Source organism: Myotis myotis, unplaced genomic scaffold, assembly GCF_014108235.1.
Source record: "Myotis myotis isolate mMyoMyo1 unplaced genomic scaffold, mMyoMyo1.p scaffold_m19_p_12, whole genome shotgun sequence".
In the NCBI taxonomy this organism is placed as follows: domain Eukaryota; kingdom Metazoa; phylum Chordata; class Mammalia; order Chiroptera; family Vespertilionidae; genus Myotis; species Myotis myotis.
Genome location: NW_023416316.1, coordinates 16,193,920 through 16,338,098, shown reverse-complemented (window position 1 = coordinate 16,338,098; position 144,179 = coordinate 16,193,920). Strand labels below are relative to the sequence as shown.

Genomic DNA, 144,179 nt, shown 5'->3' with positions numbered 1-144,179 from the left:
AATTCTGAAATGGAGGCAGAGATGAGTGATGGGTGAAGCTAGGACCCTCCCAGGGACAGGAGGAGCTGGTGCCTTTGCATTGTCATTTGCCAGCTGCTTGAGAGGGATCGTGCCCACCTTGCTTCTCACGCCTGCTTGCTCTTTGTACCTGAGTGTCACTGACCTGATCCCCCACCCCATTTTCCTTTAGTTTTAAGGCTACCTCGAGCCTAGCCCACTCTTCTTTCCTTCTTAACCCCACCATCTTCTCTAATCAGCCCTGAACCTATAATGCAGCGGTTCTCAACCTGTGGGTCGCGACCCCTTTGGCGGTAGAACGACCCTTTCACAGGGGGCGCCTAAGACCATCCTGCATATCAGATATTTACATTACGATTCATAACAGTAGCAACATTACAGTTATGAAGTAGCAACGAAAATAATTTTATGGTTGGGTCACAACATGAGGAACTGTATTAAAGGGCCAGAAGGTTGAGAACCACTGCTATAATGCCTTGTCTCTTCTTATTGACCAAGTTCTGGACAAAGCATTTTGGAAATACGGAGTGTCAGGCACTCAAACAAATGGCATACAGGCACAAAGCTCACCCCGGCATGCCGAGTGTTCCCAGCATCAAAGACAGAGGTAATGTGCTTGGCCACGCTTCCGGCATCTTCTCTAGTTCTTTTCCGTCAGAAATGGAGTGTGATGTCCAGCCTGAAGAAGCCAATACTACAGTTCCTGTGGGAAAGGCTGAGTTTTTACTTTCCACAACTCTGAAAGATAAAGCACATCGGGACATGTGAAACCTCTTGCCTTCGAGGAGGATGGGGATGCTGTGTGGCTCTATACAATGAGCACGGAGGTTGATAGTCCACGAATGAATACTCCACCACATGTCTCCAGCTTAATTCTTAGCCATTGGTCTCTCCTTCTTCTGGACAAAATATAGGGGCCATCAGACATGGATGCTCTCAATTGGCCTAGCATCTGTCCCTGTCCTAACCCACTTCTCTTCTATCTAAGCAAGAGGTGTCCATCCTCTGTCTCGCGGTGCCCTGGACACCAGCTGCTTATGTTCTTCAGGGGTCACCCTCCATTTCTGAGCCCTTCCTCTCTCCTGAATCTGTAACACTTTCCTCCCTACTGTCCGTTGCCCTCAGCGTAAAAGCATGCTCACAACTCTGCTATTTTACAATCCCATTTTCTCCCTACCTCCTTCCTCTGTCTTCTTTGCTTCCCATTCACTTGATAACCCAATGCAACACCCCCACTATGCCACTAAGGTCACAACAACCCCCTGATAGCAAAATCCAGTGTACACTCTTCATTCATTATGTGATTAGACCGTTTTACTGTATTCACACTGTGCCACCTCAAACTCTTCCCCATTGGTTTCCAGGGTGTCGTCAGGCTTTTTACCTCTCTCTCTAAACCGCTCCTTTTTTAATCTGATTTGTTGATTCCCTTTCTTCCATCATCTCCCACTCTTACCATTCTTTATTGTCCCTCTCCCAAGATTATAAAGTTATATAACATACATTTATTTTTAGAAAATTCAAAACATATAAAAGTATCAGTTCTAAGCCCATGAAACAAAGATAACTTGTAATATTTTGGTGTATTTTATGGCAATCTTGATATATTTTTGAATGTGCATATATTATGTGTGTTTACATAAGTGAAGTAATTTTATGTGTTTTGTAATCTAATTTTCTCTTTCAACATTATATTAGTCTATATAACTTATACTTTTTCTCATGTTAGTCAGAATCCTTCAAAAACTGTAATGAATTTAATTATTTCCCCATTATTAGACATTTAGACTATTTCCAGTATTTTTCCTAATGTAAATTACATTTCAATTTCTATCCATAAATAAGAATTTGTTATTTCCTTAGACAGTATTTCTCTAGATGGAATTACTAGGGTAAAGAGTATTAAAACATTAACTGTTGCTGGATATTGCCAAATTCCTTTTGAGAAGGTTATGCCAACTTTTGCTTTTACACTTAATGTATGAGAGTATTATAACAACATTTCCATTACTGGGTATTATGTAAAAAAAAAGAAAAGACTTTGGCAACTCAGCAAACACAAGTACATGTTCACTCCTTTGATTGTTAGCGAGAAATGAGTAAGACCTACACGAAGAAAACTGTTAATAAGCCATAACACAAAAATAGATAAATGAAGAGATATAACTTGTACTTGGAGAGAAATATTATAAATATAGCAGTTCTCACTAAATAAATCTATAGTTACTGAATTCCCAATAAAAATCCAAATAAAATTTTAATAAATGGTATAACTGGCTAGTCATTTGGACATAAAGCAAACACTTCAGTCCTTATTCCAAAATAAAATAATTCAAAGATTTAAATGTAAAAAATTAAAGTATAACATACTAGAAGATAAATCTTTTAGCCATTTGGTGAGAAGAATGCCTTTATCATCATGCAATAAAACCAAGAAGCCATAATTACAAATATTAATAATGGTATCTCATAAAATGTTTAAACTATGATTGGATATAGAAGATAGATAAAGAAAAACAAAGACCCAACTACTTGCAAAAGTAATATTCCTAACAGATGAGATGAAAAGACCTAAAGGGCAAGGACATAAACAGATAATTCACAGAAGAAATCGATCATTAATTTACAAAAAGGATGTCAACATCACTAAGAATGAAAGAAATGCAAATTAAATTGGGCATGAAATATCAACATATTCTTCTCAAATTGCCACGATTGATGGTAAGCAATAGGCATATAGTTATGTAGGACACAGGGTGATTAATATGATATTGGTAGGAGTGGATACTCATACAATCATTTGGAAGAGCAATTTATCATCATCTCTTCAAATTAAAAATGCGTACCTCCTTTGACCTAGAACTTATACTTCTGGAAATTTAATGTAAAACAATATTCATCAAAGTGGGCAAAGAATACACAGACACACATATACCTATTCCTTGCAGAACTATTTGTATTTGGGAATGGTTGTCAGTAGTGGATTAGTTCATTGGCAGATAACAATGGCATAAATTACAGCCATTAAAAGATAGGTAGTATATTTATATACTACCAACAAAGGACATCCATAACATATTGAGAAAGGCAATTTGCTGAAGGGCATTTAATCCCATTTTTAAAGAGTATAGATATTAGAATGTGTACTGAAAAAATTTGGAAATAATAATACATTCACAACAGTCCTCTCTGAGGATGATGGGGGAACTGTCAGTTTCCAAGATACAAATTTTTTGTTTTATTTGAATTTCTACAAAATAATTATGAACTGGACAAATACAATTTTTTTTAGTAATTAAAAGTAAGTATAGGAAAGTGAAGTTGAAATGATGACAATTTCACAGCCTTTCTTCCTTTCCCATTAGTCAGGAAAAGAACAATTCCCATGTTGCTTTGAAGATCAAACAATGAGTGAACTACTGGTACACAGTTGAAGAAATTGTGAGAGCAATGGACAGAGACAGGGCCTAGCAGAAGGTAAAGGGGAGACATATTTTCCAAACACTGGGATAAATGGAAATATCTACCTGGCCACCTGCTGCCCCATCATCGTATCACCCTCCTTCAATCGTTTGGCCGCCAATCTGGAAAAAAATAATCCATGCTTAATACATAAGAGCATCTGGGAAAAACTGTCTCGAGCTTAAGGCAAATGGAAAACCACTGGGGAAATGTGCGCAGAAACCTGGACTTGCAATTGGTGCCTAAAGGGGGATGGACAGACGTGTGGGACTGAACCTTTAACCTGTGGGATCTGACACTATCTTCCAGTACGTAGTGTCGGAATCAAGTCGAATTGCAAGCACGCAGCTGGTGTCTTAGCTTTGCACCTCTATCAATCAACTAGGAGAAAAATTATGTAAAGGAAAAATGACTATATGGATTACCTAGGCAAAAAATTACAGAGGAGTGTGTGACCTATGAAGGCTTCTATTCTCTTCCCTCCCAGAGAATTGACTGAGTACTCAGTTTGAGTCAGCTGCAGATTACCCAAATTACAAGAATATAGGGAAATAGAAGGCAAGAAAATCCAATTTTAGTCTTAGCATCTTCCTCTACTCAAATTGTTTGCCAGTAGTGAAATGGACAAATTGGAGATTGGTTTATTTATTTTTTTTAATTTTTCTGGAAGCAATTCTGGTGAGCAATGAGAGGCAAACTGTGGACACTAAGATAGGAGGTAACTGTAAAATGAAGAGGCCAGGGTAATTCCTCACCAGGCTTCTCTGGCCTTTGCCTGCCACAAATCCCATCACTCTTACTGCGCTGGGAGAATCAGGGGGAAATGACTATTTTGAATCAGTTGGCTATTTTACAAGATGAGCTACTTTAACAGAGAGACTAACATACAATATAAGGATTTTTAAGAGGAAAATAATACCTCATGTAAGGATCCACAGTGAGGAACAAAGCTTCCAGCAGGACCTCTACAAAAGAAAGCATCCCATGGGCAATTAGAACTAAAGGCTTGACGCCTTTGTTGTCTCTGACATTCTAAATAAACACAGATCGTATTTCAGCTTCAGGGCTGCCCTCTCTTAAGTACTTCCTATTGAAGAGCCAAGAAGGACTCACATTTGGCCCAGCCTATTGTTGTTGTTGTTGATGATGAGGATGGTGGTGGTCATCATCACCATCATTATGATATTTGCACAGCACTCCATGCTTTTCATGTATTATTTCATAGGATATTCTCAACAATTATTGTTTCTACTTTATTTAAGTTTAGGTTCAGTAACTTGCCCAGGGCCATATTTGTAACCACTATGTTGCAGTACTCACCTAGGGTTTCATTACCAGTTCCAGTTAGTATTAAAGAACTAGTGGCCCGGTGCACGAAATTTGTGCGGGGGGGGGGGGGGGGAGTGTGTTCCTCAGCCCACCCTCTCGCAATCTGGGACTGCTGGCTCCTAACCACTCACCTGCCTGCCTGCTTGATTGCCTCTAACCACTCTGCCTGCCAGCCTGCTCGCCCCCAACTGCCCTCCCTGCCGGCCTGATTGCCCCTGATTGCCCCTAACTGCCTCTGCCTTGGCCCCACCACCATGGCTTTGTCCGGAAGGTCTCCCAGTCTAATTAGCATATTACCCTTTTATTCATATAGATATGCATGTTGTGCCCAGCCAACATGGCTAGGTGGTTGAGCGTCCACCTATGAACTAGGAGGTCACGGTTCAATTCCCGGTCAGGGCACATGCCTGGGTTGCACTCTCAATCCCCAATGTAGGGCATGCAGGAGGCAGCCAATCATTGATTCTTTCTCATCACTGATGTTTCTATTTCTCTCTCACTCTCCCTTCCTTTCTGAAATCAATAAAAAAATAAACAACAACAATATACTAGTATATATGAATATGTATGTTGCTAGCCTGACTCTTAGGTACACATTCTCTGGAATTTTGAAGCTGAGTCCTGGCTATCCCGATTTATATGGGACAGACAACTTTGTCATACTATTTGATTGCATGCCCTTTTCACATAGCTTACCTACCTGTAAACACCGATTAAGACCCTCCTTAAAGTCTGCTCTACAAAGCTCATTTCCAAACATGTTATGAAGTGTGTTGCCATTTCTCTCCCATAGATACCCTTAGGTTTGACTTGACCATTCAGTTCCCCCAAGTGGACAGGACGCTCCTCAATGAAGGATGAGGAGTTTCACCTCCTTGTCTCCTCACAGGGATAGTCTGAGCTCTGCACACAGACTGTCCACCCCACTGTCATCATAGGGTTCACCAGGCCAGAGAGGAAATCCTCCCATCGATCAAAGTCATGAAGAATAATGCACCCAAGCTGAAGTGTCAATTACCAAGAAAGATGAGGGATCCTCCAACATGACATCGATGAAGGCTTCACACAGAGGACTTTGAAAAAGTCTCTGTGGCCGACTGAGAATGGCTGAGAATACCTCCCATCTCTGTGTGAGGGCCTCTCTGCCAATCCGCTCATCAGAAGTCTGTTCCCTCTCCTTGACCTGGGCTTGGCTGTGACTTGCTTTGACAACTTTATTAGCAAACATGACACAAGTAGAGGTTTGAAAAGTACTTGCAGCTTGCTGATTCTTGCTGCTCTAGACTCAGGAGACCACCGTGGAAATAAAGAGCTCAAACTAGCTTGCTAGGAAGGCCACACAGAGGAGAACTGAAGCCACAGAATTGTGTGCTAATAAATGACTGTTGTATGAAGTTACTAAGTTTTGGGGTATTTTGTTATGCAGCAAAGTTTGATTGATACAGTCTCTTTCCATTCAAATCATATGATATGACTTACCTCCATTTTTTAAGGGTGGGAGTTCTACTGTCTTCATCTCAAAGTTACTATTTGTAGGGTTGCCTTCAAAGTGCTTCTTCAGGGTCCAGCTCTTAGCTCGAACCATCCTGAAACTCCTAGAACATAGTAGTCAAATGTCACAAAGTGACTGGATTATTATAGCTCACTAGTCATTGCACTGGGGCCAGTAGGGGGTGTGCAGGAGGCAGCTGATCAATGTCTCTCTCTCATTGATGTTTCTAGCTCTCTATCTCTCTCCCTTCCTCTCTGTAAAAAATCAATAAAAATGTTTTTTTTAAAAAATGTATTTTTTGATGATCTGAGGTATAATTTTGATCCATTCACACTGGATGGCGTTTGTCATTTAAAAAAAAATTGATTTCAGAGAGCAAGGGAGAGGGAGAGGGAGAGAGAGAGAGAGAGAAAGGCCAATAATGAGAGACAATCATTAATCGGCTGCTTCCTGTACACCCCCACTGGGCACAGCTTTGACCTGGAATCCAACCAGGACCTCCTGGTTCATAGGTCCAAGCTCAACCACTGGACCACACTGGCCTGGCTGTTGTCATTTTTAAAATTGACAGTCTAAGGGAAAAGAGGTGAGTGCCCCTGACTCAATAGTCAGGTATTGCATTTTTTTAAAAAATTCCTGCGGCACACCCGTTGAAAATCTCAGAGATGGAGCAACACGTTCTCAGACAGTCTCAGCAACACTTAAACAGCACCGGGCGGCGCTGCTGCTCCGCCCCATTTGCAGGCGCGAGTTTTCTTGGGCAAACCGAACGGGAAATCAAGGATTTGTTGGGATTTAAATTTGCTCCCACCCAAAACCGAGAGGTCGTTTTCACCGGTCGGACTTGCACGGCATAACGTGGGAACCACGCCTTCCCCCTCTGACTCAGCCGCTAACCGCCCGCAGCCCCCAGCACTGGTCGGGGACACAAGTGGCCTGGAGGGGACACATGGCAAGAGCAGCGGTCGGACCCGCCCCATCCGCAGCCCTGCTGTGCCTGCTGGTTTCTTTTCCCCAGGCGGCAGCAGCTGAGAATTCTGAATTCGCCGCCGTCCAGGAGCCCCTCCCTTGCAAAGGGCCTGGCCGCAGAGGCGCGGAGCAGTTCAGCGAGCATCCCACCGACCCGACCCGGGGGGCCAGGGGAGCGCCTGGCCCACCCGCCCCAGGTTCCCACCTCCTGCCCCGCTCAGACCCGTGCCCGGGAATGGAACTCCGACCCCTGCCTTTCCTCTCCTTCCACACCCGTCCCAGTTTCGCAGCCCCGGAGCAGGCAGCTACGCGGTGCAGCCGACACTCTCTCCAGCCAACACCCCTTTCCGCCCTCTCCAAGAACTTGCAGGGCACAGAGGCGTCGGAACAGCTCGCATCGCTTCCTCCGCGCGCAAGGCCGGAGGTTATTCAGCCAAAGGAGGGGGAGAGCCACGCGCAAACGCTCCGCCCAGGGTGTCTAGAAACTCAGCAGGAGGAAAAAAGGGGGGGGGGGGAGGTGGAAAAAGCGCGGCCGGAGACCGCGCGGGTGGTGGTGGGGTCTTTACTTACTAGAGTCCGCACGTTCCACTACCCGGAGACAGCGATTGTGACTGCGCAATAGAGCACTCCCGCCTGGATTTAAAAGCATTCCAGGGAGGGCGGGGCTTCCCCAGGGCGGGGCGATCGTGAGAGGGTGTGTGTGTGTGTGTGTGTGTGTGTGTGTGTGTGTGTGTGTGTGTAAACGCCTCCCATCGTGAGAGGGTGTGTGTGTGTGTGTGTGTGTGTGTGTGTGTGTAAACGCCTCCCATTGGAGCCCTGCCCGGATCGTGCTGTACCCGCACCAGTGTCCTAACTGGGGACGTGGCAGAATGATGCGGCAGAAAGTCGGAAGAGCCGTGGCCTCGGGCAAGGAGGTGAGAAGACGGGGTCCCGAGGGCCCACAGTCCGGGTCTGGACCAGTGCTGGCCTGGTCCCCAGGCTCCTCCTCACCCCTGCAGCTTATCTAGCATCCACGCTTCCACCCCCGTGGGCGCCCGCGTCCAGGTGCCCTGCCCGCCAGTCCCGGTTTGCCTGATGAACACTTGCTGACCTTTGATGAGCCAATTCAAGGGCCCCCTCCTCTGTGTGTCCTTTGTAGACGCTTTCAGGTGGCAATGAGCACTCCTGCCACTGAGGGCCCCACCGCACCCAGCCCGTGACAGGACCTCTCTCAGACTCCAGATGCGTTCTAAGGGGGAGAGGGGGGTACCCAAAGGGAAGCCCCCGATTTTTCTATTTTTTGATAGTGAACATTAAATATCTTTTTAATGAATAAAATGTGTTAATAAATATAAAATGCTTAGTCTAGTACAGGCCAGTGGTAACCCTCAATGAACGCTAGCGCCTAGTAACAATCTTTTGACCTCCCCACTGACCCTAAGTCAATGCCAGGCCAGCCACACCAAGCCTCATTCAATTTCACTGACCCAATCCTTATCAGCCATGTCATGCAAATGAAACAATGGAGAAGATAAACCTTCAGAGAACTTTCCAACTTCCCCTTAATTTCCTCCATTTCCCTCTCTGTAAGGAAACCAATGTTACCAGGGCAGTGTTGCTGAGACCTAGAGCTTAGATCTGACATTCACATTTGAACCCTTGCACCTACCTGTATCATTTAGGATATTTTTTTTCTTGCAAGTTACACAACACTCACACTGGGTTAAAAAATAAGGCAGATTTCTCGGCTTATGTGACAGGAAAGCCCAGAGGTAAGATGCGCTTCAGGGTTGGTCTCAATCATGAGCTGGCATATTCCATCCTGATTCACTGCTTTCCAGGCATCAGCATAATCTTAAGGCTTGCTGTCCTTGAAAGGCGCGCCGCCCGCCTCTCCGGGCGGTGCGGGAGGAGGAGCCTGGCCGCTGGGCTCTGGGATCCCTCCGCGCCCGTAGGGCCGGGCCTCCCCGGAGCGGGTCCAAGTGTGGACCGGCTGCGTGGCCGGCAGCGACCGACCACGGGGGAGGTCGTGGGAGCGGAAGGCCTCACCGCCTGGCTCTTTCCTCCCTTCCCCGTGGTCGGCTCCCCGCTTGCCCGCGCTGGGGCCGGGGGTCCATCCGGCCCTCGGGGGTCCATCCGGCCCTCGGGGGTCCATCCGGCCCTCGGGGCCCCATGAGGCACGGCCCAGCCGTGCTGCTGGCGGCCTCGGGCATCGGCTCCCCGGCCCACGGCGGGAGCCCGGCGCGGGCTGCCACCTGCCCGCTGCCCCCTGGGCCGGGCCCACGCGGGCCGCGTGGACCCCCGGCCCCAGTGCGGCAGCGGCGGCGGCGGCGGAGTGGGGCGTGTGCCCTAGCTCGGGGAGGCCGCAGTGCTGCAGTGTGCTGGCCTCGTGGGCCGGGCCTGCTCCGAGCGGATGCTGCTCTTTCGGAGCTGGGCCGCTCCGCCGGCCGCACCCGTGTGCTGGGCCTGTGCCGCCCAGACGCGCCGCTGCGGGGGTCCCGGTCCGCCCGCAGGCCGGCTGCAGGTGCTGGGCGGGAGGGCCATCCTGCCTTGCGGCGTGTTCGAGCGGCAGGCGGGAGCCTGGCGAGGACTGCGCCCTCCATCTTGCCTTGGGTACAGAGCCATGTGCTTCTTCCCGGAAGATGCCGCTGCTAGCCACGCCCAGGATTTCTCTGGACTAACCAATAATAATCAAGGGAAGTGCACCCCCCTATAAAACCCCCTTTCCCATCAGGCCTCCCTCTCTTGGCCACTGGACTTTCCGTTGTGTCGGTGGGTCTGGTGAACGGGGAGCGCAAGCCGGCTTGCATTGGGGGACTCTTTGCTTTTGTATGGGGCTGACTGGCTCCCTGGGGGTCTTGGGAACCTTGAAATCTGGGCACAACATCCTCATGGAGACTGAATGGCTGCAACCACTCTACTAACCTAAGAGAGAAAAATACCCATGTCCCCAAGTTCCTAGCAAAAGTCCCCTACCTCTCATTTATTGGATTGTTTCTAAACCAATCTCTTGCCAATTAACGATGGAAAAACTTAGGTCTTGGTTACCTAACCAATCATGTGTCATTGGGAATAGGATTCCTTTTTTTCTCTTTGCCAGGCTTTCAATGAACAAGGCACTAAGTGAAAGATTCAGAACTCAAGAAAGAAAAAAACAACAACAAACAAACAAACAAAAGAACAACCAAAACTTCTGTTTTCTAAGATAAGGTTAAGTTATAATCAAATGCTAGCTATACAGTATTGTCAGTTTAGGAGGAAAGGTTTGTTGTCTTCCAAAGCTTTCAACAAAGTTGTTGAAAGAAATATGGGTGCCTCTGAAAGAGTGTATATTGGATTGCCAGGGCTGCCATAACAAAGCACCATAGGTTCAGTGGCTTAAACAATTTATTTCCTCATGTTATAGAGGCTGGTCGTCCAAGATCAAAGTGTTGGCAGGTTTGGTTTCCACTAAGCCCTTGCTTCTTGGCTTGCTGATGGCCTCCCTCTTTCTGTGTCTTCACATGTCCTTTTCTCTGCCCGGGCACATCCCTGATGCCCTTCTCCTCTAAGCATATGTCCACAATACACGCTATGCAAGAATATTTACAAAGAAACGAAACTACACATCAACCATGTCACAATAGTTGCCAACAGTAGGAGGAGGAAAAGAGTAGGGAAGGGGGCATTCTATTTTTTCAAAGCACACAAGAGAAAGAGAGAGAGGGGGGGGGGGTGGAATAAATTCAGTAGACCGTGGTGACAGTGCACCATAAACTCTGGTGATCTCAACTCTCTGGTCCTGTGGAACAAAATCAAATATTAGCTGTGAAGAAACCATAACACCCTGCCCCCACCTTCTTTAAGCAGGGTAGACAAAGAGAGATTTTGCCACATCCAGGTCCATGGATACAGGACAAACTACTTCCCTCTTTTTTATCTGAAAGTCCAAGTGGTGACATCCAATTGCAACATGTCCTTTCCCATTTGGGGCACGGAGAGCTTATGGTTTCCTCTATTCTCTAATAGAAATACTGCAAAGTAAAAAAGGGTGTATATGGTTAATGGCAGAGAACCAGATATAAAGACTTTGAAAAGGGTCTCATGCTTAGTATATCCGGTGGCAGACCAAGCTGGTTCCCTGTCCAATATGCATTCGCCCCTTTGTCTTTCCTACACATATCCCCCCATTTTGTTCAGGGTAGCAGTATGCTCAGTTAAAGAACTCTGCTTTCCAGGCGCCTATGTAGTTGGGGTTTTGACACAGTTCTGATCAATAAGACATATCCAGAAATGTAGTGGGTATGCTATTGTAACAAACTTAACAGATATGCATCTCTTGTCCTTTGTCCTTCCTGCCTGGAATGTGGAGGTGCTTCTTGGTGATGGGACAAACATTTTGTGACCATGGAGAAGAAAGCCACTCACTACAGGTGGTGGTAGTGGCAGAGAATAGGAATCTGGTTTCTTTTTTAAAAAATGTGTTATTATCTATTTTAGAGAGAGAGAGAGGATGGAAGAGAGAAAGAGAAAGAGAGAGAGAGAGAAAGAGAGAAAGATAGATAGATAGAGAGAGAGAGAGAGAGAGAGAGAGAGAGATAGATCCATTGGAGAGCAGCGTCAATTGGTTGCCTTCCCTATGTACACTGAACAGAGGATCAAACCCACAATGTGGACATGTGCCTGAACCGTGCCCAGCACCGCCAGGGGTGAACCTGAGGAGAGGCAGTGAAGACACTCAAGATAATACAGTTGGGGCTAGGTAGGATCACTGTGCCTGGATGAGGAAACAGTGACACAGCCTGTAAGGTGAAGCTTTGTTTTATAGTCAGAGCACACAAAGCAAAGTAAGGGGAGTGGTCAACATGTTTACAATATTCTTGTGAGTTTCAAATCTATTTTGTTACTCAAGCCTTGTTCTGGCAGCACTTGCTGCACCTCCCGCAGCCCATTAGCTACCTAGGAACAAGGGAGGACTACAAGGTCAAGCTTAATTGTGCTGGGAGGGCTCTGCCCTCCAAGCTGGGACTTGTATGTGGCTCTGCCACAGGTTAGTCTGAGTCTTGAACCTATAGCCGCTCCCTACATGTGCCCTGACCAGGAGTCAAACCGGTGACCTTTTGGTGCATAGGACAACGCTCAACCAATTGATCCACACCTGCCAGGGTGGGGATCTGATTTCTTGAGCCCTAGATTTCCTACTTTGGGCTCCTTGTTACATGGGGGGAAAAAAGTGCTTTATAAGCCATTGTAGTTTTGGATTCTGGAACCATTGAAAACAGCTCTGACCTGCTGAGGATGGAATAGGCTAATCCTATGCAACAACCTGGTGAGAATTTATCAAGTCCAACTGTCTTTTAGATGAAGGAACTATTATGGCAATTGTCAAGATGCTTTTCCACCCCAGCCCTTAGCCTGTGGGATGAGACTTTCCAAAACTCACCTGGCACATATGGAGTGGATTTTAGGTAAACTTCTACAGTTAATCATAATAATCCATGGAAGTACATATTATCTTCCTCAGAGCCTGGGGAAATTGAAGTAGTAAGAGGTAAACAAACAAACAATTACCTCTTTAATTTACCAATCACATAGCTAGTCAATAGCAGGGTTGAGATTTGAATCTGAGTTAACATGCTCTAAAGCCCTGTACTTTTCATGTTTCCATTGTACCTTCCAATACAAGTGAGATGGATTCCTCTTCTGGTAAGAACAAATTTAAGAAAGGTCATTCTTATGGGATATTTGTAAACTATTATTGGTAATGTTATTTTTGACATACAAATATGCTGAATGTCTTGGAATGTCATTTTCTCATCCTGACTTCTCTCAGTCTCTCCTCCCCCCACCTCCTAACCACTTGGATGTAATTCTGAGTCAGGGCTTCTTTCCACCACCTGATGGCTGGAACTGGGACTGGAGCAGAGAAAATACAGTATGAACCTGAAACATCTTTTTGTACCAGTAGGTAAGAAAGTTTGTAAAATATGATGGGGATGAAAAAAAAAGATGGGGGAGTGTCAAAAGGACTTAGAAACCATTTAAAAGGAGCTTCCATTGGCCAAATCTACGACAATTTGAATATCAAAATGAATAATCAAATTAACATATTAGCATCCATATAGTTAACAACAGCAATTCATATATTGATGGGAGCTCCCGGCCCAGATAAGCAATAAAACCAGCCATGGCTGACCTCAAGACCAGTTGCATGAAATAATGATTCCTTGCCCTGGTGCCCACCAGTCAGTCAGTGGAGACCACAACCCTGAAAGGACACACCTGGAAAGCTACTGAATATTCTATTGAGATCTTCCCCAGGACCTCCCCTAAGATCTCTGCCCTTAAAATCCTTAGGACCAAGGACCCAGTGTATTAGAGCAGGAGTTGAAAAACTGTATATGGCCCTCTGGTCCAATCCAGCCTATTGTCTAATTTTCTATAGCCTGAAAGCTAAGCATGGTATTTATATTTTTTAAAAGATTATGATGAAAAATACCTAACATCAAATTTACCATTTAACCATTTTAAAGTGTATAGTTCAAGTATTAACTATTATCACATTATTGTGTAACCGACCTCTAAAACTTTCTCATCCTGCAAAAACAAAACTCTATGCTCCGTGAACAATAACTCCCCATTCTCTTCTCTCAAGCCCTGGCAACCACAAGATTACTACTATTTCTGTGAGTTTGACTACTTTAGATGCCTATATAATGGAATCTTATAGTATCTATCTTTTTTGGTGGCTAGTTTATTTCCTTTAGCATGTTCTCCAGTTCCATCCATTGTGTAGTATGTGACAGCATTTCTTCCTTTCTTTCTTTCTTTCTTTCTTCTTTTAAGGCTGAATAATGTTCCATTCAACTGACTAGAAAATACAAATTATAGATTATTCCTATTGCATTGAATACTATAGATCACCTTTCAATGGGTGTCTGGTTCATAGGACAACTTGTGTTCATAGAGTAGGTATAAGAAAGGAATGAAAGGAGAGAAACTAAGATGGCGGCATAGATAAACACCGGGAAATTGCTGCTTCCCACAACAATTGAAAAACACGTCAAAAACACAAAACAGACATCATCCAGAACTACAGGAAGGATGGCTGAGTGTAAATTCTACAACTAGAAGGAAAGAAAAGCACAATGAGAGCCAGAGGAGCTGCAGAAGTAAAGTGCAGAGGTAGGGGGCTCCCGTGCGCGGAAAAGGGCTGGCACCTGAGGATGCGGCTGTCTTTTTGAATCTGGAGGGAGTCACAAGCTCCCGACGGCTCTGAACTCTGGTTCCGGGAAGTCTCTGGGGACCCAGGACTCATACGGGGAGAAACTGGACTGTTTGGCAGCAGGCGAACTTCAGGGCGGCTTTCCCTCAGAGGTGCTTGCAGCCGTTACCGGGACACTGAGACTCCGGACTCCTTAGGGCAGGGCTGAGGCTCCGCTATAGCTGCTTGCTCCGCCCTTTGATTCCTTGAGCCCCCGCCCCACCCAGGCTGCGGCAGAGGCTTTTGCATATGAATGCCCCGGCCCTTTGTAACCTGTAAATACCTAACTGCAGCCTGGCCAGACAGACCCAGAACTTCCAAGAGAAGGCCCAAGGCCCCACAGCGGCTTGCATTGCTTCACAGCTGAGCCTCATCAGGGCCAAAAAAAAAGAAGGGGAGGCTTGCATTGCTTCACAGCTGAGCCTCATCAGGGCCAAAAAAAAGAAGGGGAATCTGCAGTTCTCTTCATAGTTCCTGCTGTGTAACCTCAGGCAGAGGCTAAATTAGCACCTCCTTAGATCCAAGAGCCACTGTACCCAGTGGTCAGAGGGGGACCATCCAGATCACAACTCCTCAGATCCATAAGGGACACACTCAGGGTGCAGTCTCAGTGAGCACCAAAGCCCCACTGAAGCAAGTCTTGCCCCAGAAGGGTGTCTCCAGCACAGAAGTTCTCCCACTGCAGACACAGCTGATTCTCACTGCCAGTTGGCCTGGAGGTCAATTCCTCCCAGTGATCCTACAACAACCAAGGCATAGCTACCTCAGGTAACTGGGGAGGCTGAGCCACTGGGCCCTACAGGACACCTAGCACACAAAGCCACTCTATCAACACAGGGAAGCAGCCAAAATGCGGAGACAAAGAAACAGGTCACAAATGGCAGAAATGGAGGAAAGCAAACGACTGGATATAGAGTTCAAGGCCACGTTTATAAGGTTTTCCAAGAATTTTATGGAAACCGCAGAAAAATTTAATGAGTCCCTCAATAAGTATAGTGAGACCCTGGAGGACATGAAAAAGGACCAACTAGAAATTAAGCATACACTGACTGAAATAAAGAATAATTTACAGAGATCCAACAGCAGACAAGAGGATCCCAAGAATCAAGTCAAAGATTTGAAATACAAAGAAACAAAAAATACCCAACCGAAAAAGAAAAAAGAAAAGAGATTCCAAAAATATGAAGATAGTGTAAGGAGCCTCTGGGACAACTTCAAGCGTACCAACATCGGAATTATAGGGGTACCAGAAGAAGAGAGAGGGCAAGATATTGAAAACCTATTTGAAGAAATAATGACAGAAAACTTCCCCTACCTGGTGAAAGAAATAGACTTACAAGTCCAGGAAGCGCAGAGAACCGCAAACAAAAGGAATCCAAAGAGGACCACACCAAGACACATCATAATTAAAATGCCAAGAGCAAAAGACAAAGAGAGAATCTTAAAAGCAGCAAGAGAAAGACAGTCAGTTACCTACAAGGGAGTACCCATACGACTGTCAGCTGATTTCTCAACAGAAACCATGCAGGCCAGAAGAGAGTGGCAAGAAATATTCAAAGTGATGAATAGCATGAACCTGCAACCAAGATTACTTTATCCAGCAAAGCTATCATTCAGAATAGAAGGTCAGAGAAAGAGCTTCACGGATAAGAAAAAGCTAAAGGAGTTCATCACCACCAAACCAGCATTATATGAAATGCTGAAAGGTATTCTTTAAGAAGAGGAAGAAGAAAAAGGAACTCTTACCATTTGCCACAGCATGGATGGAACTGGAGAGCGGATAAATACATGATCTCACTCATTTGTGGAATATAATGAACAACATAAACTGATGAACAAGGACTGATCCAGAGAAGGAGAGGCATTGATTGGACTGTCGGGCTTTGGAGGGAGGGTAGGGGAGGGTGGGGGTAAGGGGGAAAGATCAACCAAAGGACTTACATGCAGGCATATAGGCCTAACCAATGGACCCAGACAACGGGGGGGGGGGGGGGGGTGAGGGCATGAGCGGGGTGGGGGGTAGAGGGTAAGGTGGGGACAAGGTCACATATGTAATATCTTAATCAATAAAAAATATATTAAAAAAAGAAAGAAAGGAATGAAGGAAGGAAGGAGGGAAAGAAGGAAGAGAGAGAGGGAGAGAAGGTGTCAAAGAGAAGACAAAAAAATAAAAGAAATTATCCCAAATTTTGGAAGGTAAGGAGGCAGTATTCAGAGACATTTTAATCAGCCCTAGCTTCTCCTTATTACAGAAAGAAATCTGTCCCAAAGCTTCTTTAGTTTATTTTAAATCTAAAGAATTTTGGGTGAAGGCAATTCTTTTTAGAATGCTCTTGTTACGTAGGTTGAAGCTACTAGGGATATAAAATTTATACATTGTTCAGTAACAGTTTGCTTTGTTCTTGTTATAACATTAAAAATAATAAAGTGCTGTGTTTTTGTGACTAGGCATTTTCTAAAATGAAGGTAAATTTAAATTGGAGCCTGCCGATCTAGTCAAGTTCAGGGAAAGTCTCTCTGAATCAGCTTGTGACTTGGCAACTTTCTATTAAAGATATTTACTTAGGGAGTGACTCAGTAATTCATTAATTACAGATTGTCTTTGATTTGTTTTAACTTGTGAGTAATAAAAATCATGTTTACTTTTCTTATTAACGACTGTGCACAAAGACTAACAGGTATCTTTACCAAGGGTGGGGAGACCAGAAGAACTGGATTTGAATGCTGGCCTGGCCTCTTACTTGCTTTGTACCTTGGGATGACTTGCATCTTTTTAGGGGGTAATAGCTTCATCTGTATCACAGAACAGTCCATACATGTCCATGTACCTGACAGAGTCATAACACAATGGACATGAAAACACTTTCCAACCTCAAAGGGCTACACAGCGCACTCTGTGATAGGAATAAGCAATCAAAAACGCCGATTTTCAAGGAGAGACAGGATCCGCTGACCTATTTGAATTTCTGCACTTTCCCTCTAGATTACTCCCCAGCCTGCTCTTCACCAACCCGGCCCCCTGGTGCGTCTGGTGATGATTCTCCCTGTAGGTTACTTGGGGTTGGTGGTGTCCCTCTAACAAAAGCCACAGCTCCTTCAGGCTGCCCATGGGCACGCCTCCCTCCCTGCACCCCTTCTGGCCCAAGCTGGGTGGGGGTGGGGAATCTACTCAGTCCTTTACCCTTGTTTGTCATTCCATGTTCAATGTGGGCACAGAACAGATGACAAGAGGATGGTATCCAGAAGTTGGCCCCATGGCAAGTCCCAGACACAGAGGAATGGTTGTGCTGTGAGAATGGTCACCAGTAAGCATATTAGAGTCTTGCTCCTCCAAGTGTGTCCCTGGACCAGCAGCAACAGCAGCTATGAGCTTGTTAGGAACGGAAATGCTGAGCCTCCGGTCCCCCTTCAGAGCTACTGGCTCAGAAACTCCATTTTAAACAAGATCCCCAGGTGAGTCAGATGCACTTTCTACAGTTTGAGACATATTGTGTTCAAGTTTTCTAGGTGCGGAGCCCAGAAAAATACTAGTCCTGCTTTCTTTTATTAAAAAATATATATATTTTTTAAAAAAATGTATTTTTATTGATTTCAGAGAGGAGAGAGAGAGAGATGATGAGAAAGAATCATTGATTGGCTGCCTCCTACACACCCCACACTGGGGATGGAGTCTGCAGCCTGGGCATGTGCCCTGACCAAGAATTGAACTGATTTCCTGGTTCATAGGTTGATATTCAAGCACTGAGCCACGCTGGCCAGTCTAGTTCTGCTTTCTTAACGGTCATCTGGGTATTAAGGTGCACATGTGTATATACGTGTGTACTAGTACGTGTGTGTGATCTAAATGACCTGTGGCCCCTAGGACTCTCCTCTTCACTCATCACTGTGGGCCACACTCCACCATCTCAGGAAACGTCTCCCAGCTCCTGCTGGGCATGCTAGATCCATGTCATTTGTTCTGGAGGCTCTGCTTGCTATCTCGTGATCTTGTACCAGGTTAGCACCTCCCTGATGCTTGTCTGCTCCACACAATTCTTCTACCTTTGCATCTCACTTCCACACCACCCTGGGGCAATCTCCTCCCACCAGTGTCCTACAAAACTCTGTTTGTTTGGGAGTCAAGTTTAAAGGCGAGCGCCATGTCCCACTGCCAGAGTACTACATGCCCAGCTAGGAGCTTTTGGCCAGGAAAAGTGAGTTGGCAAAAAAGTGATGCATAGTCATTGGTCTTTCTGGAAGGCCTGGGAGGAGAAACCTCTCTGGGTTGGGTTCCAATAGCAGACACAGGGGGTTCTGCCTAGACCAGTGGTTCTCAACCTTCTGGCCCTTTAAATACAGTTCCTCATGTTGTGACCCAAACATAAATTTATTTTTGTTGCTACTTCATAACTGTAATGTTGCTACTGTTATGAATTGTAAGGTAAATATCTGATGTGCAGGATGGTCTTAGGCGACCCCTGTGAAAGGGTCGTTCAAGCGCCAAAGGGGTCGCGACCCACAGGTTGAGAACCGAGGGCCTGGACACTTCTGGCATGCTTATTCTGGGTGTGGCTGCAGCACAATGCTGGTGTTTAGCAGTGCCCTCACCGCAGGCCTTGGGCTTTGTGAAAGGAATTAGGAATGAGGAGCTGGTAGAGCATAAAGGTCAATTTTAATAATTGCTGGGTCTTTTATTTATGTGCTCTTCTCTCCCTGGTTTTGACTTTCTGGCCTTGTATTGCAGTGATAGTAGTGGGTATGAATTTTAGCCCAACTTAGTCCAAAGTGCTTCACTATTATTACTCCCTGGCAAATGCCTCCAGCTTCCTTGTTTTGGTCTTTTTCCATCAATTACCTTGGCATCCTCCCAACGCTAAATAAAACCAACTGTTGCCTTCTTCATGCCTTCCCAGGAGCATTACTGGAGGAAAAAACCACACAACCAGACTGACTGGTTGTATTTTATCACAAGTGATCATAGAGGCACACTCAGTGCTGCCAGCAACCCCATAAATTCTCCAATATACTCGCTTTCTCATACAATGTCATAACAATTTTATACTTTCACTTCCATTTTCAAACCTCAGCCCTCGAGAGATGATCTTACCTTATTGAGAAATAGAAGCCACTAGACCAGACAGCTTGTCTTTTCATGGTCAGAGTTACTAACTTATCTGCATCTGCACCCATTTTCTCTTTCCTTTCTGGGATGATGGAGGAAGTGTCTTTCCTCCCACTAAAGGTTAATGTACTTGAGTCGCAGCTCTTCTAACCTTCTTAGGCTACGTGGGTTATTTCCTTTCTTCTGCATAATCAACCTCTTCTGTAACAACTAGAATGCTTTCCACTGCAAATAAGAAGACAAAAATCACGTGTAGACTATAGGCTCCCAAATTTATTTTTTTCTTATTTATTTTTTAAAATATATTTTTACTGATTTCAGAGAGGAAGGGAGAGGGAGAGAGAGACAGAGACATCAGTGATGAGAGAGAATCATTGGTCAGCTGCCTCCTGCACGCCCCATACTGGGGATCGAGCCCCCAACCGGGGCATGTGCCCTGACAGGGAATCGAACTATGACCTCCTGGTTCATAGGTCGACGATCAGCCACTGAGCACGTCGCCAAGGCCTGGGCTCCCAAATTTATATCTCTTTCCCATGCTCTGGAGCAAGACACCTGAGTGGGTATTGTGCCAATTCGTGTGTCCTTAAGCATCCCATGTGAAACCTTACCGTACGGAATATTTCTGAAATGGCTGTTTATCTAAACTTCACAGGTTATTTAGATGAAACGTAAGTAGGAGTCGGCCTGCACATTGGAGATCTTTCTTTGCAAGTGTCTTTCCCTCCTTTAAAAACAGTGCCAAACGCCAATGTTTAAATTGTATGTTTGGCTCAAAATTCTTTTAACCACCATCCTGTGATGAATCATGCTCCCCCCCTCCCCCCTTTTTACCTATGAAGCCAATCATGAAGACAATCAGATAGATTTAGTTTCCCTACTTAGATTCTTGGCTTTTAAAAGTGCTTCATTCATGAATTGGGAGGAAAAGCTAAGAAAAAAGGAAACCATTCTAATTGTGGAATTTAGTCATTGTAACAGACAGTGCAGGAATGGGTAGCACCCTCTGGTGGACAAATTTGGAATTGGCATAGTATTTTGGGGAGTTTTCTCCAGGATCCCTCGACAAGATTTTATGGGTCTCTCTGGTGGTCAGCAAGAAAGCACTTGGCTTCTGTCTCCCTGATGACCTACTGGGCCCAGGATATAAAGCCACTTGGAGTGGGCTGTGATTTTTCTGCTTGCCCTAAAGAAGAAGCCAGAGGAGAGGGAGAATTGTGAAGTGGGTTTCTCCGCAGAGGTAACGGAGTGGGCTGAACAGTAAAGAGTGAGTGAACGTGAAAACAATGGGAACTAATAGAGTCAGACCCTGTTCTCTAAGCGGATACTGATAGAAGAGATAAGGGAGAAACAGATATTAACTTTAAAAAAAAGTAGGCATATGTCAACAAAGTAGAAGAGAGGTTCTGTTCATACAAGTCTGACAACATTTAAAACTCAAATTGGCAATGAAATTTGTAGTATTCCAACTACATAAACCACCTCACTAGCAGACCTCTGGGCTAGCAGATATGACAAAAGGAAGTTTTGAGCAATGCTGGTTTTGAGTTAGCTCCCTCCAGTTTTATAATATTATTCAGTTTTTGAAAAAAAAAAGATCTTGTCGTACTAATTCCTTGCTTTTTAAATATAAAGAATTTTAAAATACTGTAATATCCCAAAGTCACATGGAATAGTTGCTTTTCAATATCTGATTTATGGATATGTAGGTGTAACTGTTGCTTACTTAATACAAATTAACTTTTAGGCCAAGTAAGTCAATAAAAGTATGAACAAAGTATACTGAATTTGAATGGAAAGACCTTTTAAAAGTCTTGTATCCAGAAATTATAACAAGAGTTCTTCTCTCATTTCAGGTAAATGGATACTACAGATACATCTACAGTAGTCTATGACTTTTGATCAAACTAATCAGTAGTTCTCCAGCATAGTAATACAAATGCCAGCTATCTAGGAATTATGAATTATGACAATCCTACTGCTATAGTTGGACAGTGTAGGTCCATTAGGTTAAAATGTATAGTTAGAACAGTTTCTTATCTTCACTGGGTATGTAGACAAAGCCAATCAACTCTAAATTATCTTACCCAGATTGTTCATCTGACAGATTAGTTAACTTATTCATTAGTCAGAAAGTATTTATTAAATGCTAATTGTGTACGAGGCATTATGGGAACATAAAGAATTAGAGGGCATGGCCTTAAATTTTTTTAAAAAAGACTTTTTAAAGAGCAGTTTTAAGTTCACAGCAAAATTGAGGGGAAAGTACAGAGGTTTCTCATATGCCTCTTGCTCCCACACACGCATAACCCCACCCATTATGAACATCCCCCACCAACTGTACTTTTGTTACAATTGATGAACCTACTAACTCACTGAAGTCATTTGGCTAAAGGTCAACTGTAAAGAAATCACTGTTTACTATGCTTATTATTGCTCCTTATGTATACCGTCTGAAGAAATTCAAAGTACAAATAGGTAAGAAATGGAACATGGAGGTTACACCAATCTTGTACTTTGGACTAAAACAAATAGGCAAAGGCCAGAGTTTAGGTAATAAGAATTATTTTGGGGGGCTTAAGATATTATTCCCAAAAGAAAATCTTAGACCTATGAAACATCCGTTTGCTGCTACTTTTGCTCTGAGGAGAGAGTGGGGTTGTCACAGGAGCATGAAGCCCACGGCTGAGGTGAGGAAGCTGTCCTCTGCTGAGAGCGAACAGCTGCCACCAACGCGGTGACAATGCCACTGACTAGAGCTGTGTGAGTCTCCTAGGGCTGCCCTAACAAACGGCCGCAAACCAGACGACTTCATACAACAGGCATGTATTCTCTCACAGTTCTGGGGGCTGAAGTCTGAAATGAAGGTGTGGGCAGGGTTGGTTCCTTCTGGGGCCTCCGAGACAGACTTAGTTCCATGCCTCCCTCCTAACTCCTGGTGGTGCCTGGCAGTCCTCGGTATTCCCTGGCTTGTGGGAACAGAACCCCGATGTTTGCCTCTGTCTTCAGAGGGCTGTCTTCTCTGGGTGTGCATCTCTGTTTTCTTTCTTTTTAAAAATATGTTTTTCTTGATTTCAGAGGGGAAGGGAGAGGGAGAGAGAGAGAGAGAGAGAGAAACATCAATGGCGAGAGAGAATCATCAATCGGCTGCCTCCTGCACGTCCCCTACTGGGGATTGAGCCTACACCTGGGCATGTGCCCTGACCCAGAATCAAACTGTGACCTTCTGGCTCATGGGTCAAAGCTCAACCATTGAACCACACCAGCCAGCCTGCATCTCTGTTTTCTTATAATGAGCCACTGGACTAGGACCCACCCTTCTTTAGTGTGACTTCATTTTTTTAAAAAAATATGTTTTTGTTGATTTTTCACAGAGAGGAAGGGAGAGGGAGAGAGAGTTAGAAACATCAATGAGAGAGAAACATCGATCAGCTGCCTCCTGCACGCCCCCTACTGCGGATGTGCCCGCAACGAAGGTACATGCCCTAGGCCAGAATCGAACCTGGGACCTTTCAGTCCGCAGGCGGAAGCTCTATCCACTGAGCCAAACCGGTTAGGGCAGTGTGACTTCATTTTAATTAATTACATCTGCAAAGACCCTATTTCCAAATAAGGTCACATTGGCAGGTACTGAGGTTAGGGCTTGAACATATCTTTTGGGGGAGCCATAATTTAACCCACAACCGGAGCCCTCATCAGTGTGTTGGCAAAGACACTGACACTGAACAGGGAACGCTGCACATTGATCAATTTACTTGGAGTTAAATACAGCGTTTTCCTTTTCCTGCCTGGCAATGCGCCTCAAGCACCCTCTGTTGGCAGAGTTTAGCATCTAGCCAGGCAATGGGGAAACGCAGTCTGCCGAGCAGAGAAGGAGTGTGGGTTTACAGCTCAGGGGCAATAAATGCATAACAGCCACAGGCCCAAGTTTTGCCTACTTTGAGGTGAGCCTTCCCTATGGTAGTTTGATCTTGATTACGAAGCTCAGCTGTGGGACTGTGACTTGGGACGATTCCAAATAGAGGAGACACTGAGGTTGAGTCCCAAAAGATATAGGAGGTAGGAGGGTGTCACAGAGATGAAACATCTTGAGCAGGGGGACCAGAATGAGCAAAAGCAGATCCTAGATCAGCCATGGGCAAACTACGGCCCGCGGGCCGGATCCGGCCCGTTTGAAATGAATAAAACTAAAAAAAAAAAAAAAAGACCCTACCCTTTTATGTAATGATGTTTACTTTGAATTTATATTAGTTCACACAAACACTCCATCCATGCTTTTGTTCCGGCCCTCCGGTCCAGTTTAAGAACCCATTGTGGTCCTCAAGTCAAAAAGTTTGCCCACCCTGTCCTAGATTGTCACAGAAGCCTGGAATCCATGCGACGGTATTTGAGAATGAAGTTGGGTAAGAGCAACATGACCACATTTGTAATGTAGACAATTTCCTTTCTCTCAAAGCAGCGTGGGGACATCTTCCCTTGGGAAGGAGAGCCCTGAACAGGTGGCAAGCAGCTTCTATGGGGAGCTTGCATGGAGGAAATGGACCGGGAAACCTGCATAACTCAAGAGCCCCCATGGGAGGCAAGGTTCAATGACAATAATCAAATATTTCATACACAACATTGACAGGGTCCAATGGGGCGATGGCTGGCATCTCAAACACAACATGTCTCAAGAGAGTGCATGATCCTACACCATAAATCTACTGTCCTTCCATGTTCCTTATTTCAGGGGTGGCGTCCGGTTGCCCAATCCAGAAACCTGGGCATTATCATGCCTCATTCTCCTTCACTCCTCCAGAACCACTGATTAAATACCACCCATTTTGCTTCATAAATCGGTCAGCTTTTCTCTGTTCTTTCTCCATTCTCAGTGCTCTGTTGAGACAGGCCTGTAGCATCTCTCACTTGGATTCTTATAACTGTCCCAATTCATTCTTATAAATGTCCCCACTCATTTTCTCAGAGTAATTATTCTGAAAAGCACATCAGAAGGTGCCGCTTTACTACTTGAAAATTCCACGCTGGCTTTCCATTGCTCTTAGGATCACATGCTCTGCTTTTGCTCACTCTGGTCCCTCTGCCCAACATGGAATAAAATGGCCCCTCTGGCCTTTTCCAGTTTCATCCCCTCTATTCCTCACCTCCACCTACTCTTACATGGGCTGCTTTTATTTCTTGGAAAGCTTCTTTTTACTTGCCTATGTCTCATTATTTTTCTTCTTGGTACTTATGTTGCAACTTCCTTATCCCAAAACCCCTCCCTCACTCTCACCCTTCAATTCATCCTCTATTTGTCCTTCAAAGTCAGTGTAGATGTGAATTCCTCCTGGAACTGACCTTCATGACTGACCCTGACTATAATAATTTCAGGTTAGGTGATTCTCCTATGTGTTTCCATTAATTCTATATCTCTCGCATGTATATTTGATATATAGTGTATGGTATATGCGATATAATCGTATATCTTTACCTTGTTTCATTTCCTTTTTTAAAAAAATGTTTTTATTGATTTTCAGAGAGATGAAGGGAGAGGGAGGGATAGAGTGATAGAAGCATCAGTGATGGGAGAGAATCATTGATGGGCTGTCTCCTGCATGCCCCCTACTGGGGATCAAGCCTGCAACTCCGGCATGTGCCCAACAGGAATCCGACTGTGATCTTCTGGTTCATGGGTCGATCGATGCTCAGCCACTGAACCACACCGGCCAGGCTTGTTTCATTTTCTTTTCTTTCTGTTCTTTTTGTTAATCTTCACTCGAAGATATTTTTCCATTGATTTTTAGAGAGAGTGGAAGAGAGAGGGAAAGACAGAGAGAAACATTGATATGAGAGAAACACATTGATTGGTTGCCTCCTGCACAAACCCTGACCAGGGCCTGGGCCAGAAAGGAGCCTGCAATCAAGGTACCTGCTCTTGACTGGAATCAAACCCATGACCCTTTGGTCCACAGGCTGACGCTCTATCCACTGAGCCAAACTGGCTAGGGCTTGTTTCATTTTTGTAAAAGAACGTATTAATTACATATTAAAGTTTATTTGCTTATTACCTATCATCCTTCAGTAGAATATATACTCCTCCAGGTCAAGAACCTTGCCTACCTTGCTCACCACTATGTCCCCAGTGCCTACAACAGTGCCTAGTTCATAGTAGAGACTCAATAAATATTAACTGAGGGAATGAGAGAAACAATTTTTTTTGAGGCAAAGATCTTCATGTTACTGTATAAGCTCATGTAATATCTGGGACACAAATATTTGGGTAACCCAAAATTCAAATTTAACTGAGTGACCTGTATGTTTTCTGGCAACCATACCCTCAGAACACACTTGGCAATATCTGGAGACATTTTTTAATTGTCGCGCCTGGTGATGGTGTGTGTGTGTGTATGTGTGTGTAAAGGACAGGGATGCTGCTAAACATCTTAACAATGCAAAGGACAGTCCCTACAAGGCTAGGAATTCTCCGGTCCAAGGTGTCAATAGTGTGGAAGTTGAGAAACCCCCAATAGATAGTCATGAGTGAACGTACGGGTCCCTAGCAGGCAGGCAGCACCTAGAATCTCTAAATGCATCTTCCTTTCGGAATGGCAGCATGCGGTTAGTGAGAGGAAGGCGTCCCGGGTGCAGACCAGGCTTTAAGACCCTGTGCACACATCCTGATGCTGACAACCAGAGGGCAAGAGAGCCCGACTACCCAGTGCAGCAGGTGAAATCGTGCTGCGGAACAGATCGCGTGTGAAGGGCCTTGTGGATGGGGCAGCGCTCTGCGCACACTGGTTAGTGCTCTTTTAAATCCGACCAACACCAACCCTCTGGCCACTGAGGGGAGGAAGGCGTGCGGGGATAAAAACGGAAGCTGCGGTCCGGCTCAGGCGTCCTTCCCTAGCAACGGTCGCCAAGAGCGTGGCGGCGGCGGCGGCGGCGCCCAGTGCGCCTGCGCGGAGGCGGCTCCTGCTGACTTGGAGCTGGACGCGGCGGCGTGCGGGAGCGCGGCTGGGGCGGCGGAGCGGCGGCCGAGGCCGGCATGGCGGCGCCGCTCACTGCACGCCGGGGAGCCGGGGACGCGGGCGGCCGCCGGGTGCTGCTGCTGCCGCCCCTGCTGCTGGCGCTGCTGCTGGCGCGGCCGGCGGGGGCCCTGGTGGAGGGGCTGTACTGCGGCACGTGGGACTGCTACGAGGTGCTGGGCGTGAGCCGCGCCGCCAGCAAGGCGGAGATCGCGCGGGCCTACCGCCAGCTGGCGCGGCGCTACCACCCCGATCGCTACCGGCCCGAGCCCGGCGACCCGGGCCCCGGGCGCACGCCGCAGAGCGCGGAGGAGGCCTTCCTGCTGGTGGCGACCGCCTACGAAACGCTCAAGGTGAGGCCTTGGGTCACGGGCGGGCTGCGGGGACCCTCGGGGGGAGGCGCGCGGCGCCCCGGCCTCTGGCCGGACGCCTCTACGACCGGTCGGATGCTCGCGCCTTCCCCACGTGGCCTTGGGGGAGAAGAGCCCCACGGCCCGTGGACAAAGCCAGGAAACCCCGCTGGCCTCAGGGGCCCAGCCAGCCCGCTCCTTTCCGTGACAGCCCCCGTCATGCCAGGGGTAACATATGTTGGGCATCTAACGACTTGGTGAAAGCGATTTACTAACGTGCGGCTCCCACTCGGGAGGCAGAGTGAGTCTCGGCACCGGGACCTGTGACGGAAACGCAGGAGGAGGCCGTCCACCTTGGATGATGGTGTGATAGCGCCCGTGTGGGGATGGTCCTCGTTGTGACACTTAGTTTGGGTTTAAGGGTCGAGAGAACACCTGCAAAGAGCCATGAACAGCCAGCCCGAAGACCAGATGTTTTCCTCTGGTCTCTGAAGCCCAGTGTGACCTTGGGTAGTGACTTCATATGCTGAGTAGCTGCTGCTTCATATTAAAATTAAGGCCAGGATACCTCCCTGCAGGGCTTTTATGAGGCTAAATAAGTGTGAGAAACCCCCTACCTGGGGCCTGGAAATAGGTGCTTAATGACTTGGGATTCAAGACTCTGAGAGTGTCCGGTAGGAAATATTCTGTATGTGCGCATTGGACAAGGTTTCACGGAGTCCCCTGGGGAGCGGGAGAAGGAGCCTGAGCCTGTTTTCTTCTGCTGCAAAAATCAAGCCATATAAGAAATCACAGGATATAAATCCTACTTGATGGAGGTGTTTCTGTCTCAGAGGCCCTATCGTGCTAATGTAACTGCAGTTGCTGCTGTATGGTGTTTCTTTTTATTTTTGAGGCCAGTTTTTCATGTTGCTATGTAGTCTGCTCTTACTACTTTGAGTGGGTATACAATAATTTAACCATGGAATACTTTTCCAGATTAGCTTTCCAGAGCTGAAAATACTGAGTCACGGAGTTAAAGGCTCTGCATTCATGCGTCCCAGAGCAGTTTGGATAGTATGGAGTCATAAAATTAGCATGCCTAGCCCCCTGCCGGTTTAGCTCAGTGGTTGAACATATTCCCCCCCCCCCCCCCCCCATGAACCAGGAGGTCACAGTTCAATTCCTGGTCAGGGCACATGCCAGGGTTTTAGGCTTAATCCCCAGTAGGGGGCATGCAGGAGGCAGCCAATCAATGATTCTCTCTTATCATTGGTGTTTCTGTCCGTCCCTCCCTCCCTCCCTCCCTCCCTCTGAAATCAATAAAAATGTGTTTAAAAATAAATAAAATAAAATGAGCATGCCTAGTTCACCTCATTTTCGCTGCGTTGTTGGGATTATAATTTTTATTGGCAGTTAACTGAGGAATGGGGTGGGGGGAGTGTGCTGGGAGAGTACTGAGGCCAGAGGGTTTAACTGCCTATCATTTAGGATAAAGAGTGATTGAGGGAAGACTTCAGAAAATGGGAAAGCACTTCTCCATCCGGGGCAGCCAGCCTCTGAAGCCCCAGTCTGAGTTTTTCTTCTGTGAGGAAAGCGAGTGGTCCAAACCAGCCTTCAGAAAGCCTGCTGCTGGCCCTCCCAGGCCCTGGGGGCGTATCAGGAGGCACTGGCAGATGGAGAACTTCCAGAAGAGAGGGCAGCAGAAACCCTAGCAACTGTTCCTTCTGCTGTGGTTGGAGATGGGTATGTTTGGCCTGAGAATGGTAAACATGTTAGTGAAACATGTGCCAAGGAAGAGAGACAGTAGAGACATTCTTGCCGGGAGGAACCTCAAGATCTAAATACTCCCGACATTTTACGAAGAGACAGATTTAGAGGCTGATCTGGCGGATCAGTAATAGTTGCCTCTAAAGGTTTCTGCCCCTAAAGTTTAGCATCGGTTTGTCAGCTTATAAAAAGTGCATTAAAATGGCTTGTCCACTTGCGAACAAGGAACTTTTGGGCAGTTAAAAACGAGTATGTCTGGAGAAAGTAACACTCTTATTCTTGATTCCCACCAGTGGTTTGTGGTAGCTACTAAGCCTCCAAACAGGAAAACGAAATTGCAGTTGCACCGATGGAGGAGGGAGTGCGGGAGCGTCCTATGGTATTACTGCAAGAGAATAGGAATTATCTGGAGAGTAAAGGGATGTCTAAGGATAGTTGGATCCTTGAAAATCAGACTTAGCCAAGCTCTGTGAAGAGTCCCTTTTAAATTTATAGAAATAGACATGGATTCCATTTTCATTGGAACGGCTCAGGAAACTTACAAAAACTTGTTGCAGATGCCTTCTCCTGGAATAAGGAAAAGACTTTGACTTGCTTTGTGTCGAAGAAGTTATTAAAAACACACAGGGTGGTCTGATTTTATTTCTGTCATCCTGGAAAGCTGTGAGAATGTTGCCAGGGAGTAACATTTCTGAGTAACGCAGAGATCCGATGAACTGGGGCCATTCAGTTTAGATCGCCCCCGCCTTCCAAGTTAGCTCTTGAGGCAAAGGGGGTGTAACTGTTTTTGCATGGATTATGTCTGCGGGCTGGAAAGCTTGTGAAGGATAAGGGGTCCACATGGCCTCTGTTACTAAGAGGAGGTCAGATGGAAAGAAGAGTGGGAGAAGTGCGTGAGTTCCAGTGGCTCTGGAATGAAGACGAAATGCAGAAGCCCATCAAGAATTCCACATCTCATCTGGAGCAGCCACTGCAGACTTGGGCCACATTTCATTTGTTTGCTATTTTTGTTATACTCTCTCTCTTTCTCCATGAAGAACAACAGTACAACCCTGTGAGAGGTGTACTTATCTACGGAGCCAGCCAAAAAGGAGGGAGGGGGTTGGGAAGACTGTGCCCTTCACCACCGTGTTCAGTAGTTGCTCACATATGTTTGGAGGAAAAGGTTGATTTTATATTTGCTTTGTAGAATGCACAGGTAAATTTCATCTCGAACAGTATAACTAACAGAAGTTGTTTCTCTCTGAAATCTGAAATAATTTAGTTGTAAATTTCTTGGAGCTATGAGCCTTTTTTCTCCCCCTAAATTTTTTTCATAGCCTTAATTTCTCTTATTATTGGTGTGTTCGAGTTTCTTTTATTATTTTTATTTTTCAATTACAGTTTATATTCAATACTAGAGGCCTGGTGCACAAAAATTGGTGCACTGAGGGGGGGGAAGGGGGGCCCCTCAGCCCGGCCTGTGCCCTCTCACAGTACGGGACCCCTCAGGGGATGACCACCTGCTGGCTTAGGCCCGCTCCCCAGGGGATTTGGCCTAAGATGGCAATCAGACATCCCTCTGGCAGCCCAGCAGCCCTCGGGGGATGTCCACTTGCCAGCGGGGAGCAGGCCTAAACTGCAGTCGGACATCCTTAGCACTGCTGAGGAGGCAGGAGAGGCTCCCACCACCACTGCTGTACTGACAGCCATCAGCTTGGCTTGTGGCTGAGCAGAGTTCCTCCCATGTGGGAGTTCACTGACCACCAGAGGGCAGCTCCTGCATTGAGCGTCTGCCCCCTGGTGGTCAGTGTGTGTCATAGTGACCAGTCATTCCCAGTCCTTCTGTTGTTAGGGTCAGTTTGCATATTACCCTTTTACTATATAGGATAGAGGCCTGGTGCAAGAGCGGGGGCTGGCTGGTTTGCCCTGAAGGGTGTCCCGGATCAGGGTGGGGGTCCCGCTTGGGTGCCTGGCCAGCCTGGATGAGGGGATGATGGCTGTTTGCAGCTGGTCACACCTCCTTCAGGGTGGGGGTCCCCACTGGAGTGCCTGGCCAGTCTGGGTGATGGGCTGAGGGCCGTTTTCAGGCTGGCGGGTGACTGAAGCTCCCAACCTCTCCTTTTTTTCTTTCTTTCTTTTTTTTATTCTGGGATTTATTTACCTTCTATGGCTGTCACTGGAACTGAGAGCCGGTTTAGCTCTGAGGCTCGGCTCCAGCTCTGAGACCTCAGCTGCTGAAAGCAGGTATCTGGGTTTGTTTGGCTTCTATAATTGAAACACTGTTGCAGCTCCAGCTCTGAGGCCTGGCTGGCTGAAAGCAGGTTTCTGGGGTTTGGTTAGCTTCTATAATTGCAACATTGTTTCTTAGAGTGCAGCTCAGAGGCTGGCAGCGGCAGGCGGGGAACCTTGGCTTCCTCCATCACTGGAGCAAGCAAGCATCCTATTCCCTTCAGCTTCCTGGCTGCCAGCCGCCATCTTGGTTGGCAGTTAATTTGCATATCACCCTTATTAGCCAATGGGAAGTGTGTCGGAGGTATGGTTAATTACCATGTTTGTCTATTATTAGATAGGATTATTCTGTATTAGTTTCAGGTATACAGCATAGTGGTTAGACTTTTAGAGTCTCTTAGTATTTTTAACATATATGATATAAGAAGCTATATTATATACTCATAACCTAAAGTGATGTTCCATCAAAACTTCTAAAGTCAAGGATCTCTGAATGTGCGTAATACTTCACCAGATGGGAATATATGTGTGTAAGATTTAGTGGATTTATGATGCTAAGGTTGTCTGGATCAAATAAATGCCTCTTTGAGATTTTTTTTTTAGACTGTGGTTGTTAAAAAATAAATACACTAATGTTATTTAAATACATTTGGTAAGACAAGGAGATAGTATCACAATTAGTCATTGTTATTGTTTTTTTCCTGAAGCATCAAGTTTATTACAAGATTTGGCAGAACCAAATACTTTAATAAAATCACCCCAAAATGGGAGAAAACAATAGCAGGGCCAGGGAGAAGGGCCCCAGGAGAAAACAGTCCATTCTCTGAAGTCTCATTCAAGTGGAGGCCAAGGGGTGGACCCACAGTGAGGACAGCCTCTCCTTTTGACCCCCAGAGGGCTCCAGACCATCCTCAAAGCAGAGCAAGAATTTTGGATAAAATGCTTCTGAAGGCCGTGTAGGTGCCGGATACCTTCCTGATACGAACCCTCTCACTCACAGGTTTCTGCACACACAGCATGTATTTATTTCTAGCACCTCTCTGACCCGCGGCTGTTTGCATCCAGCCTCTGGCTGACCTCCCTGAAGCTCAGCATCTTGAAGTTCAGCATTTAAAATGCAGGGAGTGTAGCTTGACTTCCCTCAGAGTCTTTGACTGTGGCCCTGCCTTGGCCATCCACAATTTAAAAAATTATATTGGCTTGACTCGTCCTTTAGACATGCTGCTTGTTAATGGATGGCTTGCAGTACATGAGTCTTAATAGGAAACTGAAGACCCTCCTAGTCACCCCTGCTGGCCCTGACTGGCCAGAGGAAGAACTGGGGTCCACCATCAGGCTGCTCAGCATGGAAGGAGTTTTTGTTGTTGCTGCTGTGGGTGGAAGGGGATCCCCTAGGCCACGCTGGAGGGCTGGGCTGGGCTGGGCTGGGCAGGTGAATGACAGGCTCTTTGGTCTTCTCTCTGATGGAAGAACCTCTCAGGCTAGGGAAGGACTGCAACTGTTGGGTGAAGGGAGCACCAGGTCTTACCCTGATAGTGTGGCCCTTCACCTTGTATTCCGTGGAACTTATTAAGATCAGGTACGTGTTGTACTTTCTGTTTCTGATTCCTGGATCTTGTCCCACTCAAATCCCAGATTCTTCATTATCTCTGTTACTTGGGGGTCCATGTGGCCCCAGGGTGGCTCACTGTTAGGTCAGAGTTCCTCCTCCTGGCCCATATTGACCCATGGGTCCTTCAATATATATTCCAGGGTTCTTCTTTTGCTGGGGTTGAGGGTCATTATTTTTAAAAAATGTTTTGACATTCTATAGACACAAGTGTGGTACATGGAAGTGCTCACTCTATACCTGCTGCTTCAGTTCCAAAAAGTCCTCCCCCACAACTGTTAGAGTCCTGTACAGAACTACCCCCAGGCTCCATACATCAACAAGAGGGCTTCCCTGCTCCATCCATTCCTGTGTTCCTCCCCCAGCTCATCACGTTTGCCATCTTCATAGCACTGACCACAGTGGGGCTGGTTCTTGTTTACTGTCTGTCCTGCCCGTGAAGGAGGGGCATGACTAGTGTCTCCTGTATCTAGCACAGTGAGTAGCAACAAAATACGTGTTTCATAAATGTTTGTTGACTGGATTAATAGAAGAGTTTGGGGGAACAAAAGAAGATATGGCCAACTATTTAATCAAAGTGATTCTTAAAAACATCTCAGAAAAAGTCATGTTCTGTCCTCACTCTGCTTTTAGTGCAGATAAGATAGGAAAGAGGGGGGCTGAAGTCTGCATTTCCCGATATGTGGGCGCTTGGTGAAGCGGAGGGAAGGCCAACAGGTAGGAGCCTTGCTGTAAAGAGTAAAGAAGATTTGTCCCTCCAGTGGCACTTGCCGAAGGATGCTATGAATTTGGATCTGCAAGGAGGCTGCAAGGCATTTTTACACTTTGAATATCCATCAGCAGATGAAAGAGGACTTCTCAGGCGACCTTGAGTAGGCCATTTAGGTAAATTTCTGTTACTTAAGTGAACCATCTCTGTGGAGAGAAGTGATGATGAGACTTGTTAATTTACATTTGTAAAAACACTTTGAAATCTCTGGATGAAAGAATTGCAGTAAAGGTACAAATTGTGAGGTAATATGTTTGGTCAAATTCTACCTTATTATGAAGGACACTTAAGGGGAGTCTCTGGCACATTATTTTTAAGAAAGCTCCCTACTCTCATGTATAAGTTATTATTTGAGTAATTATTTTCCTTTAACATTTCTCTTCTAAAATCTCAGCTTTGTGTAAAGGGAATCTTTAGAGGGATTTGCCTGTGTGGTTTTCCCTCTACAACACTTTAGTTTGTTAACTTTTACCTTACGTCAGTGGTACTCATGACAGTCTCTTGTTGAGCTGATTGGGACCCAACTGGAATCATTTAATCAATTCTAGACAGATATTCACAAGTTACAGGTCGAGATTAAAATAAGTTCAGAAATGAGAGAAGAGAATTTCAAAGAAAGCTGCCAGTCTATGAGTTCATTAAATCCATTTATAAAAAAAATAGTATTAATAGTTACTTAAGAAATAATACCAGTGGAATAGAACATTTTCTTGGCATAATGATCTCTTCCAGCAAGGTATATACAGACCGAAAGATGAAACATTTATCGTAAACCTGCCAAGGCAAAAGCCAAGCTCTGGATAACTTTAATTTGAGGTCTCTAGAGTCTGGGGTGTTCAGTCAGGTGAATGAGGTTCAGGTTTGGTGTCCTTTGAAAATGATTCCTGTATCCTTTTACCCGCGACTCAGGCATTAGTTAACAGTACCTGGTCTGGTCCACTGGAGGGCGCCCGTGTGGGGATGCCTTTTTGATGGACCGTGTTCCATGTTGTACGCCAGGGTGTTTGGTGTCATCTCCCTGCGGAAGGATTGCTCTCTGAGCTTGCATTAATTTCAAGGACCCTTGTAAGGTCTTTGCAGTAAGTTAAAATAAGGCAGGTTCCCACACTCCTGATCTAGCTTCACAGGATGAGCCTTCCAGTAACAGTTTTAAAAGGGGACAATCAATATATACCAAAAGGAATTGACCTTAAGCAATACCAAGGGAAAGGCTTTAAGCCAAGGCAGATGAAAAGTACTCTGACACAGAACTGGTATTTGGGTTTCTCTCTCTGTTACCAGTAACTTAAATAAATCCATTCCAACCTTAGTTTGGCCACACATAAGATTTTCTTTTTCAAGATTCCTTTTCTACGAACCTTCTGCAACACACACACACTTTCTGCAACTTTTATAAACTTCTATCTTTTGTTCTATCTTTTTTAAAATTTTAGAACAATCATTTACTTTAGGACACAATTACTTTTATTCTCATCAATAAAAATGTATTTCCATTCCTCTTACCTTCTTTTACCAAGCGCACATCTTACTCTCTATATGAATCCTTTTCAATCACCATAACATCCTAATGGGCTTTGTCACAAATGACTCTTCATCTGAGGCATCTTGTGCCCTTCTCGCCTTGTAAAATGACACATTAAGGCTCCAAATTTATTTCCCGGGTTTCCCATCTGGCCTGTTAGTTACAAAGCTAAAGAGCAGACAACTACATTTCCTTAATTAAACCACTATCCTTAGTTTTATTTACTAAAGATTAATCTTTGACCATGTGCACTTTGAAAGCAGTTGCATTAGTTTCTGTTATTTCTCCAATTTCTATGAGTTCTCATTTATTTTAAGCCTATTAAATAAGGCCCTTTTGCAATCTAAATTAGAATTTGGTAGTCCCATCTAGCGATAGAAATATACCATATCTATAACAGACATACATAAACACACAGCACAGTACAAAACCCAAAAGAAAAATTATGGATTCAAATATGTTTCTGGGCAGATGGACCGAGTTGAGGTTTTGCTTATGTGGTCAAAGTTTTTGCATGCAGTAAGAATTCCTTTAAAGCTGTTTGTTGTTGTTTAAATCGAAGAATGCATTGCATTGTCTCTGAGAGCGTTGAGATTCTCTCCTTTAAAATTTCTCCTTAAGGTGGGCTTATCAACAAACACAAACAAGAGAAATAAAAGCAGGTGTCCACAATAAAGTCGAAAAGCTCCAAAAGTAAAGAGAATGGCCTCCAAAGTCCTGAATCTTAAAAGGTGCAGATTTTTGGGGGGGGGGGGGGGGCGGGGAGATTGAAAAAATGGCTCCCCGGGTACAGTCTAGGCATCAGATGTCTGCTGCCCACCTGGAGTCAAAGGTGGGAGGGGGACTAGGTGAAGGGTAGGCAGCTGGTAGGTAGCGGGGAGGAGCTGGAAAGTGAGGGATCACCTGAGGTTTTATTAGTAAACCTGGCTTTCATGTCACAAGCACAAGGGTCAGAGGAAAAGTTTTCCCGTTTTGCCAGCACTGGTTTCTTTTTTAATTTATCAAGGCGATTACCCAATTTAGAATATTGTTTTCTTAAGGGAGGTGATAGTAGCCTCTTGACTTTATTTAGAGTTCTCAAGGTACCAGTTTCCAAAAAAAGCATCCCATGGTTTCTGGGAGGGACAGTCCTTTCCCTGTTCTATTGAGCACACAAATAAACAAGCCTTGGCGTTGCAGAAGAGCCCGTCTTGCCAACAGAGCTTCCGATCATCTTTGTGATCTTTGTCCAGGGGCCTAGCCACTTGCAATTCTCCGGGCCATAATTTTGGTCCATGTAATCAGCCAGAGCCCCAAGCGGTGGCTGATTGGCATGTGAAGCTTAGAGCTTGGGTTACCCATTCTGCACTCCTTTTGGGCGGTGCCCCCCTGAGTGCCTGTCAATGTGAGCGCCCTCCCAGAACTTATGGATGGATGAGGCCTAGTCCTAACCTGGAGGGTAGCCTCCCTGGGTACCAGCCTCCAAGAAGCAAAGCCTTCCCTGGAGAATACTCTCCTTGGTGCCCAACAAGACGGAGGGATACCCCTCCCAGGCACCAAACCCGAATGGTGTAGAGGGGCCCTCTAGGTCCAAACGGGCGAACCAGGGTCCCCCACCTAAATCGAATAGTCTCTGAGACCTCATCCGCAGGAGTGGGAGATCTCGGATCTGAGAGGACCTACCCGAGGCCCCCAGGCACCGCAGGAAAGCTAACGCGGGCATAAGGGGCTCGTGGTTTCTGAACGGAGACAGGACATCGCGTCAACTGCAGGTCGCTGGTGTCAGTTCAACACCAACAAGATCCTCCAAATTGGGGTGATGAAGAAGGAAAGTTGTAGTGTAAACAGCTCAGTTGTGACACAGCATGGCTGGTAGGTGGCCCCGGGCCCAGCCACTTCTCCAGCTAGACAGCTCTGCTTAGCTCCACTTCTCAGAGTTTCAGAGTTTCAGCTCCAGCAGGGGACACAGTGTGCAGTCTTTTTTTTAAAAAAAAAATATTTTTATTGATTTCAGAGAGGCAGGGAGAGAGACAGAAACATCAATGATGAGAGAGTATCATTGATCGGCTGCCTCCTGCATGCCTCCTGCTCGGATCAAGCCCACAATCCGAGCATCTGCCCTTGACCGGAATCAAACCCGGGACCTTCCAGTCCACAGTCCAGTGCTCTAGCCACTGAGCCAAACCAGCTAGGGCAACAGTGTACAGTCTTCAGTGGAAAGGGAGAGTGGTTCTTAGTCATTGTTATTTTAGCAACAAAGATTCTATCATTGTTATTTTAGCAACCAAGATTCCATCTGTGCATAGAGACTGAGAAAACACCAAGAGAAGGATGGGTAATGGTGGGAGGCAAAGGCACTGCTCAGTGCTTTCAGCAAGTCATCCTAGTTCATGTTCTCAAATAACTTAAAATCTCAGCTTTATATCCTACGAGTGAGTGAAAGCATGTGGTTCTGAACTTTGTCTGACTTGAAACCTATATAACCTTATTAACCATTGTCACTCCAATAAATTTAATTTAAAAAAATAACTTAAAATTCCAGATTTCAGCAGGATTTCAAACCGTTAGGATCTCACCCACTGCTTTATATTTGCTTCATAATGAGTGAAGACAATGACATGGTATTTAGTGTATTTGACTACTGGGGATTCAGGGAATCATGGACTTGGGAAGTTCAGTAAACGGACTGTCACTCACTGTGTCAACACTGGGTCTTTTTGTGTGGATATAGCACTTATCACACTGCACCGTAAATACTGAAGCCCTTCAGCCCTCGCCACTCAGCCACGCTCCTCAGCTTGTCTGTGTGTGTATCCGCGGCACCTAGCACAGTGTCTGGCACATCAGGTAATGAAAGTCGGTTAAGTAAAAACTCGTAGCTGGAGATTCAGATAAAAGTGGATTTCTGGAGTTTTTTGACATTAATATGTGAAGTCTACTTTGGCATTTTACCCCAAATTAGTTGTTGTTTTAAAGAGTGGTACAGATAAAGTTGATTGGTTGGGTATGAATGAGAAATCCCTGCATGAGAGAAAAGTTGCACTTCTATTTTTTTCAGGAGAAATTGTGTTCTGAAGGTTTCTACGTCAGAACATTAATCCATTTTTGAATATAAATAAGAATTGTATAAAATAAGAAGGATGGCATAAAAAAAAGCAGATAAAGGAATCGGTGGGAAGGATGCACTTAAAAAAAACTATGATTGGTAGAAAAAGCGAAAATAGCAGAATGTGACTGCATTTTGCGAGACCACACGAGCAGAACATGGGAAAGGTCTTGGAAGTGTCGCAGGAAGGCCCTGCGGTCAGTTAGGGGCGTGGGGAGAGCCCTCTGCTGCCCGAGCTCCTCTTGGCAGCGAGTCACGGAGCCCTTTAGCTCCTTTTCACCAGTCTGATGGCTGCGGCAGGGCTTTAGCACTTAGGGAGAATTTGGCAAAAAGGGGGATTCTGAACGCCCTGCCCTTTTATGTCACTGTGTATTGTTCTCCCAGAGTTTATTTTCTTACCCCTTTCTGTAACCAGTACTGACGGGTGCTGGGGGAGGACACCGTCACAGCGAAAAGGGCACAGTTCCTGCGGTCAAGCTTTTATTATAACAAGGAGACAGATACTTAGTGTTTGGGTATTTAAGTTACATAGTAAAAATGTGTGTAGATTCTATCGCAGCAGCTGAGGGAATTGGGGGGGCGGAGAAGGGTGTGCTCTTTGATCTGGATCTAGAACAGTCACCAAGGTTGACGACGAAGGGACATGCCAGACATGCCAGACATGCCGGTAGAGGGAAAACTGGATCAACAGCAACCTGCAGTCGGAGTGTGAGGCCTGCTCCAGGAGATGTAGTTTGGTGCGGTGTTACAGTAGTGACGGTTTTCTCCACCAAGGATCACTTTTATTATTTGGTTCCCAGGGACTCTTTTTTTTTGGGGGGGGGGGGAGGAACTGCACATATTAGTATTACTATTTTTCTTTCCCAGCATCAATCCAGATTTTAATCAGTTATCCTTAATAATTTAGTATTCATAAAAATAATAGAAATTATGTAAATGTCTATATCAGTTGTGATGCTGATGAACAGCTGGAGAGCAGACAGTCTCTATTTCATACGCCAACTCTGTCTGGTCACGACTCCCTGGAACACTTGTGAATGTTCTGAGGCCTTGTCTGGATTCAGTGGGAAAGATGATAAGTTTCATAGTGATTTCTCCCACGGGCCCAGAGGGTATGGTACCTTATGTGCCACATTTGCTACTTCTGCTGTGAACCCGTAAGTGTTGTTTATTTTTACCGACCCCTTAATTTCAGCTGTTCCATACCCTATTTATGGCCAAGGTTGATTACACACCAGATGTATTTAATTCTAGTGCTGTGCCCATCTGACACATGGTGTTATCAACAACCAAGCAGATTAACACAAAAACTAGAGATGATGTAATTGTAGCCAGAAACTGAGCACTTGACATTTTAATTGAGCTTGTGCAGATTTATCATGGGTAAGTGGAGCATTCTGAGATAGTCACAGCACAAAGATCTTCTTGCATCTTCTCATGGACTTTAGGGGATGTACTGCCTGTCGGTAAGAAGCCTGTCTGGGGCATTGTAGGGAGAATGTTTCGGAGCCTGGAACACAGTCTGGGATCATGTGGTGAACAACCCTTTAGCTGTGTTCAGGGATTTGAAGTTCATGTATTGAATAGTTGCCAGAGGCTTCAAAGTGGAGAAGTCACACCAGTCTGATGTTTGATTCAGAAAGGAAATTCTGGGCACAGTTTTGAGAATGGGGAAGGCCGGAAAGCACTGGTGACCGAACTGATTATTTCCGTCTTCTTCTGGAATCTCATCATTCCTCTTTGGGAACCTAAGACTCTCTTCGCAAATGCAGAAATTCGAATAGGTCAGCGGATCCTGTCTCTCCTTGAAAATCTGTGGTCACAGCTTCCTTCTTTTTCCACTGTTGACTGTCTTTCCTCATCTTCCTTTCATTCAAGCTGTCGGAGACGGACATGTACATCAGCACACGTACTGAAACTGGTCCTAGGTGAACAATGCGCTCAGCCTCAGATCTGAGGGCTCTGCGTTCTTCTTCCTGGAACTTTGTGTGGCATTTGATGCTCTTGACCGTGCAGTTAAGATATTCTCCCTTGGCTCCCTTGATGCAGTACTCTCATGCTTCTCCTACCTGTCTAGCCATTTCTCTTGGGTCTTTAGAGTCCTCTTTTCCTCTGCCTACACTTTAAACATTGCTTTTCCTTCAAGTTTTATCCTTTTGGTACTTTCTTTTCTAAGCTTTGCCTAATGAAACTTAACTAAATCCTTGACAGCTCTAAAGTCTCTGTGTTCTCTAAGGTCATATTTTCAGTTGTCTCTCATCTGTAGAACAGGTGCCCCAAATTAAACATGTCTGAAATCAGTCTTGTTAATCTTGGTTAAAGCAGAAATTTAAAAATACAATGTAATTATGACTCAGACCAATACAAAATGAACATGCACCAGATTTTATTTAACTCATTAATGAGGGAACGAGTAAGATATTAAAATTGGTTCAAAAGTGAAAAAAATGCCACACATTTATAGTCTGTAGACCAGGGCTGCTGACCCGCCTATAAAACTGGCCATTGTGACAAGGCAATGGTCAGTTGCATTACACCAGACACAGTTTGTCTTTCTGTGAGCAAGAAGTATTTGCATGACTTCCAGTTTTCTGCAAGTTAGTTCTGTCTCTACAAAGTTAAAATAGGCTTTTCACAGACAAAGGTGTACCTCTCCTTCAGGACTAGATAACCCCTGGAGACCCCAAGAATTGGCAAGATGTCCCATAATTAATTTTCTCCCCACTTCAAAATTTTCCAGTTTCCCCTCGAATCTTCTCCAGATTTGCTGTCTTCATCCTCTGTTCTTTATCTTAAGAGTAACATGGTCCACACAGTAACTATAATTAAAAACTTCATTGTCATGCTCCACATGATTAATTTAATCACTAAGTCCTATTCATTCTACTTCTTAGTCTCTAAAACCTGTTTTTCCCTCATCCCATTCTTTACAGTACTATCAGTTATCTTTCAAAAATACACACTTCTTTCTTCTCAATGCCATTGGTCTCATACTTGAAAGCATTTTATTTTTGACTAGCACAGTCAGTAACAGCCTAACGCCTTAGCATGGCATCTCCGATCCTCTCCCGTTCCTACCCACACTTACCTTCCTGGCACATTGGCTACTCCCTTCTTTCTCAATTTCCCCAGTGCTACAGCTTCACTAAATCTGCTATATTCTTTGATTCTTCTGTACCTAACACTTGCTGTTCTCTGTACCTGGAACAGGTTTTACCACACTTTCCTTGCTTTTCAAAATCAGCACTCATTCTGCCTCTTCTGTGATTCCCATTACCAGTGGTCTCGGGCAGGGTCAGTCCTTGATTCCTTTGCACATCAAATTGTGCTTTTCTTGCTCACTAGAGGCTTCTCGGTGGGAGAGTTCCTGAGCCCTGGGCCTTATCTTACTGGTTTATTTACCCTCTTTTGAGTTCAACACAGGGCTTAATGCCTTGCATAATAATTTGCTGAATTGAAAATAAAGTTTTTAAAAGCTCAGTTAGCCAAGTTGATGATGGTACTACACTATTAATTGAAACACAGAGGTATAGATTTAGGTTTGGAGCGTGTTGAAGTTGGACATTTTTGTTACATTTAGGAAATGTCCAGGAGATACTTGAAAGTAGGTGGACACAGGAAGGACAGGTGTGAGTGGATTATATATATGTGATGCTATGAATCATGGGAGTTGTTGAGATCACATGTAGACTGAGAAGAGAAGACACAGTGGCTAGTGGGCAGGGAACAAGAAGAAAAATGAGACTGATAGTAGTTAATTTTCATCATCTTTAGTAGGATGTAATGGCCTGGAAAAAAAAAATTTAGGGTAACAGATTTTTTTTTTTTAAATCATTTGTGTGTATTTCTTTGAAAAAAGAATTAATACATATTTTTAAGGCCAAACAAAATATTACTATGTTTTCATACATTATTGATTCCTGGCCTTTACTATCCTAAAATGGTTTTTACTATCTGTGTAATGGAAACTTTTTAATGTAAAACTGGCTGCAATATCAAATTATTGCAATTTATGTTTCTTAAGATTAAACAATTATTTCTCTCAAGGGCAAGAAATAATATATTTTTGCCTCTGGGGCGGGGGGACTGATCTTTTCCTAAGAGAGGGAAGGATGCAGTACTTTCTTTGCTTGTGGGTTTCCTTTTGTTCACTTTTGATCTAGATATTGGTGGTTATGTTCCAGTCCTCCTGCATATGCCCAAGAGGATTGGGAGTGGCGTGGACACCAGCAGCAGCTTTTTTCCTGTAGAGATTAGAAACCAGGAGCTTGTTGCCCAGCTTGCAAAGGCTCAGGACAGAGAGGAGGAAGAAACAAGTATAAAGGTTTTGGTTTTGGAAAGAAGTTGGAATCTTCCTGACCCTGGGACCTTAAGATCCACAAAATTGCTGAAAGAAAAAGTGCTACTTGTTGAAAGGTAAGATATTCAACTGTTTTAAGGTTTAAGCTATTTAAGCCACAGTAGCATACTCTCATAAGCTATGACATCAAGCAGTCATGTCTGCTCAACTGAAGTTTTTTTGTGACATAATCACGCATCCAGCCTTCCTGGTGAGATGGAGACCTGTGTGACTGGGAGATGTGTATAGTGAGTTATAAGGAGTTACAAAATGTCACTCCTTTTTAAAATGATAGTTCCTGAGTGCCAGGCATTGTGCTAAGTCTTGGATATACAGAGATCACTGAGTCACCCTACCGATCTTCTAGAAGTTCTTACTCCAGGAAAAGAAAAAAACTGGTGATTACAGTGTGATAAGTGCTATAATAAGTAGGTGATGTGTGTGATAAGGTGGTCTAACTCTGTCTGAAGCAGTAACATTTGTGTCCTAAAGGATTAATAGGAGCTCATGAGGTTGGAAAAAAGGGATGGGCATTTGAGTTCGAATTCTGTGTTCAAAGACAGGTCTGAGAGAGCATGCTGGATTGGAAAAACACACTAAATTCCAGGAATTACTATCTTGACTGTTTGCTGTGGACAGAAGAGGGGAGAGTGATGAGGTGTTGCTTGGTAAGATAGGGCCAGGTATGGAGGCCTTATTGGTTGCCAAGGAAATTTTAACTTATCTGATTAGCCCTGGAGATATTTTTTTTTAAATGTGGGAGTATCTTAGTTCCAAAATACATAGGAGAAAAAAATATAAATATATGGTGTTAAAATAAGTATGTACCTGTAGCTCTCTAACTGTGTTCTAGTCTCTGTCTTTTCTTTTTTGCTAATATTCCTGGTATCCTTGTGTGCTTACTAGGTTGATTCTAAACTGGGTTACTAACGAGTAGGATTTTGACTTAGACCGTTGAGAGCTCCTAACTCTCCAATTTGTGCCAACCTTGAACACCTGCTAAAGTACATTATGCCTCAGCCTAAAATCACTTTCTTCGTTCTGAGGGAAAGCTATAAACTGAGTCAAGATTCTGGCCGGTTAAATGCTATAACAAGGAGGTGGCCAACCTTCTTGTCTCTAATCATGACCAAAAGTGGGTCATAAATTTATGGTGACTCCAGGGAAAAGAAAACCATCTAAGAGAAGTCAGACTTGGCCCTGAATGAAGCCTTTGCAGGAATGAGGTGGTTTGAGGGCTTGTTCGTGGGCTCTGAGTAGACTCTATAGGTTGCAGTGGAGAGACCAGACACGAGGTCTAGGTTTTGGAGTTGCTGGTTGGAGAGCATTGAGTGACGACCCTGTTAGAGAAGCTCAGGACTTGATGATGTCACAAATCCAGGGACCAGTGGTAAGATGGTGACCCTCCGGGAAGGTGTGGGTGACATGCTTGAGGGAGGCTGCATTCTGTGGAATGTGACCTTCACTAAGACAAGAGAACAAAGAAGAAAGGATAACTATTGGATGTATGACATTCACATAGTGGGTTTCAGCCACACAGAGACCAGAAGTACAGCCAGGCTGGGGAAGGGCCCATGTAGATAGTGATGCTGGAGGCTTTAGGAATCTGATCTCAGTGTGGCAGTCAATTGCAAAATTACCTCTCATCTGGTCGGAGAAGAATTACGTGTGAAGAAATACATTTTTAAAGGACATCTGCCAAGATTGGGAAGCTGAGTTAAAAGCCACGGATTTCAGGCCAAACGCAGAGCATTTCTATAACATTAGCCCCAAAAGCAAAAAAAAAAAAAAAAAAAAAGTGGCAATTGCCACAAGAAAATCTTTTTTTTTTTTTTTTTATAGAAATGAACATGTAAGGAGTGAATTTGAAAATAAGAACAGCCCCTCTTATATCACACACGGTTCTCATCTTGGTCCTCTGTAGTGTCATGGGGACTTTCAGTATAGCTATATCTAACCATACTAGGTACTTAGTTTATCTAATTTCAAATTCTAGTCAGAAGTTGAAAATACTTTGAATGTAATGAAAGAGATTTGTCACTGAAATTATGCTCATTCAACTTCAGAAATCTTAGTAGAAAATATGCAATGACTTCAATGGCTACAGTGAAGGTTTTTGTCATTAGCAAACTTCTTATTTGAAATCTATGAAACTACATTTGGAGGACTCAGGAGACCCTGAACAGACCCCAGGACCTCTGTTTGGTAGCAGAGCACCAGGTGTAGATTTTGAAATGTCTTTGCCTAAGAATCTGTAACTTTATGGATGTTGAATAATTCATCTAAAAAAGAAATCCTCTAGGTGAAAAAGATCTTTGTTTTCATAATGGTTTCTGTGTACTCACTTATAAAGAATTTGTTGTGCTTTTAGTTTTTAACATTTTTTTAGACACAAGACAAAATAGGTTTTTCCTGTGTGGTAAAAGCAATTCATAACCTAGTTTAGTAGCTCTTCAACCAATGTAGCTCAATAAGAGATTGGCATTTATCCCTGTTGGAAATTGATTAAAATTATGCAAGGTTTTAAGAAATGTTTTATTTGTGAACATTTGTAAACAGAGCAGCATTTCAGAGTGTTAATTATTTTCAACATGTTTATATGTTACCTTATTTATGAACTGGGCCGTGACAAGGTTTGTAATAGTAAAGTACTGTGTATTTGTAACATGATTTTATATAATGTGTTATTTGATATTCAAAACAACACTGTAAGAGCAGTATTATCCCTATTAAAAAAAAAAAAAAAGAGGCTGAAAATGTCACCCAGTCACAAAGCTAGACTTGGACCACCATTCTGCATAGATGTTTCTTTGAAATGAGCATAATTCAGTTTTATAGGCACAGACTGGCTTCGTCTGCTTTTTGTTCTTTTAATCATTGCTTTCAACAGAAAGCCTTCTACCTAAGGCTGGAAAATGATTGTGAATATTTACAATAGAAACAAACATTTTTTCCTATCAACAGTTATTGAGAGCAGGTGTCAACATGCTCTTATGTTATAAGAACACAAAGACATCCTTAGTAGCACAACACTGGCTAAAAAGGCATCATTAATTGTTGTTAAAGTGTTTTTATTTTTCTAGGAGGACTAACAGTACTCAAGAATTTAGGGAGATATTTTTTATTATACTTCATAGTTAACATTAAAGTTCTGGAAACACATTAATGTGCCTTTGAAGAGGGATGGGAAATTTTTAATAAATATATTTTTATTATTGATTTCAGAGAGGAAGGGAGAGAGAGAGAGAGATAGAAACATCAATGATGAGAGAGAATTATTGATCGGCTGCCTCCTGCATGACCCCTACTGGGGATCAAGCCTGCAACCCAGGGATGTGCCCCGACCGGGAATCGAACCGTGACCTCCTGGTTCATAGGTAGATGCTCAACCACTGAGCCATGGAAATTTTTTGATTTTGACAGTGCTTTTACTCAGATTAACCTTACATAATTAAAAAACTCTAGATTTGACTTAAAAGATTATAAACTGAGGCCATTTTAGGAAATGTCTGTGAAATTGGACATCTTGTTATTTTACAGGATGAAGAAACACGAAAAGATTACGACTACATGCTGGATCACCCAGAGGAATACTACAGCCATTACTATCACTACTACCGCAGGCGCCTAGCCCCCAGAGTGGACGTCAGAATTGTGATTCTGGTCAGTGTGTGTGCCATCTCGGTGTTTCAGGTGTGTATTGGTGGATAGGTGTGTCTCTACGTATGTGCTAGCAGTGGTTCTCAACCTTCCTAATGCCACGACCCTTTAATACAGTTCCTCATGTTGTGGTGACCCCAACCATAAAATTATTTTCGTTGCTACTTCATAACTGTAATGTTGCTACTGTTATGAATCGTAATGTAAATATCTGATATGCAGGATGTATTTAGGCGACCCCTGTGAAAGGGTCATTCGACTTCCAAAGGGGTCGCGACCCACAGGTTGAGAACCGCTGTAGAGTGTACACTGCCTGGGGCTAGTCATTAGAACTGAACTAGAGCCATGGCCCACGTGGCTCAGTTGGTTGGGCATCATCCCATGCACTGAGAGGTGGCCAGTTCGATTCCCTGTCAGGGCATATTTCCGGGTTGCGGGCTTGATCCCCAGTAGGGGATGTGCAGGAGGCAGCCAGTTGATGTTTCCCTCCCTTCCCCTCAACCACTGAGCCATGCCGGTCAGGCTATATGCTGAGTTCTTAAAACAAGTTCCTTACCAGTTAGTTTTGCCACTTAACGCTTATTTCAGTAAGTAGACTGTACTCTTGAGAGAGAACTAGAGTGAGATTTCTTAATAGTGATGTAGGGAAGAGCCAGCTAGTAAAGATGTGAATTCGCAGGTGTGTGATTCCATTGATCCATCTAACCTCTCATCTTGGGTATCTCCTGTCTGATTTAATGGCTTTTTGGCTCAGCTCAGGGCTTACCTGACTTACCCAGCCTTGTATATAGAGGCATTATTCAGTTGTATCTTTTACTTGCAGTGTAAGGTTATTGAGGTCCCTGTTTTTAATGAGAATGGGCTTTGGGGAGGGGTGGTGCTCACCAAGATGAATTCTGGTAATAAAAATCACCCATTTTTATTTGTTAAATATTCTAGTTTTTCAGCTGGTGGAATAGCTACAACAAGGCGATCAACTACCTGGCCACAGTGCCCAAGTACCGCATCCAAGCCATGGAGATTGCTAAAGAGCAGGGGTTGCTCAGGAAAGCCAAAGAGAAGGGCAGAAACAAGAAATCCAAAGAGGAAATTCGTGATGAGGAGGAGAACATTATAAAGAACATTATAAAGAGTAAAGTAGATATAAAGGGAGGCTATCAAAAACCTCAGATACGTGATCTTCTCCTGTTTCAAATTCTCTTAGCTCCTGTTCACCTGTGCTCATATATAGTCTGGTACTGCCGGTGGGTCTATAATTTCAATATCAAAGGCAAAGAGTATGGGGAAGAAGAAAGACTATATCTCATACGTAAATCTATGAAGATGTCAAAGTCTCAGTTTGATAGTCTAGAAGATCATCAAAAAGAAACTTTTCTTAAAAGGGAGCTCTGGATAAAGGAGAATTATGAGGTGAGTAACAAGTCTTCTGTATTTTATGTCACCTTCCATACCAAGGTAAAATTAGGTGTGTGATAAGGATCACAGAAGTGCACTCAAATTTCTGAAATCCAAGAGCTAAATAATGAATACACATCTTACTTTGACCCTGGCCAGTTTAGCTCAGTTGGTTAGAGTATCGTCCTAGGCACTGAAAGGTGGTATGTCAGGGCATAGACCTAAGTTGCTGGTTTGATCCACAATTGGGGCTTTTACAGGAGACAGCTGATTGATGTTTCTCTCTCACATTGATGTCTCTCTCTCTCCCCTCTCTTTTCCTTCCCCTCTAAAAATTAGTGAACTTGTCCTTGGGTGAGGATTTTTTAAAAAAGGTCTTTTATTGAAAGTATGACTATATTTGGTAGTGGGACAGTGGATTTTTTAAAAATATATATTTATTGATTTCAGAAAGGATGGGAGAGGGAGAGAGAGATAGAAACATCAATGATGAGAGAGAATCATTGATGGGCTGCCTCATGCACAACCCCTACTGAGGATCAAGTGCCCTTGGCCAGAATTGAACCTGGGACCCTTCAGTCTGCAGGCCAATGGTCTAGCCACTGAGCCAAACCGGCTAGAGTGGGACAGTGGATTTTTAATCTGTAATTTGTTTTTTTAAAAGATAAATTTTAAATACTTTGCTGAAAATGTTAAGGATGGTCTAATTCATTGTGTTTAACTAGAATGGGGTGATAATGTATGTTTGCAAGGGTGTCACAACAACTCTCTGTTAATTGCACTAGCTAAAATTTGGTCTTCCCCAAATTTCCTTCCAGTCATGTAAACTTAGCCACGGAGATTAAAAAAACAAAACACAGAGAGAAGGTATAAAAGATGGAAATTTTGTTTAAATAGCTTCATTCCAAACAAAATGAGCACAGACTCTTGTACATAACAACTAACATATGTATGAATAGTTACTTTCATTTTTAAATTAAATTGACTTACTATGTACCTCGAAACTGTGGGCATTTTAATAACTGTATATTCTACAGTGGTCAGCTACAACAGTGACTTTGAGGTGATCAGCTGCCGAGCTAAAGTCTTAAAGCAACTAGTAATTTCACCATAATATGTTAGGTTTGGGGTAAAATTAATTGGTTAATATATTAAATATAGGAATAAAAAACAGTGAAATCTTCCTAAAAAATCTGAGCTATAATTGTTTTTTTAGTTTCAGAGACATTCCTTTTTATATGTCATATTCTAAATAGATTTTACTAAAAGTAAAGCTTCAGTCTGAATTATATTTAAGTAACTTAACTTACTGAAAATTGCCAGAATGTTTTGGCAAGTAATTATATTCAGCCTGATTATCACTAACATAAAAATGGAAGGTAACATACTATTTTGCTCCTAAATTATCTGAAAGTTTTCTTTTTAAAGTAGGTTAAGCAGTCTAATTCACAAAACTGTCTTTCATCAAGTACTATTCTGGGCTTAATTATCCTATATAGTAAAAGCCTAATATGCTAATTGTCTGGTCGTCCAGTCGGCTGTTCTACCAATCAAAGCTTAATATGCTAATGATATACTAAGGCTGCTCAACTGCTCGTTATGATGTGCACTGACCACCAGGGGACAGATGCTCTGACTGGTAGGGTTAGCCTGCTGCTGGGGTCCAGCCGATAGGGACTGAGTGAGACAGGCCGGACACACCTGAAGCCCTCCCATGGTCCTTCCTGGCTGGCCAACCTCCTGCGTCCCTCCCCTGCCCTCATGGTGCACTGGTGGGGTCCCTTGGCCTGGCCTGTGCCCTCTCGCAATCCAGGCTGAGGGGACCCCCCCCTCCCCCTCAACCCCCCCCTCCTGCACAAATTTCTTGCACCGGGCCTCTAGTGTTATTATATGAGATTATATATATTTGGTTATTACTTCCTAAATTTGGAAGTAGAATAATTTCTTTGTAAAATTTGATATAACTCTGAAACTGGTTATGAAAACTTGTCCATTTAATGTCAGTTGACATCCACTGAAAGTTACAGAGATGCATATGTTTTGTTCTTAATCCATGTGGTTTATTTAACCTTCTTTGGTAACTTTAGTACAGTATTTTGAAAAACCAATATTTATTTTTGAAGATAAAAGTGGATTGGATGTAAGTTCAATTTGGAGACAAATGTATATACCAGGTCATTTTGTTCCTTGGTTAGGATCAACAAATACTGAAAGCCACCAGTTAAATTTACAGAAAAATGCGTTAAAAAATGAAGTGTGATTCTAAATATTGGACATTAATTGCAGAGAGGGAATGTTTAAGTCCTTTAAACTCAGGTTGTGTATGATTTTAATGAGGGCTAGTCCTTGTACAAGCTGTTCTTTAGTATTTAACACTGAATGTTCAAGTGCTTAACTGCTTAGTATTTTTAGTGCATGGTCTTCAGAAGACAAACCAATACATTCATTGGACACTTTTATCTAAACTTATATTTGAAAAATGTAAATATGCCATAAAGCTTATGACAAATGCTTCCCTTTGGATTATAAAGTCAGCTAGTGGTTTTTATACTTACAGGTCTACAAACAAGAACAAGAAGAAGAGCTAAAGCAAAAATTGGCCAACAACCCTCGATGGAAGAGATATAGGAGATGGATGAGGAATGAAGGGCCTGGACGGCTAACATTTGTGGATGACTGAGGATTGCTGGAATGCTACTATGCCAAACCTTAATCGTGATATTTTCATAACTGAATTATTTTAGAAATGTTTCCCCTACTCCTCTGCAGTAACTAAAATTCCTTAAGTATTTGATTCAACAGAATAATGAAGAAATTTAAACTTTACCTTAAAACTTTATACATAAGACATTTATGATTGTTCAATTTTTATAATCTATTTGTGGATTTTGTTAAAAGATTTAACATGAAGATTTATAAGTTGCCATTTAAAATTTTATATGTTTGGTTAAAAGATTTGACATGAAAATTTATTAGATACCACTGAAAATGTTTACGTGTTAAGTACTTATTCTTCAAACGTGTTTCCGTATTCTCTGTTATAGTGCTACATTTTTCTGCTTTCGTGGCCTCTGATATTTTCACAAAACATAAAACATTATAATAGCATTTCATTATATTATTCTGAGTGTCTTTCTAGACACAAACTTCAACAAAATGATTTCAGCTATAACGTCATCTTCTTTATAGTCATTCTGGGATTGAAATATGTTCAGAATATATCTCCAGGAGAGCCCTCTAGCATGTCTTTCCACTCTTCCTCCCCAGTCATAGTATCCCTAAGAAGGTCATAACTCTCCAGGAGAGTGACTCCGCGTTCATGTCCTTGTAGGATGAGCTTGATTACAGTCATTATAGGACTATGACTTTTTTCAAACATGTTTCCAGAAGAGACCTTGTACAAAGGCCTTTTGTACCACAGTATTGCTTTTTACCCCCACTTCAATTTTTAAAAAGCGACGAAGCAGAAATAGTGTACTGAAAAGTTGTTAGTATATTATAAAGTCCTTGAGTGGGAAAAAAAAAAAAAATCCATTGTATATGAATGCATTTACATACATTTAAACCAGAAAAAAAGAAGTGACTATGTGCTGTTCTTTCAATGAGATATAAACAATGAGATATGTTTTTATACATGTGGAAGTGAAAGTAATTCACACATAATTTGGCTGAAGCATGACTTTCACCAAGGTATCAACGCACATGTGTGGTGGCGAATCAGTGGCTGTTAAAGGATTTATCCCAGGTGTCATATGAATAAAATGGTTGCAATATGTCACGTTTGTTGGTATGACATTTTAAATCAAAGATTAACATATTGCTTTTGTTACATAACTTTTAAAGATTAGGATAGAGAGTAGATTATTATGAGAATTAAATAAGATAGGAGGAAAGTGCTGGCAAGTATGAGTGCTCAGTAAATGTTTTTTTACCTTCAGAGGGAACAGGAACCATTCATTCTCATTTGTTAAAATCCAGGGCAGGAGGGTGTCTACTGATGATTTAAAACCCCGTGTTTCTTTACTCTTTTAGTAGGTGTTTGAATTCCTCACCTTGTTCGAGGTGTAGGACTGTGCTAGAGTGAAAAAAGCGATGCTCCTTAGGGTTGGAGTTGTGTGTTTTAAAAGCAGCTGCTGGCCTCTTGTTGCCTTGGGTACAAGGTGAAGCAGCTAAGATGACAACTCAGGAAAGAAACTTCCAGAGACATCAGAATAATCAGCTACTCACTAGTAGAAGGCCGACATTTACTGAAGGGACACTTTTAATGCTCAAAAGTTACATCAAGCAGCCCTAAATTCCACTGCCTACACAAGTCTCAAAATGCCCCTCAAGCGCTGGCCTGTGTGGTACAATGGTTGGAGCATCATCCTGTGCATTGCAAGGTTGTGGGTTCGATTCCTGGTTGGGGCACACCAAGGTTTCTCTCGCTTGCACGCTCTCCCCCCTTCTGTCTCTAAAAATTTTAAAAAGAAAAAAAAAAGCCCATGAAAATCTCTCTCTACAAACCTGCTGGTGAATCAGGAGAGTTCTAAAAATGGGCATAAGGAAGTGAAATAATTTTCTATGGAACATTGTTTCACACATGATAGTCGATGTGTTTTCCTGTTTCTTATGAATTATTTTAGAAAACAAAAGGTATAATTGCTGTTTTCATGTAACATGGGCAGAAACACCTTCCGGTTTCGTTGTTTTTATGGAGAAGAGTGATTTTTAGCCCCTTTGCTGGAAAGATAACCCGCCGTTAGAAGGTACAGGGCAGAGGAGCGAGGAACTGCAGGTGACAGCGGGGAAGCGTGCAGCGTGCAGGCCGCGGGCGCAGCGCCGTCCTCCTGTGTGTGGAACGCGGAGGCGCTGGGGTTCCCGGCAGTTCCGACCCAACTGTCGCTATCGCTTACCTGGCTCCTCCCCGCGGGGATCGGGGTCCGGGAGCGGCCGCCGGGCGAGGGTGCAGCGGCTGGGCGAGGCCGGGCGGCGGGGCGGGCCAGCGGCTTCCCCGCCCCGGGGCGGCCCCCGCTCCCGGCCCGGCCCGGCCCCCCGCTCAGCCGCGCCGCTCACCGGACCGCTCCGCCCGCCGCCATGTCCTCCGGGGCCAGCGTGTACGCCCTGCAGCGCTTGGTGGAGCAGCTCAAGCTGGAGGCCGGCGTGGAGAGGATCAAGGTGCGGCGCCGGCGCCCTCTTCTCGGGGCGCAGCACGGAGGACGTGTGGGGCCGCGGGCGGGCGGCCGCCGAGCCGGGCGCGGGGCGCGGGGCCGGGGCCGGGGCCGGGGCCGGGGCGAGGCCGCGCGGGGCGGGGCGGCGGGGAGGACGGCGGGCTGGCCCGGCTCGCGGCTGGGCCCGCAGGGATGGGAGCCCCGCGCCGGGCCGAGCGGGACCCAGCGCCCGGGGCGGCGGGGACGTGGGCCCGAGGGGAGGGCCAGGAGGCCGGCCGGCCAGACGGGCTTGCGGTGTCCGCGGGGGCGCGCGGGGAGGGGACCGAGCGCCCCTCGGCGTTTCCCCGTCGGGGCGCGAGGATGAGGCCGGAGATGCGGGGGCGGCGAATGAATGGACGGCCTGGGTGATGGGCTGAGAGCGGAGGCGCTGCCCAGGGCTCCGGCGTCGTGACGCGGGGATGGCGCGGCCGCTGGCTGCCGCCCCGGGAGGGAGCGCGGGGAGGGACGGAGGGGGCGGCGAGGTCCGGTTTGGGTCCGGGGGCTTCGCGGCGACGTCCCGAAGGCCTTTGGCTCCCTGGGCCGAAGCGCAGAGGCCGAGGCTGAAGGAGGCATTGGAAGATACGGGGGCGGGAAGGGCGTGTTGGTGGGAGGCCGGCATGGAGCCGGCACCTGCAGACGGGAGGCCGAGAGCAGAGCCGGAGGAAGCCCGGGGCGAGCCCCGCGTCCAGAGGGGGTCCAGTCCGCGGGCGAAGGCATCTGCTGTGTGACAGCGGTGTAGGCAGCGTCCTCTGCAGACCTCCAGGCCGCGTCTCCGGATCCGGCACTATCCCAGGTCCTGAGCACCCGGCGACTCTGGGGGCGAAGATACACAGGAAACATTGACCATAAGATAATGTCAGGCAGTAAGTGATGTGAAGCGCATAAAGCAGGGGAAAGAGGCGTATGGCATGCCGAAGGGGTTTCGGGAGGCGGAGGCGCAGAGTCTGGATTGTAATACGGTAGGCACACTTAAAGAGAAGTCTGGTTTTCGAGAGGAAACACCTTTTTCTTTTTCTTTTTTTAAAGTAGGAAACAAAAAGCCATTCTTTTGAGTTGAGCAAAGGAACAAATGGAGAAGGAGATTTGGAGGGAGAGGAGACGGGGGGGGGGGGGGTGCTGGGATTGCGGGGGACCTTTTGAGACAGGAAGAAAGGAGGGGTGGGGATATGTATACAGATAGATGTTTCTAGGTAGGGACTTGAGGACTTGTATGGTAACAGTTTTCTTTGGGGCAGAGGAAAGGGAGCCAGTGGAACCCCCAGAGCGAGGGTGGGGCGAGGGTGCCTGGAGGGATGGGGGGGGTGCGGGGAGTGTCTCTCTTACCAGGCACATCCCTAGACACCTCGTGATGTTGGAGACCCGGCTGCTGTGAGTGGAGACTCCTTGCACCCTTTATGATTTCTCTCACGCGGCAGCATTTGGCCACCCAGGGGTCTGAGTGCCCGCCTGAAGGGTGGTTGATCCAAGTAAGTGGGTTAGCAGGGAAGATATGCCAGAAAGATGGAAGTGGGTGTGGAGGGCAAGGGGCTTGAGGGTCCAACCGCCCAGAAGGAGGCTAAGCCTGGGCTGGATAGAGAGGGAACAGGGCGAACCTCCTGGTGTTGGGCTGGAGGGAGAGGGAGCTGGCGTTCTCTCTGAGAGCCAAGAGCAGGTGTAGCCTGGGGAGGAAGCGGCGCCCTCGCCCTCGATGGGTAGGAGAAATTGTGATCAGACAGCAGGATGCTGGAGTGTAACATTTCCGTTGTGGATCAGGTAACAGGCCTTGGCTGTGACTGCTGGCATGGAGGAGGAGGTTGAGGAGAGGAGGTCGGGGAGCTGAAACGAGGGTTGTAGCAAGTGTTCGGGAGGATGCAGAGACCTGAGGCGGAGAGGGAAACAGCCAGATGCCTACGCTGTGAGGAAGCTGGGGACCCATTCTTATCTACGTTAATAAAAATAATTATGGGAGATGAAACCGAGATCTAGGGAATTTGAGAGAATTGTTCAAGGCACACAGATAATACACTTAGCTGAGGATGTGCTCAGGGTAGCAGACCTGGGGTGCTTGGCGGCTTCTCACAGGCAGCACTTTAGGGAGTCACAGCAATCCAAGGTCTGGCCTCCTCATCTCGGGGCTCGATGAACGTGCTCAGCGCACCCAGAGATGTCTTCTCCTCAACAGACTTGCTAGCTGGTCAATAACCAGGGCACCACCTGTTTAGTTTCCCTTCCTAGTGACTGGAATGCTCCATATCCATCCCAGCACCCCTTCTTTGCTTTGGAGAAGCCTCTCAGACGTTGCTGGGTGAGCATGGGCGGAAACCAAGGGAGGTTGTGTAACCTGGGTGGGCATTATCCCACCTCCAGCAGCAGGCCACAGCTCCCCAGAGTTTGGGCTTGAGTCCTCCCAATCTAAAGTGCTAGGCATCGGTTCGCAACCTGTGGGTCGCGACCCCTTTGGCGCTCGAACGACCCTTTCACAGGGGTCTCCTAAGACCATCCTGCATATCAGATATTTACATGACGATTCATAACAGTAGCAACATGACAGTTATGAAGTAGCAACGACAATAATTTTATGGTTGGGCCACAGCATGAGGAGCTGTATTGAAAGGGCCAGAAGGTTGAGAACCACGGCGCTAGAGGAATGCTGTCCACTCTTACTCTTATTTTCTCTGCGTGTCCTCTCACCTTCACTTTTTGACCATGTTGTTAGGCAGGGGTTCAGCTAGTCCCATTTTCCAAGGGGCCCTGGGAGGTAGTCTCCTTCCACTCATGTGTGGGGTCCACCTGTTCCCTTTGACACAGAGGTAGCAAGCATGAGCACAATTGGTTCCAAATGTCTTTTGAATTAATAACTGTTCTATATAACCATGAACTCCAATTATAATTAATGTGAAATGATAAAACTTCTATTGAGGGAAAAGTAAACTTAAACATTATTCTGACAGTGTTTTGTGTTTAGGTTTATGTAACAAATGATTATTACATGAATGAAACCAAAATTCCTAAAAGCATTCTAGAAACGAGATTGTAACTGTAACATGAGTTGATTTTCCAGTTATTTGGAAGCTTGGTAAATTAACACAGAGTGGTAGTAATTCTTGAACAGCAATTAGAATAATTTCTGTACAATATAGGTGAGTTTTTACACAAAGCACCTTTCAATGCAAGAAAAATGGGAAGTGCCTGGCCTGTGGGTCTCAGTGATTGAGCCTCGACCCATGAACCAAGAGATCAAGGTTTGATTCCGGTCAGGGCAGATGCCCTAGTTGCGGGCTCAATCCCCAGTAAGGAGCATGCAGGAGGCAGCTGATCAATGATTCTCTCTCATCATTGATGTTTCTATCTCTCTCCCTCTCTCTGAAATGAATAAACACATATTTTTAAAAATGAAAAGGAAAATGGGAAGTGAAGAAAGCCTTCAAATATGCATCAAATGGAAGATAAGAAAAAAGGCAGAATAACATGGAACCAATGCTGTGATTTAAAACATTAACTCAACGATTCTTAGGTCAGCAGTTTAAGCTGGGTTCAGCTGTATAGTTCTGATCTTTGGTGCGCCCAACTGTGCATCTGCAGTCAAATGGAGGGTTGGCTGGTGGCTGGGTGATATGGGGTGGCTTCACTCACGTAGCTGGGGGTTGGCAGGCAGGGGGCTGGGGGCTAGCTTTCTGCTGCTCTTCCACAAGGTCTCGGATCATCTGGCTTGGTGGTATTAGATGGTGATTTTAGGATTCTAATCACAGCAAGAGAGAGAAAGAACTGCAAAGGCTCTTCTAGCCAAGGCTTGAAACTTGCCCATTATTTCTACTACATTCTCCTGGTCAAAGCAAGTCACCAAACAAGCTCAGATTCGAGAAGTGGCTAAGCAGGCTCCAGCTTTTGATGGGAGGAGTTGCAAAATACTGTGACTTTTCTGCAGTCTGCCACATATATATTGCTAATGGTGTGGCAGCACTATTCTGAGTGCTTTGCCTGCATTAACTCAACCATCACATCAATCCCATGAAGTGGGTACTGTTACTAAATACAGTTCACCGATGAGAAAACAAGTACTGAGAAACTAAGAGACCGGCCCATGTCCGTACAGGTAGTGGCACAGCTGAATCTGAGCCCAGGCAGTCTGGTTCCAGAGGCTGCCCTGTTCACCAACAAGCTGTCCTGGCCCCGAGCGAGGCGGGAGAACTTGTTCTGAGCACACCGGATAAAACTCCAGCCTGTGTACATTCAACAGTGTGCTCACTGGGCAAACAGGGATACATCCATGCATACTTTATGAGTGAAAATGTGTAAAGGAAACACTAGCATGAGCTATTTCTTTACCAATTTAGTCTCAGAACTAGGATACTAAATGCATCAGAGACGCTGCTTTTTCTTTTGTTGAATAAGCAACCAAAAATATCCTGAATCAGAGTTCATAGCAATTGTAACCTTTCCTCTTTGGAGTTCAGTTATTAGAACTTTCAGCAAAAAGGAAGACTTCCGGCAGCCACAGAAAGTGTGGTCAGGCTGCAGGCGCGATTTTCAGAATGTCGAAGGAAGGGCTGCCCGGTGGGTCTGGCTGGGGGCGGCATGTCAAGCTGCAGTCCTTTGTTTTCAGGTCTCCCAGGCGGCTGCCGAGCTTCAGCAGTACTGCATGCAGAATGCCTGCAAGGATGCCCTGCTGGTCGGAGTTCCAGCGGGCAGCAACCCCTTCCGGGAGCCCAGGTCCTGTGCTTTACTCTGAAGACTGGTGAGTCTTGATCCACCGTGCCGGCCTGGGGCCATGCCACTATCACAGGGCTTCCCAGAGGATTTGGGCAACTGTGTTTTGAATATCTAGTATTCTTGGGGGAATTAAAAAGGAAAGCATTCTTTTGAACATACAAAAAAGTACACAAATAGTGTGGGAAAGTGTTTCCTTTTAAAAGAAGAGTAATGATGAAAGGAAAAAGAACCTCTGACAATATCTTTTAACTAAGATAGGTTCATTTTTGGTTTTTTGTTTTTTACTTGACCTTCAGCATGAATTTGGTTTAATGTTCATGGGAACCAAGACAGGAAAAATGGATACAGTGCAATAACCAGCTATCTCCGAGAATAAATCCTGTCTCTGAGTTGCACAACTATCCCTGAAGGGTGACTCTAATCTCTATTTACCCTGCCTGTGCATTGCATCTAATTAAGAGAGTCTCAATCCTCTTGGGCACTAACTCATAAGATGTTAATATCTTCATGTACTTGAGCTCTCTGACCGAGTTAGCTGGTGGTCATTGCTTGACCTTAATCCTACTCTCTCTGTCCTTACACCATCCCAGAGTTGTCATTTGCTGCTTGGTGCTGTCAACCCACTTGCTGCTCTTGGGACAAAGGACTCCCCAGAGGAAGAGAGTTGTTCCTACTACCAGCTGTGATGTCTTTCAAAGGCTTCAGAATATATCTCTGTCTCACTTATTTAATATTTTATTGGTTTCAGAGAGGAAGGGAGGAGGAGAGAGAAATATCAATGATGGGAGAGAATCATTGGTTGGCTGTCTCCTGCAGGCCCCCTACTGGGGATCAAGCCCATAACCCAGGCATGTGCCCTGACTAGGAATTGAACAGTGACCTCCTGGTTCATAGGCTGACGCTTAACCACTGAGCCAAACTGGCCAGGCTATCTCTGTGTTTTAATGGAGGAAGCTTTAATGTAGCTACTGGGGGAAAGTGTGAGTCTGGTTAAAAGAGCTTTAAAAGCCAATTATTGAAATGAAAATCTCTCTTTGGTGGCATATTAGAAATGTCATGGGTTCTAATGCATTATGTGGGGTCTAATTCACATTTTCCCTTTTTTCTTTTTTTGGAAGAGTTCAGTGAGTAGATTATTAGAGTCTTTTGGGGCCAACAAATTTTGTGTTTGAATGGGTTTTCATGCAGTAAATAATCATCTTAGGTCCGTTTTCATACATATAAAGGAAATTATGCATATTAAAAAGAAGTAGTCATACTATCAGGTACTGTTGTACCTTTTAATAAAAAATGCCCACATTTTTGGTATTAAAGTAGTAGTTACATGCTGGCATGGCATTTTTCTTTTTACAGAGCACTTTCATGGGTGCTATTCCTTCAGTGGCGTGGTTTGAATGGGTTTTTTAAATTAACTTGTTACTCTCTGCTTTGAGAATACTAAAGTGTCCTATGAAATGCTGACTGTTAATTTCATGTGTAAATCTTACTAAAGTGAAAATGAACCAAATTCTCTTTCCATTAGGAAAGAAGTTCGCTAAGGAAGCCTTCAGGCACAAAGTGATGAATGACTGCCTCCAAGTCTCACGAAAACATTTTTCTCTAACCAAATGACATATTCAGACCTTCCCTGTGGCCTGGTCCTATAGCCAAAATTCTACAGAAATTGATGAGTTTCAACTCAAATTAGGAAACTGGGTGAAGGAGAAGACTTTTAAATAATAATGGCCTAGTTTGTTTGGTGAAGTGCTTTATACTTAAGACAAAAACCCTACCACCAAATATACAAAAATGCACCTCTTTCATAAGTGAATTATTGGTGTTTCTAGACCTGAAATATTATGTATGTTTTATTTACTAGATGTTTACATTTTGGGAAGGAAAACATTTTTATTAAAAAATTGAATACTTGTAATTTGTTGTTCCTAAGATTTTTACACCATAACAAAATGTGTCCTTTTCTCATGAATTTATAATTTCAAAATGAAGGCAAGACAGTTAAAAGTGGGGGAAAGAACAGACTTTATTAATCAAGTGATGTCTTGATTTTTGTGAGAAGATTGTTTTATTTTAACACTAAATATGGAAGCTGTTTCTTAGCAAACTTGTTTGGAAAGATTAATGTGTTGTATATTAGATCTCCCCGTTTTGTGTATGCCACAGATCTGATCTTTGTCTTCTTAAGTTCCTCGACTTCATAGTTGTGGTTATACTTAAAAAAAAACCACTACATTATCTCATAGCTTTCAAATGTTTAAAATGTGACTTACAGAACACTGCAAATGATTAAAAGCAAAGCAATGTGAAAATCTTACAAGCTAAATGGATTCTTAATGTCATAAGTGTTTTACTTTGATGATGTGCCTTTCATTTGAGACACTAAAATGGATACTTTGTGTTTGTAATAATTTTTGAAGAGCTTGGAAATAAAGTTTCTGCTTAACTCATTATTTTCTATGACAGCAACGTTTGGTGTCTGATTTTGTTTTAAGGTTTCACAGATTTCTGTTTGCTTGTGAGATTGAATGCTGGAAGTGGGAGATACAAAGTTTTGTTATAAGTACTTGTAGAAGTTTATAAATCGTATATGTATAACATACAGAAATATCTCAATTGTTGGCATTTGCTCTTGAAATAACTATGTGTAAAACCATAAGTAAATAAATGAAAATATTTTTTGAGCGTAAGTATTGTTACAATAGAGAAAACAGAAACCATTAGGTGGGTACTCCCTTAAGTTCTGGCCACTAAACTTCCAAATCTAAGCAATCTGAATGCCTTTCATTCGATCATAGTTCAGGTGTCCCTTTCTAGTTCTTATATGTATTCTCTGGATCTGATTCACCTTCTCTGAAATGTCACACTGTCAATTATCCTTTCTCTCCCTTATCTTCAGCTTCTCTATTGGATCTTTTCTATCATCATTTAAACATGTTCCATTCTCTATCTTAATGATAACAAGCATTTTTAAAAATCTCCATTAACAAATAAATTTCGGTTTACAAGACGAATAAGTCCTAGAGATCTGCTTACAGCCTAGTGCCTATAATTAACAATACTCTATTGTATACTTAAAAATTTGCTAACAATGCAGATTTTATGTTAACTGTTCTTATCACAAAAATAATAAGAGGGCAGGGGGAACCTTTTGGAGGTGGTGACTAGGTTCATGGCATAGATTGTGATGATGTTTCACTTATCTCCAAACTCATCAAGTTGTAAACATTAATTATGTACAGGTTTTAATGTGTAAAATAGAAACAACTCACAAGAACTCCTCTTAGTCCACTTTTTCCTTCAGCAAAAATCTTGGTACTATAGTACAAGAAAACTAGAGACATCTCATAAACACAGATGCAAATGTCCTAAATATAAACAAATCAAATCGAATAATCTATCAAGAGGAGATACAATGTAACAAAGCTAGTTCAATATAAGGAAATCTATCAATGCAATTCATTCCATGAATGGTTTAAAGAAGAGAATCTATGCCAACAAGTCATTTGATAAAATTCAGTGGTTGTTCTGAATTAAAACTAAGTGGACTAATGACATAGGAAAGTATATATAGAAAAATAAGCATTTTCTACACTGGCAATAGCTATTTAGAAATGGAAATGGAAACTATATCCCATTTCCACTTTAATGACAAAACGATAAAAAATACTTGAAAATTGAACAAAAGTTGCAAGTTATAAAGAAAAGCTTTTATTGCTGTTTATAGAACAGGGTCTACATAAAGTTCAATAATATCATTAAATCTCAATTTCATATAAACTTAGTGGCATTCCTATTTTATTTCTTTTGAGGAAAACTGGTTAAAATATCTAAAAGTTCATATGGAAAAATCAAGTGTCCAAGATAGTTTTTAAAACCGTGTGTGTGTGTGTGTGTGTGTGTGTGTGTGTGTGTATTTAAAAACAAGGAAGGGTGAAACTTGCCTTACTAGTTCTTAAAATTTACTTTGCCTAGCCAGTGTGGCTCAGGGGTTGAGCGTCAACCTATGAACCAAGAGGTCACGGTTCAGTTTCCAGTCAAGGGTACATGCCTAGGATGAAGGCTCAATCCCCAGTAGAGGGCGTGAAGGAGGCAGCCAATCAATGATTCTCTCTCATCATTGATGTTTCTACCTCTCTCCCTCTTCCCTTCCTCTCTTTTGAAATCTGGCTGGGTTGCTCAGTTGGTTAGAGCATCGTCTCAGTAAGCCAGGGTTATGGGTTCTCTACCCAGTCAAGGCACATACAAGTATCAACCAATGAATGTATGAATAAGTGGAACAACAAAGAAATCTCAACCTCTCTCTCTCTCTCTCTCTCTCTCTCTCTCTCTCTCTCTCTCTCTCTCTCTTTCTCTCACTCCCTCAAAAACCAATAAATAAAATTTTTTAACAAAGTAAATAAAGTTTTACTTTTAAGCTGCTGAATCAAAATAAAATGATTTTAAAAATGAAAAAAAACACAAAATAAACTATTATTGTGGTATAGGAATAGGTAAATAGATGAATGGATTATAACTGTTCAGAAATAACTTTTTTTTTCCTATTCAGTGGGAAAGTATGGTTTGTAAATGGTGCTGCCATTATTGGCTATCCATTTAGAAGAAAATAAAATTGGGTCTGTATTACACTACGTAAAAAAACCTACATGGGTTAAAGAAAGATAATACAAAAGCATTAGAAGAAAAATTAGGATATTAATTATACAGGTTTAGGGTAAAAGCTGTCTTTGTAAGCAAGGCGGGAAACCCAGAAATCAAAAGAGAAAAGACATCTACACTTGCCTATACGAAATTAAATTTAAAAAAATTAAATAAGGCATTTCACTTAAGTGTTAAATTAGTAACTGTTGTATGGTAAACATAATAACAAACCAAATAAAAAAGCAAAAGACAGAAAAACATATTTTTTTCAGCCTTCATTTTGTATTGCTACAATTTGCTATCCCCATCCCCTTCAACTCAGGCTACTCCATTTGTTGGATCCCTTGTTTTAGGGTGGGGTTCAATGTTTGGGGAGAATATCCAGGCTCCTACAATGAGAGGCAAGGGGTGGGACACGCCAGTGTTGATCCCAGGGGTATGCTGAGTTTCAGAGGAAAGAGGAGTATCTTATGTCCATCACAATTGGAGAGACAGGTGATACTCTGGTGAGGTCTACTAAGTTTGAACTGGGCCTTGGAACTTGGGAGTAAGGCCTCTCACAAGACTTCAAAGGTCAGCATCACTATCACCAGCAATGAACCTAAATGCAAGTAACTCCCTCTAACATGAAAAGCTCACAGGAAAATGAAATACTCTCAGAGAAAGAATCGAAATTTCTATTGCAAGAGCCAATCTGGGGCGTTGGGGCTGTTCCAATCAATTCCACGTGATGAGGTGTTTGGGAAAGGACCTTGGAGGCTGAACTCACACTTTTGGCTCCCTAACAAGGGTCTATCCAGAATATTTGAATATGCAAACTATGGAGCAGAAAGTATATTATGAACATTTAATATAGAAAACCAAGAACATCTAAGAACAATTGCATTTTCTTTAAGGTATGACCAACTCTAAATCATTCTGTGATTGGTCTATCAACAAAAACAATGGGATGTGGCAGGTAGCACTATTTCTTTTTCAAAAAAACCTCAGACGAGTTTGTCCATCAGCTCTACCAGGGACTTTTTCATACACTAGACGTCGCTTTTTGAATTGTGGTAGTTGTGAACTCGTGAGATCTGTTAAAAGGAGAAAAAGGAAAACCATTTTAGTGCTGAAAATAATAAAGTGTAGCTATTTTTTCCAACTATTCAAATGGATCTTGTCTTTTCATCATCTGAAGTTTTAAAATTTTCAAATTGGGATAAAATAATGACTATTAAAATTAAATTTTTAGCATAAATGCACCTGTACCTAATGGCCCAGTACTAATTAGTGTTATAAACACATATTTGTATGGCCATACCTTATACAAATAACTAAATCTCTCCTGATTTAAGACTCTTGCCTTTAAGTTTTCCCTCAGTAAGCCTGTTCTTTAACCCATACATGTAATGTTGTAAAATGTATCCTGAACTAGTATAGATGGTGGTGATGTGTAGACTCATCTTACATGACTATATTCTATATGATATACACTAGCCTGAAATAGCCTGGATTGATTAAATCAGTATAAAAGCAGGCTAAAATTTAAAACCATTCTAGGATTATTCCTGGAAATATATAATCTCATAATTGCAAAAGTTGGATGCCATTACAAGCAAATTAAAAAAAAAAATGTAGTAGATAGTTTTGTCATAGATATCACAAATAATACACTTAAAGGACAAATGGAAATTATCTTGAAGTTATGCTAATGGCTTTGAATAAATTTTTTAGGGCTGCATCAATATGAATTCAAAATGTGTTATATCTTAAACATATTTGGAGATAATGATGTGTTAGGGAAAACCACAGTAAAAAGTCAAAAGTTGCCATAGTGATATGAAGATACTATCATCAAAGATTTATGTGAACTATTTGAATGAAATTACTTTATGAAAATAATTGGAAAGTATTTATATATAATTTAAATATATATATTTATAACTAAATTAATGACTATTCCATCTATATCCTAAAAGCTTAAATATTAAAATTTATTTTAAAATATTTTCTGAAGTCTTATTGAGCAAATGGGAGGATTATTCTATATTGAGGGCCCTATATTCAAGAACATACAATTATTTGTATGCTTAATTTGTCCCAGGGTGGAAAAAAGATGGAATTTTCATCCAGTTTATTTATGAAGCTGGAATAATCCTCATGTCAAAATGAAACAAAGCACAAATAACACAATAGATTAATTTCATTATGAATACAGGTATGAAAATCATAAATATTAGCAACCATGTGTAGCATATTTTAAAAATCACCCCTCAAAACCAATTCAATTTATTACAGAAATGGCAAAAATGGTTTAACACTGTTAAACTCGTCAGTACAATCCTTGACATTAATAAGTCAGTGGAGCAGTGGAGAAAACATGCTTGATTTATCCCAATAGGTGCCAAAAAGAGTTTATAAAATTCAGCATCTGTTCCTCACAATAGTTCTTACAAAACTAGGGATAAAATACTTAGTAAAATCAAGAACAAAGAAATTATGACCATTAAAGGGGATCAAATCCAAGTTTTGTGAATCCTGGAGGTTCTCTTTTAATAAAAGAAAGAATATAAGATTTTCAGGACCCCTCTCAGGTTTCACAAAAGCGCCTATGCAAAAGAGGAGCTCTGAAGCTTAAGCTTCTCCCTTTTTTTCTCCCATCATGGCAAGGTCACCTTGTATGGCCATTAGAACTTAACATTTTGTTCTAGATGTTCAGGAGGTAGCAACAAGAAATGGCACAAAAGAAAGGTATAATTACCATAAATGAGGAAATAAAATTGTCCTTTAAAATTTTGATATGATTAAATGTTCAAAAACATGAATTGCATAATAGAGCTAATAGTAAGTATCTATTTAACAGGATTGTCAGAATTAAATAATCCACGTAAGAGGCCTAAAATGGCACGTGGCATATAATAAGCTCTTGTGGGTGGGTGGGAAGTAATCAACCAAAAAACGTGTGTGTGTGTGTGTATGTATATATATATATATTCCATGGACACAGACAATAGGCTGGTGAAGGCCTGGGGCAGGGGTGGGGGCAGGCTAGAAGGGGTGAATAGGGGAAAATGGGGGACATATGTAATACTTTCAACAATGAAGATTTTTTAAAATAGCAGCTCTTAATAAATTTTAGCCCATTCAATATCCCTGCCTGACAAATTTTCTAATTCACTGATATTTCTGTTTAATCTTTGTTGATTTTAATCTTCTGATTTTTAGATTTGTTCTGTGTTTTTCACTTCTAAAGTTGAATGCTTAGTTCATCTAAAGGTACAAGAATTTGATATATTTTCTTTGCATTTATTTTCTTAGCTATCTCTAATTAGAATTCTGATTTTTCCTTTGAACCAAAAGTTATTGAGGACTCTTTAAGTGTAGTCATTAAAACAAAAACATTTTTTTAAAATTTTGAGATGGTTATATCATCTTAAGTTACATTTGAGAATAGTGTATTAACTATTGAATAGCATTACCTGTTAATGATTTCCTGTCTCCTGGGTTAGATGAAGGTTCAGCATGCCTTTTCTGTCCTAAACATGTTCTACCTCTTTGGTAGAAATAAAGACTGTTGAATTCTTTTTGATTTATATTAGAATCAGAAGCACAAAACAAATCCAAACTGGGGACAGATGGTAATTCTTTCCAGAAAGTCTCTTTAGTCCCAGCACTTGAACTTCTGTATAGGAGGCCTCCTAACTCATCTGATAGACATTTTTGTTGATTAGTGAATAAATTATCTTTCTGAGAGTACCATTTGTCACACACAGTCTCCTCTGAACCATACTGTAGGTTGAATGAGTGATTCTGTTGTTCCCATACATTTTCCTTAAAGCTCCAATGAGGAGGTGATTGAGAGCCTTCTAATGAAAAGACAGGGGCAAATTCTTCTTTATTTATAGGTCTTTTTGCTTCATGTGTTCCCTTTTTCTGATAATTTATAAAATTAAGGGCAACTCTCTTCTGAGTGTTGATTGGTGATATTCTGCTTTCACAATTCATTTGTGTTAGATCTAAAGAAAAGACATCTGTCTGTGAATCATTCTGGTTTAGAAAGGGGTTACCAGATGAGTTCCCTGATTTCATATTCATCAGAAAAGAATTTTTCTCTATGTTAGGGTTACAACTGGAGTCTTTCCAATAGCTGGTCTGACTGTAAGAAGTCACAGGTGGTAAAACGCACGGCATTTCTCTTTCTCTTAGTTCCATCAGGGAAAAGTTATAGTTTGAAGTGCTGTTTGTTTCTTCCTGCACTGTCTCTCCTAAGTGTAAATTCTGGTAATATTCATGTTCTTGAATGGCAGAGTCTAAAGAGTCAGAAGCTGAACTCTGAGAAGGGAAGGTACTGGTTTGATTCCTATTTTCCTGAGGTGATGACATTTGAGGTGATTTTGTTATGGGAGAAGAACCAATCTTGAATAAGGAAGTGATGTCACAAAAATGCTAAAAATAGTTAAAAATTAATTAATACAATACAAATACAATATGAACATCAGTCAAATAAATATAAATAATAATGCTTATCTATATGAAAAGGAGGCTAAATATAAATAAGTAGTCTATTATAGGTATTATATTGACCCATGTAATATTAACATAATTAGGCTCTGTTAAAAGAAAAACATTGTAATTTGCATCTATTTTCTAATCAGTTATAAAATAGTTTTTTAGTTACACAAGTTACACATGAATACCATTTCCTTGATAAAAATTTAACATTTTACCAATGAGGCTAAAGTTCTCTTTACTATAATGAAGGGTGTCAGGATTGTTTGGAAGAGATTATGTAAATCCATTTGAATAGAATGTATAATTAAATATTTGGGGGCACAATAACATTTCACAATGATTTAGATCGTGATAAACTGACTGTACTGAATTATGTGTATAAGGTAACTTTAAAATGTATAATGTGATTGACAGCCTATGAGAATTCTATATAAAATTTAGCTCAAGGAAATTAATTGTTTGCTATGTGAAGTCCAAAACAATTACACTTGGATACCTTCATTTTGAATACCCTTATTGTAAAAATACATACTCAGATGGAAAGGAAATAAACCTTTATAAGAATATAGATCTCAAATAACTAACCTTTAACACTTTTTCTGGAACTTCAGGTAGGAGTTCCTGAAGTTGACAAAGAGTTGCTAATAATATCCAGTGGAGTGAAGGTCCTTTATGTAACATGAGCTGAGCCACCAATGGGTTAATACATGGGAAATCAAGTAAGTACATTTCTTCCTAGAAAAGAGTTTAAGGAATAATCAGCCATTGGTCTTTTAAAAGTGACGCATTTTATTCTACTCATTCTATTGGATTAAAACTTTTGTCATTGCACCTACATGCAATTTGAGATGCCTGGAAAAAAAGTATGGCTAGGAGGGAAAGAAACTTTCATACACTCTCAGTCTAATCACGCATTCAAAAAGATGTGTTACAGTTCACCTTCTTCACATGACAATTGTTTTAACCAATGCTACATTTTCTAAAGAGAAATCTTTTACAGGACTTAGTATAGGACCTCAAGATTTATCTCTCCCTTTGTATACCATATACTATCACTGTTTGATTAAGATGAACCATGTTTCTGATACTTAAGAGATGTTATAATTTCAGGAAAGCCTTGTTGTAATGACTATATAGGGAGAACTTCTATCGACCATAACTGACCTTGACAGTCTAAAAATGTATGTTTTCAGGTCTAGAAATATAGCAGCCATCTCTATATTCCATTTTTTCCTGAATTGCTCTGGCTTTTTGTACCCTCTCTGATTTTTATCAAATGACAGACATGTGAGTTGACATATCTTGGTAGGACACACATATACATGTCATATAATTATACCCATACTTGCTGATTGTATTATGTTCTATTTAAGCATGTAAAAGTTCTGTGATTTAATAGATATGAACATTTTATTTTATTAGTTTGTTTTATAATTTTAGTTTTTGAGTAAGTAAAAATCACATGGTTCAAAACTTTAAAAGTAGTGAAAGGTGAAAAGTCTCATTCCCACCCATTACTCCAGTTCTCTTTGGAGATAACCATTGTTATCATTTCTTGGTATCCTTCCAGAAGTATTTTATTAATTTATAAATAAACACATACATATTAATTTCCCCTTGTTTTTCACAAATGGTAGTATAGTGCATGCTCTGTCCTGCAACTTCGATGTTTCACTTAACAATCTATCTTGGAGATTATTCCATATTGGTACATAAAGAGCCTTGTCATTCTTTTTTTAATGGCTTCATGATTTGGATATATTTTAAATATAAAGGTAACAGAAACATTGAGTTGGTATGAGGTCTTGGAAATATTTATGCTCAAACCAAAGGAATTTCTAAAAATTAACTATTTAATCTTATAAGTACTTTAAAACTCTACTTTGAGTTTCAATAATATAACTGAATTATTGACAAATCATGAAACGATAAAATTTTGCTATTCTCTTAACAAATTTACTATTCTTAAATGTTTAAATTTAGGAATTAGAAAAATAGTTATGTTTTAAAATATATTAGGCATTAAAGTCATTACATCACCCTATAATAACTTAGATTTGAAAGTTCATTATAAAAGATCTCATTAAAATAGTTCTGTGAAGTTAACAAATACAAATATTTCTAGAAAATGGTCTAAGTAAATGTTGTACATGATGGTTTTGTCATATATGCTCATGCAAGCACTGGAGAACAAAATATACTACCAGAAAGAGAATTCAAATACAGGTATTCATATTTGCTTTGAAAATATCTAACTTATTTATTTAGGAAATAAACCTTAGATGGTGAAACTTCAAGCCAGGATTTATCCAACCATTCATGAGGATCTCTCTTTGAAGTCATTAAATTGTGGTCAGCAATTTGTCGGATTATCAATGCAGTCTCTTCTACCCCTGGAGCAATTATTAGCTGAAAAATATATTTTAATGTCAGACTACAGAAAACATTTGGAAGTAAATTATATCATTCAAAAATTGTTTATAATTAGAAGAAAAAAAACCCAGCAGGGTCTAATCTTTGAGCACTATTTTAGATATAATTTATTAATTTGTCTATGTGAAACCCAGGACATTTTTTTGTGTGAGGATAAGCAATTTTCTTTCCTTCTTTAAGAATGATATCCTTGTAGTTTCCAATTTTTGGAACTAAATTGTTTTTCCTCACTTCCGTTGACATTTATCAATAACATCATTTAAATCTATTTGGTATTATATTTCATCTGTATTAGAAGAAAAAGCAATTTGGCTATCACTAGTAATGTTTAATATTTTGCTTTTTCGAGGTTAACCTAATAGTTCTCAACTAAAATAAGAACTTTAAAAAGACAGTGTAAGATTTGTTAAAAACTAAGTTAAATATAAAGGATATTTGTGGATGAATTTGAAGCTTTGTTAAAAAAAAAAAAAAAGAAAAAAAGCCTGGCCGGCATGACTCAGTAGTTGAGCGTCAACCTATGAACCAGGAGGTCACTGTGATCAATGATGCTCTCTCATTATTGATGTTCCTCTCTCTCCCTCTCTAAAATCAATTTTTAAAAAAGGTTTTAATTTAGAGTAGCCTTCCCTAGCATTTTTGGCTTATTTAATACTAAGATAATGCTGCCAAAAATGTGTGTATTAAACTAAACTCTAAGAAAGAATTTCTTCATTTCCCCTGCTTCCTGTCTGTCACTTGTGTTTCCCTCCATGCCTTTCTTTCTTCTGAAATGCCAGTCTTTCTCTTCCTCTTTCATTTCTATTTTTATCTTCTTTTAGGTTCGGTTGAAGGAAAGATAGTTCATGGGGTAGCAGTCTAATGTGGAGAGAGAAATAACTAGCCTAAACAATCATGTCTTAGAAATATAAATACGCTGTCCTGTAGTAGAAATTTAAAAAGCAAGGACTGTACCAATCTCAAAAAATAATTATGACAATTTTTTATTTCACAAGAATTTTAAATATAAAACTGTTGGTACATATCTGGGAAATATAAGTACTCTAAAGACAGATTTTCTCTAAATTATATTAAATATGTATAGAGTGCACAGAAGTACACTGTTTGAGTACAATTTTATTTTATTGTTAAGTTTTACGTGTTTTGAGAATATTTGATAATAGAAGAGTACTGAGCCCCAGATTTGGAAGAATGTCTAAATTTCAGAGCAATGACATTGAAAAAAGAGCTAAGAAAGAAGACTAATTAGAGGTTACCAAAATATATGTCCTAAGATTTCCATTTTACAACAGATAAGAACTTAGTATATCTTTCATAAGTGAGCATTTTTTAAAAAATATATTTTTATTGATTTTTTACAGAGAGGAAGGGAGAGGGATAGAGAGTTAGAAACATCGATGAGAGAGAAACATCTATCAGCTGCCTCCTGCACATCCCCCACTGGGGATGTGCCCGCAACCAAGGTACATGCCCTTGACTGGAATCTAACCTGGGACCTTTCAGTCCGCAGGCCAACGCTCTATCCACTGAGCCAAACCGGTCAGGACAAGTGAGCATTTTTGATCAAGGGATATGTTTATTTTTATTCATATCCTGCTATGATTCAAATAAATATAGGTAGTAATTAAGAGATAAAGTATTATTTTATATTTATTAAACTAAAGACTTTTAGGACAGAAGTTTATGTGGAAAGAATATTCATTAATTTAAAAACTGTTCTTTGACTTTTAGGCAGTTTTGACTTACCTATTTAATGTTTCTTCTCATTGGGTATATGAGTTTGAGTATAATTTTGGTTTATGAAAAATACTTATGAACAAACATATAGGAAAAAAATACCTTTACATCCAGTTCTTCTGATTTTAGTCCAAATGAAACTAAAGCTGCGTAAATCAGTGCTAGGTGATGAAGTGTCTTTTCTGTAAGATAATACCTAAAAAGAATTATATTACTATACTTCCACTCACTTGACATCTGATTATACTTATTAAAAATTCATTGTTTTCCATATTTCATGTTATTAACCCTTTGTACGCCATAAGTGTCTGTAGATGCTTTAAAAAATAATTTTTTGTGAGAATTTTCAACTGAAAATATTCAAGAACACCTGAATTGTGAGTAATATATTTATTTTTATAATATTAATTGCAAATTGATTTTTTTTTTTTTTAAAGAAGTCTGTTTATTGAAAGGATCTGAAAATAGTAATAAGGCTCTCAACATTTAATAAACTTTCAGGATATTAACAATATGAAACATTAAGAATTTACTTCAAAAACCCATAGCTTTCTAGACCATCCCAACATCATCTGCTTCAGGGCGGGCGGGGCTTGGGTTCCGCTCCCTCAGCCCGCAGTCCAGCCCCCAGGTGGGTGGGCAGGTGGCAGGGAGCCCACCTGTGTCCAACACCAGGCCGAGTGCCAAGCACCACTGAGGTCCAGGTGCTGAGGTTCCCCAGCAGGGACAAGAGTGGGCACAGCACTCCATCAACACACGTCCACACAGGCACGGAGGGCAGAGACCAGCCATCGAGGCCTGGCTGAGGGTGGCCACGCATGTGGCTCTGGACACCTCATTAGCACAAGATTGGGGCGTGTGTCCCTGCAGGGGGAAGACCCTGCCCGCCATCGCCCCGACATGAGGCCCAGGGTGGTGCTGAGCCCTTCCTTCTCCCTGTGCAGCTGATGGAAACCCACAGAGAGAAATCCGCTACTCAAAGGCCCCACTGAGGGTGTCTGCTGGGCCAGGGGGCCAAGCCACATGCAAACAGCCTCGGCTCCAACCATGGACTCCACCCAGGCTCTGTCCCGCACGGCAAACGTGCACATGCTTGCACACGCCCCAGCCAGCGGGCCGAGGGAGGGCGATGCTGGAAGGATGGGGTGTCCTTGAACCCCAGGGCCCGCATGAAGCATCAGCACTCCCTTCCGCTTGCACACGCTTGTCCCAATCTTCTTGTGACAACTGGGAAGGCCCAAGGCTCCTAAGTGAGTCACCGCACGGCGGCCATGGCAGACTAGACAGAGGTCCCACCCGCGTCACAGAGCACACAGGACGAGGCTCCGCGTTAGGGCAGGGCGCGCCCTCCTCCGGGTCCTCCTTGCGCACCAGCATGAGAGTCTGAGACTGCCCGCTGGGCGGGGCGACTCACTCGTGAGGAATGTGGGCCAACCTCACCTGCCGCCACCAGGCTCCCGGTGACACTCACTCTGGCCCCGTCACACCAAAGCAGGGGTAGGAGGCGGGCCATCCGCCCACCAGCCTGTGACCACCTCCCAAGTGCTCCTCACAGGTGCTCCCCTGGGGGCTCGGGGAGGTGCTGTGAGACACTTATTTCAACTCCAAGGACAGGTCCCTCCACTCTGCTCCCTCTCAGTGTGACAGGCTGACCCGTGGTTTCCTGACAGAGAACACGAGAGCCCGTGCAGCTCGTGGGATGGGCCTGACTGTCGCTTACGTGGCTTATATAGAAATGCAAAAAAGGTCAGATTTAAAATGCTAAAAACGGCTGATCCGGCTGACAAAGGCAGATTCTGGGGCTCCTTCTCTGGCTACAGACAGAAGACGTGGCACCTGATGCCTGCAGGGCATGTGACCGGACCACACGTGCAGCGCAGCGGGCGAGGCTAGCTCTCCTCCTCCCCCTCCTCGTCCGTGAAGTGAGCCTGCCGCTTGCGCACGTTCCAGTGCAGACACTGGGCCAGGCTCCCGAACCAGTCGCTCACAGGGTCTCGCACGCAGATGGAGGGGAGCGGGTAGCATGAGGTAGTGATGCTGATGCTGTCTCCATGGCGGATCTCCTGCCTCTTCCGTCCATCGAAGGACACCCACACGGTGTTCCTTGCTTCCGGTGACAACATGATCTTGAGCTCGACTCCTGCAGGGACCACGATGGGCCGGAATGACAGGGAGTGGGGACAGATGGGAGTGATCATGATGGCCGGCACGTTGGGGTGGATCATGGAGGCCCCGGCCGCCACTGCGTACGCCGTGCTGCCCGTTGGGGTGGAGACGATCGCGCCATCACCCTGCACCGTGGTGATGAGGTGCCCGTCCAGGTAGACGTCCACGTTGGACAGGTAGGAGGAGGGGCCTCTATCAATCACCACTTCGTTTAAGACCTGGTGCTGCATGACCTGCTTCCCGGCCTCCGCGTCCCAGTCCGAGGCCGGCACCCCGTTTTCAATGACCCCGTTAGGGATGGCCATCTTCTTCCCTCTGAGTTCCTTCACGACCTTGACCTTCAGCCGGCTCCGGAGAATGATGGCTGCGTTCCCCTGTATCACCTGAGTCACTTGGGTCTGAAAGTTCTCAAAGTTGAAGGGGGTCAGGAAGCCCACGAGCCCAGGTGGAACGCCATGATGGGAGGCACGCTGCCCTGGAAGAGCGAGGAGGCGTAGAGCAGGGTCCCGTCCCCGCCCAGGCAGATGATGAAATCGATCTGGTTGGAAATGTCGTCATAGTCTTCTCGGAAGGTGCAGAACTTCTTCACGGGCCCGAAGCTGTCGTCACCCACGATAGCAGGGTCTTCTAGAACCTTCTTCTCCACATACACGATCATGTTGTTCTCCTCCATCAGGTACACGCAGAGCTCCTTGAAGGGCTGCAGCAGGCTGGCGTCCCGGATCTTCTTGATGACGAGGACGCTTTTCGGGGACTTGTTCCACGTCAACCGCTGGCTGGCAGGGTCCTGGATGTGCATGATGGTCTGGGGGTTCTGCAGCACACAGGCCTTTGGTCCGAAAGTGGTCACTGGGCATGGCCCGTGCAGAGAGCGGGTCCTCCTGAACTCCTTGGTGCTCGCCAGGGCGGGCGAGGCAGACAGGCTGCGGGACTTGGCGCGGCCCCGGATGGGGTGGCCCGGCAGAGCGTCCTCATCCCCGTGGCAGGCGGCACAGCGGTAGGAGGACGTGTCTGCGCTCAGCCCCCTCCGCACGTTGACTTTCTCCGGCTCCATCTCCATCATCGATGAACAAGGGCTTCGGTCCAAACACCAATCCCGTTCGCTGCCGCGGGCGCCTGCGGGGCCGTCCCCTCGCCCGGCTCCGTCCGCGGACTCCGCCACCCCGCAGCCGCTCGTCGTCGCTAGCCGGGCCCCCGGCGCCGCGGCCGCACCCCGCCCCATGGCCACCGGGACCGCGGCGCCGGCCCACCGCAAATTGATTTTTTAATTAAATTCAAAATATCATGGCGTGTGGGGATGGTTTCCAGTTTGGATGCCTGGCAGTTAACTGGTGAAAATAACCTGGCTAACACAATACTAGTATGGCAGACTCATGGGTATTTGTCTACTTAGTATTTTTCTGAAAAAAAAATTTTTTTCCCACCTCCATTTTTAAAAAATATTGTTAAATCTAGGAGATGCTAGGGTGTGGGGAGGAAGGGGAGAAATTTAACTTATCCCCTTACTGGTCAGTGTCTTGGCATGGATTTTTTTTTTTATAATTCTTCATTAATGAAAAAAGTATAGCAAGATGCTCATTAGTTGGTATTTTTAATAAGGTTTTAGAAGTGATTTAAGAATGACTTATCTTTTAACAGACAAGTATAAGAATTTTAAAGTAATAAGAAGTGAAATACTTAAAGCAGCAATTCTTAGGGAGATAGAGGAGGAAAGGATGATTTGTACAGCATGTTCAGGGGAAACATATCTCCAAAATCTCGATTTGTTTGACTATGGGCATGCCTCCACCTTGAGAATCCCTGACTTAAAGCAAACTAGATGAGCAAGCAGAAAATTAGCATAGCTACTTCTATTCACAGAAGAGGACTGAATAAAACTTAAAAAATATGAATGTGACTTTAGATGAAGAAATGTTTACTTACTCTGAGTTTGTTTTTTTGGCATATAAAACTATCCAACAATAGCTGTACTGGAATGATAATGCCATCAGTCTCATAATGATGTTGTCTGATGCCTTCTCACAATTCAATTCTTCTAGATCCTACCAGTAAAAAATAAATAAAAAAGATTCACTAGGTTAATAGTTGTTATGAAATTATTTGTACCATATTTCAAAATCTATATTATATAGATTATAGCTTGAGGAGAAGCATGGGCCTGGGCTTCTATTTTATGAAAAAAATAAAATCACACTGGAAGTATTGGGGGGAAAGCTACAGTAGATATAAAACAACTAGTGAATTTCAACAAGAAAGGCTCATGAATCTCCCAAAGTCCTAGATATGAAGAAAGCAGCCTGCAGTATCCCAATTTGGGTCAAGTCCTTTGTAGATAGGGGTCTGGCTACTCCTAAAGGCTACAGAAACTATGTTTAAAATAGATAATTTGCTTCCAATGCTTCCTTAAGGAAAATGAGAAAGCAGCAGTTAATGTGCTTCTAGGAATCTCTATGTAATGGTCTGGAATTCTCTTTTTCCTTTAACACAATCTTAGATCGAGCAAATAATTCAGGAAGTGGCTTACTCTAATAGTAACTTATGTAAGTGATTAAAACAGTTTTCCTAAACAATATTTCCCCCAAATAACTGCTTTTTAAAAGAATCTTAAATATACGAGACACAATATCTCTTAAGAATCCCTCTGCCTGGCCAGCATGGCTCAATGGTTGAGTGTTGACCTATGAACTAAGGGGTCATTGTTCCATTCCCCGACAGGGCACATACCCCGGTTGTGGGCTGGTCCCCAATGTGGGGCGTGCAGGAGGCAGCTGATCAATGATTCTCTCTCATCATTGATGTTTCTATCTCTCTCTCCCTCTCCCTCCCTCTCTGAAATCAATAAAAATATATTAAACAAACAAATAAAAACAAATCCTTAAAAAAACAACAAACCCTCTAACAGAGCTTTGTGTTTTCATCATATATTATATTGTTAACATTTGCTCATAATATTTCTCATTAATTTCTATTCCATACCGTCAAACTGGTTTCTTCAATTAAGCAAACATCAAGGAGATTCAGACAAGAATTTTTATATCTTAAATTACAAACTATGTGGATTTTTTAAGAGACCCTGTCTCGTTAAAAACCGGCTATTTATTGGCAATTCCAACTTACCTCACAGGAAATGCCATATTTCCGATCATGGACTAATATACTGCCCCCTTTTAAGAAACATAGTGGCTAGGATTTAGTTTTTAAAGTTTTCAACAATATACTTATTATATAAATGCATTTAAAAATAGGACAATATACAATATTAAAGATTCTATATTTGCTTTGTCTTAAAGTATGTTAAAAATTATAAGCATCAAAGAAGCTTGGTAATGGCCATTTTTCACAGTCATGATTTTGGCACTTGTGGCCCACTTGCAAAGTTTTGGAAGAAATCGTTAATAGATCGTGTTAAGCTCTCTATAGTAAAGCTAATAATAAAATTACATAGTTATATATCTTTTTAATTTATTTGATTTATTTTTGATTGTATAGTTTTACCTGCAAAATTATGGCAGTGTGTTCATCAACTGTCACTACTACATAACACTCCGTACCTCCAAAGAATTTCATCGACTCACTGCAGCATCTTTCCACTAGTGTGATATTATAGCTGTAAAATACAATATTTGGGGGTGACATAATGAAATGGCTAAGAAAATTCTTTAAGAAAAACTATTGTCCTCCTGCATATAAAATTATTTGAACTACTGTGCTTTTTCTCTTATACATCAATTTATTCAATTTTATCAATTTGAGGTATGAAATTATGATTTATTCAGTATATATGACAAATTCATTGACTATGTGTTGCCGTAGGTACTTTGCTAAGTATTACTGAACACAATACTATTTCAAATATACTGGCCAATTTATTCTGCTCTTTAAATAATAATTAATGAAACCAAAACATCATGCTATGAGACTAAACATTCTGCATTTATCAGAATTTTCTTTTCTTTCTCCTTAAAACTGACTTAGATTTTAGCTACCTTTTTTTTTTTAAATTACCTTTTATTAGCTCAGAAGTTTCTATGAATGCCCCACAGCCTTGAGATATAAAAATAAAAGCACAGAAAGTAAATCTGCATTTTAACTAAGGTCACAGCACAGTCATCTTTCCTTGAGATAAAGCCCAATGTTTAACATCACTATGACAACTGTGTGTCTTGATAAAGTGTTTTATGTGATTTTAAAATTCTCAGTGTAAAAATGTGAAAATTCATTTAGACCTTCATAGTCCTGTTTCCCAGGCAGTATTTAAAGTCCTCTAAATAAGAATAGTCATTCTTTTTTAGAATAGTCATTCTCAATATTATCAATGACCCAAAGTTATGAATATATAAGTCTGTGAATTATAGGTTTTTATTTGCTAGAACCAAAAGAAATACAATTAAGATATAAATTTAAACAATAATGAAATATTTTTCTTCACAAAATTGATATGTTACTGAAAAATAATATTTAATAATTATTATGGTGTACTAGAGGAAGAGAAATGTGCACTGACATAAGCTTTCTGGAAAACTATTCCTGTGTGATATAATACCAGGCTTGAATCTGAAAATAGTAGCATATAATCCTATATAATAAAAGTCTAATATGCAAATCGACCAAACGGTGGAACTAGTGGTCGCTATGACGCACACTGACCACCAGGAGGCAGATGCTCAATGGAGGAGCTGCCCCCTGGTGGTCAGTGTGCTCCCACAGGGGGAGTGCCACTCAGCCAGAAGCCGAGCTCACAGCTGGTGAGCACAGCAGCGGTGGTGGGAGCCTCTCCTGCCTCCATAGCAACGCTAAGGATATCCGACTGCCAGCTTAGGCCCGCTCCCCGAAGTCAGTAGGACATCCCCTGAGGGCTCCCAGACTGTGAGAGGGAACAGGCCTGGCACAAATTTCATGCACTGGGCCTCTAGTATAGAATAATATTTAGCCATTATATATATATACTTTGTTAAAGTTATGAAATCTATAACTTACTTGGATTCTAACAACTGAAGTATTTCTGGAGTATTAAGAAGTCCTTCAGATGCAAACAACACATATGGAACCTGGATTTCCAAAAGAAAACCACCAAAACTATCCAGCAAGTTGTTTCCTAAATAACAGAAAATTTATAAATATTTCTTTTTTCTCATCCCTCAGCTCTTTCTAATTTTTTACTAAACATGTTCAAAGTGTATGTTCAAGGAGTTGTATAAAAACAAAAACATATTCACTGTAAAACATCAGAAGTCAGAATAAAGAAAGTTCTGAAGAATAAAATAAAAACCATGTTATCCTATTACTTAGAAAGAAAAGGTAACAGATCTTACTAAAACTACTATATACTAAAACAAAGATTAGTACATACTTCCAGACTTTCTCCTATATATTTGCTTATCACATGTACACTCACTTAAAAAGAAAAAAGGAAAAGAAAAAAATAGGATTATAATCTAACAATATTAAAATCTGCTTTATTCACTTAAGTATATATTGGACATTTACTGTGTAAATATGCTGATCAAAATTTAAAATTATGTACTATAACCTATAGGAAATGATACAGATCAATAAGAAAAGAATAAATGCCTCGATAGATAAATGGACAAAGGACATAAACAGGCAACTTACAAAAGAATGGCTATACAAGATCAATTCACATCTGAAAAGATATGAATAGTCAAAGATATGCAAATTAACACAACTATAAAATATTTTCTGTCTATAATTATGTCAAATATTTAAAAGATTAATAATGCCAACTTATTGTAAAGATATGGGAAAAGTATCCTCTCACACTTTCTGCACAAATATAAATTGGAATAGCATTTCTTGAAGGATATTTGGCAATATATAAATGTGTGTATACATTTGACCCAGCAATTAATTTTACCTCTTGGAATTCGAATTTCTTAGAACAAGTATATCAAGATATATAAGATATAAAACTACTTTATCTTACAGTATAATAGTGAATTGAAGCATTGTAAATGCCCAAAGAACTGATTGAATAAATTAAATTCATCTTTGAGAAAATGAAAGAAGCTTCTAAATATAAACAAGCATACTTATCTTTTATCTTTTCTTGGGCCCATTCTTTAATTGGTTTATCAACTTAACATTTAATTCTAAATATCAAAGATTCTAAATAAGAATTATGGTGTACTTTAGAATTGAGTTGGAATGACTCAGAATTCAAACTTCCCACTCATAATTCAGTTGGATAGAAAGTAACTTATGGCAAATATTGAAAGAGAGATGCACTGGGAGTAAAACTCCATGGGCTTTTTCAATGAAATGGTCTGAGAATTCACAACCTTAGTTATGTGAAGTGAGAAATGCAAAGAAACCAAAGTGGCTTTGGATTATTTTCTAAGTATTTCTGCATGATTTTTTTTGTGTATTAAAAGTTTTCTGAATCAGTCAACATACTAATTATCCAACGTAATTTTTCCCTAAAATTCAATAAAATACTATTGAATAAAAGTATCAGATTGATATTATATATAATTATAATAAAAGTATGCTATATAAGTAAAATTTAGAAGTTAAAGGGATGAAGATAAATATGATCAGTAAAGTTTGCTTTTCAGATGAGGAATATGAGTATGAGATAGTTAAAGAACGTGCTCGAGGTTACAAGGATAGTGGTACGATTAGAGCTTAAACTCAAGTTTTCTCATGCAATAGTTTATTCTCTTTCCACAGATAAGAAACAGAGAACAGAAATTTCATTCTAATGAAATAAAAAAAATTAGTTTATATTCTTACTCTTTAAAACTGTGTCTGGAAGCATCACTTTAAAGGCCATGTATGGAATATTCAATTGCTCGCAGTGTTTAGTCCAACAAGAGTTTTCTACGTAATTGTATTCCACCACAAATGAGAAATTACTCCAGGGGAAATCTGCTCCAATATATTGATTAGGTACCACTACACAGGAACTTGTACTGAAGACAAAAGAAAGCCAAGAAAATGTAACTATCCTTGTGCAATTATTTACTTCGAATGCTAAAAGATAACTCTTTTTGGCTTATGTTACTCTTCTCTAATCTATGTCTATTTATCTTGGAAAAGCACTGGTGTACTTTCTGTTTATTTGTTCTCCAATTGTTGCTAATCTATTTTTATCTTTTTTGATGGTCATAGTTTTTGGTTTTTTTAATTCAAATATAAAAAACTGTAGACTAGCCCAGCTGGCATGGCTCCAGTGTTTGAGTGCCAACCTATGAACCAGGAGGTCATGGTTCAATTTCCGGTCAGGGCACATGCCTGGGTTGCAGGCTCGATCCCCCGTGTGGGATGTGCAGGAAGCAGCCGATCAGTGATTCTCTCGTTATTGATGTTTCTACCTCTCTCTCCCTCTCCCTTCCTCTCTGAAATAAGTAAAAATATACATACACACACACACACACACACACACACACACACACACACACACACACACACACAGAACTATAGACTATTTCACATCCTCAAATGCAAGGGACCTTAATTTTATTACCTGAGTCTTATCCATAACAGACAAGTCATCATGAGAAATCAATCTCATTTTCCTACAAATGTGAGGTTTTAATCTTTGAGAATCTATATAACAGAGTATTACCTGACAACTATGAAGTGCAGTTATTTTTTTTCCTCAGTGGGCTTCATAAGTGATTTAACAACAACAAAAAAGGTGAAAACTTAAATATTATAAAGTTATCTTTCCCATCTTCAAATGCCATATGACAGCACTTATTGTAATTAAAATTCTCTACCACTGCTTTCTACCCAGAGCAATGTAGACAGAAGTTAAAAGGTATTTATGTCTAGCTTTTATGGGCTTCTATTTGATTTACATTTTCTCTTTTTATTATTTAGATCCAATATTAGGAATAAATAATTTCTATACAAAATAAGGCAAAATAAAAACATTTTTAGTCAAGTCGACACTAATTTTATCATTAGCAGAACCTCACTGAGAGAATTTATAAAAATGTACTCTAGGAAGAAGGAGAACCCAAACAAAGGAAGGAAATATAAAAAAATAACAATGCTAAACAAAAAAACTGGTAAGTCTAAATAGGCACTTTCTGTACTGACAATAACAATAATAATGATAATTTGGGGATATTAAAGCAAGACAACTAAATTTCTGGACAACAAAATGTTTAACACAAGGCAATAAACTGAATTAAAGTGTTCTATGTGAAGCTTTTTTCAGGTACAGGTTAAAGACATTAACTTTATTAAACCTTTTTTTAAAAGTTAAATTCTAGGAGAAATTGTGCTTTTCCTAGGGAATTTGAATGTTTGCTCCCCATAGATGAAGAAATACATTTTTACCTATTTAAAACACTTTCAGATTCCAGAAAATCTTTTCTTTTGTTTGAATGTAAGACAGTCAATGTTAAACCTGTTGGAAAAAAAGAGGAATGAAAGAAAAATTTTCCCAGTGTTTTGTTCATGTGTATTTTTAAAGTGTGTCATGTATTCACTACCACAAAAATGAATGAAACATCTGTGAACAAGGAAACTGCTTAAAATACAATTTGGGAGATTATTTTCTAAATCTAGGGTATCAGAAAGTTTAAACCATGGGCAATATTTCTGTGTGAATGTTGTGTGTATAAGCATGGAAATTCTGAGTTTACTTTGTAAAATAATAAAGTGGATCAAAGACTTAATTTTAAAATAACTAAATTAAACTTACCAATTCTGTGCAGTTAACTTTATTTAACTAAAAATTATGGTAGATTTTACCTTTTTTTCCCTCTGGTAAAATTTAAAGTATGTAACTAAACATCAGGAGACTGCATTTCAATTTGATGTTACTTTTTAACAAAATATAATAAACTCCATTAAATTCTGTATCCACACATACAGTTTATTTTTTACAGACATATTTAAGAATAGCTAATTCTAGTTAAAGTAAATTCTACACTCTATTAATGTACTCTGTCAATTGTAAAGTTTACAGTTGTATGATGTAGTAATGACAAAGTAGTGCTTAATAATATCACATTTACTTGAATTGACAAGACAATAGTTTTGGCAGCAAGAAGAAAGGAGGGAGTATGATTTTTCTTTTATAATTTATAAGGTCATATAATTTAAAAGTTAATCTCCTTAAATGATTTGTGTTAGCTATGAATCCAAAGCAGATTACTTGCTGAGTGCATTACTAGGATCTTACAAACACATAGAATGATGGAACTACATTTTTACTTTCTAACACTCAATAGAAAAAAGGGCCTTGCTCCTAGATATAGAGGATAGTTACCAGTTAGAGAGTAAAAACATTTGTCAGTGTATAAAGTCAATATTTTTGTGTCAGCAGACCTTGTTGAAATAAAATACTAAGAGTAGTGATGATATAATTCCAAATACCAAAAGAAATAGGGATGTTCAGTGTGAAGCCTAGATAAGAGATATTATGTACAGTAATAATTTGTCAATATATCTTAAGTGACATCAAAGAAAAGGTGCCCCATTAAGCAGGTTTAAGTATTCTTCTTTGTGGAGCAGGAATATTTTCTCAACTTCTTAAAAATAAATTCCTTTGGTTACCCAGATCCCCCTTTTTTTTCTTTATTGATTAAGGTATTACATATGTGTCCTTATCCCCCCCCCCATTGCCCCCCCGCCCCTGACCCCACTCCCGTTCATGCCCTCACCCTCCTGGTGTCTGCGTCCATTGGTTATGCTTATATGCATGCATACAAGTCCTTTGGTTGATCTCTCCCCCTTACCCCCCCACTCCCCTACCAGATCCCTTTGTTTTTAATGTTAACATTGCTCAGAATTTTCCTAATTAAAATTTTTTTTCCCAATTACTGTACCCAGATTCCAGACAACTGTGGCAGGTTCAGCCCCACAATGTTAACTATTGCTCTCACTTTTTGGTACTAGTAAGGATCTTGTGAATTTGGTGAATATGAACTCATCTCCCCAGGATTGGAAAACTGAATGAAATAATAAGACATTAGGGAGAGAGGGAGAGGGGGAGAGAGAGAGAGAGAGAGAGACAGACAGAGAGAGAGAGAGAGAGAGAGGGGAGGAGAGAGAATCAGATTCTAAATGAGAAGAATACAGGGAAGCAGTGTCATCTGGGGAAAGTCAGGCTTTACTTAAGACAAAGGAGGTGAAGAAGAGTTTACCTATAAGCGGTAGGTTCCACAGCACAAGGTGGAATTGGCTGGCAGAGGAGGCTGCCGTGGGTAGAAGAATGAACTGAAGAGTAACAGTGGAACAAGAGAGACCGAGGTTCAAATTCTGATTCCCAAACTTACTGCCTGTGAGATTTGGCTTGCTACGTTACCTTTATGAACTTTAGTTTCTTTATTTGTAAAATTGAGTTAGTAAAACCTATGCATAGAGTTGTAAGTAGTCACTATTATTTAGCAACTTGTAGACATTCAACAAAAGGTATCAACTGATAATAATAATAACAACATATGTATAAATACATTTAATGTTCACATAAGTACATTATAGAATATTTAATATTTTGCAGGTTTATAGTCCAGATTGATTTAAAAACTGGTTAGGTATCACTGAGTTATTTAATTTTAAAGAATAAATTTTATGGTATGTTAATTATATCTTAATTTTAAAACTTGGTTAGGCCAAAACCGGTTTGGCTCAGTGGATAGAGCGTCGGCCTGTGGACTGAAGGGTCCCGGGTTCGATTCCGGTCAAGGGCATGTACCTGGGTTGCGGGCACATCCCCAGTGGGGGATGTGCAGGAGGCAGCTGATCGATGTTTCTCTCTCATCGATGTTTCTGACTCTCTATCTCTCTCCCTTCCTCTCTGTAAAAAATCAATAAAATATATTAAAAAAACAAAAAAACCAACAGCCATATTTGGAGAGGTTGTGTGTGGCCTTTAAAAAAACAAACAAACAAACAAAAAAACTTGGTTAGATCAATACATTTTTATGTTCAAGCATATGTTAGCAAATGAAGCATAATTTAAAATTGCATACCTTCCATTTTGTTAAGGATTTCAATGAGTAGATGTTTTTCACCATCTGAGTCCATTCTTATTATAATCAGCACCTGACCAAAAATAAGAATTTCTCATAAATGTATATCTGATTGCTTATTCTTTTTCATAGTTTTGCTACAGTGACAAAATAACAAACTTAATTGGTTATGAAACGAATGGCTATACGATTACCAAGTAAATATTCATGTTGTAAAAGATATGTTTCAATACAAAGTAAGGTCAAATATTAATGAGGAAAATATTTTGCAGTAGGACATTCTTGGCTTAGGGGTGGAGTGGGGACAACAAATCAATTTCAATTTTAAATTTCTTACTGATTATTTTAATTTATTTTAATGACTTAAGCAAGTTGCCAAGTAACCATAAAGTTGGAGATAAAAATATAGGAGGGACAGAGAGGAAAAAGAAGAAAAAGGCCAAATTTGTAACCAGATTCAATGTAAAACATTTGAAATGCTTTTCTGCTTGTAAATATTTTTAAAAGTATTTTCTCTTAAATATTTATTAATGTAACTTCATATGCTTGAGGTAGGGTGGGCAAAAATTTCCAATATAATCCTAGGCATAAACTAAGTGCATTTGTTGTTGTTGTTCTTTTGATAGAATCACATAAGATGAGATTTTGGCTCAATTTCTAAAAATAAATTATTATAGTTCTGTTATTGGTAAATGTTGATGAACTTACAAGGACTTAACAACATTAATATACTTATAAGAACAGACACCACTTTTGAGATTTGAAGAAGCAATCCATAAAAAACTGTATATAATAAAAATTGTTTTTTTAATTTAAGACATATGAATAATGATGCAAATCATCCTTTCTCTGGACCCGCTTTTATTCTGTTAACTTAGAAGAAAACTATTGAGGGACCAAATAGTATAGATCAGTGGTTGGCAAACTCATTAGTCAACAGAGCCAAATATCAACAGTACAACGACTGAAATTGCTTTTGAGAGCCAAATTTTTTAAACTTAAACTATATAGGTAGGTACATTGTTATTAACTTAATTAGGGTACTCTTAAGGCTTAGGAAGAGCCACACTCAAGGGACCAAAGAGCTGCATGTGGCTCACAAGCCGCAGTTTGCCAACCACGGGTATAGACTATTTTATAATTTCAAAATTAAATGTAAAAATTTATCTTACATCCTGTTCTTGTTTAAGCTAATTATTGTTACCTGCTTTAATCCAGTACTAACCTTAATTTGCTGTTCACTTTGCATCCGATTTAATATCTGACATTGCAATTCTTGTATTTTGTAGTTGGTTTCAGGCATTTTTTCCCTAATAAACTGTACAATCTCTAGCTGTCTCCAAATGTCATCCAAATAGGAGCCTAAAACGCTTTTGTACACATCTTTTGCATTTGACAAATATCCTGTTAAAACAAAATTGGGCGGGGGGGGGGGGGGTTGGGGAAGACTTTTTGTTCTTTGAGAAACTCCATGGACAAAAAAGAATTAAAATTTCCTTTCATCCTCTTGGTCTGAAACTCTGCATCATTACCCTTGAATCTTCCGGAGAGGTAGCAAACTGAACGCTGTGAGAAAAGACGGAATTCTGGTAGGGAGCAGCGCAGGCAGCTAGACCCCCACAGACCTTTCTTCCGCCACTATAGAGAGGGAAGGAAAGAAGAACAACCTATCTTGCTCTTTGATTTCAAGAGGTTTAGAGGAGTGAAAAAGCCCTCCACTAAAAATGTCTAAGGCAGTTAGGTTACTCATTATGGCTTGGTATGTAGAGCTTACAAAGTTAATTTTCCAACAAGGATTTTACTTTTATAATATTCTTTAAATTTTTTTCTTTATTTATTTCAGAGAGGAAGGGAGAGGGAAAGAGAGACAGAGACATCAATGGTGAGAGAATCATTGATTGGCTGCCTCCTGCATGCCCTGAACTAGGGATCGAGCCCACAGCTTGCACATATACCCTGACCAGGAATGGAACCGTGACCTCCTGGTTCATAGGTCAATGGTTAACCATTGACCCACACCAGCTGGGCTATAATATTCTTCAAGGTAGCCAAATAGTAATGCCAAAGTTTAATTTAGTAAATGCATTTCTTTGAGAAGCAAAAACAATTCAAGTATATAGCTCTCAATGGTCTCACCTAATCCTAGGGTAAATTGTAGAGTACCTTCAAGCAATCCTCCATAATCTCTAATCCAAAGTTTTGATTAGTATTGAGCATAGGTGAGTCACAACTCTCTCTATAGCACAGGGAGCTCAGATATGCTAGAATCTGAAAATCTGCCTTATTATTATGCTTTAACATCAGCCTGACTGTTAATGGGACTGACAGTCTTTTATGAAGCCAGAAAGATTAATGAAGACAGGTAACTAAATAGAAGGGCATGTGACACTATACCGTTATACTAATTCTACTAGGTTCTATAAATTAGGGCTATAGCTCCCAATCCTTACTTGTCTGAGGACAAAAGATAAGACAACCTGATCCAGCATCAACACCCAAGTGGTTTAACTGGAAAAGAAAGGAAAAGCACCACGCTAGGTTCTCTAAGAGTAACTATAATTTAGTTCTAATACTTGGCTAGATAATATAATACTTAGCCAAGTATTATAACTCCCAGTGGTTGCAGAGGGAGTATAACTATAACTTACTGCTGCTTAATAATTATCTCTAAAACCCTGGATTAGAGAAATAATATTTGGGTAACAGATAAAACATCTGGGTCAGAAATCAGAGAAAATTTATTTTCACTTTATATTTAAAACTAGAGGCCCAGTGCACAAATTCGTGCACCAGTGGGGTCTCTCAGCCTGGCCTGTGGGATTGGGCTGAAACCCGCTCTCAGAAATCCCCCAAGGGGTCCCGGAGTGTGAGAGGGCACAGACCAGGCTGAGGGACCCCACTGGTGCATGATCAGGGTTGGGGAGGGACACAGGAGGTTGGCCGGAGGGCTCCAGGGCATGTCCAGCTCATCTCTCTCAGTCCTGATCAGCTGGACCCCAGCAGCAAGCTAACGTACTGGTCAGATCATCTGCCCCCTTATGGTCAGTGTACATCATAGCAAGCAGTTGAGCGGCCTTAGCATATCATTAGCATATTATTCTTTGGTTGAATGGACGACTGGACTCTTAGCATATTAGGCTTTTATTATATAGGATAGGTTCAAAACATTCTAAATTATAAAACATAATCCTATAAGCATAACACTACTAAATAATGCTCAATAATTCTGCAATAAGGGACTTACAGCAGTAATGTAGTAAGACAGATTCTGATAATTTAGAAAAGATTTTCAGGATCATAAACTTTTCAACACATTTAAGTTAGTTTTATTTTTATCACTCAAATAGTTTATATCCTCATTTACACATACAATTTAAAAATTGCAAAAGGCATTACTACTAATAACTTAGTCATATTTCATCTAGCAAAGATTTAAAGCCACAGACATTTAATAATGGCCTAAAATGTATATGGAAAATATCATCTTATACTAAAAATTAGTGCATGATAATGATTATACAATCAAATCTGCTAAGGTCATTAGGATTCTGTAATTCAGGCCTAGATGAGGGAATCCTAAACCTATTTTTTTTTAGGCAATGATAGGTGTTACATAGAAGTATAAGAAGCTACATAGTTTCTTATAAGGTGCATCTTTTTCAGAAAATTGAAAGTTATTTCAGATGAAATATTTCAATAGGAAGAAAAGGAAAATTAAAAAATTTCCCTACTGACCCAGTGCTGTGTCCAAGCTACATGTTAAAAGGACATCTCGAATTGTGACCAGAAGGTGTAATAGACCAGCATGCCTAAATGTTGTTTCTCTTTCAGCATTTGTACCTAAGTAAGCAAAAACATATTTAAATGTATTAAAAAACGTAGGATATATATTAAAATTTTAGAATATGTATCGGAATGTTTAACAATAAAAGCGAATATTTATTATTGAGTGCTTACTCTGTGCCAGGCTGTGTATAAGGTGGTTATTTCATTAAATCTATAACAATAACTCTATTAGGCAAGTTTATTATGAATCTTATTTTGTGGATGAGGAAATAGTCTTAAGGAGGTTAAGTAACTATCCAAGGTCAATTTGTGAATAAATGGTGGGGCTGACATTTAAACCCAGACAGCTAACCTTAGAGCTCATACTCTTTTTTGCTTCCAAAGCACATTCAATTATTTCTACTCTTGGTGGGAAAACAGGTAAATGATTCCCAGTTATGAAACAAGAAGAAAATTAAACTCATAACATGCCAACTGGTTAAAATAAAGGTAGAGGATCAGAACATAAAGCAATACCTACAAGTGGAGGTAGACACCTGGAAATATTTGTCTAAAGATATGACTTAAACAAGAGATGTATTCACAAGGACAGGCCAATGGTCTAATCAACGTGTCCACATAGCTCCACAGCTTTTTGAGGGTGATAGCTTGGATTTCACTGTGTACAGAAGTGAGACATTCTGAACCCACTGCCCTAACATAACCAGAGAAGCTCTACTTTTCTGTTTAAATAGTGGAATCCCATGAAATACTTATTTGAACAGAGTTCTGCTAAAACGTTTGAAAAATGTTGATCTAATAAAAAAAAAAAAGATGAGGCAAATATGTAGTAGTTATTGGGGATCAAGAAGCAATAGGAGAACCAATTATGGGTAGTTATCTTCTGCCCTGGGAAGGACTTGTGGAAACAAGTCACTCATGACCTGGAAGTGATGAGAACAGAACAGAGAAACCAGATTTGATATCATTTTTCTCCTCCCCTTAGGAGAACATTCCTTACAGTGTAAGTCTGCAGCTCATGAATTCTTTCAGCTTTTGTATGGCTGAAAACATCTTTAGTTCACCTTTGTTTTTGTAATATATTTTTGCCCAGTATAGAAAACTAGGTTGATGGTTTTTTCTTCTTCTTCAGCATGCAAAAAAAAAAATATATATATATATATATATATATATATATATATATATATATATATATATATGTTTTAAATTCTCACCCGAGGATATTTTTTCCATTGAGTCTCAGAGAGAGTAGAGGGAGGGACGAGGAGAGAGAGGGGGAGAGAGTAAGTAAAAGAGAGAGAGAGACACACACACATAGATGTGAGAGTGACACACCAATTGGTTGCTTTCCACACATGCCTCAATGAGGCCGAGGTTCAAACCTGCAACTGAGATACATGTCCTTGACTGAGAATTAAACCAGAGACCCTTCAGTCCACGGGATGGAGCTCTAACTATTTGGTCATACTAGTCAGGGCTTCTTCAGTATTTTAAAGATGTTACTCCACTATCTTTTTACTTGCATTATTTCTGACAAGAAAGCTGGTGTCACCCTTATCCTTGTTTCTCTTATGCAACATATCTTTTTTTCCTCTGGCTGCTACTACAGTTTTCTACTTATTACTGGTTTTGAACAATTACTGGTTTTTCTGTCTCTTAGAATGCCTGATAACCTTTGACTGGATGCCAGACATTGTGAATGGACTTTAATCTGTTTTTGTTTTTTACTTTCCCCCTTTTTTGGGGAGGAAACTAGGTGGTTCATATGCTAACATATGTTAATTTAGTTTCTGTAATAGGAACCTGTCAAGTAATACAGGGTGGGACAAAAGTTGGTTTACAGTTATGAGTATGCAAAACACAGAATTTATTTTTGTATTATTACTTATTTTATTATTTTCCATACAAACAGCTGTAAACCTACTTTTTGCCCCACCCTGTATAAGTCAATGGAGCTTCACTAAGGAGCAATGCCAGATTATATTTCTTACCCTTTCTCCCTTACTTAGCTGATTCTCCAGTTTTGGTGTATGGGTGCTATATGCTGAATTGCAGTTATGCTTTCATCCAAGACTAATTTTTGCATATTCTATATTTTTACTAACTTGATATATAATCCATAAATTGATATCATTTAAAATAATGTGACTTTTATTTGCACTCACCTTGATGAATAGCATCACTTACTACTTTCTCTTGTTCCTTTAAGAGGAATCTTGTTTGGTCAAAAAGAACGGTGGCAAATTTCCAACTAGCAACAGGGCGAGTACAGAGGCACCCGAGTTTTTTTAAGATAGGAGTAGCTGCTGCTTCTAGGAGACAGTACGCGTGGCACTGGCTATCTGTAAACATGAAAGCATTAGAGGAAGTGTTTTTATAAAGATTGTATGCTCTTTTTGACAAACCAATTGAACATGTTATTTCATGGAAACCTGAACTCTATCTAAATTTTACTGAGTTAAAATATCATGATATTGTACATAAGATTGTACAGAGGTTATTTCAAGATATTTATGCTGAATAAACAAACTAGTAAAAACAAAACACCTTCCCCCATAGAATTACTATAATTTTATGGCCATCTTGTTTATTAGAAAGGATTTATTTAGTAACTTAATCAACTTTGCAACTATGAAGAGCCATATAAAGAGAATTGCAATTTTTTTTCTTTTCCCTCAACTATTAGCTTACAACCTTAAGCCAAACAAATTTGTAACAATGACAAATTGTTTCTAGTTTTCACTAGAATATCAATCTTTAAAGATTTGCATAATCACCTAAAGGTCATAAATAAAATTGAACCAAAGGAATGAAAAGATATTCAAGAACTAGTAATATACTACTTTCTTATTGACTTTAATACTGAGCATGATGTTCTTACGCAGGCTGTTCTCTTTCTTTGGATTCTAACATTTAAATTATTTTGTACTTTTTCTTTTTTTAAAAAAATTATCTTTATTTTTGAAAGTATTACATATGTCCTTCTCCCCCCTTCCCATTGATGCCCTCTACCCTGCTCCCACCCCACAAGCAGGCTGTTCTTTAGGAGTCAAAGTATATTCTTCTTTACAGAAGAAGAAAAAGTGTAATCGGAATAGAGTTCAATAATAACTTATTTATAAATATCACCCTGATAAGGGATAAGAGAATAGAGAAAGCAACCATTAGCAGATCATTTTTGAGACTGGCATAAGAGTTGGAGCGGTTTGCTCTTTCCTGATGAATGAAGGGAAGCAGCAATTTAAAAGAAGAAATAACACTTAATGTTCTGGGGTAGGGCAAAGGGGAAGGCAGAGGCAGTGAACAGGGCCTTCCAAGTTTGGAAATAACTTGAAAGTAGAAGTGGAAGTAAAGAAATATCTGAAACAATCAAAGTTACATGGAAAATGAGGTATATTCTAGATACCCCAGAAAGGACTTTTAAATTAATTTGAATGTATCTTAAAAGCATAGCATACCTGATGCTTGAATCTCAATGACATTGTCTGCTCCCCTCTCCTGATTTATTTTCTCTACAGTTTTATTAGTATAAACAATAGGACTTTCTTCTTGAAGAGTCAAAGAATGTTCTTCTTTATCTTGAAATTCTGATAAAAATATTAATTTGCATTGTTCAGAAGAAACTTAATGTTGTTTTACTTAAACGTTTTCTTCTATGATGACCACCATTGTTAAAGTTCTTTGAAACACATTGTATTAAATTGAACTATTTAGGCCCGCCAGTGTGGCTCAGTATTTGAGCATCAACCCATGCACCAGGAAGTCAAGGTTCTATTCCTGGTCAGGGCACATGCCTGGGTTGTGGGCTTCATCCCCAGTAGGGGGAGTGCAAGAGTCAGCTGATCAATGATTCTCTCTCATCACTGATGTTTCTATCTCTCGCTCCCTCTCTGAAATCAATAAAAATATATTTAAAAAATATAGTATATTGACTAGTAAGACCTAAGTATGCTCTAACTCTTATACATAAATATTTTCGTAGTTATTTCATCTGGGTAACTTATGTCAAACATATTCTAGAAGTAAAATGATATGACACATTATACTACCTTTGATATGGTTATAAGCAGAATGTAAAAACAGTTAACTCAAACAGTTAAAAAGACTAAGCAATTCACCAGGCAAAGTGTTCTTAGTATACATTAAAATATAATTTAAATTTCTTTTTCCTCTAAAAGAAAAAAAGAATGGCAGAATGATTAAAAAAAAGTTAGAAATATTATGAATCTGTATGGCTAAGTTGTAGAAAGCAAGTTTTACAAATAGTGACTTTGCTTAGAAGTTCAAATGTTACTTAAGACATTTTAAATACATATCTACATCTATATCTATACCCATATCTTTCTGCATGCACAATAGATATCATGAATCAAAAACATTTTCTTTGAGTTTGAAAAATAATATTTACTACCTGGAAGAGCTTTGTTTCTTTATCTTTTTAAAAAATATATATTTTTAGTGATTTCAGAGAGGAAGGAAGAGGGAGAAATAGAATCATTAATGATGAGAGAAAATCATCAATTGGCTGCCTCCTACACATCCCATACTGGGGATGGAGTCAGCAAACCCGGGCACTTGCTTTGACCAGGAATCAAACCGTGACCTCCTCGTTCACAGGTCGATACTCAACCACTGAGCAACACCAGCCAGGTGTTTCTTTATCTTCTATACTAAATTATACATTTAGTCCTTGAAGCTATCATATCTATGCCAAAATATTACTAAATTACCCACCATTTTTTTCATCACTATCTGTGACTTCAGTCTTTGAGGTACAAGTTTTATGTTTATTTCTCATCATAATAAAGTCACTCAAAAGGTCTAAATGATTCTCCCGCCTTTTACTACATTTAAAAGATGCTTTTTCAATTTTTGAAGAGGACGCTGATTCAGTAGATAGTTCTGTGTAGTCAAGTTCCAAGCAATCTTTATTTTCATTATTTTGGATTATACTACTAACTAGTTCTTGATCATCCTTTGGTTTTTCCTCTTTTGTTGGACTATGAACAGAGCTATATTCATCAGAAAAACACAGATCTGGTACTTCTGCTGGAGATGGACTTTTTTGTTGAAGTAATAAATTATCACTTGTAGATTCCTCATTCATAAGTACAATAGGTGAGGAACAACTTTTATGGTCTAGCCATGCTGAAAACAGAAAACAAAAATATCTAAATGATTTCCATGCCTAAATGAGTGTTCTACTAGGATAACTTTTAGTTATGGGTTCTTATTAATATAATTTAATCCAGCACTTTGTTTACAGCTTTAAAAATCAATTTTTGGTCTGAATAAACTAAAATTATTATAGAATAAAATTCCAGCACATCTTTTTTTTTTTCTACTAAAACTAGGTTACTGAGCAAAAAGGAATTCCAGAAAAGCCCTATTGCGAGTAGACTTATAAGTTAGAGCTTTGGAGGTAACAGTTACTCTATGGGTCAAAAACTTACATGCCAAGACCAAATGAAAGTACTTGCACTACATATACCTGAAAAAGAACTGTATCCAAAATATATAAAGAACTCCTATAACTTAATTTTAAAATAAAACCAATTAACAATTTGACAAAATATTTGAACAATCCTATCTAATAAAAGAGAAACATGGTAATTGGTGTACAACCGCTACCCTTCCCATTGGCTAATCAGGGCAATATGCAAATTAACTGCCAGCCAAGATGGCGGCCAGCAGCCAGGCAGCTTGAAGCTAACATGAGGCTTGCTTGCTTCAGTGACGGAGGACTCCAACGTTCCCCGCCTACGGCTGCAGGCCTCTGAGCTGCAACTCTAAGCAACTATGTAACAAATATAGAAGCTAAACAAAACCCCAGAAACCAACTTTAGTCTCCGGGCTTCAGCCAGCAGGATCGCAACATTGTAAGCAAAGGCCATGGGCCCCTGATACAGTTATTTACTTTTTGAACATCAGATTAAACTATCATCATAATGTTATTGGGTATCAAGGCAAATTATTTATTTTAACTTTAAAATAGTTACATATCATAATAAAGACTTTATATCATTTTATAGATTTAATACATGATGCTGTATATTTGAAGACACCATAAAATCTTCCTTTCCCTTTTCTTTGTCTAGCACTCTGACCTAATCTCTTTAAAAATTCTTCTACCAGCCGAAGCTGGTTTGGCTCCGTGGACAGAGCGTCGGCCTGCGGACTGAGGGGTCCCAGGTTCGATTCCGGTCGGGGGCATGTACCTGGGTTGCGGGCGCATCCCCAGTGGGAGGTGTGCAGGGGGCGGCTGATCGATGTTTCTCTCTCATCGATGTTTCTAGCTCTCTATCTCTCTCCCTTCCTCTCTGTAAAGAATCAATAAAATATATTTAAAAAAAAAAATTCTTCTACCAGGGATAACCATCTAGGCTTTGGGTAGACGGGTGTGCATTTGCTTCACAAAGTCTATTTATTCTTCTTCTTACTATATCCAAAGCCCTCTGTCTTCTGTTTTTGAAAGATCCCTTGCTGATAACAATTCTTACCCCAATTCTTATCTCCTTAAAGCAGTATCCTAACATCCACAATAATTTCTAAAATTCACTTTTAAATATATTTATTTACTCTATAATAAACTAAAAGTAAACTTTCCCAACTCAACTATTGTTTATTAAATAATACATATATACTTCAAAAAGATATAATTCATAGTAAGAATGTTCCATTTACTATAATGGCATATATAGCAACCAAAATAACTCAAAAGATTGAAATTCAAAAGACATTTTTGTCTTCTTAAATTATACAAGTAAAAAAATGCTAAATGAGTAAGCTTTTTGGTAACAAAGGAAGATTTTCTATTGTTGAAGAGAGATCATAAGATATTATTGAGCAAAGTTCAGCTGTCAAAAAAATAACACTGCTGGTTTGTGTCCAGGCTACGTAAACAGAAACTGAGATGGCAATTAATTGTTTGTAAAAGAAAACAAAGTCACTAATTGAAAATGGCTAGGAATTTCAAAACTGTAGAATTTTAGGACAGAAAAGGATTTTAGGATTTAGCTAGTCAAATTTTCATATTTTTCCAAGGAAGAAAATGGGGCTTGGTGAAGCTCAAAGCTATAAATTCTGGCAGAGCCAGAGCTAATATTGAACGCTGAAATTTATTTATATATCCCCAATCACCTGTATCGAATATCGTTTCAACCTGAAAATGTTCATACAAGTGGTATTTACTATTATGTACTTACATTCTAGTTCAGGTACTTTTGTAGGCAAAAATACCTCCATTTTAGTGTCATCAGAAGGTAGATCCTGATTGCTGACACATGTAGTCAGATGTTCCAAAGTTTCTGTCACTCTCGGATTTAGTCCTGCTTGTTTCCACCGCTCTGGGCTCACAGGAGTAACCACAAGGCTTTCTTCCTCAACTGAAAATTTCTTCTTCAAATCTGTAACTGAGTATTGATTGTTGGGCTCTTCTGTTCTTGGCACTTAAAAAATAACAATGCAAAAAAAACACAAAACACCACACAACAAATAATCTGAAACAGTTCACAGGGCAAAAGAGATGAGAAATACAATAAATAGGACCACTGAAAATTTCTCGTGAAATAGATTTTCACACATTAGGGAAAAAACATGAAACTTAAAGTGATATCTGGTATTTCATCTTCCAGATGCTAATATGTGTAAAAATTCAAAATATTACAGCATAGTAGCCATATAAAAGATTTACTTTAATCTGTGGAAATATCATGAAGTTAAAATTATTCTAATATTTAGTAGGAGATGGGACTACTACTTGACTATTTTAGCATTTACTAAATTAGTACATTTGACAACATTTTTAAAGAGTTAACACAAGATACATTTAAACAGAAATTCTGATTCATTATAATGAGATTAAACAAGAAGATAAACTTGATCCGATTTTATGATGACTATCAGCTTAGATAGCAGGGCACAGAGCTTTCTGCTTCAATACCTTTAGCCTAAATAGGGACAAATCATAATGTATGGAGGAACTGAAGTAGCACAACTACTTAGCATTTTTATCTGCATTTAAGCATCAACCCAAAATTAGGATTATGAATTTTAAAATTCTAATTTTAGAACTGTGTCTTTTTATAATGATGGTAATAACAACAATAAGTATTTAATCAGACAATTACATTTCTACTGATTGTACATTTTTTGTCTATACACTTCATTTAGCATTCAAAATCAATTAATCTTTACCTGGAAGCAAAAATGAGTTCTGAAAGCTTCTGCAGCTTTCAGATTGCCACACTGTACAGTCTTCATTAGCTGATTTTTCAGCAGTAGGCAAACTACTGGGGGGTGGGGGGAGTAGGAAAGGAGTTAGAGTTTAATACATTAATAATATTATGTCTTTTTTGAATAATAAATATTTTTAAGAAAAGTAGTTCTTTACATTCAAAAGCAAAGTGAAGAATTAACTATTTTATAAATGTATAAGCTGAAGTAGAGAGTTCCATAGACCAAATTTCAAATTCTTCCTTTCTCCTCCCCTGGGAAGGTTTGGCAATTTGTCAACCCTTTCATTGGTCCTGCTTGCCGGTAACTTAATTACTACCTCTATCTCCCTCAGTGAACCTGGAGCCAGAGGAGGCTGACTTGGGAGGGTTTTAGCACTTTATTCCATCAATTGTGCTAGCACCAACCCTATAAGTCACTCAAAATAATTTTTTTTTACATAAAATTGTTCTGCTTACCATACAAAACAGCAGTTTCAACACCAACTTTTACAAAATTGCTGTCCCCAAGTCCATTCTAAACCAAAAATTTGGAGCCTCTACTGGCTGAGCATCAAAACTATGAAAAAGTTCTGTCTGCTCTACCTTCTCAGGAAGTGACAGGTCCTAACATTTAGTTCAGTTCCTTCAATTTTGATGGGTGTGTGAGTGAGAGATATGTGTCTGTTTGTGCATTTTTGGTCCTAAAGGGAGAAAATATGCAATCAATATAAATTATAGCACATCAACAACTATGAAGATGCTAGCCTTGGTAGGGAAGTGAGCATTAATTCACAACCCCCTTAATCTATGCCCCCAAACTTCCTAAGCCCTCCTAAATAACAACTGATTGTATTCTGTTTCTCTCTTCATATGAAACATACTAGAGGCCCAGCATGTGAAATCGCGTGAGACCTAAACCCGCCACACCACAAGACTCAGAGTCCCTCCTGCCACCGCCATGGGACCCATCAATGCACCTCCTGGTGACTGGTCATTTGGTCGTTATGGCGTTACGGCCACTTGGCCTTTTATAATGTAGATATGAGCATACTAATGATAAGTACTGCTAGTTAAATTGACAGTCCTGGGCTAAGAAAGCTAGGTTTTATGTCTAAACAATCCAATTTACCCACATAATAAAATAATCTGATATGTAGTGGCCAAATTTGAGAATCTAGACAATTCTTGAACCTTACCAAGGTCTTTGGCAACTGGACACATCCGATTGTAGGTAATTATTTTAAAGTAAAAGGAAGGGGAAATATTTAGGCCGGCCAAGTCCAACAGGAGACTGTAATATAGACATGTATTCTTATGCTTAATGGAAATTTCTGAAGCCATATCTGAATTTGATATCTTCTTTGATTATATATGAAAATATTCATAATTCAGAAATCAGTTAGTATGGAAATTAAGTCTTATGCCATACAGACTTTTCTTTTTAGTCCCATAAAATTTAGCATTGAGTTTTATAGGCGGTAGGCACTAAAAATATGTGTTAACTGGGTATATTTCCAGCCAAAATGTGTCCTGAAACAAAGTAATTGGGGTCATAAAAGCAAGTTAAAAATACAAAAATATTATATATTATTTCCCCCTTCTGTTGTATTTTTATTTTAATACTTTTCCTCATTGTTTGCAGTTTCATGGTTGAGGTGTAAATCCATTTTTTAAATAGGAATTTTTAAGTTTATATAACTCGCAAACCAAATGGAAGTGATATATTGCTTGTTAATGAATGTAGTGGTGATGAGACCACTTTAAATTGTTTTCAATGACCTTAGGACCTTGGCTAATTTTAGTCTCTTGTTCTAACTTTGGCAAGTTTTAATACATAGATAAGTTTCATAAATTATCATTAGATATTTGAGTTATAACAAAAATAGATATATAACTTATTTTTAAGTAAATATTTTTATATCAAATTAAAATTCAAGATTATACTAATTTCTGCTAGTTTCTGTTTCAGATTGCCAATCTGCCTTAACAGAAGGATCATGGTATGTGGAGTAAATAAAAAAAAAATGTAAAAGAGCAATAAAAAGAAGGTATAGGTCCTACAAAAGGACTCAAACTACTTGGACAAATTATAGGTATTTTCTATATTTGTCCCATGCTGCTTTTAGAGAGCTCATGTCTGATACAGGGAGTTCTAGTTCATGGTAGAGTTCTCTGTATCAATATACCCTCCAAATGACCTAATTCTTTGCCAGGAATGATGATGATGATGATGATGATGATGATGATGATGATGATGATAATCCCTCAATGCCAGACCCCTTCACCTTATGCTATGACACCTTTCTCAGAACATTACCAGGAATCTGCAGCTAGGGATGAGTTGCTCCTGGTAACCCAACAGCATTCTCCTCTGATAGATCAGCCAATCACAGCTAAGAACTCAAAACCCTGCTTGTAGCTCCTATGATGCCCACTCTCAGAATAATTCATTAAAGATTTATAGACTTTTTTTTGGTAATTTTTCTGAAAATGTGCTATTTTAGGACACATTAAATTCCAGGATTAAAGTAAGGAAGAAGGGGACTATACTAGTCATGTTCCTAGTTTTATAAGTGGTATAAGAAACAGAGGAATGGGTGACTTTATTCCAGGAGAGCAAACTAATCTAACTTGGAAAATATTAAGTTACATGTATGTCACATGGTATAAAATTTTCAAGTTGTTTATTTTTAATAGTAATATATTAACATTCAAAATACTAAAAGTATAAAAGAGCCTGGCTCTATCACTTACTAGCTTCCATATTTCCTTTTGTGTCCTTCAAAAGATATTCTATGCATGTAAAACCAAGTATGTACATGTATATTCATATATTCCCCCCCAGTTGCTTACTTTAGACACTGTTCTTTCTCTTAGAATGTTTTTCACAGAGGTATCTTAGAAATTGCCTTTACATAAAGAGATTTAATTAAAAACTGCTTGATCTGAATTGCAATTGGAGTTCTAGATATAATCTTCACTTACATTTTACAAACAGGAGAAAATGGAAATGTCTGAAGTCCTGTACATAATGAATTCACAGAAGAATGTTGGTTTGCTGGGTGTAGAGGAGGCAATGGCATTTCTAACTCTTCTTCTAACTCTTCTAGAATGCATACAAATTTAAAAATCATAATATTACATAAACATTGAATAAAATTAAGTATAATTTAGAATTTTTGTTAGCAATTATTATGTTTGATCATTACGTTACAAAAAAAAATTTTCAATAAAAACTTGGCTTACTTGAAATACAAAATAACTTAATTTTTCATCTATATAAGCAATTACACATACATTTCATGGTGTCTCAACTGTGATAGTGGTGGTTTTTAAAAAAATCAATTGAGCCCAGCTGGCATGGCTCAGTGGTTGAGCGTTGACCTATGAACCAGGAGGTCATGGTTCGATTCCTGTTCAGGTTGTGGGCCTGATCCACAGTCGGGAATGTGCAGGAGGAAGCAGATTAATGATTCTCTCATCATTGATGTTTCTATCTCTCTCTCCCTCTCCCTTCCTCTCTGAAATCAATAAAAATATATTTAAAAAAATCAATTGACAACTAAACTTTATTGAGTTTATTATATAAGATAAATTCTAAGAGCTTTATATGTAATCGTGCTTTGAATTCTGACAATTTTGTTGTCAGTACTATTTTAACCTCCAGAATAAATATTGGTGATGTTAAGTAAGTAGTATTAATGGTGGGTAATCCTTCACCTTAATAAGTCTGGGGTCTAGGTGACCTAGCAGAGTTACATTTTAATAGGGTGGGCCTGACAAACTGACCCTTATTTATTCATAAGTAGTCAGTATGTTCCTATCACTTTCATAAATAAATAAGTAAACTTCCAAATAGATTATTAATATGATCCAATTATAAATATGATTAAATAACATAGTTAAATATCATCAACATAGTTAAGAAACAACACAATTTGGCATTACACTGGAACAAAAGATTATTCTTAAGATTCCAAATTTGATAAAATTATAACATTAACAATAATTATAAGATTGCTTTGAGAGATTAAAAAGGTTAAATTTATAAAAATATAACAAGGATTAGCAAGATTACTTATTGAGATAAAATATAAAATTTCATTTACTGAGTTATAATATTGTAAGATTCCTATTTTTAATATTAATGCTATTTCCTCTATTTTTCTTCCTTGATCTTTGTAACTCTCTCTGTAAAGTATTCAGTTTTGATGCTAGAAGGATAATGAGTTAGTGATAGTAATACATGTAAAAGAACAGATAAGAGAAAAATATAATACCTTGGATTACAATAATCAAAGTTTAAACATGAAAACTGTCCCATAGTAGACTTTGTATGTGAATGCAGTGTACTTTTACATCAGATATAGGTAACCTCTGATAAACTAAAGTATTTTATGTTAATCCTTGCCCAAGGATATTTTTCCATTGATTTTTAGGGAGAGTGAAAGAGAGGGGGAAAGACAGAGAGAAACATTGATGTGAGAGAAACATAACAATTGGTTGCCTCCTGCACGATCCTGAACCAGGGCCCAGGCCAGGGAGGAACCTGCAACCATGGTACATGCCCTTGACAGAATCGAACCCAGGACACTTTGATCTGCAGGCCAATGCTCTATCCACTGAGTCAAACTGGCCAGGGCTGGAAAACTCAATGATTTAGTCAAAATTTCTACCTGGTTTATGGTGCTCTGGTTTGCATTGGCTTTGAATGGCCAAATTCTCTGTGGAGCTGCATTTTATATCTTCAATGTCAATTGCATGCTTGGTAGTAGGATCTGGAAAGAAAAGGAAGTCTATTTTCAGCCAAAGTACTAGTATAATAAACTAGTGGCTTGGTGCACGGATTTGTGCACATTGAAAGGAAATTAATTAGAAGAAATATTTTAATATCGCTATTTGCCCTTTCTCTATAATTGAAGCGTCAGAGATGAAAGAAAATTAGTAAAATGCATATGAAAATAATATATAAATTGATTAATAAATAATAACATGATATAACAGACATGATATAAAAACAAAAACATGATATAAAAACAACAAAAACATGATATGAACACTGATACAATGACTGATAAATTGATTAAACTTATTCTAATATCTTCCTGTATACCACATTAAGAGTAAAAACACTTTCAGAGTGCTTGACTAATTTCCCTTGTGATGAAGTATTTACAACTTTAAGGTCACACGCTCTTCGAACTCAAGAGAAAGCAACATATAACTGACCATGTCCGAAAATGGCTTGAGGTAGGAATATTCCTACTCTGCCTATTCCTACAGTTTGTCCTTGTGATTTCTTAATAGTCATCGCAAATGCTGACATCACGGGAAACTGTCTTCAAATTAGTTTAAATGGGAGGCCAGTGTCAGGTGGGGACAAATCAATTCTTGGAATCAGAACAACCTCTCCTTCCGCATATCCTGTCAATATTTTAGCTTCGATTATGTTAGGTCACAATCTTTTGATAATAAATCTAGTACCATTACTAAGACCCCATTTACTATTAAGATTTCTCAGTAGCATGATGATTGCACCTACTTTCAATTTTAATTTATGACATGGCATTCTTGAAAGAGTAATACTATTAAGAAATTCGATGGGAAAATTTTTCTTTTCGGCATCATCCATTGAATCGATGGAATCATCACTCAAATGGTATGTTGTGTCAATAATTGGTCTTCAGATACATTCTGTTGATGACGCTGGCTTCTTTTGGCTTCAGAGGTACACTGAGCCAATAGTTGCTCTTTAGACATATTCTGTTGACGATGCAGCTTTCTTTCAGCTTCACAATGTCAACAAAAACAACCAAATTCACGATCAACAATGACAGATTGAAACACATGCATGTAATTGGTGCCAGTGAGAGCTTTATACGTATCGCACATGTGCGAGTCAACATTTATTTTAAAATTGCCAGTGCACGTCATATGTACCAGCCGGTCTGTTGGTTGGATGGACATACGGTTGGTCACTTAGCCTTTTATATATATAATAGAGGTCCAGTGCAAGAAATTTGTGCACTCGGGGGGGGGAATGCTCCTCAGCCTGCCTGTGCCCTCTTGCAGTCCAAGAGCCCTTGGTGGATGTCTGACTGATGGCTTAGGCCTGCTCACCACGGGAGAGGCTCCTGCCACTACCGCTGCACTTGCCACGGCTTCTGGCTGAGCGGCATTCCCCCTGTGGGAGCGCACTGACCACCAGGGGCAGCTCCTGTGTTGAGCATCTACCCCCTGGTGGTCAGTGTGTGTCATAGCGACTTGTCATTCTACTGCTTGGTTGATTTGCATATTAGCCTTTTATTATATAGGATAGATGTCTTGTAATCTTGTTCATTCCTCCGTGGTAATGCCTCTTTCTTACTTAGTCACCATTGGAGCCAGGGAAATGCTGGGAGTGTAATACCACAGTCATCCAATAAAGTTGCTTGTCCTGTACCATTAGCATTCATAGATTTGTGTCCTGCTGAAAAGCCCATGGTCACCCTGCATTCTGAGCTCTGCTATATTTTTAAGTTTGGGTATAAATTTTATTCACATACTCAGGTTGACTTTTCATTCCCTTGCTTTGACTTGTAGGCTGATTAGTAATTCCCTCAATTTAGTTTTGTCTGCAGAATTCCTTCAAGTCTGTGGTCTATGGATAGCAAGCAACCCTGTTCTCAATGGGTATCACAAATCCTCCTTCACTTCTCTAATGTTCTATGTCTTTCATAATTTCAACTGAAATTTATGAGAGGGGAGTTAAATATTTGGGCCCACGTTGTCTTAAAAAGAATTCAACAACATGTACCAAGTCTAACTGAGATGAAACCATCTAAGTTTTAGGTTATGAGTTTCTCTGTACTTAACTAAAGTTAGCACATAAGCTGTTAGTGCTTTGTCATTTTATATAAGAAAACAACTAAAAAAGTAGTACAGTCATAGGTATCTTAGCTTTATTAGTGTAATTAACTTGAAATGGTCAGATGAATTTCAGAGACATTTTAATTTGCAAGCATATAAAGAGAAAGATGAGAAAAGAGTCTCATCAATAATTCTGAGATTTTGCCATATAACCTGCAGAATCTTTTTTAAAAATCTGGAGGTTGAGAAAAAAATGAACAAGAATTTTTATAACAAACATTATTAAGTAGTTTTTATAAGTAATAAAATTTTAAATTAATCTTCACCTTTTTTGAAAAGCTTTTCATATTCATTTTCATCTTCATAAGTTATTATTTCTGGCACTAAGTGTAATGACTCCTTCAGTTCTGAAAGTGATGGAATACCAACTTCTTGATCAAGGTTTGGAGCTATTAATTCACACTCAGAAAACACTGATGGCTGAAATGATATATAAGTAAAACAAATTTTTAGTTAAGTTTTGCAAATAAAGATTTCTGAATTCATAAACAGTTATATTTGTTTAATTGATGTAACAAATTTTAAACCAAACCCACCCTCAAAAATTGTAATACTATGCATATCTTTAAAAAATAGAAGTGTAGCAGCCAAAAATATATTCTGCTACATAATAAGCAATGTTCTGAGTAATGTCTTGTATGGTCACTGATTATATTAGTGATGTACAATATCCATAGAGGCAGGAATGTCTTCTTTTGGGCTAATACATTTAAAAAATTCTAAATTTTTAAATTAGAACATGATCACTTAATGTGCTATACCAGGTTTAATGATTAAAATAATTGGGAGAGGTTTTAAAATTCTCTATAACTGGGCTACACACCAGACCAATGAAATCAGAATATATGTGGGTAGGACCCAGACTTCAGTATTTTATTAAAATTCCCCAAGTAATTCCAACGTGTTGCCAAAGTTTAGAACTACTACCTTAGAAGTAAGTTTGATTTCTCGGCTGATATGCATTCAACCCATTATCAAGTCTTTTTAATTTGATAATAGTAGATGGTCAAGGTATATTACTAAAATTTTTTAAAGTGTGCTTTACTATTTCTGTAAAAATATTAATGAAAGTACTATAGCTTCATTTAAACCTACTGTATCTTCTAGCTTCTCCCGACAAAAGTTCTCTTTATCCACATAAAAATCTTCTTTCATAAGATCTTTCAAATCTCCTTGAAAAGAGAAACATTCCCTTAACAAAAAAATAAAACATTAAATTAGCGTTTACTAATAGCAAGTTACATGTAATAAAATGTAGCCAAAAATGATAGACAATAATTAAAATTAGAGTTGAAGTACAACAATGATAAAATATTATTATTGGTAACATGTAGACTTGTGAGCATACAAAGAATATTTTCTCCTCTTACAAATATTTACAACACTGTGCAACTAAGTACCTGAAAAAATCAGCATCTGTGAAGATCTGTTCTTTGAAATCTAAAAGGGGGTCCTTTATCAAAAACAGTTTCAGCCTACTCAACAGAGTATCCAAGGTTGGTAGATAACTTTTATAGGTCATCAAATTATTTGTGAAAATTATTTCTTCATCATCAAAAAACAAATCTGAAAGGAAATAAGAAATATAAAAGAATAAGAAAAAAATCTGAAAGTTATACAAAAGGATCTAGTTACTATAGTGAGCCATTAGATAAAGTTGGGGTTTTCAAATACATGTTTAATTCTTTAATTCTTCATTGTACTGTGCATATAAAGCATGTAGCACGGTACTAGTAAGTAGGTAAAAGCTCAATAAGTTTTAATATTATTTCGTACACTGAGTAGTAACCAAATATCCTAAAAGAGTTATAATAGCTTATAACTGTTCAACAAAATTAGTTTAATCAATGGAGGAAAAGCGCTTGTGCCATGATTTAACATAGCCATGAATAGCCTAAATAAAACTATAAAGGAATGAAAGCACTTGACTTTTTAAAAATCCTCACCTGAAGTTATTTTTCCATTGATTCTTACAGAGAGTGGAAGAGACAAAGAGAGAGAAACATTGATGTGAGAGTCTCCTGCATACACCCTGACAAGGGCTGAGAATTGAGCCTATAACCAAGGCACATGCCCTTGACTGAAATCGAACCTGGGACCTTTCAGTCCATGGGCTGACACTCTATCCACTGAGCAAAACCAGCCAGGTCAAAGCATTTGACTTGTGATGACTATAGTCTTTTCTTCTCTGCATCAGTTTGCCTCCTAAAGTCCCCAGTTCATCCCCAGAGACTCTGACATGTACTACTAGGAAATAGAGATGGTCTGCAAAGCCTCAAGTGAGACCAACTTTGATTCTAACACTCTAAAGTTGTCAAGCATGTTGCTATAAAATTAGATACAATGAAAAAGTTATATAGCTAAGTATCTACGTGAGAAGTGTGATGTATCTTACATATTACTGCTAACAATTAATTGCTGGAATACATTTCTGTCCTGTCCCCATCCTACCATGTTTGTGTTACTTTAGAATCTTAGCTAATTGTGTCAGGGCTTTAACGGTTTCTGAACCTGGCCCCATTCTTCAAAAACTCTTGAGTGAAAAGAGAAAAAGGAAAATGTAAGTTCAGATGAGGAACTACTCCGAAAGCCAAGCACCCCAAAGCAAAGGGCACCTTGAAGGGGAGCATGGTCCCTTGTCCTGGCACTGGTGTTTCAGTTAAGTAACATTAGAATGGCATGAGAGAGGGAGCATGGAGCCATGTCTCCCATGACCAACCATATCATTGGTATGCTTGTGCTTAATAAATATGTAATGTAGAGCAGCGGGGACCATCCCTTTGACTGCTGCTAACTTCAAGTGTCAAAAGAGAACCAGTTAGCCCTGGCTGGTTGGGTTCATTGTATAGAGCTCCGGCCTGTGGATTGAAGGGTTCTGGGTTGATTCTGGTCAGGGGCACATGCCTGGGTTGTGGACTCGATCCCCAGCAGGGGGCGTGCAAGGGGCAGCCAATCAATGATTCTTTCTCCTCCCTTCCTCTATGAAATCAATAAAAAGATTTTTTTTTTTTTAAAAAAAAGAGGAACGAGTTATATAAACTAGCTTCCTAAAAGATTGTTTATCTGAACCTGTTATGTTCCTGACAATCTTCTGGGCAAAAAAATGTGAGCTTCCCAGAGCTTCCCATTACACACCAAAGAAAACTAGCTATTGGTTCCACGTCTAAGCAGGGCATATCTGAGAAAATTTAAAGATGGTTCATTCTGTAAATATTAATAAAGTTATATTAATAGTAAAAACCCAAACAGCATTTGTTTATATCCCCATTTTCACACTCCACTTTCAAACACAGACCTTCTAGCCATCTTTCCTTCCTGATATCTCTGGAAGTCCACCGGGACATTCTTCCTTTTTAGATGTAGCCACTAGATGGCAGCAAACACCACAATTACTGTTCTTTATAACTACAAAGGTAGTTTTTTGTTTGTATTTAACCAAGGGTGCTATTTCTTTATATTCTTATGCCTATACAGCATTCCCTTGAGTTCTTACTTATTACTGTAACTCTATTATATGAACCAACACAAATATGAGACTATTTTCCTCTACTGTAGAAGAGAGTTTAAACTGTCTTAAGAAAAAAAAATTGCTAGTTAACTATGAAAAGAAGCAGGAAAAAAGAGGTCTACAAGTAGGAAAGAAGATAAATTTATTCTTTGCAGAAGATAATTTTTGTCTACTTAAAAACCCCAACATAACAGAATGAAAACAAATAAAGGAATTCACTAAGGTGCTGGTAAAAGTTATAAAATCAATACATACAAAAACCTAGTAAAAAAGACTAATGGAAAAACTAATTCATAATGGCTATAAATATATTAATATTGAGGGAAAACATAACAAAAATGTGCAAAGAGTATATGGAGGAACCATTAAACTTTAATGAGGATAATTTTTAAAAAACTTAAAGAAAAGGTAAGATAAACCCTTTCCTGGCTAAAAAGACTATAGTAAAATTTCTACAAAGTCCCAATAACATTAAATTTCTCAAGAGGTCTGTTTTGGAACCTGGAAAAGTGGTTATAAAGTAAATCTGAGGCACTAAGCACCAGTAATTATTAAAGTGCAAGTAGAAAATATTGCATTTTTTGCCCATCACATTGTATAAATATATTATCACAACATCAGTAATAATATATCCAGTGATGATAAGGTTGGTGTACACAGGGTATTCTCATACCATACTAGTGAACATATAGCTAAAAAATATACTTATAGCAAATAATTCCATTTCCAAGGATTCACTTTAAAAAGGAAATAATTGAAAATGGAAACACATTTGAAATTAAAGACATTAGTGTTCTCAAGTGTATGAATCATAAATAAGATTAAAAACTGTCAATAAAAAAACCAGGTTTTTGAGGAAATCTTAGTATATGGTGAAATATTCCCTAGATAATGTTAACATTTAAAAATACTGTAACACATATACAGCATGATCACAATAGTAAAACAATTTATGTTTAGATTATAGGACTATAACTTCTTAGTAAAGAGACATTCTATATATTTAAGATGTAGATATCTTTTTTTTTTTAAATATATTTTATTGATTTTTTACAGAGAGGAAGAGAGAGAGATAGAGAGTTAGAAACATCGATGAGAGAGAAACATCAATCAGCTGCCTCCTGCACACCTCCCACTGGGGATATGCCCGCAACCCAGGTACATGCCCTTGACTGGAATCGAACCTGGGACCTTTCAGTCCACAGGCCGACGCTCTATCCACTGAGCCAAACCGGTTTCGGCAAGATGTAGATATCTTAATAGTTGTAGAAAAATGTTAGTAAAATTCAATCCTCATTCATGGTCAAATGCTCTTAGCAAACTCAGAACAAAAAGAAGCTTCCCCAACCCAATAAAGTAAATTCTCTAACATTTCACCATTGAGAATAATGTAAATATTAAAAATGATTCATTTAAAATGACGTAAACAATGAAATGATATTTACATCATTTTTAATGGCGAAAAGTTAAAGGACTTCCTTTATGTCAGAAACAAGAAAGGGTCTTGTTTTCCTCTGCTTTTGTTGAACAATGTACTGGAAGTTTCAGTCAGCACAGCGAGACAAAGAAAGTTATAAATGTTGTAAAGGAAGAAACAGATGGCCAACGAAATCACTATCTCGAAGAGTTATCTGTACTCCCATGTTCACTGCAGCATTCATTATGGCCAAGGTATGGAGCAACCTAAGTGTCCGTTGACAGAGATGGATAAAAAAAATGTGGTGTATATGTATACACAAGGGAATATTGTTCAGCCTTACAAAGAAGGAAATATAATGAAATAGGACCCCTAACGAAATATAGGATATGAATAGTTCATATCTATTTAAAAATATGTTTATTTTTCAATTACAGTTGACATTCAATATTATATTAGTGTCATATAAGTAGCATAGTGGTTAGACATTTATATAACTTACAAAGTAATCATCCCCCACCATAAGTCTAGTACTCACCTGCCACCATACATAGTTAATACAGTATTACTGACTCTATGGGAATATAGGGATATACTGTACTTTACATCCCCTTGACTTTTTTGTAACTGCCAATTTGTACTTAATCCCTTCACTTTTTCCAACCCCGCTCCCATCTGGCAACTATAAGTTTGTTCTCTGTATCTATGAGTGTTGCTTTGGGAAACTCAATCATATTTTCATTCAGTGAATCATAAAGAAAATTCTAATTCTTGCAGACAGTAGCTATTATAAAATTTGCCAATAATAGCTTCTAGTTTGCCACATTAATAATAGCTATGTTTGGGTAGCCTGTTATTTTTTACAAACCATCTCTTTACATATGCATATACTAGTATATTATTTGATCCCCACAAAATTTTTATAAGAAATTAGAATAAATTAAAGAAATTATAGAAGAAAATTGAAAACCATGACATTTTAAATAACTGTCCCAAAGTTGTACCACTTTTTAAGGGTGGGTTTGGACTCTGGTCAAAGCTTCTGATTCTAAATTCAGGCTCTTCCTACTATATCATGCGTTGAAGTTTAATCTTTAATGCAATCACTCTCTCTCTTCTGAAACTATAAGAGGGATTTAACTCTCTCTATATCATCACACACCTATTTGCCAATACTAAAAACTTATACACAAATTATGTATCTACATAAAAACAGCAATAAATCAATCAATTTATTTTCCATACTCAAACTATAGCGTATCTTAAATGATAATACCAATTTAATAATAAAAGTTTAATATGCTAATTAGATCAGACGTCCTTCGGGACAAAGCCGGGGCTGTGAGGGAAGCCAGAGGGAAGCTAGTGCCAGCAGCCGGGGGGAAGGAAGGCCTACTCTTGCACAAATTCCGTGAATCGGGTCTCTAGTTATATAAAAGAGCTTTAAGTTTTTTCATTTAAAAAGGGAATAGGCTTCCATACTAGGAAGGTAGCTCTTAGCAAGTTATTATGAGGCTGGAAGAATTCAGCACCCTTTAATACTATGAAAGATTTGGGACGTATTTTGGATAAAATATACTTTTAATTATTACTTTTGGTAAATTTGTAAAAACTGGGCAAATTTCCTGACATAATACTGAAATTATTCCATCTCTACTTTGAATTATGGTTTCACATATGTGATAACATTGAAAATCTTTAGGATATTTAGAAAATAAAAGCATCACTTAATAATCTACTAATTTAATATAATACCAGGTTGCTGTGTCATCAGATCCGTACCCAGATGCTAATATTATTATAGCAATATGCTGTGAGCACACTATGATCAAATCTCTCAGGCTATTTTGAGGCCCAACACACTTAAACTCCAAAAACCTAACTTACAATAAGGGGATTAATATAAAAGGGTAAATATTTCCCTAATGTGACAAAGCTTAGAATTATAATTTTGCAGATGGATATTTTCAATAAAATAAAAATTTTAATCTAATAAAACAAAATTCACTGGGATAAATCTGAATATTAGTAAGAAATATTTTAAAACAATGGAAATAAATGTTTTACCTTGGTTCTGTGCTTGAAATGCTGGACATTTTTCTAAACAGCTAACAGGTGTAAAGACTTCAGTGTAGTCCTTCTGAGTGTGTAAGATGGCTTCATCGACTTCAGTTTGGGAGTTTGGGTTTGAACTTGGAACAATTTCTTCAAATTCAGAGTTAATCTGAGTAACTGTTTTTCTATGACATTGTAAAATTACTGATTTTATGTATGTCCTATTTTAAAACATCTTTGTTAACAAATAGCATATATTCACTGTAGAAAAAAAAATACCAAATTTCAACAAATACAGAGAAAAATTACCCAAAGCCCCACCACTTAAGAAATAAATTTTAAAATTATGTGTTTTTGTAGTTACTTTTAATATTTTTATTATATACATTAGAGGCCCGGTGCACAAAATTCATGCATGGGTAAGGTCCCTAGTCCTGGCCGACGATGAGGGCTTATCTGTGGGGCAACTAGTGGAGCAATTGGGGGCCCCCACTGGCACCTGCCTTGGCTGGCCTGGTGCTGCCCCCTCGCTGGTCCCACCCCTGCCACCACCGCCTGTCGGGGCCTGCGGGCTGGGGGAAGCTCCAGCATTGAGTGTCTGCCCCCTGGTGGTCAGTGAGCATCATAGCAACTGGTCATTCCACCATTCAGTTGATTTGCATATTAGTCTTTTATTATATAAGACTAGAGGCCCGGTGCACAAAAATTTGTGCACTCGGGGGGGAGAGGGGTCCCTCAGCCCGACCTGTGCCCTCTCGCAGTCTGGGATCCCTCGGGAGATAATGACCTGCTGGCTTAGGCCTGCTCCCGGGTGGCAGAGGGCAGGCCCAATCCCTAGGTGCAGCCCATGGTTGGGCTCAGAGCAGGGCCGATTGGGGAGTTGGGGCACCGCCCCGTCATGCACAGAGCAGGGCGGATCGGGAGGTTGCGGCGCCACCCCGTCATGCACAGAGCAGGGCCAATCAGGGGGTTGGGGCGCTGCCCCGTCACTCACAGAGCAGGGCCCATCAGGGGGGTTGGGGTTTCGTACCATCACGCACAAAGCAGGGTCAATCAGGGGGTTGGGGAGCTCTGCCCTGTCACGCACAGAGCAGGGCCGATCAGGGGGTTGAGGAGCTCCCCTGTCACTCACAGAGTAGGGCCGATAGGGGAGTTGGGGCACCGCCCCCTGTCACACAAAGAGCAGGGCGGATCAGGGGGTTGGGGTGCCACCCTCTATCACCCACAGAGCAGGGCCGATCAGGGAGTTGGGGCACCGCCACTGTCACACTCAGGGCAGGGCCGATGGGGAGGTTATGGCTCTACCCTGTCACACGCAGAGCAGGGCCCATGAGGGGGCGTTGGGGCACCACACCCTGTCACACACAAAGCCGCAGGGCGATCAGGGGGTTGGGGCGCCCCTATCAGGCACAGAGTAGGGCTGATCAGGGGGTTGGGGCGCCTTCCCCTGTCACGAACAGAGCAGGGCAGATAGGAAGGTTGTGGCCCCGCCCCCTGTCATACACAGAGCCGCAAGGCGATCAGGGGGTTTGGGTGCTGCCCCCTGTCACGCTGATCCCAGTGTCGGGAGGCCTCACGGCTCCGCTGATCCTGGTGCTGGGAGGCATATTACCCTTTTACTATATAGGATAGAGGCCTGGTGCACGGTGGGGGCCGGTTGGTTTGCCCTGAAGGGTGTCCTGGATCAGGGTGGGGGTCCCCACTGGGGTGCCTGGACAGTCTGGGTGAGGGGCTGAGGGCTGTTTTCAGGCTGGCGGGTGACTGAAGCTCCCAACCGCTCCTTTTTTTCTTTTTCTTTTTTTTATTCTGGGCCAGCTTTAGCTCTGGCTCCAGCTCTGAGGCCTGGCTGCTGAAAGCAGGTATCTGGTTTGTTTGGGTTCTATAATTGAAACACTGTTTCAACTCCAGCTCTGAGATCCCGGCTGGCTGAAAGCAGGTTTCTGGGGTTTTGTTTAGCTTCTATATTTGTAACAATGTTTCAAACTGCAAGCTCAGAGGCCGGCAGCGGCAGGCGGGGAACGCTGGAGTCCTCCGTCACTGAAGCAAGCAAGCCTCATGTTCGCTTCAAGCTGCCTGGCTGCCGGCCGCCATTTTGGCTGGCAGTTAATTTGCATATCACCCTGATTAGCCAATGGGAAGGGTAGCAGAGGTATGGCTAATTACCATGTTTCTCTTTTATTAGATAGGATATTTACTAGTATTATTGACAATATTACAGATGTCTCCCATTCCCCCCTTTTTACCCTTTTCCACCCAGTCCCTACCCATGCCCCCAGGTCTTCACCACCCTATTGTCTGTGTCCATGGGCTATGTTGAATATTTCTAAACCAAAGTGGATTCATGTAGATAGTATTCTGTAACCTGTTCTTCTGCTAAACAGTAAAGCATGAGTAAATTTATATGTCAATCAATGTACATTTACTTCATTTTTGAATGGATGAACAGGATCCAATTATATCGGTAAATCATAATTTATTCAACCAGTTCCCTGTTGAAAATTTAAATTTGCTTAGTTGTTTGCTATTATAATGCAAGGGATATCTTTGTGTACTTGTCTAATTGTTTTCTCAAGATACGCATGGCAAAAAATGCCCATATATATTAAGACACAGTATGCCAACAAATTAGTAAAAGTAAAATAATTGAGGCCTTACAATCAATATTAAGAAGTAACAAAAATAGAAACAAGAAACAAAGAGAGGTGAGACAGAGGAAAAGCAAGATTTAGGAAATCTAGGTTGTGCTAATGATCAGGAGTTTATTCTTAAGTTCTATTAGCAGTGGCTCCTGAATCATTTTCTCTGAACCTACTGCTCAACTTTGCTGTGAACCAAAACCTACTATAAAAAATAGTCTATTAAAAAATTAAATTTTACTGCATGAGACAAAAATTGAACTCAATAGTGGCTTAAACACACACAAAACGTCTGGAGATTTGAAGTTCATGGCTAGCATGGCAATTCTACCATTGGTCAGGGACTGAGGCCCCTTCTGTTCGACTCTGCCATGCCTAGATTTAATTCTTGTCAGTATGGTCCAAGGTGGTTGCTGGAACCAGTCATTACATCTGTATTCCAGCATCAGGAAGGAGAAAACTGAAGGAGAAAAACATGCCACTTCCTTTTAAGGACATGCCCCAGAAATTGCAAAAGCCTCTTTTGCTTCTATCCCACTGCCAAGAACTTGGGTCAAATGGCTAGGTTTGGCTACAGGGAGGTTGAGAAATGTAAATCTTATTCTAGGTGGTGCCATAGGTTCAACCTGCTTTGCCATGGACTATATATTGGCACTGCAAAATGAATGGAAGGTCAGATATGATGGGGTGTCCATTCCTGTAGGGCCTCTCATTTCTCTCACACATGAATCTTTGGTTTGAGCCAAGATAGCCTGATCATTGCTTTTGCTAAGTACTTATATCATATTCCTGCTTCTGCGCCTTCAGACATGCTGTTTCCTTTGCCTGAAATGCTTCCAAGTAGTTTTCTCCTTCAATGTCCAGCTCAAGCTCAATTCCTACTTCTTTGTGAAGCTGATCTCTCTTGCTTATAAATGCACAGCCCTACCAATCTGACCCACAGAGTGAAGAGATCATCTTATATCTGGTTACTCAACATAGGTTGGGCACGAGCCCACAGCAGGTACAGTGGGGCCGGGATGAGCAGGAGTGGCAGGTAGGAGCTGCAGGTGGTGTTGGATTGCAGGTTTCGGACCCATCCCTGCAGGCCACCCAGAGGGACCCCACCCATGCACGAATTCGTGCACTGGGCCTCTAGTAATAAATAACATTTTGACAAGGTATGTTAGAAAACAGCCTTACATCTACAGGAGAAAAGACTGTTTTTAATATAAAGAATTTTCTATATACACTTTCTACACAAAGCATACTTATTGAATAAAAGCATAATATTTGCTTTATTTCTGTCTGTCTTTGTAACACAAATGCATAGAGAACAGTTAATATATGATAAATGAGGGAAAGATAAAAAGAGGATATAAGTCACTTCTATTAACCTCACTTTTGTGGTCAGATTAAGGCTTTTTCTTCTGGTAAGAGAAGATCTGCCTGAGATGGTTTGATTCATGGACAGAGCATTGGTCCCGGGTTCGATTGTGGTCAAGGGCTTGGTTGCAGGCTCCTCTCCAGCCCAGGCCCTGGTCAGGGCAGGAGTGAGGCAACCAATCTATGTGTTTCTCTCACATCAATGTTTTTCTCTGTCTTTCCCTCTCTCAAAGATCAATGGAAAAATATCCTCGGTGAGGATTAATAACCAAAAATAAAAAAAGAAGAAGATATGTGAGGATATAAAGGAAAGGATCTTCTCTCTTTGGTTGTCTTGAGGACTTACTGTTTAGCTTCTAGATGTAAAAGGAAAATTTGAGGTTAAGGACACATACTTCTCAAGGAATTCCTCCCCAATGCTTGCTTTCCATTGGTCCAAGATTGAGCTATCTGTCATTCCCCAAACTGAAACAGCTGAGACTAGAAAGGAGAATGGTAAACATTAGCTTTCAGAATTTTCTTTTACACTTAATACAAGGAAGCCAAACATTCAACTTTTACATTATGGTGTTACCTTTATTTGTTCATCATGTAGTTTTCCCCAAAGTTATACCAGATTCCAAATATTCAAACAATTATTCTCATTACTACAACCCCCACCCTCACCCAAATCCCTCAATTACAGTCAGAACAATATCACCAGAAGATACCATCCTATTTTTACAGCCTCTCTTTTGCTTATACAGCACTATCCTCCCAGGTCGTGCTGCTCAACAGCTCATATTACTCCTCATAAAGCCTTTATTAACCATTCCAACTCACTCTAATGTATTCGCCATGAAGGGCAGTAATATTGTCAGCAGTACTCCCTCTGGTATTTAATCATATTCAGTCACATATTAAAATTGTATGTATCTATACTTGTCTCTCAAGTTAGATCCTTGGTTCCTTAAGGACAGGAGCTGTGTCATATACTAATATCAAATAAAGCAACTGAGTAAAGGAAGAGTCAAATGACCTATATTTTACTACCAGTGTTACTTCTTACTAGTTTTGTTATCCTGAACAAATCACTCAACATTTGAGTCTGTGCCTCACTGAAAAAATATGAAAGTTTAGTGGAAATCTTTTATGCAGAGTACAAGTTCTAGAATCACTCTGCCTGGTTTTTAATACTTGTACTGGTACTTATTAACTATATGATCTTGGGTAAATCTCTTAGCCTCTTTGTACCTCAGTTTCCTTATCTACAAATTAGAAATAGTAATGGCTTTTTCATAGTGTTTTTATAAAAATTAAATGTGATGAGACATTAAATGTAATTTGCTTTAGAACAGTACCTGAAATATTATAAGAGCCTAATAAATTTCGAGTGTTAATATTTTTTAAAAGATGAAAAGGAAAATAAGTAGGAAGAAATTATAAACTAATTTTTTCCCTTCTGCACTTTTAGAAAAACAGTTTGATAAAAGCTATTGCAACCCGATTGAGACCTTCAGTCCATTGATCCTTCCGTTTTTGTAGTGTTCATCCTCTCTCATATCCTCACTTCCTTTCTCAGTTTAGGTTCCATGGCAGCCCCATTACCACTTCCTTGAAAGACTCTTCAGTTGCCTCTTTTTCTCTTGTACTAACTTACAAGGTTTCCCCCAACTCTCCACTTTGTGTAAGTACTCTAGAGCAGCTGAAGATTATTGGGGGAAAAGTCTCCCAGCCATGCCAAATGAACTCATTTGAAATTATGATCATAAATTTCAAAAGGGCATCCAATGTTGACAGATAATAATATAACTTCCTAATAAAACTGACTTTCTCATTTTTGAAGACAACTAACTATTTAACACTTCTCCCCTTGAATTTTCAATTCCCTTACCAACTCTCAGTCTATGGCCTTGCTTCAACATAGAAAATTGATATAAATCAAGAACCACCTTGTCTTTCACCACCAACCCTTCCATCTCAGTGGCTTAGTCCCTACAAACCCTGCCTTCCTATCCATCACAATGGAAGAACTACCCTACCTCTTCATACCAACTCCTCCAATTGTGCTCTTGATACTACCCCCTTTTATTAAGTTATTCTTTTTTCTTTCCTACATCATTCTTTTCTCTCTTTTTACCAAGATAATTTCCACTGGCAAATATTTTATAGTCTCTTTTCTTATCACACACACATTTTTTAAATCACACATTAAAAAAACAACAAGAAAACAAAAACATGCTCTGTACCTCACTTCTCCCTTTTCTACTTTGCTTCATAGCAAAATTCCTCGGAAGAGTTGTCTGTCTTTACCACCTCACATCCACTTCTCATTCTCTTCTCAACATACTCTAATTAGGCTTTCTTACCCAATATTCTAGTGAAATCTCTCTTACCGAGGTCAGCAATGCCCTAAATTTAGTCAAGCTAATGGTCAACTCACTATCATCATCTTACTTGACCTTTTAACAGGGACCAATGTTTTCGACTACTTCTCCTTTCTTGAAACACCTTCTTCTTTAGAGTTCTACACCACCACACTTATTTGGGTTTCCTTTCTCATTTGTCTTCTTAAGTGATTCCTCTTTATCAGCCTTTTAACTGTTGGAATGTTCAAAGGCTCTGTCCTAGGCTCTCTGTTCCATCTATACTCATGCTTTCAGTGATGTCATCTAGTTCCATGAGTTTATGTGCAATTTACATATCAATGACTCCAATCTGAAGCTCTAGCTGTGCTCAAGATTAATATAATCAATTGCCTTCTTGATGTCTCCATTTAGATGCTTAATAGGCATTTTAATCTGGTGAAAGCAGAGCTATTGATTGCAGCCTATGAGATACAAATTGGCTTCCCTATGAGCCTTTTCCTACCTTAGGAAATAGCACTGCCATCCACCCAGTTGCTCAGGTCTGAAACCTAAAATAAATTTTTGAATCTTACACTTTTTTAACCCTCACACTGTGGGTTAGACTTCTAAAGTAAACCCATTTTCAACGACTTCTCACATATCCATTATGATAAGCTAGTCCAAGCCACCATCATCTTTTATGTATAGATTCACCTGATAGTCTAGATCAGTGATGGCGAACCTTTTGAGCTCGGCGTGTCAGCATTTTGAAAAACCCTAACTTAACTCTGGTGCGGTGTCACATATAGAAATTTTTTGATATTTGCAACCATAGTAAAACAAAGATGTATATTTTTGATATTTATCTTATATATTTAAATGCCATTTAACAAAGAAAAATCAACCAAAAAAATGAGTTCGCGTGTCACCTCTGACACGTGTGTCATAGGTTCGCCATCACTGGTCTAGACTCTGAACCACTTAAAATAACTTTCAGATTGACTCTCCTGTCTTCAACTCTTGCCTCCCAATCACTATCCCTTCCATCCTCTAGACAACTAGAATAATTTTTCTAAAGCTTAAATCAGGTTATGTCACTCCCTGTCCTAAAACTCTTCAATGACTTACCACATTAGCCATACTATAAACAAACTCCATATTATGAGCTTCAAAGCCTTATATCTTTTAGAGATGCCTACTTCTCAGATCTCCATTTTCATGAGCCAGTCACAATGGCCTAATTTTCTGGTCCTTACACACATCAAGTTTATCCCTAGTCAGGAACTTTACATTTGCTTGAAAGGCTTCTCTCCATCTTTTTATGGTTACTGCCTTTTCATCATTCTGATCTCAACTCAAATGTCCACCTCTTCATAGAAGTCCTTCCCTAACCATATTCAGAAATAGCACTCTCTACTCCTAAAATTTCATATCACATTAACTATTGTCTTATCCTTTATTCATTTCTAGAATTAGCTTTTCAATTCCTTAGTTTGCCACCCAAATAAGTTCAATGTGTTTTATTTAATAAGAAAAGCACTGTATTTCTTAATTTACTGTGCTAAACTCTAAAATAATTTTTAAAATAGATTATTAAGAAATAAAAGTAAAACATACCTCTTGTCCATGGCCTCCTAAATTTATGATCAGTAACTTCTGCATAATAATTTCCATCTTTATATAAACATGAAGGGATTCGAAGCAATAAAGCATCTCTGCAAAATTTCTTTCTAACTACATTCTATGTAAGAAAGCAAGATTATAAAATATTTTAATATAGTAAACATAATTAACATATTTATCAATATTCAGATTAAAATTCTCTACTCTTTAAAATATATGGTTTAAAAAAAAATCCTCAGATAACCACTGCTTTAAAATATATATATATGTATATATATATAGATATATATGTTTTTATTTATTTCAGAGAGAGGAAGAGAGAGGGACAGAGAGACAGAAACATCAGTGAGGGAGAAACACTGATTGGCTGCCTCCTGCACGTCCCCTACTGGGGATCGAACCTGCAACCCAGGCATGTGCCCTGATCTGGAATTGAACCAGTGACTTCCTGGTGCATGGGATGATGCTCAACCAACTGAGCAACACCAGCTGGGCTAAATGTATGTTATTTTTATTTAAAGGTAATATATGCTCATTATAAAACATAAAATAACACAGAATCACATACTGAGAAAATCAAGGTCCCTGGTAATATCAGTAATAGTTTGGTATAGTTTCCCACAGTCTTTTTTTCCAGGTTAGGCTAAAATATGTGTGTGGTGTGTCTGACAAAAAAATGGGATCACATCATTTACATACCATTTAGCAATGTGGTTTTTTTCACTTAGTAAAACATAGCTGTCTTAATATTTTTCTTCTATGTCTTTGCATTATTTCACTTGTGAGAACCATCAAATGTTTTTCTAATTTTAAAAACTCTAATAGCCCTGACTGGTTTGGCTCAGTGGATAGAGCCTGCAGACTGAAGGGTCCCAGGTTCGATTCTGGTCAAGGGCATGTACCTTGGTTGCAGGCACATCCCCAGTAGGGGGTGTGCAAGAGGCAGCTGATCTCTCTCATCGATGTTTCTAACTCTCTATCCCTCTCCTTTCATCTCTGTAAAAAATCAATAAAATATATTTAAAAAAAAACTCTAATAAAGCTAGTTCTTTAAAAGAATGTTAAATCAGCTAAGCAAACTTGTAAATCGAAGTTCTCTATAATTCCATTCTGCCTTTACTTTCCTGTTTTTATCTCCCATTACTCTCTAATACTAACGGTTCTCTTTAAATAGACTTGTCTCCTTATTACCTCCCTTAACATTTAGCAGTCACTTCCTTACCAGGCACACCATGGTTATTGTTTGCCTCTGAAAAATGCCCCACTACTCTACTCTATCAACAACCTATTCGTCTTTCAAGGCTTGTCTTAAGCAATAGCTCCTCTACGAAGTCATCCCTCAATGATTCTCAACTTCCCACAGAGTTCATTATTTTAGGAAGTTGAACAAATGATTGTTTCGTGCATAATTCCCCAAGAGTTTTATGTTTGCTGAAGGTGTTAAAACATATTAAATAACAGATCCTCATTATCCAAGAATAAATGGTACAAAGAAAAGATCAGTTAATTTATATGAGAATCAAAGGTTCACAGTAAGAAGGAAAAACAGCTCGATGGGAACTTTATCTAAAAAACACACAAAACTTATAAAAAATTAAATTTTATACCTAACAAAATTTTGTTTATAATTAGTTTATAATTGTAATAGTTTTGTCATAATTTCCCTACAAACTGTATTAAGTGATGATATGCATGATATTAGTCATTACTTCACCTTTGATCATAAAAAGATATTTTTAGAAAATATTTGAGGATTTAGTCAAATTTCCCCAAGGTATCTCTGACTCTGATATTCAAACCATTCTCTTCTTTTTGTTTGTTAACTGATATAATTTTGCAAGATCCTCATTTGATAAAAGGTTTACCTGCTTTTGAGTAGTTCTTCAACACTGTTTTCATGAATTCTACAAAATCTTGCATTTTTTGTAAGCGTTGCCATTTATTAGTATCATATTTGTACTGTATTTGAACAAGAAATTAAGGTACTATGGGCAAGATTAAAGTTTGAAGATGTTTGAGTATAGACTAATTTTGCAAGTGGCCAATCCTATATAATAAAAGCCTAATATGCTAAGTGTCCGACTGTCTGTTTGACCAGTTGCTATGATGCACACTAACCACCAGGGGGCAGATGCTCCAACTGGTAGGTTAGCTTGCTGCTGGGGTCCGGCCGATTGGGACAGGGCAAGATGGGCTGGACACACCCTAGAGCCCTTCCGTGGTCCCTCCCAGCCCCAATTGTGCACCAGTGGGGTCCCTCGGCCTGGCCTGCACCCTCTCACAATCTGGGACCCCTTAGGGGATGTCAGAGAGTCAGTTTCAGTCTGATCTCCGCTGGCCAGGCCGAGGGACCCCACTGGTGCATGAATCTGTGCACTGGGTTTCTAGTATATTCATAAATATATTTGTATAACAATGATCTCTGATTTCTTACCATATATATGTTATAATGCCACATTTGCCTCCCTCACTTATGAAGGAGTAATAAAATCTGAAAATGCCTTTATTTTCTGTCAAATGTGACACAATTTTGGTTATACTGGAATAATTTTTTTCCCCGGTAGATGGGGTCAAGGTTATAAAAAACCCCAAAAATTTAACTTGTGAATTAAGAACATAAGAACAGTGAACTCTTGTATGACAAGTACTCCAGTTAGTTCTTAACAATGTGCCTTGGTTGACTCTCAGCTTTGTACAAACTATTTGACTTCTCTAGACATTAGTTTCCTAACCTTTAACATTGTAAAACCTTTATAATAGTATCTACCTCAAGTAGTTATGATGATCAAATGACATAATCTATCACAAGAGCAAATGATCAAATGATATGACCCATCAAACAAACAATGTACCTGGCCCATAGTAAGTGGTCAATACTGTTATTTTATCATAAAGATAACTGAGATTGCCTTTCCCTCCCCCTCCTTTCAATAAAGATTACTCAAGATTATTCATAAAAGCAGCCCAAACTTGCCAAGTTTCCTTTTTCCCCCCTAAGAGTTTTAATTTCATGTTATATTGTCAATTATCTTTCCCAAACTGCCATTTTTAAGGTATATTAAAAGTAAAAAGTAATTTTAAATAAATCTCAAAGCAACTAGACTGAGGATGATTCCAAGGACAACTGCAAAATGTTCATAATCATGTTGTGAATGCAGATAGCACTGTTTATATCACAATTCTTAGTAAGAAGGTGGTGACCCAGTAACACCCTACCTCGTATAAATAGTCTATTGCACAATATTTGAATATTGAAAACATTTCTTCTTCCTTTCAAAGCAGTACAAATTTCAACACCTGGAAAAATAAAAATAAAATTAAATGCTGGTGAAATAGCGAAGCCAGGAACAGACAAATCATTCTTAATCACAAAACTTTGGTCATTCATTAAAAAAAAGGCTCTGAATGATAAAAAAATTAATTATGAACATAATACTTATTAAAGACTTATAGCTAATCTATAAATATGTTGATATGAAATTTTCACATTGTTGAATTCACTCAACTTCTAGTTGGGAGATTGAAATATATTTAATGTGATCGTTTTGTTGCAAAAGAGGCTAGAGTTTACAAAATTGATAGAGTAGTTTTCTCAGGATAACCGTATTTCTTAAGTGACTTTAAAATTGAATAACCAAGGGCAAAACTGTGCTGAAGCAGTGGAGTAGGATTTGGGAAATTCTGCTTAGAAAATAAAAAGCCTGCCTTGGCTGGTGTGGCTCAATTGCTGGGGTGTTTTCCCATGCACCATGGGGTTGCCAGTTCAGTTCCCAGTCAGGGCACATGCCCAGGTTGTGGTCTCGGTCCCCGGTAGGGGGCCTGCAGCAGGCAGCCAATGGATGTTTCCCTCTTATATGGATGTTTCTCTTTCTCCCTCATCCTTCCTCTATTTCTAAAAAGCAGTAAACATGCCCAGCCAGTGTGGCTCTGTGGTTGAGCATCAACCTATGAACCAGGAGATCACAGTTTGATTCCTGGTCAGGGCACATGCCCACGTTGTGGGCTTGGTCCCCAGTGTGGGGCATGCAGGAGGTAGCTAATCAATGATTCTCTCTTATCATTGACTAGAAGCTCAATGCACGAAATTTGTGCAAGAGGCTCAGCCCTCGCAGCCCCGGCTTCATCCAGAAGGTCATCTGGAAGGAAGTCTGGAAGGTTGTTCAGATGTCTGGTCTAATTAGCATATTACGCTTTTATTATTATAGATGCTTCTATCTCTCTCTCATCCTTCCTCTCTGAAACCAATAAAACTATATTAAACAAAAGTTAAAAACGAACTCTACCTAGTTTATCCATTCAGTTTATTGTCAATATTTACCTTAAATTTTCCTTCCTCGAACTTCTTAAATTTTCCAGTATTTCTATTTTAGATTCATCATGCCCATTGACTACCTTAAACAATAATTACTGTTGTATTGAACTTTATCATTTAAACTCATCTAAATATATAGTACTTAAATAAGACACCAAGTTATATACACTCATAGAATTCTTTTAAGCTGCAATTTAATTTTATTGCATTCTAGATATTGGAATCTATCTTATAGTGGTGGATGAATAGGAAGATAAATAGGCCTTATTTCTAAAATCAAAGACAAGGGGGGGAAATAAGCAAAATCATGGTTAGAGAAAATGTATTTTAAAATAGCCAACTTCTGAACAGCAGCAGTTCCTGAAATATTTTTCCTGACCTGTTTTTAACTATTTTATTTCTCCTGTGCTACCTACTGACCTGCATTTATTGGGCCAAAATGGAAATAAATACAAAGAATGAGGCCAGGTGCTTATGCACCAGGTGGAAAAGTACAGTTTCCCAAGATTTTTCCTTCCCAGCTTTACCGAGGTGTAATTGACAAATTAAAAACTGTACATGCCCGCCTGGTGGCTCAGTGGTTGAGCACGGACCTGTGAACCAGGAGGTCAGGGTTTGATTCCGGCCAGGGCACAGCCGGGTGTGCAGACTCAAGCCCAGTAGGGGGCGTGCAGGCCGCAGCCAACCAATGATTCTCTCTCATCGTTATTTCTCTCTCTCTCTCTCCCTTCCTCTCTGAAACCAATAAAAATATATTTAAAAATTAAAAACTGCATATATTTAAAGTGTACATATATACAATGCACGTAATTTCCGAGATTATGTAAGACCACACACAGGCGAGTGTGAATCTCCTCCCACCAGCCTAAAGCATCAGATTTCTCCCCTTCCTCACTCCGTCACATAAAAACGGCACTTTCAGTAAAATCGCGGAAGAGCAATTCAAAATTTCAATATTCAATACTTTCTCACATTGTGTAAACTATGCAACTTCTAGTTAGTGGGTTGAAGTCCTATTGGCCTTTCTGTGCCCTTCACAGCCTCTGTTGCCGCCGAATGAGGTGAGTGGACGCTGGTTCTGAGGTCCAGTGACTTATTTAAACAGCCCCATAAACCTGTTTTCCAGGGATTTCAGAGCTGCCATCCCGACCTTTCCTTCTCCTCACATCAACAACACTCTCCCTCCCTTCCCCTCCAGCCCCTCTGACCTTTTGCCGGAGGTTAAAACAGCTTCCCACCGACCTTCGCTGGAGAAAATGCCCGCCCACAGCACCTGTGACCTCTGACCCTGAGCTCAGCGTCCCCATTGGCCAGCCCGGCCAGAACAGGCCTGCCCCTCAGGCTCCGGCGCTTCCGGAAGCGGTTGCTCCTTCCTGGTGTTCCCAGGCTTGTGGAGGCCACCAGAGGGTGGAACCTGGTCAGCGCCAAGGCCCTCGGGGGTGAGCAAAATCCAGGTCACACCGAGCGAAGGAGGGGGAAGGTGGAGAAGGTGGTGGAAGCCACGGGTGCCAGATGGGGAAGGTCCGGGAGACCTGGCGAAGGAGCCTGCGCCTCTTCCGTAGCGGCCACGCCACCGTTACGCTATAATCCTGGCCAAATGCGACGGGTCCAGGAGGAGGGCAAGGGCAGAAGCGTTCCAGCGGTGAAATTCAGAGGATCTGACAACCAAACAGATCCAGGGAAAGAGCAAGCAAAAGGGTGGAGGCCAGCGTGACTCGGGTGTCTGGCTAGGTGTTGGCTGGAGCTTGGGCGGAAGAACATGGAGGAGCGGCCGGAAGTTAGAATTGGGGCCTCGGGATTGTAAACCTTGACTGATAGCCACGCCCTCACTCGCACACTCATTGGGGAATCTTTAGACCCATCTGATAAGAAAAGGAATTGTTCCTTTCTCTGTGTTTCTTAACTCCTGCCTTCCTTTCCATAACATAGCCAGACACGACATTCTTTCCCAGGAGATTGCAAGAAGTAACATGCATGTACTTATTTTACTAACACGTGGCTGTCTTACAAAGCTAATGATTAACGAAGTACTATTGTGAAAGGTCAGTCAATAAACCACATTACTCTCCTAAGGTACCTGCTTTGTTTTGTACAGGTTTGTGCAGTTTGCTCCAGTGATGTGGATTTAAATGTTGGGCAATAATCAGTTACAAAGATGTCCATCTTGCATTGAGGGACATTAATTATTTTGCATTCTTGGATGTATACCTTTTAATAAGACTAAAGTTACATAAAACAAAAGCAACACCTAGTTATACTCATTGTAACAAGTGAAACCATCCAAAGATGAATATAGAAAAAGTAATGTCCATTATTATCCCGATTCCCAGGCAACCAATGTTAGTCTGAGGTGTATTTTTTCACACCTTCTTACATATTCATACAAATTTATATAGACAGGCATACACAAAATAGGTTGACCAATTATATAAAAATAGGTAATTTGTTTTTCCCACTAATCAATACCTCATAAACTTCTAGATCAGGATATATAGATTTAACTCATTTTTAACAGCTGCATAATATTTCATAGTAAGGTAATGCCATGATTTATCCAAATATTCTACTACTTTTGGATTTAACAGATTGTTTCTAGTTTTTCACCTTGACAAATTATGCCACAGTAAGAATTCTTGGACATGTGGTCTTGAATATTGTTGCTTTTATTTCTGTGATGTAGAATTGTGTTGCTTTGCTGTCTCAAATGATAAAACATTTCAAATGTAATAGATATTGCCAATTTACCTTATGAAAATTTGTAGCAATTTATGTTAATAGTGCCTGAGAGGGACCATTATCCTGAATACTCAACAGAAATGAATATATTGCTTTTTAAAAGTGTTTGCTGATCTGCATAAAAAATACTATCTTGTTTTAATTCACAGTTCTCTGATTACTGCTGAGATTACCCACTTTTTTAGATATTTATGAGCTCTTTGGATTTTTCTTTCAGGAATTAATTGCCTAATGTGTATTTGTGTTTGTGTATATATATGTGTGTGTATGTATGTTTGTGTGTCTATGAGATCAGGCACTTTTTCTGTTGAATAGTTTGTCTTTTGGAAGATCTTATATACAGGCATATTAGTTCATATCATGTTTGGTTATAGAAATAACATAAAATTCTAAAATAAATACTAAATTTATTTCTCTTTCAGTAAATGAAGTACAGAGGTGAAATATTCGGAACTGATATGGCAGCTGTGCCCCACAAAGTCCTCAGGGACTTACCTTCCAGTTCATTACTCTGATATTTCTATGTTGTGATCCTTATTTTCATGGTCTCAGGTGGCAGGATCTGTTTCAGGCAGCAGGATAGAGAAAGGAATGAAAAAGATGAGAGGCCCAGGGCACAATGTTTCTTTATATATCTGTAATTAAAATTGTAAAATATAATATCTTCTATAATAATAAAAGTATAATATGCTAATTAGAACAGATGTTCTTCCGGACGTCCTTCCTGACCAAGCCGCAGTGGGCCGAGGCAGAGGCAGAGGCAGAGGAAGAGGGGGAGGAGGCCGGGGGCTGATCGTTCGGGCCTCTAGGTCATATAGAAAATACATAAGATAATGTACAGGTTAAAAATATATTTTTTAAAAACACCCCTGCAGCCTCCACTCAAGTGAAGAAACAGAGCATTTTGAGAATTTCAGAAACTCTTTTTCCTTTTCTAATCACAACTCTCCCTAAAGGAAATCTCCCCTTAGACCTAGAGATTACTATAATCCTGACTTTATGGTAATCATTGCTTTGCCTTGCTTTAAAGTATGCATTTCCCTGTATGCATTTTTAAAGGATATAGTTTTGCCTATTTTTGAATCTTACTATTTGTGTTAGTTTGGTTTTCGCTTCTATTCAATCGATGTTGTATGTATATGTAAATTCAATTTCCTGCTGAATAGTATACCAGCGCATAAATATACCTCAACTTATCTATCCATTCTGCTGCTGATGGATCTTTGGGTTATTGCAGTTTTTGGCAATTACAAATAATGCTGCTACCAATATCCTTTTACACGTATCCTAGTACACATATACGTTTCTCTAGAATATAAATTTGAGAATGAATTTCTGGTTTATTGAGTATGCATAACTTCACATTTATTCAATATCAAACTGTTTTCCAAAGTGATTGTACCAATTTACACTCTCACCAACACTGTTTGAGAGTTCCTGTTGCTTTGTATCCTCACCAACCCTTAGCAATGTCATACTATTTAATTTTGAGAATCTGGTAAGTATTCGGGTGCCTCTTAAGGAAGGTTCCCATAAGCTGCTACATAAGACTTCTGCTTCCATCTGATTGGCCAGGACCTAGTCACATGGTCACTCAGCTGTAATAAAGTCTAGCAGATGCATTGCTTATTCTGGAGAGTCCTGTGCATGGCATGAATATGGCAGATAGTCAGCTTGAGATGGAATTGCTGATTAGTCTGAACTACAAAATGCAGAAAATCTGGATATATGGAATGAAATAATATTGCACAAATGTGTTGCATAAGTAACTTGTCTTATGGTGCTAATTTATGGGTGTAGTCTCACATACTATCTTTTGATCAGTAAGGGACTATTTTACATCAATAGATTCAGAGCAAACATTTTAGCACACCATATTTAATATAATTAAACTAGATAATAATGCTAGAAAAGAGCTGTGGTAGCATCACCATGTAAGGAAATTCTCACAAGTATAGAAGACAAACCTAACATTTCATATTTGTGTAGTTTTACCTTTTTTCAAATAAAGAAGCCAAGTGCTATTGTAGCCTATATTTACAACATTTGTCTTTATAAATACTGACATTTTTCTGTTCCATACATTCAACACCTCAACATTTTTCTAATTATGAGCCTATTCAGACCTTACATGTTTATTGGGTCTTTTACATACATTGAACAATTCGCTTGAGCTAAGCTTCTGGCCAGGATGAAAATTTTATCCATGCTTAGACCTGATTCTGTATCCCTGAAGAAGCCAGAGTCTGGAATAAATACATACACTTGAGTGTTTATTTCCTTGGGGAAAATGGAAGGGATAATTCTATGCTTTAAAATTTTCCTGGGTAACACTCTAATATTTCTCATATTTTTTGGTCCAGTGAGGATAAGCAGTTTGCCTATAATTACATAGATAGGTCTAGACAGGTCTTCTGACTTCCATCCAGTGAGTGTAGTTGTTCATTCATTGATTTATCCATTAGTTATTTTTAAGCACATATTATGTGTAAGGAACTGTGCTAGTTGGGAAGAGCAAAGGATTCTACTCTGTCAATGCGGAGACAAATTAAGATGTTTGTATAAATGACTAGTTATTCCCTGGGGAAATTTATGTCGTAAGTTATAGGAGTATAAAAAGGAAATATAGTCATGCGCCACATAAAATTTTGGCTAACAATGGACCACATATACAATGGTGGTCCCATAAGATCAAAATAGAGCAGAAAAATTCCAATCTCTTAGTGATATTGTAGCCATCATAGCATCATAGTGCAACACACTATTCACATTTGTGGTGTTACTGGTATAAACAAAACTACTGCACTGCCAGTAGTATAAGCATAAAACATATGCCCTGGCCAGGTGGCTCAGTTGGCTGGAGCATCATTCCAGGTGCACCAAAAGGTTGCAGGTTCGTTTCCTGGTCAGGGCATGTACCTAGGTTGTGGGTTCAATTCCCAGTCAGTCTCAGTTGGTCTGGATAGGGGCGTTTATGGGAGGCAATGGATTGATGTTTCTCTCACACATTGATATCTCTCTCTCTCTCTCTTTCTCTCTCTCTCTCTCTCCTTTATGTATTGTATATTTTATCATTTTTAAAGAGTGTATTCTTGTTATAAAAAAAAATGTTTGCTGTGAAACAGTAGGCCGACAGCAGACTCATACATACCATGTCCAGTTGCATCATTTTCTCTTGTACTTGACTTAATTTCATGCTGCTTTGTACAGTAATATGTTGTGCAGGCTTGTGGCCTGGGAGCAATAGGCTGCACCATATAGCCTAGGTGGGTAGTAGGTATACAATCCAGGTTTGTTTAAATATAATCAATGACATTCACAGGACAAAATCACCTAATGACGCATTTCTCAGAATGTGTCCCTGTCATTAAGCAACACATGACTGTAATGCTTTATTATTTTAACAAATAAGTTGTAGAGATACAGGAAAATAATTGATTAAATAACTCATTTCAGTATTTCCCCATGTTAACACACCTATGGGAAATCTAGTTGCTTGAACCACAAAAACCATAACAGCACTACTATAACTCTAAAGGAAAATAAACTACCTTGTAAACATATAACTTCCTAGGATCTAAACTTGCAAATTTGAGCCAAAATAAGTTATAACTAGTGTTGCAAACATTTAAGGTAGCAAACATCATCCTTACAAAAGCTGGAAAAACTATTTTCAAAAATATATGTTTTTATTAATTTCAGAGAGGAAAGGAGAAGAAGAAAGAGGTAGAGACATCAGTGATGAGAATCGATCGACTACCTTCTGCATGTCCCACACTGGGGACTGAGCCCGCAACGTGGGCATGTGACTAGGAATCAAACGGTGACCTCCTGGTTCATAGGTTGATGCTCAACCACTGAGCCATGCCGTGTGGACAACTATTATTTTTTTTTATCTTCAAAAAAGTCTTTACTGTTGTATGAGGCATTCTAGATTGCAGTTATGCTTTATAATTTTTAAATAGAGGAGATAGTTCATTGAGCTAAATTTTGGGAAGAAGGATATTACATTAATAACAATTTCATGTGCAGGAAAAGTTATTTTATGAAAAGCTGAGGGTAGGCTTTTCTCATAAATTAAAATATATTGTAAACAGCAATTCTTGCCACTTGATGTTTTAAATTTAGACCCAATCTTATACCTCAGAATATAAACTAATTTAACAAATAATTTTTGAATACCTACTATATGCTCAATATATACAGACTAGAGGCCTGATGCATGAAATTCGTTCAAGAGTAGGCCTTCCTCCCCCCAGCTGCCAGCACCGGCTTCCCTCTGGCACCCGGGATCCAGGCTTCCCTCACAGACCTGGCTTCATCCGGAAGGTCATCCAGAAGGACGTCTGGTCTGATTAGCATATTCTTTTATTACATAGATTATTACATAGAATTTAATGGGAAGTTAGATAACTTGTCTCTTACAGGAATAAAAGAAAAAAAGGAAAAAGAAAAGTAGTTAGAGGCAATAACATGTAGCACTAGTGGCAACCTTCTCTTTTAAATAGTCTCCTCTTTTGGCTTCTAGCTTCCGGGTTTCTCTCACCAGTTCTGCTTCTGGACTCTTCATAATTTGGGGAGAAAATAATAAAACCATAGAATCAGGCTCTTTGGTTTCACTACAAATATATGCTGTGCAACTTCAGGTAGACCTTCATTGTCAATTGTCAATCATTTTTCCCTTAATTTCATATCGGTATCTTTCTACGTATTTATCTATCTCTATCGAGAGAGACAGACAGAATCAGTATGTGCCAGCAATATTGCATATGTAAGGAATAAAGTCTCAAATAAGAAAATATCTTTAGGCCCCTTACCATATTCCAACAACACCTAGACCAGTGATGGCGAACCTATGACACGCGTGTCAGAGGTGACACGCAAACTCATTTTTTTTGGTTGAGTTTTCTTTGTTAAATGGCATTTAAATATATAAAATAAATATCAAAAATATACAACTTTGTTTTACTATGGTTGCAAATATCAAAAAATTTCTATATGTGACATGGCACCAGAGTTAAGTTAGGGTTTTTCAAAATGCTGATACGCCGAGCTCAAAAGGTTCGCCATCACTGACCTAGATCAATGGTTTTCAATTGGAGGTAATGTTGCCTCCCAGGGGACATTTCAGTCATGTCTGAAGATGTTTTTGATTGTCAGAACTGGGGAAAAGGTGCTACTGGCATCTACTAGGTAGAGGCTAGGATGTTGCTAAACATCCTATATGAAGAGGAAAGCTCTCTCATCTCCCTAGGAAAGAATTATCCAGCCCCAAACATTAATAGGGCCAAAGTTAAGAAATCCTGCTCTAAACCAACTAAACACCCAAGCATTTCCACACGCCTCTAGTCGTGCATACAAAACCTGTCTCATTCCCTGCAGATGACTTCACGTACTTCTTGGATGGGAAATTGCCTTCCTTCACTTTTCTCTTTTCATCTCAAAATGTCTGTGTAACCTCATTTGGCATTTTCTTATTCTCTTCTTTCTGTGAATAGCTGTCTTTCTTTCCCAAACTGTTACCTTTCAATATTTATGCCCTATCTTATTCCCCAAATTATTTATGCTACCTACAAAAAACACATTGTGTATCAGAATAAAAGCAAATTAGAAATTAGGCAGAGAGTATTATTTTCCTTGGATCCTTTGTCTCATCTCTACTCACCTCCAGAATTTAGTTCGTAGATTATTTCTTCTCATGTATATACTAGAGGACCAGTGCATTTGTGCACTTGGGGGGGTGGGGGGGAGGGTGTGGGCGGGATCCCTCAGCCTGGCCTGCACCCTCTCACAGTCCAGGAGCCCTCAGAGGATGTCTGACTGCCTGCTGCGGAGGCAGGAGAGGCTCCCGCCACCACAGCTGCGCTCGCCCGCCATGAGCCTGGCTTTTGACTGAGTGGTGCTCCCCCTGTGGGAGTGCACTGACCACCAGGGGGCAGCTCCTGTGTTGAGTGTCTGCTCCCTGGTGGTCAGTATGCATCATAGCAACCGATAGTTCTGCCATTCGGTTGATTTGCATATTACCCTTTTATTATATAGGATCTTCATTCTCTCCCATATAATGTGTTTTCCCTCTGTGTCTAAAATGTGCTTAATTATAATCTATCCTAAAACATTCTCTAAAACTTGTGCTTTTTAACTTTTTTGTATCCCCCAGGACTCTTAAACTACTGGAATTTTCTTCTAATTATTCTCCCAGCCTGTAATCTAACCTGCATAGTGCTGTAGAATTTAGATTATGTCCACTGTGCTCATCAGAGTCCTTTAGTAGTCAATCAATGCCTGTACGTGATACCAAATCAAGCTTCAAGTAATTACAAGAGCTATGCTTGGAACTTGGCTTCAATTAGTATTAGTATCTCCATCAAATAGATGAAAGATGAGGCTTAGAGAGGTTAAGTGACTTGCTCAGAACAACATAGCCAGGAAGTGAGGAGTCAGGTTTCAAACCCAAGCCAGTCTTATGCCAAAGTCTATACATTTTATACAGCTTTTCATTCCCTAAGGAAATAAGTCCTAACTCCTTAGTTTGGCCTCTAGGACCCTGTAATCTGGCTCCAAACTTTTTCTAGTTATTGCTGACCTTCACACACCACACACTTTTGTTAAAGTGCTGTGCTCTGCTACCTCTGTAGTTTTCTCCCCCCTTCTATTTGCTCCCTCTCATATCATACTCTCTATGTTATCCTTCTCACACTTCTATAGAGGTCCAATACCTACCCACCTTTCAAAGCCCAATTCAAGCTTCCCAGCTGAATTCTCTAATCTTCTCTGATTCTCTCTCTCTCTCTCTCTTCTCTCTCTCTCTCTCTCTCTCTCCCTCCCTCCCTCCCTCCTCCCTCCCTCCCTCTCTCCTGGTGGAGTTTTTTCACCTTCAAACTTTGTTATTAGTAGTAACATATTTGTTTAGGATTTTGCAAACACTTTCATATATGGTAAGAATCTGGCAAAGGGTAGGAGCTCAATAAATGTACTTGTTTTGTTCTAATCTTCATAGCAATTCTCCAAGGTAGTATTATACTTTACTAACAGAAAAAACCCACCTGAGGCTCAGAGTGGTCAGGGGTCCGGCCAAAAGGAAGTGTTCTAGAATGACCCAAACTAACCCAAGAGCTATGGCTCTAGGTGACGGTTCTTTCTACTATACTTCCCATGACTTCAGAGTTTTGTTCTCCCCTAGCTGAGTATGCATGTTTATTAAATACATGCTGAATGAACGAGTAAATGACTGTTATGAACATACTCTTTCAGATAGTCATAGAGATTTATTTATTTGCCACCAAGAGTAAGAGCACTTTAGGATGTGATTCATCCTCACACATAGAATTTAATTGCTCATTTAAGCAGAAGGAAAACAAACCATCCTGCTCTGATAAAAAAAAAAGCTTAGGCAGCAAGAGGTTGAAGTCTGTATTACCCACTTAAGGACAACAGTGCCACACACCTTTAACAAATATTGTTATACGTTATTTCAATTCAGTAGGTGGGCCCAGCCCAGCAGCCTGTCTTCCTCTCATACCTGGACTTTAAGACAAAACAAAAAACATGAAAGACTGCTAGAGAGGTTCAACAGCCTTTCTTTAGCCAGCTGATCTGAGATGCTGCAAAGAGAACCTTTCAGACCACAAGTTTGTGAGCCTTTTCCAAGTATGTGGTTGTTTCTGTTTACATGAATGGCCCCATATTGTCGGTGCCCAGCCCCTGCCCTTCTGTGGATCCCCTGTGTTGCTTTGGTGTTTTTGTTCCCATTTCTAGCAAAACAACTCTGGAACCTCATTGGAGCTGTTTTGCTTTGGAAAGTTCTCGTTGGTGGGAACAGAGCTCTGAAAAACGTTCTGCTCCCGGATGGACGATGCGCCTGCAGATCTTAGACATCAGTGGTGGCAGAACCAGTGCCTTTGTGGGGCCGCCTCACCAGCAGCAGGGAGGCGACGCCATGTAAACGGTCTTACTTTCCTGTCACCCACGCCCCCTCATTTCTTCTCCATCAGCTTTTATCATTTCAGCATTCTCTCTGGTCCATCAGAGCCTCTTGGGTTCACGATGACAAATAGTTCTGGGCGGAGGTTAGGCTGCTGCATGCCATTGGGCCTCTGTAGGTTCTGCACATAGCAGCAGCCTTTATCAGTGCAGCGTTTGCAGGGTGCTGCTTAAACTATAGAGTGGGGCAGACACAGCAGCTCTTTTGGATCTGAAAAGTGTTTCTGATTTTGAATTGAGAGTCTTTGGAGAAGCCTAATGATTAGTGTTGTCAAGGTCAAAAATGCTAAAAAGAGAGCGGGATCTTTTAGTCTTGGCTACAGCACTCACGGCATGAACAGTGCTCCATGAGGACGTCTTCATTCGGGATTTGCTTGTTTGTTTGCTTGTTTTTTCACTTCTGACCCTGACGTCTCTGGCTGCAGATTTGATGTGGTTCCTCCCTAACCTGTGCACCCTGTTAATAGGTACTGTACCGGGCTCTGTCTGTCACTGGGGTGGGACCTGTATTAAAACATAGGTATTGAAATGCTGTACTAACATACCGTTCCTAACATTTCATTTTACTAGCAAGAAATCTTTGATTTCATTTTATTCTAGACACTAGATTGTAGTTTAGCCATACTGACATTTCTAAAAAAGGGATATATTTTCTTGCAGAGTGTTCAAAAAGAGATATGTTTCAGTCCTCAGTGCTGCCCTTCTACAGGTACAAGTTTTCTAGCTGAGAAAACTAAGATAAACTGTAGGCTGCCTCAAGTTCTTACGGGTCTGTGCCCTGGGCTGTTTCTCTGAGCTGCCGACAGTGGGACTGTGATGGTACAGTGTGCACAGGGACTGTTCCGACAGACTGGGATTTTCTGTACTGAAACCTTATTTAATATCAAAAGTTAAACTATAGTACAATAAATAAAGGTCAATTTCTGTAAAAAATAAAATAGTAGGAAGAAAATTGAGAGAATAATATTTCAATTTTTGTTTTTATGTAGCCACATTTATCATTCTCTTCCTTACTGTTCCTACTTTCAGGGTCATGCTTACAAAGGCCACCTCCATCCCTAAGATTGTACAGATATTTAAATATATTTTCTTCTCCTGATTTTCCTTTACATTTAAAATCTCTGGAATTTTGTGTGTGTGTGTGTGTGTGTGGCATGAAATAGGTTTATAATTTAATATTTTTCTTCCATAGTTTAGTGATTCATTTATTGATTTTCCCTTCTCAGTTTAACACATCTTTATCATATACTCCCATATACTAAATTCTGATGAAGTTATAAATATATAAACTTTCTAGGTGTGTAATTTGTTCCATTGATGGTTTGCTCCTGAGCTATCTTTATTTACTAATACTGTTTTAATTATTAAAGTTTAAACTTCTGGGTGGCATATTCATTCACTACTCTTCTTTTAAAAAATATTTCTAAGGTTTATTCTTTTTAAAAAAATATATTTTATTGATTTTTTTACAGAGAGGAAGGGAGAGGGATAGAGAGTTAGAAACATCGATGAGAGAGAAACATCGATCAGCTGCCTCCTGCACACCTCCTACTGGAAATGTGCCTGCAACAAGGTATATGCCCTTGACCAGAATCGAACCTGGGACCTTTTAGTCCTCAGGCCGATGCTCTATCCACTGAGCCAAACCAGTTAGGGCAGGTTTATGCTTTTTAAAAAAAATATATATATTTTTTATTGATTTCAGAGAGGGAGAGAGAGATAGAAACCTCAATGATGAGAGAGGATCATTGATCGACTGCCTCTTGCATGCCCCTCACTGGGGATTGAACCGGCATGTGCCCTTGACTGGAATCAAACCAGGGACCCTTCAGTCCGCAGGCCAACGCTCTACCCACTGAGGCAAACCTGCTAGGGTATCTAAGGTTTATTCTTAAAAATAAACATAAAAATATTTTTTTCAAGATCCCACATTTTTTCGTACTGGGATTCTGATTGAGATGGAGTAAAAGTTATAATTTGGAGAACTGCCACATATTAATATAGTCTTCAAAATCAATGAACCTGATATGGTCTTCCATTTACTCAAGTCTTCTCTCATTTCTCCTAGTGGTTCTATAATTTTACAATTCGTGTGAACACTTTAATAGAGCATGGTGCTTTAGAGCATACATGCACGAACAGACTGCATGGGTCCCAAACTCAGCTATGCCATGTACTACCCACGTAACACCTTTGTGTGCTTCATTTTCCCCTCCTATAATATGGGGATGATAATAATAGTTCCTCCTGGAGTTATTGTGAAGATTAAATGGGTTATGTATGTAAAGTGTTTAAACAGTATCTGACATGTAGTGCCATGTAAGTACTACTTATTATTCTATTAGAGGCCCTATGCACAAAATTCGTGCAAGAGTGGGCCTTCCTTCCCCCAGCTGCTGGCACTGGCTTCCCTCTGGCACCCTGGACCCGGGCTTCCCTCTGGCTCTAGCTCCGGCTTCGTCCAGAAGGACATCCAGAATGATGTCCGGTCTAATTAGCATATTACCCTTTTATTATTATAGATGTGTATACATACTATCTGCACTTCATGTTTCTTATTAAATATATTAGTGCTTTATATACTGTTACTACAAATGGGTTTTTTAAAATTGTGAAGTACAATATCAATAAACACTAAGCTTTGAAATGTCAGCCTCCAGAGGGCTCTGCTTTCTTGTGAATTACTGTCATTTCTCACAGCTTCCTTTTAAAGAATTTTGTGTTACTAAGAGGCAAGTGATGAAACAGAAAATGAATGTCTGATTTCAAAATGCTTTTGAAAGGTCAAGTAAGATAAATAAACTCAACAGATGGTCCATTGAAAATACTAACAGAACAAACAATCCTCTTGCAAAACTGATGAAAGAGAAAACAGCTGAAAATGCAAAAAAAAAAAGAAAAAAGAGGAATTAACAGAAAAATTTAAACATCCAAGACGTTTAAAACTTACAGGAATACTCAAAGTTTAACCTGTCAATAAAGTGGAAGTTTTGACAAAGTAGAATATTATCTAAGAACTATAAATTACGTAAATTGATACAAGAAGAGCAGAAAAACTTAAACTGATCACTAACAGTAGAAGAAATGGGGCTGCCACCAAAGTTCTACCTCTGAAAAGACACCAGGTCAAGATGCTTTTAAACATGGATTCTATCAACAGTTTTAGGGACTACATTATTAACAGAACATTGAGAAACATGGAAAACTTTTTAACATATTCTACAACTAACAACTATGAAACCAAATTAGTAAGAAATAGCAGAAGAAAAGGAAAAACTGTAGGCCAATCTTAATAATGAAATAATGGCAAAAGTACTAAATAACATGAGCAAAATGATACAGCAGCATTTTAATAGTTAAATGTACCATGATCACATAGATTATATCCAGGAATGCAGAGATAATTAAGACACACATATCTTTCGACTTATAGCTAAATAATGAGTAAATTTTTTAAATATTTTGTCCTTTTCTCCCCGAATAGTATCCTACTTTGCTACTTTGTTGATCATCCCTGCCTAGAACATTTCTTACTTTTCTTCTCCATCCAGCAAACTTCTGCTTTTCTTTAAAGATGCAGTTGGTATCACTTCTGGGTCTCTTTCTCTGACCCCTCTTCACCTGAGACTAAGAAGCTGCTATTCTTGTGTTCATCCACAATACCCTGTATTTACCTCTATTGCAGCGCTTACCATACTGTTTAGTAATTGCTAGTTAACTTGTTTGTCTCCCCTACCAACCTGTGAGCTCTTGAGACACAGTCCATTTATTTGTTTTCTGGAAGCCTGGCACATAAAATCTGGCAGACTCGATTGAAAAATAGACACAGAACCAGACTGAAGTAAAAATGTTAGCTAATTACATACTATAAAAGCTGTATAGGAGGACATGATTTTGATGTATGTCTAAACTGGACTTCCTCATATGCCACCTTAAAATTAAACTTCCCTATCATGTTGCAGGCAAATTGGACCACCTCAGGCCTCCCTGGAAGACACAGCTTCTTACCACATGGCAGAGAACAGGCCGGTGTTAACCTTGTCTGTAGAGAGCCAGAAGATGCTGAACCGTGCGTTTCCCATTTCTTCTCCTAAAGGTACTAACAGTTAAGTCATCCCTACCAAAGGCGAATGAAGGGGTGACGATAAAGGCCAGGAATATTATTCTAACTGAAGTTCTGATGGAAACCTGTAGTGGATACCACTCTTCCCCCCCCCAAAAAAAAAACCTCCAGTAATATCTACCTAATTTATGTTTTCCTTTAGGACTTAGCTGCCTAACACTTCAGTGAGAAATTTCAATTGCAGCAACTATATTTAGCCTAAGTGTTCTAATATTAGCAGGTCTTTGTTCTTTAATTTATAATTTCATTTGTATGTGTCCTCAAATTTCTGTTGAAATAGGTAGGGTAAAATAGTGAGCAAAAGCACATAAAATTTTCTCACAAATTTATTTGCATTCTGTTATGTTCTCAGTGTACTGAAGATTGCTTTCCAGGCACTCTTAACAAGCTGAATGGTTCCTTGTGTAGCCTCATGAGATCAAATAAGAAGGAATTGTCATCTCCATGTATTCTGGATCTCTTCAACCTAATCACATGCTCTGCTAATACTGGCGGACAGGGAAGGGCCTGCAAGAGGAAGAGAATGAGGATGTTCTTGACATACGAGCACTGTACATTCACTTAGCATTTGCCAGGGTAGCTTTTTTTCTCTACTACCGATACAACTAGTAGGTAAATAAATTCTGGGGATCTAATGCACAGCATACTGATTATAGTCAACAATACTGTATTATATACTGCAAAATTGCTAAGAGATTAGATCTTAAATATTCTCACTACAAAAAAGAAATGATAATTATGTGATGTGATAGAGGTGTTAGCTAAAACACCTCTATGGTGGTAATCATATTGCAGTATATCATGTATATATCAAAATCAACACATTATACACCTTAAACTTATACAGTGTTACATGTCAATTATATTGTAACTAGAGGCCCAATGCATGAAATTTGTGCAAGGGGGTTGGCCCTCGTAGCCCCGGCTTTGTCCGGAAGGACATCTGGAAGGTCGTTCGGATGTCTGGTCTAATTAGCATATTACGCTTTTATTATTATAGATAAAAATATATAATAATTTGTTTTCACCTGCTGATGGACATTTCAGTTATTTCTAGTTTTGAGCTTTTCCAAATAAAGCTGCTATAAATGTTTGTGTAGGAGTGAATGGCTAGGTCTTATGGTTTGTGTATGTATACTTTTTTATTAAGATATAATTGACATGTCACATTATATTAGTTTCAGGTGTACAACATAATGATTCAATGCTTGTATATATTGTGAAATAAACGCCTAAGTCTAGTTAACATCCATCACCACACATAGTTACAATTTTTTCTTGTAATGAGAACTTTTAATATCTACTCTTTTAGCAACTTTCAGATGTATGATACAGTATTGATTTCAGAGAGGAAGGGAGAGGGAGAGAGACAGAAACATCAATGTTGAGAGAGAATCATTGATCAGCTGCCTCCTGCATTCCCCCCACTGGAGATCTAGCCCAAAACCTGGGCATGTGCCCTGACTGGGAATCCAACTGAGACCTAGTTCACAGGTTGATGTTCAGCCACTGAGCCACACTGGCCGGGCTACAATACAGTATTATTAACTATAGTCACCATTCTGTACATTACATCCCATGACTTATTTATTTCATAACTGGAAGCTTGGAAATTTTGATCCCCTTCAACCATTTCATACATCCCACCTCCACTTAAACCCTTCCTCTAGTAACCACCAGTCTGTTCTGTATCTATGACTTTTTTGTTTTGTTTTTTAGATTCCTTATGTAAGTGAAATCATACAGTATTTATCTTTGTCTGACTTACTTAACTTAGCATAGTACCCTTAAGGTCAATCCATGTTGTTGTAAATTGCAATATTTCTTTCTTTTATATGGCCAAGTAATATTCTGTTGTGTATATTTACACTACATTTTCTTATCCATTCATTCATTGATGTACACTTAAGTTGTTTCCATGTCTTGGCTATAAAACCCTAATATGCAAACAGACCCAATGGCAGAACAACCGAACAACTGGTCACTAATTACGTGTGCTGATCACCAGGGAGTGCGTGTGGAACATGGTGGGTGTCAGCAGCAGGTGGCAGAGCGCGGAACATGGTGGGCTTTGGCCATGGTGGGATGGTGGAGCAGGTGAGCAGGGATGCCAGACCAAGGTGGGGTGCCAGTCGCTGTCATCGTGGCGAGTCTCTGGTGGTTACTGAAAATTCTTTGCTCCTGCACGCCGTGGTCCCACCCAGTGCTCACACCTGCTGCTGGCACCAGCCCAGCTCACATCCACTGCCAGCACTTGGCGCTGGTCCCAATCACTCGGCGCCATCAGCAGGTGCAGGCAGCGGCTGCCAGCTCTGATTGCCCCTCAGGGCTTCTCCACCTTTCCCTGCTCCTGAGGGGCGATCGGGGCAGCAGCCGCTGCTCACACCTGCTGCCGGCACCAGCCCTGCTCACACCACAGCTGGCACCGGAGCTGCTGCTCATACTTGCTGCTGGCGCCCAGCATTGGTCCCGATCGCTCCGCGCCATCAGTGGGTGCAAGCCGCAGCTGCCGGCTCCACCTCCCCCTGAGGGGTGATTGGGGCAGCAACTGCTGCTTGCACCTGCTGCTGGTGCCGACCCCAATCGCTCCGTGCCATCAGCGTGTGGAAGCGCGGCTGCTGGCAGACAGGAGACCGGGGGCCACGGAGGGAGGGACCGGGCGGGGGCACGAAGGATGAGCAGAGACTCACCCCTGTGCCCACTGGAGCCTTGTGGCCCGCAGTTCCTTTTAAGCTGCATGAATTCATGTACTGGGCCCCTAGTTGTAAATAATGCTTCAATGAGCATGGGGGTGCGTATATCTTTTCAAAAAGAAGGTTAGACATAAATAAAAATTTTGACTTGCTGAAATATAATCCTTTATAGTTAAAAAAAATACTACATTGACCAATAGAACTTTGGAGATGAGATTACAAATAAAGTAACCATATAAGTTATTGTCCAAATCTGAAACTTTTAAGAATGGAAGAAGCAAATTAATCATAATTGTAGGGCAACAGGAACAAACTGAGTTTAGTCACCCTAATTATAAAACCACATTTTGTGTGAACATGCAGGATTTCACAAGTGGAGGAAGAAGGAGTTCTGGAGAGTCTCTCTGCATTTACTGTCTCACTTTCCTTCATTGCCCTAAAGTTTCCCAGTGACTCCTCCAGTATCCCCAGCCACTTTTTCTCATTCTTGTACACTAGAATTTGAGCTGAATTCAACATGGAAATAAAACACTCAAAGCAGTTTGACACATAGTGGAATCTAGTTGACATACAACATTGTGTATGTTTAAGGTGTGCACATGTTGATTTGGTATATTTATATATTGCAATATGATTATCACTCTAGTGTTAGCTAACACCTCTATCACGTCACATAATTACCATTTTTTTTCTGTGGTTGTGGCGGAAAGACTGTCCCGTGAAGTGACCGCTGCCTGAGAGCTGCTGGACCTGCCAGCTAGATCAGGGGCAGAACAGACATTGCCTCCCTTAAATCCCCTCGGAGCCCGTCTGATCCACCCCTCCCCAGTGCCCCAGAGCCTGCTGGTGTGTGCTTCTTCATTGAGCTGGCTGTTGCCCCACCCAGGACAAGCATGGTAGGCATTTCCCCTTATCTGGGGCAGGTACCCTATCCGTCCTGCTCTGTCCTATATATCACCTCTTAGCGTCTGCCACGCTGTGTGGAGGATATCCATGTTGTCTTGCCGCTGCTCAGGATGCGCCTCTTATGTCAGTTCCCTTAATAAACTCTTAATGTAATGACAGAATTGTCAGTTTCTCCTCTGGTCTCTCAGCCCCAGGAAATTTTCCCAACAGTGGTGAAGGGATTCTTGAGTCTATCCTATGTGGCAATCACATGGCTTTCATATCTCCCCCCAAAAAAGAGAGAACAAGTCTTCCTTATTCATAAATTTGCATATCTGTGCTGAATGCTTTAGATGTATAAACCAAGTATATCACAAGACATGGTTATGTCTCACTAAGATTAAAGAAAGAAGGAAACCTGTGGCGGCCAGCCCAGTGCCCTCTGGGGGCTTCAAGAAAATGTCAGTAATTTCACATCAGATAGAAAGGTCAGAGAGAGTAAGCAATACTCTCAAACAAGTTGAAAACTGGCTTTTACAGTGGGAAACAGTGTGTCCTATCCATAAATAGGACAAATCCTTGTCTTAAGTTCTTGGTATGAATGAGAGAGGGGAATAAAGTCATCTCCTAGTAGCATCTCCATATTGATTGCAGGCACACGAGAGTCATTGTCAAAGGAAAGAGGGGGCAGTCTTTTGAGAAACACTGTAATTAATAGCAGTGACTTAAAGAAGATCCAACCTGGGACTTGCTGTGAATCAGGGACTGTTCTGAATACTTTTCATATATTATCTCAGGAAAAACCTGGGCTTGGACTCATACATTTCTGAGTCTGAGTTCTGGTTCTGTCACCTCATAGCTGCGTGGTCATAAGAAGGCGGCTCTAAGCTCTCATATTAACTTCTTTCACATGTAAAATATCCTTAAGGTAGTTGTGGAAGCAGATGAGGAGAGTATGCACAAACACCAGCAGGTGCGGGCGCAGAATGGTGCTTTTCCTCTGTTGGATCCCCTGTGAGCCTGCAGGTGACAGATTGGGACCAACTGAACATTGTCTGAAGGCCAGGGAGTATATAGCTGTTCTGATATCACAGGATATGGGATATTCACATGAACGCTCATTAATTTTAAGAAGACTGTGTGCCTCTTTCTGCTTGGGAAAACAATCCCTATTTCTACAAACATGGAAGCAGAGAGTCTGGTACGATTCACCAAAGCCAAAGAATAAGATGATGCATTTCCTTTCAGGGTCCTGAGATTTAAGATTGTGTTAAGATGGATGGAGAGGTATCTAAGTGTCTCCACGACAAAGAAATGTTGATTTCTTATGAACTGGCACTTGCTGAAAGAGACTGACCCTTATCTGGTTTCCTTTTGTCAAAAACTTCAGATATGTGACATTTGCATTTCCATTCGTACAATTACTGGTAAAGCAGGTAGATGGTTGATGTTCATAATTCTTAGTACTAAACGACTTACTAATTACAATAGTCAACAACCATAACCACTTTGGGAGTGAGGCTAGTCCTTATCATTAACCTCATTTTACAAGTGAAGGAAGGAACAGGAGCACAGAAACAGACATAATCTACTCAAAGCCATAGCTCGTTAAGGGCGAGAATAAAGATTAGAATTCAGTGAGCCCTGAATCTCAAATCACAATGCCTGTTCAACCTTTTTAACTTCTGTAGGGATTCAGAATGAGTCACCCGAATAAATGCCTCTGTGGTATGAAGATCATTTTGAGCTAAAGGCAATCAAGACCCAGCAGGCTCAAGAGAAAACTTCTACGCTGTCCCACCCCATCCTCACACACTCACTCAACTAGAAGAATTTGAATCAGGAGCCTTGCCCATAATAAGAGGTTATCAGAGATAACTTTTTATGACCTTCTATAGGGCAGGGCAAACTTCTGTTCTTATTGTCCTGCAATGACTCCTCCCCTCTGAAGGCCCAGGGTGATCCTTAGCTCAGAATGTCATAAATACCTCATTTTCCCATTCTGCCTTCCAGCCTCTCATGTATGTGGTTCTCTGACTCTGTTAGTATATGGGGTTCCTATATATATATGCATGTAATTAAATTTGGTCATTTTCTCTTGTTAATCTGTCTCATAGACAGATTATTAGACCAGCCGAAAGAACCTTGAGGATAGAGGGAAGTTTATTTCTCTCCATACCTTCAACAATTTTATGGTTCTTTTTCATAGCTATGCTTGTGGGATTCAGAGTGGGCTTTGTTGTTGTTTCTTGGTTTATATAATAAGCAGACAAAAAATTATATTTGAATCTATTTCTTTCACTCACACACACACACACACACATTTATTGAGAAAACCTTTTCCTAAGCAATGACTTTTCTGTCATATGTACTGTCAACGTAAGGCATATTCAAATCTATAGAGAATTTTTGTGAGTTTATTTGAGCCAAACTGATGACAGTTGCCAGGAAGCAAAATCTCAAGGAATTGAGAAAATGCTCCAGAGAATGGCAATTTTGCACCTTATTTTATACATTACAATAAAAAGAGAAGACGTTAAATTGGTTACATGAAATCCATTGGTGATAGATTAAGGAGGTGGGAGGAAGCAAAAGGGGTAATGGGGGAGGATCACCTCTGGAATAGGATAAAAGTAAAATGATAGACACATCTTTTGCATAGGTGGATACAGGATAGTTAACAGTCAACAGTTAACATGGTAACAATGAGGATTTGTGATCTCCCCTCTGGTTCATTGGGTATGCCCTAAGGGGTCTGGAAAAAGGGAAGCTACCCTGACATTCCAAAGGTTTGTTATGGTAGACAATATACAGGCTTAATTAAGGTAAAGATTGACTTTTTTTCAGGGAAGGTTCTAGCCTAGGACATGACTGCACACCATAAACTGCTTTTAGTTTAAGTTTTACTTTCAGACCATCCTATGTGGTTACTTTAGGTCTCTGAGTTTGTAAGGCCCCCATGCAGGCCTCCCCTGAGCTGGTCAGGTTTAGCATGTGGCCTCTTTTCATCCACAGTAATTTTGGATAATACAAGGGTAAGTACATTGTCCTGCTGAGTCCCTGTGGGGGGACTTGCAGGCTGAGGTGCGGCACATATGGGTACCAGAACACTTTAGGATGTAAGGTGGTTCACTTACATGCTGTGTGTGTTACCCTGTTCCTAGCCCTTTCAATTCAGCTAGTCCATAGAGAGCACGTCAGAGTCAGTCACAGCCCCCGATCTCAGTGCTGGTATTTGCCTAGGATCATGGCATCTGCCTCGCTGGGATTCCCATCCTAGGATTCGTGAGCATCATGTTACTTTGGGTTCTCAGGTCCCTGAGCTTTCTATTATACTCTAGTTTGGAGGAACTATCTCAGGTTGTCTCTGGCTGACTGGTTTCATACCCCCAGAATTTTAGGTAACAGACTTTGTAGCCATGATCTGTATTATAGCCACGCTAACAGCTGTAAAATATTTTTAGATATTGAAGATTGTTTTCCTTTTGACTCTTGTGTTTTCTTGAACAAGCTATTAGGTGGCAAATAGCTTCTATAGGTATTGCCCTAGGGGAGGGCTTATACAGCCAAGAACACAAATTCTTGGCTTTGAATTCTTTTTTTTTTTTTTTTTAATTAAATCTTTATTGTTCAGATTATTACATTTGTTCCTCTTTTTTTTCCCCCATAACTCCCCTCCTCCCAGTTCCCGCCCCACCCTCCGCCCTCACTCCCCACCCACTGTCCTCATCCATAGGTGCACAATTTTTGTCCAGTCTCTTCCCGAATCTCCCACACCCCTTTCCCCCCCAGGAATAGTCAGTCCATTCCCTTTCTATGTCCCTGATTCTATTATAATCAACAGTTCATTCTGTTCATCAGATTATTTCTTCACTTGATTCTTAGATTCACTTGTTGATAGATGCATATTTGTTGTTCATAATTTGTATCTTTACCTTTTTCTTCCTCTTCCTCTTCTTAAAGGATACCTTTCAGCATTTCATATAATCCTGGTTTGGTGGTGATGAACTCCTTTAGCTTTTCCTTA

General features: G+C 40.2%; 5 protein-coding genes and 1 long non-coding RNA gene across 8 annotated transcripts in view; 3 read left to right on the top strand and 3 right to left on the bottom strand.

Moving 5' to 3' along the window:
- PTGR1 (prostaglandin reductase 1) overlaps positions 1–7,942 on the bottom strand; it is a 23,246-nt gene extending 15,304 nt beyond the window's left edge. Inside the window, exons 1-5 of one of the 3 annotated variants that reach the window (XM_036330024.1) lie at positions 7,841–7,942; positions 6,289–6,404; positions 4,400–4,445; positions 3,546–3,602; positions 589–756 (exon numbers count right to left, since the gene is read on the bottom strand). In XM_036330024.1, coding sequence (XP_036185917.1) covers positions 589–756; positions 3,546–3,602; positions 4,400–4,445; positions 6,289–6,394 — 377 coding nt within the window. In that variant the 5' untranslated portion in view covers positions 6,395–6,404; positions 7,841–7,942. The other 2 variants (XM_036330025.1, XM_036330026.1) reach the window with 2 other exon arrangements.
- An 18,599-nt stretch (positions 7,943–26,541) lies between these two features.
- On the top strand, positions 26,542–51,064 carry DNAJC25 (DnaJ heat shock protein family (Hsp40) member C25). The gene is made up of 4 exons (XM_036330021.1): positions 26,542–26,950; positions 45,772–45,924; positions 46,831–47,301; positions 49,844–51,064. Exons 1-4 carry the CDS (start codon positions 26,618–26,620, stop codon positions 49,964–49,966), a joined length of 1,080 nt encoding a protein of 359 aa, XP_036185914.1. The 5' UTR covers positions 26,542–26,617; the 3' UTR covers positions 49,967–51,064.
- Positions 51,065–52,287: 1,223 nt separating this feature from the next.
- On the top strand, positions 52,288–59,623 carry GNG10 (G protein subunit gamma 10). Its single transcript, XM_036330023.1, has 3 exons — positions 52,288–52,443; positions 57,058–57,189; positions 58,687–59,623. Exons 1-2 carry the CDS (start codon positions 52,363–52,365, stop codon positions 57,181–57,183), a joined length of 207 nt encoding a protein of 68 aa, XP_036185916.1. The 5' UTR covers positions 52,288–52,362; the 3' UTR covers positions 57,184–57,189; positions 58,687–59,623.
- A 1,980-nt stretch (positions 59,624–61,603) lies between these two features.
- SHOC1 (shortage in chiasmata 1) lies at positions 61,604–123,474 on the bottom strand. Its single transcript, XM_036330020.1, has 28 exons — positions 122,708–123,474; positions 120,640–120,720; positions 117,418–117,541; positions 113,869–113,953; positions 109,485–109,657; positions 103,893–104,058; positions 103,588–103,684; positions 102,759–102,912; positions 100,260–100,361; positions 98,569–98,689; positions 95,564–95,658; positions 94,573–94,815; positions 92,102–92,515; positions 90,826–90,954; positions 89,533–89,709; positions 87,317–87,421; positions 84,807–84,985; positions 83,582–83,654; positions 80,940–81,009; positions 79,383–79,561; positions 77,607–77,724; positions 76,125–76,236; positions 74,553–74,671; positions 70,566–70,659; positions 68,571–68,702; positions 66,879–67,028; positions 65,261–66,227; positions 61,604–62,875 (listed from the first exon to the last, which is right to left on the bottom strand). Exons 2-28 carry the CDS (start codon positions 120,682–120,684, stop codon positions 62,775–62,777), a joined length of 4,524 nt encoding a protein of 1,507 aa, XP_036185913.1. The 5' UTR covers positions 120,685–120,720; positions 122,708–123,474; the 3' UTR covers positions 61,604–62,774.
- Positions 70,883–73,869, bottom strand: LOC118667184 (NAD kinase-like). The gene is given in 2 exon segments (XM_036330019.1): positions 70,883–73,065; positions 73,068–73,869. Coding segments are annotated over 2 exon segments (1,497 nt in total). The 5' UTR covers positions 73,852–73,869; the 3' UTR covers positions 70,883–72,352.
- A 9,065-nt stretch (positions 123,475–132,539) lies between the features above and the next one.
- On the top strand, positions 132,540–137,796 carry LOC118667183. Its single transcript, XR_004971179.1, has 3 exons — positions 132,540–132,918; positions 136,414–136,547; positions 136,927–137,796. It is a non-coding gene; the product is annotated as an uncharacterized LOC118667183 (long non-coding RNA).
- The last annotated feature ends 6,383 nt before the right edge of the window (positions 137,797–144,179 follow it).

Bases quoted from the DNA above. Each gene is read 5' to 3' on its own strand.
- DNAJC25 (XM_036330021.1), top strand. From the start codon at position 26,618: ATGGCGGCGCCGCTCACTGCACGCCGGGGAGCCGGGGACGCGGGCGGC. The intron at 26,951-45,771 runs GTGAGGCCTTGG...GTTATTTTACAG, and splicing joins CCGCCTACGAAACGCTCAAG to GATGAAGAAACACGAAAAGA. The intron at 45,925-46,830 runs GTGTGTATTGGT...TAAATATTCTAG, and splicing joins GTGCCATCTCGGTGTTTCAG to TTTTTCAGCTGGTGGAATAG.
- GNG10 (XM_036330023.1), top strand. From the start codon at position 52,363: ATGTCCTCCGGGGCCAGCGTGTACGCCCTGCAGCGCTTGGTGGAGCAG. The intron at 52,444-57,057 runs GTGCGGCGCCGG...CTTTGTTTTCAG, and splicing joins CCGGCGTGGAGAGGATCAAG to GTCTCCCAGGCGGCTGCCGA.
- SHOC1 (XM_036330020.1), bottom strand. From the start codon at position 120,684: ATGTTTTCAATATTCAAATATTGTGCAATAGACTATTTATACGAG. The intron at 109,658-113,868 runs GTATGTGTCCTT...ACAATGTCATAG, and splicing joins GGGGAGGAATTCCTTGAGAA to AAAAACAGTTACTCAGATTA. The intron at 98,690-100,259 runs GTAGAAATTTTG...TATGCATTCTAG, and splicing joins ACCAGAGCACCATAAACCAG to AAGAGTTAGAAGAAGAGTTA.